We start from the raw sequence: 109,267 nt of genomic DNA on the forward strand, positions 1-109,267 counted from the left end.
AAATGCAGAAAACCAGCTAATTCCAAACCGTTCACATACTTTCCCTTGCCACAGTATATCCAGGCATTATTTGAACATACACTAAAACAGAATGAAAGAAAATTGTGTGTGGTCTTGACTACTCAAGGTTTGCTATATGAAATCTGCAGTTGTAAAAGTATTATTCATTTGGGTATATCATTTTGGGCTATTGCTCAGAATCTGATGTTGAGGTTTTTTTTTCTCTGCGGCATCCATGCACAACTCACCACATGCCCCACCGACAGCGAGAACCACGTTATAGCGACCACAAGGAGGTTAGCCCAATGTGACTCTACCCAGCCTAGCAACTGGGCCAATTGGTTGCTTAGGAAGCCTGACTGGAGTCATTCAGCACGCCCTGGATTCAAACTTGTGACTCCAGATGTGGTAGTCAGCGTCTTTACTTGCCGAGCTACCCAGGCCCCCTGATGTTAAGGTTTTGAACTATTTGATTGTTTGTTTAAAACTAGATTTACAGTGTGCTATATTTCATTCTTACCTAGAGGGTCATCTGGACAGGCGAGGTGAAAATGGACAGAAGCAATCACGAAAGGAGAGGACACAGAGTGGTGCCTTGATCTGCTGACCTTGCTGAGCTCAAGGCTGTGGCGAGGACCGTGATGGCTTGGCAGAGCATGCCATGTATCTTTGAGTAGCCCTCCAGGCCTTGTACACTGAGCTGCAGAGATTTATTACTTACATGGGACAGTGAGAGGCTTTGGATCAACTGTCTCTCCTTATTCTTTTATTACTTTATTCATTCACTTAAAAAAACACCTGTGGTTTAACTTGCCATCAAACAAGTGATTAAATATTTGTTTTGGTGGTATTATGTAATAAGCCCAGTGCATAATAGGAATGATAATGATGTTCCCAGACTCATTATCTATCTCTAATGAGGATAAGCTCAGGAGTGTTTTTATGAAGCATCAAAAACAGAGGCCGCAATATTAATTTGATTCCCATAGCTTGTTAAAATTTATATTTGTCCAGAGAGCTGTAAGAAGAATAACATCCTGTGTTTAAAAAAATCAAAGTATTCCTGCAGCTTTTAAAGAGCTTGCTTATGAGACTCCTAACTAAGAATCTGAATGTTGTTTTGTTTAGTCTCTAGCTGTGTTCTTTCCTCTTTTTGAGAATATTTTTTTAAGAGCATATGAAAACATGGGGATCCTAAGGCTAGTTATCAAACAGACACGTTGTCATAAGGGCTATATCTCAGTAATTATAAGGTTTCGAGTTAATAGTTCAATTGCATAGTTGCTTGTTTTGACTAGCAGTGGTTATCTATGTTGGTTTCAAACACCTAGTTCAAAAAAAAAAAAAAAAAAAAAAAAAATTATATTAGGATATTGTAACCAATATAATCATTCCTCTTAAATTTTTGCTGTTACATAAAGTGTTACACTGTTTAAATATTGCTAATAAGGTATTACATAGTCTATCATGTATTTTAAATACAGATATGTTGTGGAAGATGTCTGTTTAACTTTAGATTTCATATTTCAAAAGAAGATTTTTTTTTTCTTTCAAATCAGTGTCACAGTGTCAAAAAAACAAACAAACAAACAAAAAAAAAAAAAACAGCAGGTTTACATTCCCCATATACTGTGACAACATATCCCCACTGTATGGCATGTTACATGAACGACACCTTTTTTTCTAGGTACTAATGATAGAAATGTTCAATAGCTATTTTGGAGCCAAGACTTTACTGTACGACATTAACATATAAACCTACCCTGAGAAATACTGTATACACTGGAGTACAAACAGCCTGTGACAACTAGGTTCAGTTTCCCCAACTTTGCTTCTGCCTAACTTTTTACACTGCCAAAATCTAAATTTTAAAATTATAAGCTTGCTCAATCAGAGCAAATTCTAAGAACTATTCCTAGGATAAAGAAAGCACAAAAGAAATGGGTAAAGAATGGTGTAAATGGAAAAAGTGATCAGAAAAAAGAACACTAAGTCTGATCGAAACAATGTTTTATTAGAAAAGAAAAGCATTAGAAACACTTTGCACCCGTCCAGTGCCAGCATGTTGGAATATCTCATATTTAAGATGCTGCTGGTCCAGAGACTGCATACATCACATGAGTTTAATCCACAACACAATTATTCAGATACACCATGAAATGCACAAGACACAAATCTGCAGATGACATAATCAACACCAGATTGTACACTGTTATGTAATTCATATCTACAATACCTACTTCATAAAAAACAATAACATGTCATCATTATTCATGGGAGTGTCTGAAATTATCCCAAATGGTACACACACTCCACATTTCAAGTGGCTCAGAGAACATTCATTCAACTTATTACCGAACAACAGATTATAAAGAATATATTTTTTTGTTGAATATTCATACTCTTCAATTATAAAACACAATCTCATATGATATGAAGGGGGCTGGCTGAGAGCTCCAAACATTACGCACTGAAAACCAAACCATCTATCGAGTCTCTCATAAAGCTAATGAGCTCTGGCGCACCTAGGCTCGTGATAACCTTCCTGCACACATGAACAGGGCTACAACATGGCCAGATGTGCAGGGTGTGCTGGAAAATGGGATGAAAAATGTATTGAGAGAGTACATGGTGTTTATGCTACTAAAGGGCATTGGTAACATTTTACAATAAGGTAGAGGTTAACATGAGTTAACACAAAAGTTAATTTGAACAAACAATAAACAATGCCTTTACAACATTTATTTATCTTGGTTAATGTTAATTTCAACATTTACTAATACATTTTTAACATTAAAAGTTAATTGCATAAATATTAAAAATAGTAGGCTATATTTACAAATCAATATTAACCAATATTAATACAAGTAAAAATTATTGTTCATTGTTAGCTCATGATGCCTAATGCAATAATGTTAACATATAGAACCGTATTGTAAAGAACCAGACCATTTTGATAGGAAACTTGGGTTGAACTCATAGACCAGTCGTTAACTGTGCCCTTGCTAGAAATTAATTTGTTACATAACTGCCCAGAGAACCATTCAAACTCATTAACGTGTGTAGTGAATGCTCACAAACCACTAAAATTTGTTAATGAGTGTAGCGAATGCTTACAAACCACAAAACATTGTTAATGAGTGTACGAACCACTAAATCTCATAAAAGGAGTGTAGTGAGCGCTTACGAACCATTAAAACTCTAGCGAACACTCACGGACCATTAAAACTCATTAACGGGTATAGTGAATGTTCAGGAATCGCTATAATTTGTTAAAAATTGTAGTAAGCAGCTCACGAACCATTAAAATTTGCTAACCAGTGTAGCGAACTGTCACAAACCATTGAAACTCTTTAACGAGTGTAGTGAACCCTCAAACCATTAAAACTCCTTAACGAGTATAGTGAACGCTCATGAACCACTCATTTAAAACTCGTTAAAGGGTATAGTGAACGCTCAGGAACCACTAAAATTTGTTAACAAGTGTTGTAAACAGCTCACGAACCATTCAAGCTCTTTAACGAGTCTAGTGAATGCTCACAAACCACTAAAACTCCTTAACAAGTGTAGTGAATGCTGGCAAACCATTAAAAGTCGTTAAAAGTCTAGCAAATGTTCAGGAATCACTAAACTTTTTAACGAGTATAGTCAAGGCTCAGGAACAACTAAAATGTGTTAAAAAGTGTAGTAAACAGCTCACAAACCATTAAAACTCGCTAAACAGTGTAGCAAATGTTCACTCAAACTCTTTAACGAATGTAAGCTCATGAACCACAAAAAATTGTTAACGATTGTTGTGAGCATTCACAAACCATTAAAACATGTTAATGAGTATAGTGAACTCTCATGAATCACTTAAATCTGTTAAGGAGTCTAGCAAACACTCACAAACCACTAAAACTCACGAATAAGTGTAGGGATCCCTCAAACCATTAAAACACCTTAACGAGTATAGTGAACGCTCATGAACCACTTGTTTAAAACTCACTAATGAGTATAGTGAACCCTCAGGAACCACTAAAATTTAACAAGTGTAGTAAACAGCTCACAAACCATTAAAACTTGCTAACTAGTGTAGCGAATGGTAACAAACCATTCAAACTCTTCAACGAATGTAATGAATGCTAACCAACCACTAAAATTTGTTAACGAGTGTAGTGAATGCTCACAAACCATTAAAACTTGTTAATAAGTGTAGTTTCGCCAAAAATGTATTTGGTACATCACTGCCCAGAGAACCATTCAAAATCATCAACAAGTGTAGAATGATCACAAACCACAAAAATTTGTTAAGGAGTCAAGCGAACACTCACGGACCACTAAAACTCGTTAACGAGTGTAGTGAATGCTCACAAACCATTAAAACTTGTTAACAAGTATAGTGAACGCTCACAAACTATAAAAATGTGTTAAGTTTAGTGAACGCTCACAACACATTAAAACTCACTAATGAGTTTAGAAAACCATTAATCCAAGTGTAGTGAACATTAAAAAACCATTATAACTCATTAATGAGCATTGAACAATCATGAATGGTTTTAATATTGTAATGTCTAATAAAGGCTACTAAAAGTGTGACTAAAATACCTTGTATTTTTGAATAAATAAATAATTTATCTAAAAAAACTACAGCCCTGCTCCTTCTATAAATGTGAAGGAAACCCTCACAAAAATTCTAATGGTTCTAATGGCTATTATGGGAATTGTATTGGTTTTAATGGAAACTATAATGTCCCTATGGGTCTCAGCTGGTAATGTGTTGGCATCTATTGGTGGCATGTTATGTCTAGTGGATACCATTAGGGACCAATACATATCTGTAATGGAAACCAATACAAAACATTAAATTCTAATGGAATATGGCCCAAAACACACTACACTCTTAATGGTATTTGTAGTGTAAACCATTAGAATTTCTATTGTTTTCTTCGGTGGGGATGTACGCCAGAAAATGTTGACACTCTTAAATGCTGATTTCAACATACTGTATTAAGGTTCCGTTCAAAGATCCATTTAGTTCTTAATTTAGAACCCTGTAGATCAGGGGATAAAGCTGGTTTAGAATCAACATTTCCCAGCAAATATTTTTACTGATGAAAACTGGTTAGGGATTTGGGCTGGAGTTAGTTCTTGCATTAATGTTTTATTACTGCCATGTCAATTTACATCAAGTACAAGCAAACTGTCCTTCAGTGAGATATCTTATTTGTTCAGGGCCAATTTAAAAGGCAGACTCTTGCCAAAGCTTTGTGTACAGAAGACACCAAATGGGATTCTTCCATAATTGTGAGAAATGAATTGCCCCACAAAAAAAATGTTTGCGAAACAAACAGCCATTTCTGTTTGGAACAAGTACAAAATAAATAGCATAAATAAATTATATAATAAATAGGAAAAAAGATTAACATTTATATTATAAATAATTAAAGGAGTTACAGTACATATACTGCTACATCGACAAAGGGCTTTAAAACGTTAACTTGGTGAACCCAGTTAAAAAGCAAATAAAAAAACAAACACTCATTCCATGACTCTCCTTCTTACAGAAAGGCTATAAAATTCAAAATGAGTGATAAAGTTATAATGAATGAATGATATATGAACTAAACTGTCTAACTAGCCTCCATTTTCTGCCTACTGTTCATATTGGAGGTCCCGAGGTAACACGCTTACACTCTCACCACCAAATGTTCATGCTAGTGTGATTCTGCCATCTGTAGTATATGGATTCTCTTTTTTTCTCTCTCTCTGACTCTGACATTTCAAGCTCTCTGACACCTACCGCGAGTCACAGATGGCCCCATAATGACTGAAATTGCTCTAGGGTCAGTCCAATTCATTTGTAGCCTATTTTCTGACTGGGGTGTAGCCCTTTCGGGAGAAAGGTGGATAGCTGTACACTCATTTGAACTCACGGATACTTAATCCAAGTATGCACCACACAGCAACCTTGCAGTCAAAAAGACTATTCAAAATGTTTCTTTACAACCATATTACACTTTTGAGTATGTCCGCTATATACAGTAAAATCACTCTGTAACCTTCTTGTACCCTTCAAATGAGGGTATAAAGGGGCATAAAATGACTAGTATTGACCTTGATAGTGCATGCATGTTGCGAATACATCTGTTTGATGTGTGCATGCTCATCTGGATTGCTAAAATGTTCCCTTTGGGATGTTGGAACGACATTCAGCAGATGTTTTTGCAACATTTTTGATTAAGAATTGATGTGAATCTGCTCATTTGAAAGGAACAGTTCTACCAAAAAAAGATTTTTCTATTATCAATTATTTACCCTCATGTTATTCCAAACCCTTATGACTTTCTCTCTTCCTTGGAACACAAAAAGATAATTTTTGAGGAATATCCTGCCTGTTCTTTTCCATTTAATTAGTGAGTGATGCTGTCAAGCTCAAAAATGACTCAAAAGTATCATAAAAGATTTGTGTGTTATATTCCAAGTCTTCTGAAGCCATAAGATAGCTTTGCGTGAGGAACAGACCAAACTGATGTTTATCAGATGTTTGTACACAAATATGATGTTTGAAATTAGAATATCTGGGATGCTGCTCATAGGAATGTAATGCCTTCTAGAAGATACGTTCTTCCACAAACGTCTTGGGAACATACCGGACTGGTCGAGTTATATAGTGGGGATCAGACTCCAATTTGTCAATTAAGTTAAATGTTGCCCGAACAACACTAAAGGATTAGCCAATTAGCATCATGGGTGTGTATAAAACAAGACAAGAAATTATGCTAAAAAAAAAATCCATAATTTAACTAGTTTGAAGTTCAGCTTCTTCATGAACGCCTGAAGTCATCAACATCAAAGACCCCCTCAGTCTAAGCAGCTTGCTGCAGTAGCTAAAGAGTGTATGGCTTATTAGCTGAGCACATTATAACATTCATAAACATAGACATAAAAAAATGCTAGTTGCTCAAAACCTTTAAAAGCTACTAATGGAAGTAGAGGAATGCATAGAGTTTACACTTGCATGCTGCCATAAAATGTAACACTTCATTCTATTATCTTTGTATGGACATCAAATACCATTAGGCCCCATAAGGCAAAAGGGACCTTCAAAATAATGCCTACTCATGACCCACCACACCAATGGCCTGAAATTAAATGGATACCCATGGAAAAGTAAGGGTGTTTTTATATTAGAACTTCAAGTGAGGAACCAAATACGTTTGACGTTAGAGTATGAAAGCTGTTTTTCGAATTTTTTCAAGATAATGCTCTTGAAAATAGTGGTCTCGGATATGGTTCATTGACTCCAGAATTGGTATGAAAGCAATCTGGCCTATTTTGCAGAAGTGAACTACTATTATTGACTTATAATCTTTTATAGTATAAAGCTCACATTTCATGTATCTTTTGCAACCCAGAATGCAAATGCCATTTTTTGCGTGTTAAGTTTTGGTTTTAAAACCAAATGGACAAAGCATGAGTTACATCAACAACAATTTCCATTTTTGATGCCTTCTCCTTGAGTCATTTCCTACGGTTTACCACCAAATAATACAATGTGAAAAGCTACCTGTGGGCTCAGGGGAAGGGAGCTGAAATCAAACTCGAATCTAACAGGTTCTGACCAAGAAATTGCACAAATCCAATTGTGAAAACAGTCAAACTGTTATGAACACAATGAGTAACAAAGGATACATATTTGAACATATTGTAATATCTCCCTGTAATGCCATGTTACTACTAATAATTCAGATGCACCTTGCGCAGCTGTGTGGCTATACTGAGGTCAGTTTTTTTATTATTATATGACTGGAAGTCACTATTTCCGTGTTCAGGGACTGTGTGCAATTGTGTGTTACAATATGGGTCTATGTTTTTGATGGGGGGACAAAGAAAGGCATATAATGCAAGAGACACGAGGTAAGCCAAAAGCAAATTGCAATAAATTTATCACATATACGTATGTTAGCAAAATGTACATTCTTTCCAAAACATTGAGTGACAACCTCCAAACACATCTGGTTAGGGGAATAATTAATATATTCATAAAGGCTAAAACCTGAGTTTTTCAAAATAGTTCATTAGAAAGACCACGACAATAAACATTGAAAAAGTAAATTGTGTACCATTGACATTATTATTTGCATGACTATAGCTACACTATATCCTCATGAGATGTATATCCTGTATGTATACTGATATATTATTTCATACATGACCATTTCTGTGTTTTCTGATAAGTTTAGTAAAAGACGACCTGATATTGCACGCATGACTCTTTCGTAAACATGACGGTCTTTGCTAGATCGACAGCTAGTGATCACTGTGAGCGATATGTTACTTAAAAAATGACAAAAGTGGACAACAACAACACACAACAATATTCTCCAACAAGAAACAACTTCACTCTTTTATAGAAGAGAAACATCAACATATCCTCTTTTTTTGTCTTCACTTTTGTTTTGGTCCATTTGCCATCTGTTGTATTCGTTTGTTTTCGTCTCTTGTGTGTTACCGTTTGAAAGTGGTCTAACTCCTGCACAGAGAGTTGATAAACAATAGTTGGGACACAGCAATGGCAGCGAAATGGCTGTTTGTCTCCTCTCGTTGTCCTCCCCCTGTTCCTATCCACCGAAATGAAAGCGGTTTGATGGAGTTTTACAGTGGGAAGTCCTGCCCGCAATGCTACACTCTGATCTGCACTGGGTCACACCAGATCTTCATAGTCGAGGAGTTTCGAGTGCTGCCGAGTTTTCCAAAGTCGGAACAGACGAAAGTCAAAGTACATTTCAATCATCTCTTTGCCTAAAAGAGAAAGAAAGAAAGAGAGAGAGAGAAATATGATTCTGGACCACACCAGGTGATATAAATGTAAGCACCTCCCTCTATGCCCATGTCTGTCAAACTCACACTTCTGTATAGATTTCCTGAAGCTGTATTTAAAAAAACAGCATGCAGAGAAAGACAATACAGAAAGAGAGAGATGAGAAAGAAATGATAGAGAGTGAAGAGAAAAAAGAGTGAAGGAAAGAGAGAGAAATAGGGTGAGAGTGGTGGGGTGGATTATAGGCTCAGGACAGGTAAAAAAACAACAACACTTTATCAACAGAAAATATTTAAAAGTAGAACTGAAGACAAGCAAAAAAAAAAAATAATAATAATAATAATAATAATAAAAAATCATAACCATTAATAGGCGAATCTCACGAAAATCACATTTATATTTTGCATAAAGTAATCTATTTAAAAGAGTTCAAGAAATACATTTTAGGATCATAAAAATTTTAGCATTATTACATTGTCATGACTACTGACTACAGTCCCCCCAAATTTTCATTACCATAATGCATCCAGATGTTTTACTTTTTGGGATTTTTGTAATAATGATCATTATCATTAGATTCTCATTACTGTAAAAGAGTCAATTTTACTTATTTAATTAATAAAATAAAATTATACAATGATTTTGTATTTTAAATCAGCACAAATTAAATGTGGTACGACAAAGACTACAATTACATACAGAAACTATTTAAATTATTTCTCATATTTTTTTACATTACAGTAAGGAGAATGAGATTTATGTATGTATACTAGGGATGTCCTGATACCATTTTTTTGAGTCCGAGTATGAGTACCCTTCCTTTTTTTTGGTACTTGCCTCTTTTTTGAGGCATGCTTTTTTGAGAGTGCTTTTATTCAGAAACTCACTGCACAATCTAAAATACATTGGAGTTATTTTTGTCAAATAAAGTCCTGCATAACAGAGCATCACAGATGTATTATTTTGCTTAAATATAATACAATTACTTTTGATTTGTTATTATTAATATTATTGATAGTAATAGTAGTAGTAGTATAACAGTGAATATTACATTTCTGTCATAAATATTTAATTTAAATTGAGCTTTTATTTTTAAGTGTTTCTGTGTTGTTACAACCAAGGAGCTCTGACTCAAAGTGATTATTAAACCACAAAAGGCTGCTATTTAAATAAATAAATATGTACTTTGTATGTGCCCTGCACTATGTATGTCAGATGGTATCAGTTTTTGGTACTGAAGCATTTTTACGAGTACGTGTATGAGTAAATGAGACTGTATTGATATCAGGACATCCTTAATATATATATATATATATATACACACACACTCTTTACTGTAATAGAGCAATTTTGGGTGGTGGAGGACGAATCTCAGTTGCCTCCGTGTCTGAGACAGTCAATCCGCGCATCTTATCACGTGGCTCGTACCATATTATACGAACCATATTATAGCGACCACAAGGAGGTTACCCCATGTGACTCTGTCTCCCTAGCAACCGGGCCAATATGGTTGCTTAGAAGACCTGGCTGGAGTCACTCAGCAGCCCTCGATTCGAACTCACAACTCCAGGGGTGGTAGTCAGTATCTTTACTCGCTGAGCTACCCAGGCCCCCAGCAACTCTGTTTTTTTGTTTTTTTTAATTGGCACAAATTAAACGCTGTACAACTAACAATACAATTATGAACAGAAACAATAAATGTGAAATATTTTAGTAATGAAAAAGAGATTTTTTGCATTACAATAATGTGAATTGGGGGAAAATGTAAATATTTTTCATTATAATAATGTAACAATGCATACAAGCTTAAAGGGGCAGTCACACTAAACTTTGAGTACACACTTTGTTTTTCGGAAAATAATAAATCCCAAATAACAAATACAATTATATTAAAAATGTTCAAATATACTGTCTACTCACTTTCCTGGAACAATAAATATTACATTTTTAAAACTGGTATCTTTTGAATTAAGCCAAGAGGTCAGCGTGTGATGTTTTGATCTCCTATTGGTCATGTGTCCACTTGTTGTACGAATTCACGGTTCAGAGTTCGCCAAGCTGGAAATTTGGTACGCAGCGTAGTACGAAATTTCTTCGCATGAGCTTGCGTGTCTGGTCTGTGCATTCGGATGCGTATGAATGGGAGTGAATGGAGAGCGAAGTTTAGTGTGACCACCCCTTAATGGTCCTAAAATAGGCTAATTTTCTTTGAGCAAAATATAAATTCTTATTTTTCTATTTTGATTCTGGAGTAAAATATGATGACGTTATTGACAGGTGTCATGAGATTCACCTTCAAGACATGCAGTGTGTGTGTCAATATACCTGTATATTTCCTCCACTGACAACCATTCCTCTATTTAACACCAAGCAAGAGTGTGTATGTTTACATATTTGTGTGGAGGCATGTGAGCATAAGCACATTTCCGCAGTTTACTGCAGGCTGTCTCACCCTGAGCGGAGAGTTCCAGCGGTGACTCAAATGTGACAGAATAAGGCCTCATCAGGTTCTTCAGTTTCTGGAACAGCTGTTGGCACATGATAAGCTGAGACATTAATAATCCCCATCACCCCACTCTCTCTCTATCTATCTATCTATCTTTGACTTGAGGAGATTAGTTAGGGATATCTGCAGTCTTTGTGGCTCTTAACAAATTTCACACCGTTTTCATCTCAGGCCCTGTTTCCACCTGGTATTAAGATAAATTTCTGCTGATCCGATAACATGTGGTCAGCTGAAACACATTGCTGTTTACACCTGGTATTACTATATATCTCAAATGCATCTCCTGTGACCACATGTGATTGAATTTCAAAGGGAAGGTCTCTAATTTCATGACGACCTGCATCAATCACTATGTCAGTGTGTTACTGCATGATAATAAGCAGCAAAAACACGGCGCATTGTTTTTCCTAGAAGCAGTTGAAATATGATCTAAGCACAACCGCAACATTTCGAGCAGAATTCAACAGTATTTTAGTGGAGTTCCTGTATTAACTGAGCTTCAGATGTGCGTGCCTCTCATCTGTGTCATTGCATGTTGATATCAGCGACACTAAATAAGTTTGTGAAGTTCTTGAGCTTGCATATTTATTTATTTATTTTTTTTTCCAAATGTTTTGATCGGACGGTTATCTCCTTTTAAAGCCTTACAGAACCGAAAAAGTTTAAACTCTTGTTGATTAGCGTTTCACACCTCAAATGTGATGTGGTCACATGCGTTTTTGACTACCTCCCCATATGTGGTTTTAGTGATCCAATCACAAAACCTTTTAGAACCTGTTTACACCTGGATTCAACACAGACCACTTGTGATCGGATCACCAAAAATGCATCTTAATACAAGGTGGAAACCGGGTCTAAGATGGATGACTGGGAGAGCAAACAAAACAGAACCCGGTTAAGATCCCGACCATACTCTGCTTTGAATAGCTTTAGAACCCAGAGAGAGAGAGAGAGAGAGAGAGAGAGAGAGAGAGAGAGAGAGAGAGAGAGATTAAAGAGTGATTTAGAAGCAGTGCACACCACACATTTTCTTTTCCAGTTCAATCTGGAAAGGAAGACAACTGCTTTCCCACGTGAATAATGATAAGAACGTGTGAGAACGTGACCACAACTACCTTCCCATGTGAATAATGGTAAGTACCTCTGTAAACGTGACCACAACCCTGAGGACTGCAGGGCAAAGTCTGGACTGGAGGAGCTCCGTATTATACAAATGCTGCATTATTCATAGACCTCAGCTTTGAGCTTAAAATGATAGATCACCCAAAGTTTAAATTCTGTTTTCATTTACTCACCCTGATGGCATTTCAAACTCGTATGACTTTATATCTTCCATGGAACACAAAAGTACTTCCCATTAAGCTATAAATGTTATCAATATGTACATTCACTAGAAACTGAATCCATGACCTTGGCATTACTATCCACTTGAAAACGCTTCAGTTAAGCATTCTTTTAATTTAATAAAGTTTTTTTTTTTTTAGAAATCATATTATCATCATTACATTTTGAGTGAGAATTTGAATTGAGAAATTTCAGAATTTCTTAGTATTTTAAATGCCCCCAGTTTGCTTTAATGACATCATACACTCGAGCTGGCATAAGTGCAAAACCTGATGATCCATGTTATCCAGCAAAATTTGAGAATGTTCTAAAAAACGGCTTGTGTGTTTCAATGGAAGCAATGAAATCTGACCTTTTGTACAAAGGAGTCAACATGGTCACAAAATTAGCTTTTTTATTTGTGACCTAGAAATAAATATTTAATATAACATTTTACATCACAATGTTTCTTTGTTTGAATTTTGTCAGAATCCAAAAGCTTTCTGTGGACCCACTTTATATTAGGTGTCTTTAAATACTATGTACTTAAGCATTTAATACAATGTACTTATTATGTAAATACATGTTCTTACATTGTACTTACATTTAAAGTACATTCCTTTAATTAGGGCCCGAGCACCGATGGGGTGAGTACCCTATTGTTGTTCTAGGCATTTATTATTTTTTATTTATTTTTGTTTTCCAAAATGAATCGCATTTTTGAGGGCCTAAACATACTCAAAAACTAATGAAACCTTGCACACGCATCAGAAGTGGCGAAAATGTACATCTGATATGGGTTTCAGAATTAGGTGTGGCAAAATGGCTCAACAGCGCCACCTACAAACTATCTCGACGACTGGCTAATCCTAGCTCACTCTCGAGATGTGTTGTGCGCACACAGGGACCTGGTGCTCTCACACCTCAGCCAACTAGGGCTTCGGGTCAACTGGGAAAAGAACAAGCTCCTCCCGGTTCAGAGCATCTCTTTTCTCGTTTTGGAGTTGGACTCAGTCTCCTTGACGGCGCGCCTTACGAACGAGCGTGCCCAGTCGGTGCTGGCCTGTTTGAAGGCTTCGAACAGGGAACAGCGGTTCCACTGAAACTTTTTCAGAGGCTCCTGGGGCATATTGCGTCCTCAGTGGTGGCCACCCCGCTCGGGTTGATGCATATGAGGCCGCTTCAGCACTGGCTCCAGACTCGAGTCCCGAGATGGGCATGGCGCCACGGGACACACCGCGTGGCCATCACGTCGGTCTATCACCGGCTTTTCAGCCCTTGGACCGACCTCTCGTTTCTACGAGCAGGTGTTCCTCTAGAACTGGTCTCCAGGCGTGTAGTGGTCACGACAGACGCCTACAAAACGGGCTGGGGCGCTGTTTGCAACGGGCACGCAGCCACCGGCCTCTGGACGGGCCCGCAACTGCATTGGCACATCAACTGCCTCGAGTTGTTGGCAATTCTGCTCGCCCTGCGGAGGTTCCGGCCATTGATCCAGGGCAAGCACGTGTTGGTTCGGACAGACAGCACGGCAGCGGTAGCATATGTCAACCGCCAAGGCAGTCTGCGCTCTTGTTATATGTCAAAACTCGCCTGCCGTCTCCTCCTCCAGAGTCAGCAGCACTTCAAGTCGCTGCAAGCCACTCACATCCCAGGCAACCTCAACACTACAGCGGATGCGCTGTCATGGCAGGTTTCCCTCAGGGGAGAGTAGAGACTCCACCCTCAGGTGGTCCAGCTGATTTGGAGTCGATTCGGATGGGTACAGGTGGACCTGTTCGCCTCCCAAGAATCCTTCCACTGCCCGCTCTGGTATGCCCTCACTGAGGCTCCCCTCGGCACAGACGCACTGGCACACAGCTGGCCCCCTGGCCTACACAAATATGCGTTTCCCCCAGTGAGCCTGCTTGCACAGACCCTGTGCAAGGTCAGGGAGAACAAGGAGCATGTCGTCCTGGTAGCACCCTACTGGCCCACCCAGACGTGGTTCTCGGACCTCACGCTCCTCGCGACAGCTCCCCCCTGGCGAATTCCCCTGAGGAAGGACCTTCTTTCTCAGGGACGGGGCACCCTCTGGCACCCACGCCCAGACCTCTGGAATCTCCATGTCTGGCCCCTGGACTGGACGCGGAAGACCTAAGCAGTCTACCACCCGCGGTGGTTGTCACGATCACTCAGGCTAGGGCCACCTCTATGAGGCGCCTGTATGCCTTTAAGTGGCGTCTATTCAATAAGTGGTGTTCTTCCCGACGCGAAGACCCCCAGAGATGTGCAGTCGGATCTGTGCTTTCCTTCCTGCAGGAGAGGCTGGAAGGGAGGCTGTCCCCTTCCACCTTGAAGGTTTACATTGCCGCCATAGCAGCACACCACGACACAGTCGAGGGTAAGTCCTTAGGGAAGCACGACCTGATCATCAGGTTCCTAAGAGGCACCAGGAGGCTGAATCCCTCCAGACCGCACCTTGTTCCCTCATGGGATCTCTCTGTAGTACTTCAGGGTCTACAGAGAGCCCCTTTTGAGCCTTTGCAGTCAGCCGAGCTTAAGGCACTCTCCTTGAAGACTGCCCTACTGACTGCGCTCACTTCCATCAAGAGGGTAGGTGACCTGCAAGCGTTTTCTGTCAGCAAAACGTACCTGGAGTTCGGTCCGAGTTACTTTCACGTGATCCTGAGACCCCGACCGGGCTATGTGCCCAAGGTTCCCACCACCCCTTTTAGGAACCAGGTGGTGAACCTGCAAGCGCTGCCCCAGGAGGAGGCAGACCCAGCCCTGTCGATGCTGTGTCCGGTGCGCACTTTACCCATCTATTTGGATCGCACGCAGAGCTTTAGAATCTCTGAGCAGCTCTTCGTCTGCTTTGGTGCACAGCAGAAAGGAAGCGCTGTCTCCAAGCAGAGGATCGCCCACTGGCTCATTGACACCATAACTATGGCATATCTCGCCCAGAACATGCCGCCCCCGGTAGGGCTACGAGCCCATTCTACCAGAGGTGTAGTGGCTTCCTGAGCCTGGCCAGAGGTACCTCTCTAACAGACATTTGCAGAGCAGCGGGCTGGGCAACACCCAACACCTTTGCAAGGTTCTACAACCTCCGGGTGGAACCGGTTTCGTCCCAGGTAGTGACACGCAACACAAGCGCATAAGCCCGGGATAGCCGGCCGGGTGTATCGCTTGCACATAGCGCCTTCCACCTCCCTTGGAGCTGAAGACGTGCGCTATTAATTCCTAGTAGTGTTCACAAACTTTGTTCCCTGGTTGACTTCCTCCGAGCCCTGTGGCAGTCGAGTTTTCGGAGAGACTCGCTGCCGGCCCAGTATACGCGCTAACTAAGAGCCCTGTTCTGGGGTAGGTGCTCCACATGTGGTGGTTCCCTGTAAGGCTAACCCCATGCGATATATATCTTCCACTAGTTCGTTTCCCTGCTGGCAAACTGCGTCTTCCTTGGGCAGAACCCCTCTGCCCCAGTCTCCATGTTTGTAGTAACTCCTCCCCCATTGGGCAGGATCTACCTTGAAGGATCTCCACATGGTTGGAAAGACCATGTGACATATTCTTCCACTTAAATATCCCCCCCTCTCTTTGGGTAAGGTGTGGTCTCTGCAGTGTCTTCCCCTTGGGAGGGACACCCCCCGACTAGACCTGGCGGCCAAGTCAGATAATCCCCCTTCTTTTTTAGGGAGTGGAAAAAGAGAAGGTGAAAAGAGGCCACGACTGGGTTAAGCCTGTCTCTATCTTTGGGTAGTCGACTTGTCCCCAAAAAGGGCCGTTCGACACTCATAACTATGTTGGGGGAGGTTACGTGTCGACCTGGTGTGCTGGCTATGAGGCACACAGCAGTCTGCCCACCACACACCGCCAGTTCACGTAACACAGTTCAGCCAGTTGTGGCGTTTCGTATAGGGACCTCTAGTGTCACTACATTGACACAACGTCGAGTGAGTGACAGATAGGGAACGTCATGGTTACTTGTGTAACCTCCGTTCCCTGATGGAGGGAACGAGACGTTGTGTCCCTCCTGCCACAATGTTGAACTACCCGCTGAAATGGCCGGACCTTATATCGGCTCCTCAGCATAAAACCTGAATGAGTGGTTGCATAACAGCTCCTTTTATACACGTATGTCCGTGGGAGTGGCATGCAAATACCACTCGCCAATTTTCATTGGCCTTTTATCAAAGACCAGAGGTGTCTCGTGCTCCCAAGAGTGACCCCTAGTGTCACTACATCGACACAACGTCTATACAGTGAAGGCTAACAGTGCTTAAAATTGCCAAAAAAAAAATAAAAATGAAGATTTCATACAAATGTGTACACCACAGTCTTCAAAGACAAATGACAACTGGCTCTAACAAGGACAGAAAGAGATGTGGAAGGCCCAGATGTACAACTAAACAAGAGAATAAGTACATCAGAGTCTCTAGTTTGAGAAATAGACACCTCACATGTCCTCAGCTGACAGCTTCATTGAATTCTACCCGCTCAACACCAGTTTCATGTACAACAGTAAAGAGAAGACTCAGGGCTGCAGGCCTTATGGGAAGAATTGCAAAGAAAAAGACACTTTTGAAACAGAAAACAAAAAGAAAATGTTAAAGTGGGCAAAGAAACACAGACATTGGACAACAGATAATTGGAAAAGAGTGTTATGGATCTTAACCCCATTGAGCTTTTGTGGGATGAGCTAGACTGTAAGGTGTGTAAGAAGTGCCTGACAAGACAGCCACATCTATGGCAAGTGTTACAGGAAGTGTGGGGTGAAATGTCACCTGAGTATCTGGACAAACTGACAGCTGAATGTCAAGGATCTGCAAAGCTGTCATTGTTGCACGTGGAGGATTTTTTGATGAGAACTCTTTGAAGTAGTTTAAGAAGTTCTGAATTTTTTTTTTTTACAAATTGTAATAGTAATTTTTCACGTTATTAATGTCCTGACTATACATTGTGATCAGATGAATGCAACTTTGGTGAAAAAAAGTACCAATTTCTTTCCATAAGAGCAAAATCTGTACATTATTCCAAACTTCTGGCCACCAGTGTATATATATATATATATATATATGCAATAGATACTGTAGCCTATAATTTATAAACATAAACTTCAGCCCCCAAGCAATGTCGCTTGGTCCAATCTAGCCCGTGACCCAAAATGAGTTTGACACCACTGCCCTAAACCTACAAGTACCTCAACCTTGGTAGCAGCAAATGTGAATCTTGTGAGAATTTTGCAGAACAACATGTAGTTACACAATAAGTATATTGTATTGTATGTATTTTAATGTTAGTACAAAATAGTTAAAGACACCTAATATAAAGTGGGACCCTTTCTGTTTATTTGCAGGTTTAAATAAGATTTTAAATCCCAGATTTTCAATGTGGACTCACACAAGTCCGTTATTCTCCATGTGTCAATCACACAAACGCACTTCTCGGGAACGGTGGCACCTCTTGGGTTATGACGCACAGTGAATGCGATTTACGCCAAACCCGTCACCATAGAAACAGATTTGAAGACTCCAAGGGCACTATTAATGTGTTCTCAGGGCGAAATCTTGGGACTCAGTGGCTGCAGGGCTCTGTCATATAACACTTGTCATAACAAGAGAGCTACAAAACAGATGTGATGAGCCAAAAGTCAAGGCTAACCAAAGAGGATGATCTCTGATCTGCCTTTTAAAAGTATCAAGTCTAACAATTACACAGTATAATAAATTACAAAGATCAGAGGTTGATGATTTGTGTTCCTATAGCTCACCTGATCATGCATGGAGCTAGCAGTGTGAAGGTCATGGGATCAATTCCCAGGGAATGCATGGACTCACAAAATGTACAGCATGAGTATGAGTATTGCATCATGCTTTCCAAATTACTTTATAGCTTTATACTCACTATATATCAACATTTGTCTTATTTCTATCTACTTTTATTTATCCTAAGTCATTTGTGGAGAAACATCAGAAACAAAGTTGATATTGCAAACACAGCTGAGAATGCTATTAAATAAAATAACTATAAAAAAGCAACATCTGAGCAATAGCATTTTCCTCAGGCTATAACACTCCAAAGTAAGGAGAACAGTAAAGGAAAAAGTTATTCTAAATTACATAACCGGAAGCAAAGCCTGTCAGGTATGATGGTGATAGACAGAGAGGTGTGATATAGAAAAATTGAGAAATGGAGTTGGTGCATGTCTGTGTCTATAGAGATGAGAACCAAACATGGCCACTGCAAGCCCCAGAGGACCTTTTTCTAAATATAACACTGAAACTCAAGGTTGAAGCATTAAGTAAATACAGACTATCCAAGGCCTGGCTGCTTCGGTATTTGACGTACCTTTTCTCCATTCGGATTGCCCAGGACATAGCAGCCCATGATGTGAATCAAGTTTGGCTCTGGGTTCACTTTGCTCATAAACCGGCTTAGTCTTTTCCAAAACCTACAAGTCCACCACACACAGAATATATATTAACAAAAAAAGAAGCAAAAACACAAGCACACACACTGAAGCTACTCAGAAAACAGATCCATCTGGCAAATGTGCTTTTCATATCATGAGCAATCAAATCTTACGTGACCTTTTAAGATACAAGTGCTTGATGTATTATGAAAACATACAGTAACTTTCAGAACTCAAAACTTCCAAAAGTCCAAAAAGAACATTTATTAATTTACACTCACTGAGCACTTTATTAAGAACACCTGTACACCTACATATTCATGCGATTATCTAATCAGCCAGTCGTGTGGCAGCAGTGCAATGCATAAAGTCATGCAGACACCGGTCAGGAGCTTCAGTTAATGTTCACATCAACCATCAGAATGGGGGAAAAATGTGATCTCAGTGATTTCAACTGTGGCATGATTGTTGGTGTCAGAAGGGCTGGTTTGAGTATTTCTGTAACTGCTGATCTCCTGGGATTTTCATGCACAACAGTCTCTAGAGTTTACTCAGAATGGTGCCAAAAAAACAAACAAACAAAAAAAACATCCAGTGAGCTGCAGTTCTGCTGACGGAAATGCATTGTTGATGAGAGAGGTCAACAGAGAACGACCAGACTGGTTCGAGCTGATGGGAAGTCTACGATAACTCAGATAACCACTCTGTACAATTGTAGTGAGCAGAATAGCATCTCAGAATGCACAACATGTTGAACCTTGAGGCGGATAGGCTACAACAGCAGAAGAACATGTCGGGTATTTTATTAGGACTATACTGCTCCTAATAAAGTGCTAAGTGCATGTATTCTTTATTTATATAAACTGAGCTGCAAATATAGGAGACAGCAGGATAGATGCTATTGCTCCTAAACAACTAACGATAAGAGTAAAATGAGGGGATGCAAAATGATATTAAGTGGCTCCGAGGTGAAATATCTGCTGTGTAGTGCAAGTTATCTGCAAGTAATATTTTCTCACAAACAGATGATGTTGTTAAGTTAATGAGTTTGAAATCAACAAAACAGATCTTCCTATCCTAAACTTTAAACCTAAACATAACCGATAGTGTCATAAATAACGCAATTGCTGAAGTAAACACGTAATTTTGTGGTGCTCCCATGATACTTTCGGCTCATGTTTTGACTCGCATGCTCTTTAGGACTCTTACCCCAGTCCTTTGCGTCGCAAGTGCAACACTCTATCAGTTGAGCTACCATGCAGTTTGATCGTGCTTGACAACTTTAAAATTAAAATATATCTCCTTACAAGTCATGCACTACAGTAAAAGTGTTTAGATGTCACACGATAGCATTGTATGAGGAACAAGGTATTAAACACTAATATTCTTCCCTTTCACTCGTGATTTGTGTGAAAGGGAATAAAACTCGTTGTAGTAGAAGCTCTAGTGTTCATTTCACCAGGAAAATGCGGTGATAGGTACAACAAGCAACATAAAAATCATTTTGCAAAAATGTGGGTATAGTAATGTGATTCTATGAGATCATGTTGTTAAGATGTTAAGAATTGGCTGAAGTTTATTTTTAACAATGTCTCTGATCAGTGATGTTGCTCATTTCACAAGTTTCTTAAAAGTGGATCAGCAAAAAAACCCAGACTTGTTTCATTCTAAGTGTCAGAGAGAAGGTGGAAAATATTGCACAAAACACTTTATTAACAAAAAATTATGATATGACCCATTTAAAAGAAAAAAAAATAATTGAAAGAAATGAAGCAGAGAACTGTTCATCACACTCACAGGCTCATGTCTTCCTCTTTCTCGACCTTGGCAAAAGTGGCTACTTTGTTTTTCAGCAGGTACAAGTGCCCTGGGCCACCCTGAGAGAAAAAAAATCATGTCCACAAACACAGACACACACAGACAATTTAACCATTATGTAACATCAAACCCAACTCATCACACTCAAGAGCCAAGAGTGCAGTATTAGTGCCCTCTGAACTGAGACAGAGAGATCTGTGAAGTCTTGTTCACATACACACACATATGCACACATTTACTCACACAGCCATTATACAACATCAAAGCCAAACCTTCCAAACCCAAGCTCTAGTGGTCCAGTATTATTGTCAGACACTGCTAATTCACAATAATGCTCTCACAGTCTCACTGCTTGTCCTTGTGTGTGTGTGTGTGTTTACTCGTTTGTTCTGTCATTGTCTTTCTCCATGCTGTAACTCTCACCTGACAGAAGATCAGCATGTGCCAGATCTTGGAGCCTCTTCTATAGGCCGTCAATCTCTTCTCAATCTCCTCTGCACACATAACACACATACTGTCAAGGCAACCAGCACTGCAAGTAATATCAAATGCTTAAAAAATTGTGCAGGGGGCCTGGGTAGCTCAGCGAGTAAAGACGCTGACTACCACCCCTGGAGTCACGAGTTCGAATCCAGGGCGTGCTGAGTGACTCCAGCCAGGTCTCCTAAGCAACCAAATAGGCCCAGTTGCTAGGGAGGGTAGAGTCACATAGGGTAACCTCCTCGTGGTCGCTTTAATGTGGTTCGCTCATGGTGGGGCCTGTGGTGAGTTGTGCGTGGATGCCGCGGAGAATAGCGTGAAGCCTCCTCACGTGCTATGTCTCCGCGGTAACGCACTCATCAAGCCACGTGATAAGATGCGCGGTTTGACGGTCTCGGACGCAGAGGCAACTGAGATTCATCCTCCGCCACCAAGTCACTACGCCACCATGAGGACTTAGAGCGCACTGGGAATTGGGCATTCCAAATTGGGGAGAAAAAGGAAAAAAAAAAAAAAAGTTGTGTAAGGTCAGGTCAATGCCTTGAACTGTGTTCTTTTGTCAAGGTAAGGTCATAAACTGTCTAAACACCCCATTACCCTGATTTCGCTTTGCATGTAAACACCTCTACCAGCGTTCTTTTTCAGCTTGTGTGCAAGTGTTGTGCGCAGGCCTGTTTACATTTTAACATCAAAAGCAGAGAATGATCCAATGATTTCAAGTCTCATGTAGTGTAAACACAGATTTTTTTAATAAGCTGATTTTTGGTAGTTATCAGATAAACATGCCCATTATCATTATCGCCATAATCACTTCTTGATGTTAAAAAGAAGGAAGAAAAGCTAACTAAAACTCATTTATGCAAGTGGTTTCATTTATGACACCAAAACACAGTGGGGCAAAATACTTTTTTAACTTAATCATCATGGCATCCACAGATAATCTTATTTAAAAGCTACTGTTAACTGCTTTAGAAAATATAGGAGATGCTCTGATCCAGTGTCATATATATCAGGAATCCAATTGGTTTTTGTGTTCCTCATGCTGGCTGGTGCAAAAATCAATACAAAGCCCACCATCATTCCACACTGAAATAATCAGGCAAGGGGCAAGGTGCTCAAAAACACAAGGCAATTGACAACAGACAACACACACAAAGATACATACCCAAAATATCGTCAAACGTAGCATGCTCATGATCCTGGAGATAACAAATGATAAAAGCAATCAATAGAAACACACAGATAGGACTGAATAAAATTGCAAGGCTAATTCTGAAGAAAAATTGTTCTTTGTATCATGCTTAAAGTCTCTAATCTTTGGCAGATTCTCGTCCAGTCCAGATAACATTACTGTCTTTGTGTTACCAAGGATGTGTTGTCATTTGCTGTTGTGCTTGCTATCAATTTGGTCATCACTTTTCTACCTAAACCTCTGGACGTTATTTTAAGAAATGCCTGGCTGTATTTGATCCCACACAGCGGCCTTGGCTTGACTGTGCAGGACAAAGCTAACTCTTCAAATTGTACTTTGACATTGTATCTTGTTAAGTACTGTATCTTGTAATAGGCAAGCTACCCTTTTGAAAAAGTAGTTAGCTACATTTTACTAAAAAAAGTTGCTAAAAAGTTAATATTGACAAATTTATTTATATCATGGCCAGATATTTTGTTTATTTTTACTCTGTCAATAAAAATAGTTAAAAAGAAGGTAATGCAGGATCAGACGTTGTTGTATGTTAATAAGAAATGTCAACATTTCTAGAACGTCACTTGTCCAATTAAATTAAAGGAACGGAATTAAATGTCGTATTTACAAACTTTCAGATTGTAAAATTCTACTGAAAAGTCAGAGGAGTAGCCTATTTAATTGGCACAAAAACAATGCATATCTCTATTAATGTGACAGAATTAAACTTGAACACATACTGTAGAATTACACTGAACACACTCCAGTGAACTTTGTTTTTATTGAAATAAACCAAAATAAACTAACCGTTTCGCAAAATGTATCTTGAGAGAGAAATTCATTTAGCTTCATTTAACTACTTGAAATACATTCTTGGACAGTGTCTCATTATTCACTCTTCTTGTTCAGTTATAAAGCTGTATGTGCAATTCAATGTGACGTAAAGAACAGCAATGTACTGTTTTGCTACACTGCTACTTGTTAGAAAAAATAGCTCATTGTATAATAGCTCAAAATGTTAAATGTAGTACTGAAAAAGTGTTACTTTATGTCTTCACTTGTTTTTCACCAACACTAGTTCCTGTGTTGTTTAACCTATGAAAGGGATGTCCAGTGATTTAGATAACAAGCTTAGCATGGAGTAGATAATGTGTACGGGGCAAGCAACAGTTAGGATTTTTTGTGCTGGCCCAGTTGAGCTGGTAGTTCCCAAGTTTTTACTTTAAACATTTTCACTGGCACCAACACAAAATTATAAATTTTACCTTTAGCAATGTATTTTTGTATGTATTTGTGCCACAAGTACTACTATATTTTCATAAAATATTATGTTTTCTTTAAAAAAAAATTATAATAAACTTGCTTTGCTGAAAAACTATGCCAGACAATGCAAAACATTATTGGTTTGTATTTTTCAATCCATTTCAACTGATGCTTCCAAGGCTCGCAATTTTGACAAAACCTCATCAGTGTTTAGGGCTGAGTAAATATATAGATTTTCAGATTAATCACCATCTTCATTTGAACGATTATCAATTCTTAAAATCGGAATATCTATCTTTTACTTTTATTTTAAAGTTTACCTTAGTTTTGGTTGCATTGATTATTAAGTATATCTGTTAAATAAATAGCAATTGAACTACATAGTTTGGGCCCTGTTGTTAATTTTTACATTTTATATTTTCATTTTGTAACTTATGTTCCCTATCTGTCACTCACTCGAAGTTGTGTCGATGTAGTGACACTAGAGTCACTCTTGGGAGCCCCAAACACCTCTGCTTTTTTTTTAAAAAGGCCAGTGGGAATTGCCGAGTGGAATTTGCATGCCACTCCCCCGGACATTCGGGTATAAAAGGAGCTGGCATGCAACCACTCATTCAGATTTTCTCTTCGGAGCCGAGCAATTGCATTCAGTGCACTGAATTTAATTCACCTCAAACTGCTGGATTTTACGGCGCATTTCAGCGGCTTCTCCCCCACTGCAGCCGTAGAGTGCAGAGAACGCCCCTGGGCACTTCGGCAGAGCAAACAAAAGAGTATATTCTAAAAAGAGTATACTTTCTATCCTAAAAGAGCGGCACACATGGAACGTGTTTTTAAAGATGTCTTTCCATTTGTGTGTTATTCCTGGTTGCGGTCGTTATCTCTCCGCTTCTGACGGCCACGATTGCTGCCTTTCGTGTCTGGGCACTGCCCACGCGGAGACATCGTTCGTGAATGGGTCTTGTCCTCATTGCGGGAACATGACCATGGCAACATTGTGGTCGCGGCTTGCCTTCATAAGAAAGCAAGCCACCCCAGCGGCTCCCTGCCTCGGTCCTTCTACTACGGGTATGAGGCCGTGTCGGCTAGCACTGGGGTCGATTTGGGGACTTCAATGGGAGCACCTCTGCTGGGTAACCCCCCATGGACCTCCCATTCCTCAGCATGCTCGCTTGCCCCAGTCGGGCTCTCGGATGAGACCGCCGGCTCATCTCAGGTCGAGTTCGACCTCTTATTTGGGCCCGGGAAGACAATGAGTTATCGAGCGCAGCATCGGAGAGCGGGCTCGTCCATTCTGACGCGGAGGCTTTGGCTGGGCTTCCTCCTTTGGGTATGGTCGCCCAGTCTCAGGCCAACACGGAGATGACGGACATGCTTTACCGGGAAGTCGCGAGCGTCGGGCTAGAGTGGAACCCTCCACGCGGCTCGATGATTGGTTCCTGGGCCCAGAACGCCGCTCACGGCCGCACCCTGCTCCGGTCCCTTTCTTCCCGGAAGTGCACGAGGAGCTGACAAGATCGTGGGGGGCACCTTTTACTACCAGATCCCGATCTTTCAGCTCCCCCGCTCTCACTACCCTCGACAGAAGTTCCTCTGCCCCCGGTCACCATGTTTGCAGAACTCCTCCCCGTTGGGTAGGACCTACCATGGGACTTCTCCTCATGACATACTTCTGACAAGACTCGGTAAGACCATGTGACGTACTTCCACTCTTAATGCCCCCCCCCCCCCCCCGGGCTGGGTGTGGTCTCCGCGGTGTCTTCCCCTTGGGAGTGACACCCCCTCGACGTAGACACTTATGGCACCCAGCCGGTAAACAAGATTCCACTCTTTTTGGGGAGAAAAAAAGAGGAAAAGAGGCCAAGGCTGGGTTAGCCTGTCCCTATTTGTTGGGCAGTCAACTTGTTCCCAAAGGACCGTTCGACGCTCATAAGAGCATTGGGGGAGGTTACATGACGGCCTGGTGTGCTGGCTATGAGGCACACAGCGGTCTGCCTGTCTCGCACTGCCAGTCCACGTAACACAGTTCAGCTATTTGTGGCGTTTTGTATAGGGACCCCTAGTGTCACTACATCGACACAACGTCGAGTGAGTGACAGATAGGGAACGTACTGGTTACTTTCGTAACCTCTGTTCCCTGATAGAGGACATTGTGTCCCTCTTGCCACAACACTGAACTACCCGCTGAAATGGCCGGGACCTTGTCTCGGCTCCTCAGCACAAAACCTGAATGAGTGGTTGCATGCCAGCTCCTTTTATACCCCTATGTCCGGGGGAGTGGCATGCAAATTCCATTCGCCAATTCCCATTGGCCTTTTTTCAAAAAGCAGAGGTGTCTCGGGCTCCCAAGAGTGACCCCTAGTGTCACTACATTGACACAACGTCTCGTTCCCTCCATCAGGGAACGGAGGTTACGAAAGTATCCAGGATGTTTTGTAATGGGCATTTAAACTGAAATATACCCAAATTAATCAGAATTGAATAACATAATATTAAAATCGGAGATCTGGAACTGAATCGAATCAAGAGCTTGTGAATCAGAATCAAATCAAATCGGGAAATCTGATACCCAGCCCTAACAGTGTTAGTCAGTTAGATCAGGGGTGTCAAACTCAGTTCCTGGAGGGCCGCAGTCCTGCAGAGTTTAGTTCCAGCCCTGCTCCAAAATGCCTCCTTGTAATCTTCAAGCACTCCTGAAGACCTTGATTAGCTGCTTCAAGTGTGTTTAATTAGGGTTGCTGGACTCTGCTGGACTTTGGCCTTCCAGGAACCGAGTTTGACACCCCTGAGTTTGATAATGTTACGTTGATGATGAAATCGGCAAAATTTACAACAGTGTTCAAAATGTACAATGTTCAATAGATCATAGAAATCTTAAAATGTAATTTTATTAGGAGTACAAACACATTTACAAGATCAGCGAATATACGATTTAATGACAAGTCAGCAGTGGCCCAATAGGACAAGTGGTAGTTCTGTCAACTAGCCCAAAACTGGACCAGTGGGCCATTCTTACTGTTGAGCCCTGATGTATTAGTAATTGTCTATTAGAGCAGAGAATCCATATGTGATGTTCTAAGAAAATGTTTGAAAGCAATTCAACAGTGAGCCCTACATGTACTACCTGTACTATGAGTGCTTGATACAGAAACTACAGGAACCTATAGTATAGGATATCTAGATGATGTCATACTAAATGATGAAGTGTAAAGAGAGGGCTGACTTACGTAGAGTATAGGTATAATAGAAGGATCGTTCCTTCGAATGATGTTGGGGACGTACTCTGCTTTGGGGACTTTAGATGATATCAGCTAAAAGATGCAACAAACACAGAGAAAGAAATTATTAATAATTTAACATTTGAAACTGAACTGAAATGAACTGAATTAAATTTAATAGAATCGAATACTGTGAAACTAACATGATCACATGGGAAGCCTGCATGTTGTTTCTGAGAGTTCCGTTACTCTAAGATCGACCACATTATGCCGACTCGCCAACAAGTGCCATTTCCTATCTGATACTTTTACATCGACACTAGTGTGTCTACCTTCCCCTGTGGCGCAACGGGAAGCATGTTGCATCAGCAGCGTGGGAGACCCAGGTTTGGCTCCCGAGTTGAAACCAGGAAGTAATCACGTTCCCATAATCAGTGACGAGCATGATTTGGAGGTTGCATTATTCCCTCTAACATTACATATTTACTCCACTAATGGTTAGGTTTAGCTTTGGGGGTTGGGTTGGGGGGGTACAGTTTATAAAACATGCATTCCTCTTCACTGTATCACATCCTGTAAAGCTGAAAACAACTCGCTTTAGGTGCCCCTCCGTGGACATTTCACCCAGAAAATTGAGCTTACATGTGCCCATATGCCCAACAACACTCATTGCTTTGTCCACTGGGGGCAGTGTTTCAAATTTCAGTTGGCACAGACAGATTTTAGCTAAAAAAATAAAGTCAACCTATACTGTTTCCGATATCACTGTGAGATTAGTGTGGTGAAACTGACCATAATTTTAGGGGGTATAAAGTCATCCCCATCACACGCCAGTCTCTCCATTTCTCTCTCCTCCTCCCAGTCCAGGTCTTCACATCCACCCTCGTCTGGAGTGCAACAGGTTGTCTGCAGATCTCCACCTGCAGCAACACACAACACAACAGAGATAGACAGTTCAGCAGTGGACAAAGAGAAAACAAGAGAAAGAAGAAAGTATATATATATATATATATACTGGCGGCCAAAGGTTTGGAATAATGTACAGATTTAGCTGTTACGGAAGGAAATTGGTACTTTAATTCACCAAAGTAGCATTCAAATGATCACAAAGTACAGTCAGGACATTACTGATGTAAAAAACAGCACCATCACTATTTGAAAAAAGTAATTTTTGATCAAATCTAGACAGGCCCCATTTCCAGCAGCCATCACTCCAACACCTTATCCTTGAGTAATCATACAAAATTGCTAATTTGGTACTAGAAAATCACTTGCCATTATATCAAACACAGCTGAAAGCTTAAATTAAGCTTAACATTGTCTTTGTGTTTGTTTTTGAGTTGCCACAGTATGCAATAGACTGGCATGTCTTTATTAGGTCAAAAATGGCAAAAAAGAAACAGCTTTCTCTAGAAACTCACCAGTCAATCATTGTTTTGAGGAATGAAGGCTATACAATGCTTGAAATTGCTTTCAATTTCATACAAAGGTATACACTACAGTCTTCAAAGACAAAGGACAACTGACTCTAACAAGGACAGAAAGAGATGTGGAAGGCCAGATGTACAACTAAATAAGAGGATAAGTACATCAGAGTCTCTAGTTTGAGAAATAGACACCTCTCATGTCTTCAGCTGACAGCTTCATTGAATTCTACCCGCTCGACACCAGTTTCATGTACAACAGTAAAGAGAAGACTCTGGGGTGCAGGCCTTATGGGAAGAATTGCGAAGAAAAAGCCACTTTTGAAACAGGAAAACAAAAAGAAAAGGTTAGAGTGGGAAAAGAAACACAGACATTGGACAACAGATTATTGGAAAAGAGTGTTATGGATCTTAACCACATTGAGCATCTGTGAGATCAGCTAGACTATAAGGTGCGTGTGAAGTGCCCGACAAGACAGCCACATCTATGGCAAGTGCTACAGGAAGCGTGGGGTGAAATGTCACCTGAGTATCTGGACAAACTGACAGCTAGAATGCCAAGGATCTGCAAAGCTGTCATTGCTGCACATGGAGGATTTTTTGATGAGAACTCTTTAAAGTAGTTTAAGAAGTTCCGAAAAAATTTTCATATTGTAATAATAATTTTCACATTATTAATGTCCTGACTATACATTGTGATCAGTTGAATGCCACTTTGGTGAATAAAAGTACCAATTTCTTTCCATAAGAGCAAAATCTGTACATTATTCCAAACCTTTGGCCACAAGTGTATATATACAGTTTATGTACACTGCCATCTTTTCAGAATACTGCAGTTACAACTAGCTAATGTTATAAATGTACTGTAGTGTGAGAGAGTAACCAGACAGTATCAATCTTTACATAATTTTGCCACAAAATATCAGGCAGCCATAAAGAGAGCATAAAAAGACAGAGAAAAGCCAACGTACAAATAAAATAACTCTTAATTACATATTCACAATCATTAAACAGGCTCCCCAAAGACACATATTCATTAAACAGGTGGCAAGGACAGACATGGTGACAAAAATAAATTAAACAAAGACACACAACACAAAACGAGGAAACATGCTGACACAGAAATCTAAAGTGTGCACACAATAAACACACTCACACACACAACGTCTTCAGAGTCCACACGCTTCAGGCAGGACAGATACTCACAGAGAGAGAAAAAGATGAGCACATATTCGTGACAGAACCACGCTCAGGGAGACAGACAAAAAGCATCAGCATCAAGAGCAGAGAAGGAAAGTCACTGCGAGACTATGTTTGTGTGTGTATAAGAGTGTGTGAAGAGAAGTTTTCTGATTTGTTTAGGTAATAATATGTAATAACACTAGTATAGTCATACAAGTATTTACTGTTTATTTTAACAATGTATTATTGTTTTGAATTTATAATGCATGTACATTACATAATAAATAATTTTTGGATGAATTCCACATTTGTATTTGGATATATGCAAATGTTTATGTTCCAAGTTTATGTGTGTCAAAGTGGCCAGAAGGAAGTGTTTGCATTTATTAGTGTGTGAGTGTACAGGTGGACTCACTGTCTTTTGAGTCGTGAATAGAGTCTTGTTTGACAGGGGTTGGATCGCTCCAGGATCGGTTGAAACTCTTCGCCCTGCGCTCTGCAAATGCTATTGAAGTGGAGAAATGATCACACACACGCTCACACACTTGCAACCTTCCACGATTCCCAGACTGTGGGCTGCTTCACAGCTGTCAAATACTGCTCACAAACACACACTTAAACACTCTCTACCTCCTGAAAACTTGTAATGTACTGCAACTGTCACACAGACAACCACAACACAAGCCACACACACATTTCTGATGTCCTCCAATGTCCATTTTCTCAGTTGTACATTGCTGCACAGCCACACAAAAACCACACACATACAACAGGAAGACCAACGCTCACACTGAATCACTGTTTATTGACACAAACCTGTCCAGTATCCTTTAAACACGCACAAGCACACACACACACACACACACACACAAACACACACACACACACACCTAACCATGCATGCAAACATTCTCAGAATACACATGCACATGCTGACATATAAGCACGATGTTATGCATCACAGGCGCAAACAAAATGCACAAAATACTGATAAAACACAAACACAAATGGAGCTGTGCAGTGACACACACATACACACTTATGAACTCACTTTGTGCTTTCATTCTTCTGCTGCCCACCATTCTTAAGTGCTTTCGGAAATTTCTAGAAATATGGGGGAATGTGGCAGAGAAGAAAGTGAAAGAGAGAGAGAGACAGAGAGAAAGAGAGAGAGAGAGAGAGAGAGAGAGACTTAATCAGGTTATTAAGTCACTTCTAAAGTTTTCTGGAGAAAACAACAAGAAAACAGTTACAGTGAGGTTCAAAAGTCTGAGTCCACAATGAAAATCAGGGATTCAAAATCTTATTTAAACCTGGAAATAAGATATTTTTAAGATTTTTAAACATTTAAAATACAGAAACGTTATGACATAAAAAATAAATAATACATATTTAATAATCTGCACTATTTCAATAGTCAATAAGTCAATAATCAAAAACGTAAATGTGTGACTATGTTAACTCATTTGTACAAAAATTCAGATTTCCTTGTTTCCATTAAAGCACACAAGATGCTCTTTGGAACATTCTTCAATTATCAGGTTTTGCAAAAACATGTTAGAAATTCATGTTTTTGTTTTATTAAAATAAAATTAATAATTAAATGAAATAATTAAAATAAAAATGTAAATAGTAATATAAATATAAATAATAAAATACAAATAAAAATGTAAATTTTTTTGTTTTAATTTTTGATTTTATTTAATTTTATAATTTGCAATTAAACATACATACACACACCGATCAGCCACAACGTTAAAACCACCTGCCTAATATTGTGAATGTCTCCCTCGTGCTGCCAAAGTGGCGCCAACCCCCATTTCAGAATAGCATTCTGAGATGATATTCTTCTCACCACAACTGTACAGAGTGGTTATCTGAGTTACTGTAGACTTTTTCAGTTTGAATCAGTCTGAACATTCTCTGTTGACCTCTCTTATCAACAAGGCATTTTCGTTCACAGAACTGCCGCTCACTGGATGTCTTTGGCACCATTCTAGGCAAACTCTAGAGCAGGTGTGTCAAACTCGGTTCCTGGAGGGCCACAGTCCAGCAAAATTTAGCTCCAACCCTAATTAAACACACCTGAAGCAGCTAATCAAGGTCTTCAGGAGTGCTTGAAGATTACAAGGAGCCATTTTGGAGCAGGGCTGGAACTAAACTATGCAGGGCTGTGGCCCTCCAGGAACTGAGTTTGACACCCCTGCTCTAGAGACTGTTGTGTGTGAAAATCCCAGGAGATCAGCAGTTACAGAAATACTCAAACCAGCCCATCTGGCACCAACAATCATCCATGCGATTATCTAATCAGCCGATCATGTGGCAGTTGTGCAGTGCATAAAATCATGCAGATACAGGTCAGGAGCTTCAGTTAATGTTCACATCAACCATCAGAATGGAGAAAAAATGTGATCGCAGTGATTTAGACTGTGGCATGATTGTTGGTGCCGGACGGGCTGGTTTGAGTATTTCTTTAACTGCTGATCTCCTGGGATTTTCACACACAACAGTCTCTAGAATTTACTCAGAATGGTGCCAAAAACAAAACAAAAAAAAAAACATCCAGTGAGGGGCAGTTCTGTGAATGAAAAAGCCTTGTTGATGAGACAGGTCAACAGAGAATGTTCAGACTGGTTCGAACTGACAAAGTCTATGATAACTCAGATAACCGCTCTGTACAATTGTGGTGAGAAGAATAGCATCTCAAAGTGCTATTCTGAGATGCAGGTTTGGCGCTGTTTTGGCGGCACGAGGGAGACCTAAACAATATTAGGCAGGTGGTTTTAATGTTGTGGCTGATCGGTGTAAATATACAATATATTTATATATAATTAATTAGAAATCAAAATAAATCCAAAATAAAAGCATTTTCACTAGTGGTCTTAAACTTTTAGACTCTTGGACATTGTGTGTGTGAAGTTACAGAAATCAAACCCTTTGGCTCTGCTTTTTAATGCAAATGCATGTAAGCAATACTGTCAATACTGTTCAAATCAAGTGCTTGATGACAAAAATAGATTTCCCTTGGATATACAAAGGTGTTTCTAGAAGTAAACTACTCAATATTTGCACCACGTAGACCGACACCAGAAGATGTCCTTGCTTGTGTACACACATGTGCAGTATTGAACCAGAGTGTGTGTGAGTTCTTGGAGCCATTTGGCATCTTTCCAGCTGCAAGTAAATAGACAGAGAAAAATGCCACTGCAGTACAGTCTGTCCCACACCTCCAAACATTTCTCTTACTCAACGCACATATCCATTACAACCACACAATTAATGATAACATCTGAATAATAGCAAAAATAGCAACAAAATGAGTAATGAGAGAGGCACCATCCCCCACCATAAATTTTTTGCAACAATTCAAATGTGTTCATCTTTCCCTCTAGCGCTACTGATATGCCCTACCTTTCAGACATGTTTACATAAACAATAGTGAGCATGACTTGAAGGTTGAATTTTCGATCAAATATTACATTTTTACTCAACTGACGGTTAGGTTTAGGGTTGGGGTTTGGATTAGAGGGTAGAGTTAATAAAATATGCATTCCTGTTGACTGTATTACACCATTTACAATGAAAAAAACAACTTGCTTTGTGGACATTTCTCCTGGAAACTGGAACTCACATGTGTCCATAATTTCAAGAACACTTCCAGCTTCAGCCACTGGGGCAGTAATTCAAATTTCGGCAAGAACAGACCGATTTCAGCAGCAAAACTTTTGACTGTTGCCAAATTCACATTGTCAGTCTCACCAGATTATTATTCAGCCAGCTAGCTATTATCATGTCCACAGTTTAGATAACTTTAACTAACATGCTCAGCAAGATTCTTTTTAAACTACACAGTTAAACTGAAAAAAAGAAAAAAACTGACTGTAGAAAAATACATTTTATGCTATGTCCGCTACACTGTAAATAATGTTCATAATTTTAACAGTAAAAGACTATAAAAATGCTACAGTAAAAAGTGAATTAACGGTTAGTTACCTTAAAATATAAGGTAAAAAATTATAACATATTTAAAAAGACAATATATGTAGTTTTATGGTAAAATTTTGTAAAAATATATATTTTTTTAAATGTAAAAAGCATGATTTTCTGTATAATTAACAGTAATAATTAATATTATGTTTAACAAGAGAGTACATGAAACAGTTACAGTAAATTATTGTTAAACTTATGGTAAAAAAAAAAATAATCGGGCATTCCCAGAATTCCCTGCATGACCCAGTTCATTTCATTATATTTTATGAGAATAATTATGTTTCTTCTTTTTAATATCAGTTATGTACATTGGGGTGTTCTGCGTTATATTTGATGTAGTTTAGTTAATGTTTACTGCATTATTTTAATTTCACATGTGTTACCCTGATGGTGTTTAGTGTTTGTGTGTGTGACAGTGAGCACTGTCTCTACATGTTTATTGGTCATTGCTCCAGGAAGGGCCACTATTGATGAACTTCATGTCATCATGTGCCCTTTTGTAATTACTACAGTGATTAACAATACATTATAAAGTGAAAAGCAGATTTTTACATTTTCAGAAGGTTAATATATCAAGTTTATTATTTAATAATATAAACGACGGTAATGCACCGTAAAATATGCGGGCATCAAAATTACATCCCGTAAAGCCTGAAACGTGGTTACCGTATTTTATACGGTGAATTTCTGGCAACCACAGCTGCCAATTTTTTAACGTAAATTTAACAGGATTTTTTTTTACAGTGTGTAGCTCCCCTTGTGTCAATTCGGAAAATGTAAAGCCTACTTACGCTGAAACTTGTGTGCATAAAGACGTGATATTAAGCTAAAGTGTTTGTGTTCTTGTACTCTGTAGAGTAGCCTGTTACTTGCAGAAAGTAATCTGTCTGAAACACTGAAACATATTTGATGTTTAATATAAAGTTATGTGGAGGGGGATTTTAGACCAAATATTAGCTAGTAGTGGGTGGATCTACCCAGCCTGATGCAACAGAAATAGAAACAAAGCAACTGAATTCTTGCCCTGTTGCTCACTGCACGTCGCTCTTTTGGCTGCTTCAGACAAAAACGGCTGGTAAGTACACTTTGTTATTGTCCTTGTTTCTCACAAAAACAAGTCTCAGCAGAATGTGACGTTACACATTGTTAACACACTGGGGATGCTTATGAAAATTTAATTAACACTCTACTGTGTTTTTGAAGTGCGAGTGTAACTAATTAGAAGGGCATTAATGTGGAGACATGAAGAGAGAGGCAGAAAAAGGGAGGTAGAGCGACAAGGGCTCTGTTTACACATGTGACTGCTGTGCCCACCTGTGAGAGGAGGGAGAAAAAAATCTCCTTTATCTGTCCATCTTAATGCTTACTTATGCCCACTTGCAAGAGAGAGAGAGACAGAGAGAGAGAGAGAGAGAGAGAGAGAGAGAGAGAGAGAAACCTCCCTCGCCCCCACAGCCAGCTGAGGATGAGTCAGAGGCTTTCTCTTTCTTGTTCTCTGTCTCTCTCTCTTTTTCCCATGTCTGCAATCTTTGCTCCTCGAATGGCCTCTATAATTTCATCACCTTCTCTCACACTTTCTGCTTAATGATTCTGCTTGCTTAATCTTTTCCCTTTTCTTTTTTCATTAAAGGAATAGTTCACCAAAAATGAAAATTCTATCATCATTTACTCACCCTCATGTCATTCCAAACCTAATTTTCTTTCTTCTGTGGAACACAAAAAGAAATGTCTTAAATGAATATCCAGACTGCTTTTCCCCCTGCCTGGTCTCATAGAATCACGTTACTATACCTACATTTTTTATAAATTATTTTTACATGGCTCATTGTACTTATCGTGGCAGTTCCTTGGTGAAATGAACACTAGAGGCGCTATGACAACAATTACTTTTATTTCCTTTCACACAAATCACAAGTAAAAAGGCAAATTCACACAATGCTATCTTATGACATCAAAACACTTTCACTATAGCGCATGAGTTGTTAGGCAATATATTTGAACATATATAACCAAATACATGAATAAGCCTGTTCCAACACAATCAAAAAGTTTGTGTGCAGTTGCGGTGGCTCAACTGGTAACTCAATGCTTGTGATGCAAAGGACCAGGGTACAAGCATTAACCTTAAAAACCTCATCTGTCTGAGAAAAAAAATTAACTCGCTTTTTGCGGCACTTAGTGGACATTTCACTTCAAAATTGCCCCAATACGTGTAATATCATTTTGTTTATAAATCTATTCTTACATAAATTGTCCCACTGTCTTGAATGGAACAATTTAAATAAGATTGGTTTTATGAGCAATTTATACAGATATTTGTTCTACTCGTGTTTTTTAAATACTGCAAGACCACAAAAGTGAGCGGGGATAGGGCTGTCAAGCTCCAAAAATGACCAAAATAAGCACCATAAAATGTGGTAATTAAAGCTATGGCTTTAGAAGACTTGGAATAGATCTTTTGAGCAGTAGATTTCAATGGTGGATATGAGCAGCGCTGCAGTTTAAAACATGATATAATGTAGGCTAATTATGTTTGTTAATATTAATAAAAGTTATTATAAAATGTATATCTATGGTTTACAGTGAAGAAACTCACATGGACTAATTATATAGACCTTTTATGGGGGTTTTTATTTTATTTTTGAAGACTAAAAGCCCCAATCCCCATTCACTTTCATTGTATGGAAAAGACATTCTACAAAATACCTTTGATGAAAGAAAGAAAGTCATGCAGGTTTGGAACAACATTAGGATTAGTAAATAATGACAAAACTATCTTTTTTTAATATTTTTATGAAATACACTTTTAAGTGCATACTCTATCAGATTCACCCCAACTTTCAGCCATTAATCAGGTGTTTTTCCAAACCATACTGTCTTTCCCTACAGCAGCTGTGCATTGTTAGAGACATCTGGCTGTACTGTTCCAGACTTCTGCTGCTGCTGTCCAATATGACCTCTGCTGTTCCCATCCATCCACAAACACAGGAACAACTCCGATTACGTAATCGTCTGTTTGTCTTCTCTTTCTCGCTCATTCAGATTCTCTCTCTCTCTCTGCCTTTCATTATTTCTCTCCGTCCTTCCCTCCTCCCCCTGATAGTGTAATTGCAGTGTATCACTTGTTCTCAGAGGGTTGACTTTCCAGAGACACACCATCTCTGTCCAACAGTACACTCCAAATTAAGAATTCAAAAATATTATTGTGGCAGATGTGTAAAGGTAGAATAGACATTACATTAAAAAGTGGGGACCCACTTTACATTAGGTGTCTTTAACTACTATGTACTTAAGCATTTGATACAGCGTACTTATGTACATATGTGTTGTTGCATTGTACTTACATTTAAAGTACCTGCATTTAATTACTTCTGTAGTTACACTGTAAACCTCATCCCTAATCCTAATCCTAAACCTAACCCTACTCAAATCTTTACCCTAAAACTCTAATCTAAGCCCTAACCCTACTCCTAAACCACACATACCTCAACCTCAGTAGCAGCAAATGTGAATCTTGTGAGAATTTTGCAGAACAATATGTAGTTACACAATAAGTATTTGCCCGTTGCCTTGCAGCAGTAGCTGTTTTTGTGAATGCTGGAACATGTCCTGTGTAAACAGCTCTACATGTGACCGGTTGACAACTGATATGCCACTTATTCCCCTACAGTTTTCAATAAATTACCTAGTGCATTCTGAGAATGCAAACAAAAAAAGGCCAGACAAAATTTGATTGGATTTTCTCTCTCATCTTGCAGAGTACAGTCATGCCGAAGTTATACAACACTAGAAAGTTGACTTGTGGCGGTAAAAAAAAAAAAAAAACTATTTCAGTGTGCTGTAACCGTGGAGGTGAGACATCAAATCTGACTGCCATTTCAGCCAAACCAGACAGCCAATTGGAGGCTAAGTTGCAGTGCTTAGGTTGTTCACATCCTAGAACAATGAAGGTTTCTATTATTGATTTAGTCCTTAGACAACAACCACATTTTCAGATACATTCAAGGATGGATGGATGGATGCATGATTATATTCAGCAGGGATTACCCAACTAGTTAAAATTTGCAAAAACTCTGAAAAAAAAAAGTTCTCTGACTGTGCACTACTGCCAAAGCAAAGGCCTTTCCTCTCTTTGTTTCCAACAGGGATAAAAGACAGTCCAACAAAGTACCTCTGGATGATGGCAGCTGAGTCCACCTCCCTTTTTCTCTTCGTTCTCTCTGCTAGACTCCAGAAAGCCCTGCCAGGAGGCGACACAACTTTAATGCCAGTGAGGGCGAAAGCCCACTGAAGTGTGGTTAGCTTCAGAGGTAAGAGGAATGCTCATGATGGGGCAACGTTATCCTGAGGTTAGGCAGGAGGATCTCATGCTGGGTAAGTACAAGGTTTAACCACTAGCAAAGTTTTAAAATGGATTAAACAGTATAGTAGATTACTTCTGAAATGTAATCTGGTACTGATTACAAAATACACAATTTATATAGTAATCTGTTACACAATATTTTAGATTACACTTTTTAAGTAATCTAATCTGACCACTTTTGGATGACCCATTGCATACTTTGATGAAAATCTAATAATACATTTTAAATGTATTAAGTTCCAGTTCACACTCCATTCATTAAACATTAATAAACATAAAATCAAATGGAATATAGCTATTTGTCAGTTGCTGAGTAAAAAAAGTGCTTAAAAAGTCATAAAAATGAATATTACTCAAGATAGAAGATAACAAGAATATGCTTGTATTTTTTATTTTAAAAGTATTTTATTTATTTATTTATTTTTAGAAAATTAGGAATCCGATTAGATTTTTTAATATCCAGCTTTGAAATCAATAATAAGAGAATGTCTTTAGATATGATGCACAAGGTTTTTTTTTTTTTTCTTTTTTCAAAAGTGTGTCTAGAATTATGGACAGATGGACAAGACCTTGTTTGAAATACATTAGTTTCGATGCAGGGTGCAAATACAAACAGTTTGGCATTTATTATTTAGAAACTAAATTTAAAACAATAACCAAATGCCCTGTGTGATACTGATGATGAATCGATATGAATCAACCTGGTCTCATAGAATCATATTGCTATTGTAAGATTGTCACAAAAATAATCTGCATCACTTCCGGGAAAGTCAAAGAACTCTGCGAGAACCAACGTCATAAAACTCTCACAAAGAGGAGCATCTCCACCTGAGAAAACACACCCCACTGATTGGGGACCATAAAACGCAAATCACACTCACATCTGCTCTCTCTCTCTCATCTTAGGTCACTTTTTGCTATACATTACTATACCTTACTATTCATTTTTGTTAAATATTTTTTCTGTGGCTCATTGTACGTATCATGACACTTTCCTGGTAAAATGAACACTAGAGGTATTACAACATCAATGACTTTTGGTCCCTTTCATACAAATCATGAGTAAAACGGCAGATTATCAGTTACTTTTAACTCTGTTCCTCATACAATGTTATGACATCTACACACTTTTACTATAGTGCATGACTTGTAAGGTGATACATCTTAATGTTTGCATTACATAACCAACTAAATTTTAAGCTTGTTCAAGTGCAATTAAATTGCACGGTAGCTCATCAGTTAAAGCAATACACTTGAGAAGAGCAAGTGATTCGACACGTGAGGCGAAAGTGTCATATAGAAGCAACACAAAATATGCTTTATATGACATTATCTGTGAGGTTTAGGTTGAAGGTTTAGGATAGGGAGGTAGGTTTGTTGATTTCATTGCACTCAACTTTAATTGTATTTTGTTCGAACTCAGTAGAGCATTAACCTTAAAAACCTCATCTGTCTGGGAGAAAATGTCCCTCACTTTTAGTACCACTCAGTGTATATTTAACCTCGGAACTGCCTTGAAGTAGTAACGTAAGATCTGGCTGATATGAATATAAATTTCAATATAATGTATGTCATAATTCAATACAGTTAAATTGCCATGGCATCCTTATTAGACTGCGATTGAAGCATCTTGCAATTTTTGCTTCTTCATAAATGGAACTGTATGAAATTATATGAAAGCACACATCAATAAATAAATACATAAATAAGTATGGATGCAATATTTTGGGGGGAAAAAAATCGCAATATGTCGATATCTGATTGTATTGGAACTGCTCTAGTTGACTAAAGGTTTTTGACCTAACAACATGACCTATGATTTATGATTTATTTATGCTAATTCCTCATCCCACCAATCAGAGTTTCCATTTATTCTTAAGTTCAATTAACCTTTTTTTTCTTTTTTTTTTTCTTTTTTTTTTTTGGAGATTTTCTCCCCTTTTCTCCCCAATTTGGCATGCCCAATTCTCAATGCGCTCTAAGTCCTCGTGATGGCGTAGTAACTCGCCTCAATCAGGGTGACGGAGGACGAATCTCAGTTGCCTCCGCGTCTGAGACAGTCAATCGCCGCATCTTATCACGAGGCTTGTTGAGCGTGTTACCGTGGAGACCTAGCGCGTGTGGAGGCTCACGCTATTCTCCGCGGCATCCACGCACAACTCACCCCGCACCCCACCGAGAGCGAGAACCACATTATAGTGATCCATTATGGAGGTAAACCCAACATGACTCTACCCACCCTAGCAGCTGGGCCAATTGGTTGCTTAGGAAGCCTGACTGGAGTGACTCAGCACGCCCTGAAGTTCAATTAATCTTAAATAAACATAAGTTTTCTGCCATTGGATACACTTCATAAATTCAACATGGAGATCCTGTTTTTAACAACAGGATGGCACACGGATGGCAGCCTCGGTGTGGAGCTCTCCGATTCTTTTGCAGTTTTTGTTTTTTGTCCTGTGTTTAGTCATTTTTTTCCAATCAGTTTTACCAGAGATGAACTGCTGAATATTCGGCAGCACATACCAGATAATCTTTTCCCGGTTTTTGACTATTTGGAAATTTTGCCTGACATTTTAGGTGCAGCTGTGTTGTTCAAGCGCGTTATGAGACGCAAGTGAGGGAAGCGAGCTGGCTTGACCAGAGCGGCTTTTGAACTGCGCTGCCGAGTATTCATCTAGCGAATCTCTGCTCTCTTCCTAACAAAACGGATGAACAACATCTCCTCACCCATACAAACAAGAACTTTTCAAACTCTGCTGCCTTGTGCTTCACAGAAACCTGGTTGAGCAAAACCATTCCAGACAGCGCGTTACATCTGACGGGCTTTCAGCTGTTCAGAGCGTACCGCATTGCAGAGTTAATGGGGAAAACGAGAGGGGGTGGAACATGCTTTTACATCAATGAAAGTTGGTGTATAGAAGTAACAACGTTAAAGAAGATTTGGAAGCGCTCTTTATCAACTGTAAGCCTTTCAACTCACCATGGGAGTTTTCCTCGTTTATTCTGGTGAGTGTTTATATTCCTCCACAAGCGTGTATGAGCGCAGCGCTGCAACAGCTGGCTGATCAGATCACAGACACGGAAAACAATACACGGACTCACTTTTTATTATTCTCAGTGATTTTAGCGAAGTCAACCTCACCCGTGAACTGCCAAAATACACACAGCACATTACATGCCCCACCAGAGAAATATACTGGATCACTGCTACACAACATTAAAGGATGTATATCGCTCTGTCCCTAGAGCAGCTTTGGGACTTTCTGATCACTGTCTGGTTCATCTTCTTCCAACCTACAGGCAGAAACTAAAATCAGCTAAACCTATAGTAAGGACTGTAAGAGATGGACCAATGAAGCAGAGATGGAACTACAAGCCTGCTTTAACTGCAATGGTCCACCAATCTGGACGAGCTCACAGATACTGAAACATCATATATCAGTTTCTGTGAGGATATGTGCATTCCTACTAGGACTTATTTAAAGTTCAACAATGACAAACCATGGTTTACAGCAAAACTCAGGCAGCTTCGTCAGGCCAAAGAGTATGCATACAGAAGTGGGGATAAAATCTTGTACAGTCAGGCCAGAAACACACAGACAAAAATGATTAGATTGGCTAAGAGAAGCTACTCTGAGAAGCTGAAAAACAAGTTTTCATGTTTTTACATCAGTGGTCATGAAGTCATTTGAGAGACTGGTTTTGGCCCACCTGAAGGACATCACTGAACCCTTTTAGGATCCCCTTCAATTTGCTCCACAGGTCTGTGGATAATGCAGTCAACATGGGATTCCATCATACCCTGCAACATCTGGACAGACCATGGACATATGCAAGGATCCTTTCTGTGGACTTCTGTTCGGCTTTCAACATTATCATCCCAGCTATTCTCCGGACTAAATTAAACCAAGTCTCTGTTCCCACCTCTATCTGTCAGTGGATCACCAGCTTTCTGATGGACAGGCAGCAGCTAGTGAGACTGGGGAAATTCACTTCCAGCACCTGTGCAATCAGCACTGGTGCCCCCCAGGGATGTGTGCTCTCCCCACTACTCTTCTCCCTGTACACCAACAACTGCACCACCAAGGATCCCTCTGTCAAGCTCCTGAAGTCTGCGGATGACACTACAGTCATCGGCCTCATCCAGGATGATGATGAATCTGCATACGGAAAGGAGGTTGAACAGCTGGCTGTCTAATGCAGTCAAAACAACCTAGAGCTGAAAACGTTCAAAACAGTGGAGATGATAGTGGACTTTAAGAGTAACACCTCAACATTGACCCCGCTCACCATTCTGAACAGCACTGTGACAGCAGTGGAGTCATTCAGGATCCTGGGCTCTACCATCTCACAGGACCTGAAGTGGGAGACCCACATTGACTCCACTGAGAAAAAGGCCCAGCAGAGGTTGTATTTCCTTCGCCAGTTGAGGAAGTTCAACCTGCCACAGGCGCAGCTGATACAGTTTTACTCAGCAGTCATTGAGTCTGTCCTCTGCAATTCAATAACTGTCTGGTTTGGTCCAGCTACGAAATCAGACATCAGAAGACTACAAAGGACAGTTCGGACTGCTGAGCGGATTATTGGTTGCCCCCTGCCCTCTGTTCAAGAACTGTACACTTCCAGAGTGAGGAAAAGGGCTGGAAAAATCGCTCTGGACCCCACTCACCCAGCCCACTACCTCTTTGAACTGTTGTCTTCTGGCCGGCGCTACAGAGCACTGAGCACCAGAATCGTCAGGCACAAGAACAGTTTTTCCCTCAGGCTATCCATCTCATGAACAGTTAAAACTGCCCCATTGAGCAATGATTATGTGCAATACACAGCTTAGTCTATTTATATTTATCCAACATATCTTACCTCTTCCGCCATTACATTCCCTTGCACTATCTGTATATAACAGATTTGTATTTGTTCATATATATTGTCTTATTGTGTATATTTCTATATATACTTATATTTTCTATTTGCTTTTTATTTTTATTCTTTTTTTTTTATTTTTTATTATCACTGTATTGTTGTATTGTTTGTGCACTGGAAGCTTCTGTCACCAAGACAAATTCCTTATATGTGTAAGCATACTTGGCAATAAAGCTCATTCTTATTCTGATTCTAAGTCTGACAAATTATACCGCAAGATACTTAATGTTTCAAGATAATCAACTAAAATTCAAAAAAATGCAAGACATCAGCATCTGCCAGCATTTCTAAACCATCTGCGTCTCTGGCTAAGGTAATCATAACTATCCAGAGGAGACAGGCCTATCAAATGTGCCTCATAGCCATTTCCTGAATCAAAAAAGATCACTGCATTATCCACAGTTAGCGCAACAGCATCAATATTTTTGGATAGACAGATATATAGATATATACACTACTGGTCAAAAGTTTTGAAACACTTATTCTTTAATATAATTTGTTTCTTCACATTTTAGAATAATAGTAAAGTCATCAAAACTATGGAATAACATAAGTGGAACTATTGGAATTATGTTGTGACTAAACAAAATCCAAAATAAATCAAAACTGTGTTATATTTTAGCATCTTCAAAGTAGTCACCCTTTGCCTAGAATTTGCAGAAATGTACTCTTGACATTTTCTCAACCAAATTCTTGAGGTATCACCCTGGGATGCTTTTTAAACAGTATTGAAGGAGTACCCATCTCAGTTGGGCACTTATTGGCTGCTTTTCTTTATTATTTGGTCCAAGTCATCAATTTCAAAAACTTTTTTATTTAATAAAATTTTAGTTTTATAATGAAATAAATTACTATGGCGGCACAATTATATTTTTGCCTACAAAACTAATTTCAAACATTTAAGCATACACCTTCAGATCAAAAGATTTTTAAGATCATGAGAAACATTTCAGTCAAGTGTTTCAAAAGTTTTGACCGGTAGTGTAGGTAGACATGTAAGTAGGTAGGTAGAAAGATAGGCAGGTAGACAGATAGAGAGGTAGACAGATAGATAGACAGATAGAGAGGTAGACAGACAGACAGACAGATAGAGAGGTAGACAGACAGACAGACAGATAGAGAGGTAGACAGACAGACAGATAGACAGATAGACTGATAGATTCAAACACACGTTACTAAAGGGATGCTAGAATTTGACATCGCACACTGTCATTTGGTGACATTTAAAGGGTACTAAAATGATACTCACGAAATCCTGGAGAGTTCAGAGGCGAGGCAGTCAAAAAAAGAGAGAGAAAAAAAAGCTTAGATAACAACCATGTTTGGGAGAAGTCACTGTGTACTTGTCAGCTCTCTGAGTCAGTTTGACAGTAAATCTCACAAAAATGAACGTGTGTCACTGGCAAGACACCTGCTGTGCCATCTGTACTTGAGGTCACTATAGGCTTCAAACTTCAGTGTGTGTGCGTGTATGCTATTAAGTGGGTACTCACGCCTGCATGGTTGTGGTAGCAGTCTGAAAGCTGAACATGTTCTCTTTAGGGAACCAATTGTTGTCATCTGGCAAGAAATAGGCATAAGGGACCACATTAGTACAGTTGTAATGATACAAATCTGTGCATTCGAATATATATTGTGTCAAACGTTTAAACATATACTGTACAGTAGCCCCCAAAAATATTTGGACATGTAGACCACACTTAAACTTTGAATTTCATTGCATTAGTTAACAAAATATCAAACCGTGGCATATCAGCAAAATATCAAAGTTGCATCTGCAAACAAATGATGCTAGATCTATTCTCAGAGCTCACCATTTGATGCAGCGATTTCTAAGATTACGTTTAACCAAATGGTTCCAAGGTGATTTACAGACATTTGAAATTTGCATTATTTGTATTAAGTCAGTCTGAGGTCAGGCTGTGACATTTAGATTGGTCAAACGTCTTTTCACTATATGAATACATAGGTCAGGGTTCACCAAACTTTGATACAAAGCAAAAGACAAAACTTGTACACATCAACTTGCTTCCGTGCACCCGTGTTTGTATGCATATAAATGGTAATGAATGAAGCATAAAGTCTAGTGTAAAAAATGACTTTAGTGTGAGTTACAGAAAGTGCCCAAATATGTTTTGTCTATTTGTCTAGAATATTTATTGACCTAACCAACTTCTTTATTTTAAAAGTTTTGCTTAAAAAAAGTTTGCTGGTTCTCAGTGGCATCTCAGGCTCATTATTTCTGGTGGTTCACCCAAAAATAAAAATTTTCATAATTTACTCACCCTCATGCCATCCAAGATGTATATGACTTACTTTCTTCTGCAGAACAGAAACAAAGATTTTTAGAGGAATATTTCAGCTCTGTAGATCCTTTCAATGCAAGTGAATGGTGACCAGACCTTTCAAGCTCCAAAAAGCACATAAAGGCATCATAAAAGTAATCCGTATGACTCCAGTGGTTAAATACATTTCTTCAGAAGCTATATGATATGTGAGGGTAAGAGACAGATTAATATTAAGTGATTTTTCACTATAAATCTCCACTTTCACTTTCAGAATGTGAAAGTGGAGATTTATAGTAAAAAATGATTTAAATCTCAATCAGTTTTTCACCCAAAGTGACTGCATCGCTTCAGAAGACATATATTAAACCACTGGAGTCGTATGGATTACTTTTATGCTGCCTTTATGTGAGTTTCGGAGCTTGAAAGGTCTGATCACCATTCACTTGCATTGAAAGGATCTACAGAGCTGAACTATTCTTCTAAAAATCTTTGTTTGTGTTAGCAGAAGAAAGAAAGTCATACACATCTGGGTTGGGATGAGAGTAAGTAAATGATGAGAGAATTTCAATTTTTGGGTGAACTATCCCTTTAACCCAATTCAGGAATTGCGTTAACCAAAAATTGTCCATAATATACAGCGGGCTAGTCCCACGCACAGCAAATGAGAACGATTAAATGGCTTTAATGCAATGGACCTTAAAAATGATCGAATTTCTAAAATAATTTATACTGTTGTATAATGATATAAAACGAGTTTAAGATATGGAAAATATATTATTTCTTAAAATAAATGTATGATTATGCATGCCGTGCATTTTGCACAACAGCGCCACATCTGGTGGCCTGCCCCTAATGTGGGGACTCCACTGCTGGTTCTATCTTTTTTGAAAATAAATGCCACTTGGTTTGATATTTTCTTATTTAGGGTACGTTTGCATGACAACGATGTACTAAAAACGGAAACTTTTTTCCTTTGCATTTTGGAAAAGTTTCGCGTACAGACGACAAAGTTGTCAAAATGATCCCCGTTCACACGGATTCGAGAAACTCACTAAAAACACTGTATTATGCATGCCAGGCCAGTAGTTGCCGATGTCACTTTGTAAAGACACTATACGCACCTGCGCACATAAGCATTCTTCCACAGAGTGGTGAATACAAAAAATGAAGATGGCGATCGCTGGTTGTATTAGTGATGCAGTAAATCTACACTTTGCTGGAGAAGCGTCAATAAACTAAAAATCTTGAGCAGCACAAACACAGTCCTGTAGTCCGCCACTGTGGTTTTGAATGTCTCGCGTGTTGTTTTGAAGTACTTGCGCACATGCCTATAGACTGAACACGTAATACGTGTGCACATGACGTCATCGTTTTCACAAATTTGCGTTTTTGTATGTTTACACGGAAATGATAACGGCATCGTTTTCAAAAACTTGCACTTTGAAACCTGTTTTCAAAAGTTTGTATTTTCAGGCCCCAAAACAGCGTTGTCGTGTAAACGAACAGCCAAAACGCATAAAAAGTTACCTGTTTTTAGTAGAAAACGTTGTCGTGTAAACGGCCCCTTAATGTAATGCCAGTCATGCACTTTTAAGTGTGGCTTAAGTATCCAAATACTTTTGGGGACCACAAAATGCCAGTGTTGGGTAAGTTACTCAAAGAAAGTAATCCGCTGCAAATTAAAATTACTACTCCAAGATTGTGATAATATTACTTCACTGATTACGTCATTAAAAAATTAATCACATTATTAATTACTTTACTTTCAAGTTACTTTCTAAAACACTTCTCACAGAATAGTTTTTGTTTTATGGCTCAACCAATTCAAAATAGTCTCTCTATTTCCTCATGTAAGTCACACACACAATGACTAATTAGGGGGCACACACACCATTCAGCTGTCGCAGAAATGCAAATAGTCATACAGATTAATTTAAGGTTTTAAAAGTGTTTTACATATATAATATATTTTTTAAATATGTGTAACCCAAATAATGTACTTAAAATAAACTTAATTGAAAGTCAGTAACTGTAATCAAATTACAAGAATTTAAAATTACACTACTCACTGCTTTTTGACTTTAAAAAGTCATAAAATTTCTGTAACTAATTACTTTGTATTGCTTTTTGATTGCACCCAACACTGCTGAACACAGATCCACTTCATAGAGACTACACACATACAAGTTCACTCAACAGAGGAAGAGAGCACAAAACAGACACACAGGAGAGAGGAGAGAGAGACAGGAAAAATACAGACCACGTCACATCGAACACATCGAAGCCCCCTGCTTTAGGTTGAACCCCACCCCTTCCCTTTGGCCAAGAGCCTCTCTCTCCCCCCCCCCCCCGCTCTCCCCCTCTCACCTCGCTCCAGCCCAGTCACCCGGTCAACACTGCACATCCGCTCTAGTGGTGGCCGGTGCTGCTTGCCTGCCTCTCGGGTACTGCTCTCCAGGTCCAGGGACCCCTGGCTGCGTGACGGCGTCCCGGGACAGGTTTCGCACGCCAGACCACAATCCTTGCCTTCGCCCCAGCCACGAATGTTGTGCGCGCTGACAGAGCTCTGTAGTGGCTGGGAAAGGTGATGGTGGTGATGAGCTTCTCCATGGTGATGATGCGACGTTCCTGGTCCGCTTCCCCCACTGGTGATGTGCTGGTGGTGGTTGATTCCGCCACTTCCACCTGCGCCACTGCTGCTGGTGTTGCTTTGATGGTGGTTGCCATGATGATGGTTGCCGTGGTGATGGTTACCACTTCCACTTCCATGGTGGCGGTGGTGCTGGGTTGGAGACGACGAGTTAGAGGAGGTGGAGGGTTGGGCGAGAGCTTGGGCATGACACACCTCCCGTGCCCCTTTCAAGACCTCAAGTTCGAGGTTCTCCTTGCTTCCCCGGCTGGTTCCCAGCATGCCGCTCTCTCCAGTGATGGTGTAGACCCGAGCAGGTTGCAAAGCACACTCTACACACTTCTGCTCGTCCTCTTCGGTCGAGAAGCTGCGTTCCAAGGACAGGCGGCTCTTGGAGGATGTTGTAGGAGGAGGGGTTTCCAGAAGGCCCAGGGCGGGGTTGATCAGGCTGGGGTTGGTATTGATAGTGGAGTCCTGGAGGGTGTAGCTGTGGAGGTTGTTCTTCTGAGCACAGAGGCTGTCTGGGGAGTCAGAGTCGTGGCCAACGAGGTTGTCAGTGAGTAAGTGATCTTTAATCAAACATTGGGACAAAGAGAGAGAGAGAGAGAGAGAGAGAGAGAGAGAATGAGATAGAAAATGAGTGAGAAACTGGAAGAGAGAGGGTGGAATTCACCAAGGGTTCTGGAAGTAAAAATCCCATTAAATTTTCCAAAGGGGAATTGATTTTTAATGATAACTAATAAACCTTGAAAGACAGACCTACTATGAGCACCAATGTTGTTATTTGATGGTTTGTGCTTCTGTTGAAACCATAAGTCGGTGAGTTATTTAATCTTCATTAAACGAAAGAAATGAAACAATCCACCAATTGGAGAATTGCGGCAAACAAAGTGCCAAGTTACAGTGATCACCCACTCCAATGGCGCACACTGAATGACGCTATAGTCTCCCTACACTCTCAAACTACTTGTATATTTGCAAATATCTGAATATTTTGCAATAAAATTGAAATGTATTTCTCTTAAAGTTTCTCTACTTTAGGAAACCATCATTCCATCATTCGCAATGATTTATGGTATTGTAGTTCATGACGTCATGAAAGGTGGTAAGTACTCAGTCTTTCTCTGCGTCTGAAATCGCGTGCTGTCAGAGTATGTACTGTATTTGATGAAGGATGCACTTCTCGGCCGGTAAAACAGTACGTTCTTTAGGTATGCATGCGAGTAGCAGAGGTGGGACCAAGTCATTGTTTTACAAGTCACAAGTAAGTCTCAAGTCTTTGCATTCAAGTCTCAAGTCAAGTCCCAAGTCAAGAGAGGCAAGTCTAAGTCAAGTCACAAGTCCTCAACTTTATGCTTCAAGTCTTAAACAAGTTATTAGTGCTCTTTGCCCAAATTAATGTCTGAGTATTAATTACTATATTAAATATACACCAATCAGCTACAACATTAAAACCACCTGCCTAATATTGTGTAGGTCACCTCGTGCTGCCAAAACAGTGCCAACCTGCATCTCAGAATAGCATTCTGAGATGTTATTCTTCTCACCACAATTGTACAGAGCAGTTATCTGAGTTACCAAAGACATGTCAGTTCAAACCAGTCTGGCCATTCTCTGCTGACCTCTCTCATCATCAAGGCATTTCCATCCGCAGAACTGCCGCTCACTGGTTTCGTTTGTTTTTCGCACCATTTGGAGTAAATACTAGAGACTGTTGTGCATAAAAATCCCAGGAGCAGTTACAGAAATATTTAAACCAGCTCATTTGACACCAAAAATCATGCCGCGGTCCAAATCACTGAGATCACGTTTTTTCCCCATTATGAAGGTTGATGTGAACATTAACTGAAGGTCATGACCCATATCTGCATGATTTCATGCACTGCACAGCTGCCACACGATTGGCTGATTAGATAATCGCATGGATGATTGTTGGTGCCAAATGGGCTGGTTTGAGTATTTCTGTAACTGCTGATCTCCTGGGATTTCCACACACAACTGTCTCTAGAATTTACTCAGAATGGTGCCAAAAACAATAAAACATCCAGTGAGCGGCAGTTCTGCAGATGGAAATGCCTTGTTGATGAGAGAGGTCAACAGAGAATGGCCAGACTGGTTCGAATGGATAAAGTCTACAGTAACTCTGATAACTGCTTTGTACAATTGTGGTGAGAAGAATAACATCTCAGAATGCTGATCTGAGATGCAGGTTGGCACTGTTTTGGCAGCACGAAGGAGACCTACACAATAGGTAGGTGGTTTTAATGTTGTGGCTGATTGGTGTATATTAATTTATATCAGGAAGGCTTTTAAAGTATGTTCATCACTTCCCAGTTCAATTTCATGTGAGATATACTGAATATTTTCACTAAGGGCACCAATCTATCTCAGCTCAATTTGTCTGCCGAGGGATGTGCTTGAAAGTTACAAGTGTGTCTTAAAGGATTGTTCCGGGTTCAATATAAGTTAAGCTCAATTGACAGCATTTGTGGCATAATGTTGATTACTACAAACATTTATTTTGACTCCCTCCATTTCTTAAAAAAAAAAAATAAATAAATAAAATAAAAGCAAAAATTGAGGTTACAGTGAGGCACTTACAATAGAAGTGAATGAGGCCAACTTTTAAAGGGTTTAAAAGGCAGAAATTTTAACCTTATAACTTTATAAAAGCACACATTAATTCTTCTGTTAAAACGCGTGTACAATTTGAGCTGTAAAGTTGTTTAAATTGTAATTTTTACAGTCATTTTAGGGTTTTAGGATTTGTTGACATTACACTGTCATAAACGAAGTTGTAAAATTGGCTACAACTTTACACAGAAAAGGTTAGTAAGCGATTTTATCACACTAAAATCGTTTACATGCATATTGCTAAAGTTAGTATTGCAACGTTCAAAAATTGGCCCCCATTCACTTCCATTGTAAGTGCCTCACTGTAACACAGATGTTTGCTTTTTTTAAAGAAAAGGATGGACTTTGCTGGTAATCAATATAATGCCAGAAAATGCTGTCTATTGAGCTCAACTTGTTTTGGACCTGGAATATTCCTTTAACAAGCGCAAAAATGACACTGTCACTTTAACAAGCAACAGGCATCTCACAGACTCACGCAGGTGCCCCGGTTTATTAATGAGAGGGAAGTCTCTCTTTTTTTTTAGCACATCCATGCAATTTGTGATTAAAATTAATCTGACTGTAAAGAACAGGAAGGATTTTAAAAGACACATTATTCAATGAAAGTGGAGTGCGGGATCTCATCTTTGATGGACATACTACACGGAAGAAATGTTCTGTTTTAATCTCAAGCACTTTTCACCAAAAAAGGCAATTTTTCAGGTATTCAAGTACTTACATTTCTAAAAGCTAACTTTAAGCACTTTAAGGACCTTGTGTGAACCCTGTAAACAGTGCAGAAAAAAGCGCAGTAGCGGTCAAATCAAGCAATACAAAGATTATGATGTTTGATGTTTGTTGCAAATTTCGATATATATAAAAATTCGATATATTGTTGCATCCCTAGTAGCTAGCTAGCTAACCCAGCTAACATGGTAAGTTAAATGCTACTGAACCGCAGCTGACATGTTAAAATTAACAATCCCAACATACCTCCGTCTGTGGGTTTTCAGATGCCTCACAAAATTGGACGTTGTTGATAAAGTGTCTGTAATTTTTGAACCACAGGTTCAACATGTTGCAATCCTTTTGTTGCCTTCGATATTGTATTCTTTATATCCAAATGGTATTGGTATAATTTTGGCTGTGTCATCCTTGAATGTGCAATCTTCAAACTTGGTCTTACTCTTGTGGAAGTTGATTGGTTGAATGTGGAGCATGGAAATGCAGATTTGAAAATCAAATGAATTGTTTATTGGGTCAAATGAATTGTTGATTTGCTTCGCATTTTTAAAATGTACAACTCTGATGTTTAGTAATAGCACTGTTTATTTGCATGCACTGTATGCATTGTTTTCATGCCCAGTTTACTAATGGAATTAGGCAAATCAAGGAACAGCTTAAACACTCCCAAAAAATCAGTACTGAAACAATTCCCCAGCTTGCAGACCAATTATGAGTGCTAGGCTTTTGAGGATGCAGCAAACTACCATGATCTGGCATACTTTACTGGAACTGTTAAGCAACGTTCCAACAATGTGATCTAGGCACCTGAACTGGCTCTTTAAAATTACGAAATTGGAAATGTTCCTTCTTATCTTGACTCTTTCACATCAGTTAATGAAATACTACTGCTATGATCACTAGAAAATGTCTTTTTTTAGAACATTCCGTTTTCCTGCCTGCTTTCCACGGGCAGTGATAATGCAACGTCAGTTGCTACAGACAAATAGCAGAAAGGTTTTTTTTTTATAAGGCAAAATCTAAAGAACCTAATTTAAATAGAAAGAAGGCGTGTTTGTGCTGAAAAGAATGACAATCACAATGTAAATATGGCGCAGCACTATTTCAGTGCATTTAGTGTCTGTTTAAACTAGATTGTGGGTGGTTAGTGAATAAGATGCAGGTTTTTGCGCAGCAATATAATGCAAAAAATTGTTTAGTGAATTCGCCCAACAGAAAAAAAGACAGATGAGGTAACACATGCTACATTAAGAAGTTGCACAGTTCTTCATGAAACATGAACATGCCTGGATTCTTATTAACTCATACTTAGTGGCTCTAAGGAAATAGACCAGAAAGAAAAGGAGCAAAGAAAAACAGCAGAAGGAAAAGACGAATGGGGTAAAGGGATGTCTGACCTGATCCGTTGTGGTTCTCAGGATGAGTGTGAAAGTACTCTCCAAATGCACGAGCTGCTCTGCAAAGACACATTGGTCAACACACATTGGTAATTGGGCTACAGAACCACAGAATTTATCTCAATGCTTGTAATTCTATTTAATGTACTAGGGGCCGATCACACCAAACACATCTGTGTGTTTAAAAAAAACAAGACACAGCGCCACAAATAGAACAGAACGCAGGTGTCTCGAGACAGTTGGAGTTCTTTTCAACTTGACCTGTCAAAAAACATGGCGGTTCTGCACGAGATTCTGAAAAAACAGTGAGATGCGGCGCAACAGTCAAAGATGTCAATGTAGTGCATGTCAATGTAGTGCAAAGGAAATCAATTAAAAAACAGCATGGACGGATGCAAAAACATGTTTGGTGTGAATGGCCCCTTAGGCACAACAAGATGTCTGTTTTACAAGACTTAAAGAAGAGCTTGAATGCAACAATAAAAGTCATAAAAACACGTTAAGGACAACATGAAACAGCTTCAGCAACTGTATATGATAGTGAAATGGGATATTCAACGAGACAAACATTTTGGGTGGGACTTGATTTTATTAATCAGCAATTGGTTTAATCTTGAAAAGTAGGCATTTCATATCTGAATGGAGCCAGTCATAAATGCAAGTTTAATTCCATCTGAATGCAAGTTTACTTCACTTTTGAGGAGGTTTTAAGACTGCAACGTGAACAATGAAGGTTGTATCCTAATAGTAACACTTCTTTTACAAATCTATTGTTATTTGCTATTGTTGCTGCAACCTTTATTGCATTAACATTAACCTGCATTAAATTACTTTGCTATTGCCAAGTTTTTAAAGGCTGTATTAAATTAAACAGTACTCTCAAACAATGCCTAAATAGCTATTTGGATATTGATAAATGTAAACCAAATGCCCACATAACCAAGGTGACGTCAGCCAAAAAGGAAAGTTGTTTTAGAGGTGGAGCATGTCATTACATTTTGAAGAAAGTTTAAGAAGACCAGGAACTTGTATTAATAATAAACAAGAGTAGCTACTATAGCACGGGCACAGGAGTTTAGGGAGAAAAGAATGGTGGCCGACAAGCTGTGTAGAAAAAGAAAAGAGAGTCAGAGACAATGGATTATAGAGTTGGAGGAACAAAATTACACACAATAAATTTGGAAGCTTTATGCAAGAATACAAGATGGTTTTCAGGTTTTAAATGGTTTTCAGTCACAAACTGTCTTCTGTAGGGATAAGAAAGGAAGATATCTGGTACTGTACCATTTACTAGACTGATGGGCTGGATATTTCAGTGAACTACTGAATCCCTCTGCAGAGATCATGACACCTGAATTTTCGATGAGGAAGTGCAAGGACAACCATAGCAGCACCTAAACACGGATCCAACACCAGTACCAATGCCATCTATAGAGGAAGTAAGCCATAAAGTGTCTGAAGTATAATAAGACCCCAGAAAGTGACATTATTTCAGCTGAAATGGTCAAATATGGTGGTGTACAGTAAGCATTTTGTATATACCAACTGATAGTGGGTGTGTGGGAAAAAGAACAGATGCCAGAGAAGTGGAGTTTTGCGATTATTAGCTCAATTCACAAGAAGGAGGATAAGGCCAGCGGTGAAAATTATCAAGGTAAACCTTTATAAGGTTTTAGCCAAAATTCAGGTTATGAGGCTCACCCCACTAGTTGAGCAGATTCTTGGAGACTATCAGTGTGGCTTCTGACAGGAGACTTATGTCTCTGCTGAACAAAAATTGACTTTTCCCAATTAGTGAGTATTTTCAAACCAGGATGGGCATATTTCAACCGCTTTACACGATTTGCCTCCTAAATTGAGATTCCCTACTTTCATTGGATAGTTTAGAAACGCCCATCCTAGTTTGGAAACGCCCACTGATTACTACATTGAGATTCCCTACTTTTATTGAATAGTTTAGAACTGCCAAGCCAGGTTTGAAAACGCCCACAGATTAGGAAATACCCATTACTGTTCTGCAGTCCCTATACTTCGCTGACAGGGCAGGTCAACGACAGATTACATCTTCACAGTAAGACAAATAATGGAGAAATGCTACGAATATGATGTGGACGTACATCAGCTGTTTGTGGATTTTTAGCAGGCTTACAAAATGCAGCAGGCAACAGAAGCTACCTAGCCCTGTTGAAGGTGCTCAAATCACACAGCCTCAGTAGGTATTTGAAGCTAACGGTTTACTGAACAACAGTAAGACCAGTGGTCACCTATGGTTCAGAAACATGGACAAAGATCTCAGCAAGAAGAACTTCTTAAAAGGTGGTAGAGAAAGATATTGAGAAAGATTTTTGGTGCGGTGAAAAGGGGGACAGTGGAGAATACAGCAACCTGGAGGAACACTATGATCATCCTAATATTGTTGCCAAAATAAAAAGCAACAGATTGAGATGGTTAGGTCATGTGGAGAGAATGCCAGAAAATAGGTCCGCCAGGAAGGTCTACAGAGGAAACCCTGATGGTAAAAGAATGAAGGGAAGACCACGTAAAAAATGGTTGGATGATGTGGAAGCTGATTTAAGAAAGATGGAGAAATCATGCCGAATACTGGGCTAGAATTGTCAGAGAGGCCAAGGCTCTGCATGGGCTGTAGTGCTAAGGACAAAGGAGAAGGTAACTAGTAAAAAGGTAACTTGACTTCATGTTGACTTTAAAATCATCACCTAAATACACATTTTCACACATATACTGTATACACACACACACACACACACACACACACACACACAAGAAAGCTCTTCACACTGAGTCTAGCTTGACGGTGGTTCCTTATACAGTATGTCCCTTAAAACCGAAGTATTTAACTTTTTCAGTGTTAAAATACTTTCTTCAATCCCAGCTTAATGTGCAGGGACATCTATTGGTAAGCCATTCATAGATTAATTATCTCGAAAACTGTAAACATTGTGTCTCTGTGGCAGTATAAAAATTCCTGTGTTTGTTTTGAGCGACCCGCTTAGACCCCACCCAACAACGTTACTCAACCAGTGGCATGAGTTGGGGGCTGCACTATCTGACTGTTTGAATAACAGCAGACAATGGGGCGTATTCAGGGAGCTCTTTTGAAAACATTGTTTATTTTTGCATTTCCATTCATTGTCACAGAAATTACTTTAGCTTTAAGTCTTCTTCTGGATCTCAGTGTCAGTTTCATTCACATCTTTTTACAAATATGTATTTAAATGACAGGCCCAGTGCAGTCTACTCTTAGCCTCTTAATGTCAGCAGCTAAGCTGACACCAGCCTGGGCTATAAAGGGCTTTCACAGGGATATGAGTAATACTCTGCATGCAGCAGCAGTCTGCATTGGGAGCTTTGAAAGCTGGACTCCTCAAACTGGAGAATGTGGCTCAGCATCTGCAGTGTGAATGCTGAAATGAAGGGCAGGCATGTGGAATAGCATGTGACTGTGAAAAAGAGGGCATATGGCAGAAAGAAAGGCGGGAAAATGAGAGAGGGGAAGGAGGATGAGAGACACACTCCGTGTAAATGTAATTGGTTGCTTTGTATTTCCGTGCCACCCACAGATTCAGATGTAGCATTTTTATCTTTGCAGTCCAAGAGGGAGAATGTGGGAGAGTGGTGGATTTAGAAGGTGCAAAGGGGAGGGACAAACAGGAACACAGAGACAAACAGAGATACGGAAGAAAGAAAGATGAGAGAGCAAAGCAGGAAAGCAGGAGGTAGAAAAGGTGAGACATAACCACATATGTCCATGAACTTAAACATCAAAATGTATATATACAAATGTACAGTATGTATAAGAAAAAGTGTATATTATGACTAGTCACCAGTTTTTATCACCTTAAACCATTTCTTTACGGTTCACTTAATAGACCATGTTGTCTCTCAATTCAAGCTGAAGTGTGTAATTTCTGCACCACTAGCTTTACCAAACGGAATTGCCAAAATATTTATGCATTTGGCAGACGATTTATTCCAAAGTGACTTACAGTGCATTTAAGCTATACATTATCAATATGAAGGTTCGCTAGGAATTGAACCCATGACCTTTGCATTGCTAACGCTATGCTGAACCAGTTAAACTACAGGAACAAGAATAAATGAACGTCTGTTTTTTAACAGGTTTCATATCAGCTACACCCATACATAAAATGTCTGTATGTGTAAGAGTTATAGAGAGATTATACTAAATGTAATGGAAATATCTCCATTACTTGATGCAGAGAGTTTTAATCACCTCAAATTAAAGGCTCATGAATAAGTGATGCAAATCATCAGCTTGATAACCTCAAGAGACCCTCAAAACATCAAAATAACCACTAATTTGATACTTAATTCACCAGTAGCTGTAAAGAGAAAGCGTCATAGATAGAGTGAGAAGAAAAAAACATCTCGGTTACGTACGTAATCTCGGTTCCCTGGGACGAGGGGACGAGATATTGCGTCATTAAGCTGACGCATATGGGGAGTGTCCCTCTATACGACCTAGCTGAAACTTCTCTACAAAAACTCCAATTCTAATATTGGCTATGGTGTTTGAGCCCCACACTTTTAGGCACGAAGCTGTCCGCTATAAACGAACATAACAAATGCAAGGACTGTTCCTCATCCAAATTAAATGGAGGAGGGAAAAAGTCTTGAAGATGAACCACCTGCGCTCTGAAGGGTGTGGTTATAACCTTAGGCACATAGCCTTTTCTGGGTTTGACAGTAGTTTTGAAAGACCCGGACCAAACTCCAGACATGTCAACTGACAGTGGTTGCAAATCACCAACCTGTATTACTGAGGCCAAAGCCAGCAGTGATGCAGTCTTAAGAGAAAGCACACGCAATTCAACATAGTCCAGAGGCACTATACTAATATATATATATATATATATATATATATATATATATATATATATACACACACACACACAAATACACTGGTGGCCAAAAGTTTGGAATAATGTACAGATTTTGCTCTTATGGAAAGAAATTGGTACTTTTATTCACCAAAGTGGCATTCAACTGATCACAATGTATAGTCAGGACATTAATAATGTGAAAAATTACTATTACAATTTGAAAAAAACATTTCAGAACTTCTTAAACTACTTCAAAGAGTTCTCATCAAAAAAGTCCTCCACGCGCAGCAATGGCAGCTTTGCAGAGCCTTGGCATTTCAGCTGTCAGTTTGTCCAGATACTCAGGTGACATTTCACCCCCACGCTTCCTGTAGTACTTGCCATAGATGTGGCTGTCTTGTCGGGCACTTCCCACGCACCTTACAGTCTAGCTGATCCCACAAATGTTAAATGGGGTTAAGATCATAACACTCTTTTCCAATTATCTGTTGTCCAATGTCTGTGTTTCCTTGACCATTCTAACCTTTTCTTTTTGTTTTTCTGTTTCAAAAGTGGCTTTTTCTTCGCAATTCTTCCCATAAGGCCTGCACCCCTGAGTCTTCTCTTTACTGTTTTTTTCTCCCCTTTTCTCCCCAATTTGGCATGCCCAATTACCAATGCGCTCTAGCTCCTCGTGGTGACGTAGTGACTCGCCTCAATCCGGGTGGCGGAGGACGAATCTCAGTTGCCTCCGCATCTGAGGCAGTCAATTCGTGCATCTTATCACGTGGCTTGTTGAGCACGTTACCGCAGAGACCTACCACGTGTGGAGGCTCACGCTATTCTCCGCGGCATCCACACACAACTCACCACGTGCCCCACCGAGAGCGAGAACCACATTATAGCAACCACGAGGAGGTTAACCCAACGTTGCTCTATCCACCCTAGCAACCGGCCAATTGGTTGCTTAGGAAGCCTATCTGGAGTACTCAGCAAGCCTTGGATTCGAACTTGCAACTCCAGGTGTGGTAGTCAGCGTCTTTACTTGCTGAGCTACCCAGGCGTTACTACAAAGTATCACATTATATAAACTGATGGATTCTTTTGCTCTTCATGAGTGTATATATATTGGCGCCTCGATAATAAACGAACAACAGTTTATTCTGTTATGCATATGGTGGCTTTGGCACAAGGAACTGTGTAAATCTCCGGGTGAGTCATTGCTTTTCAGGAAGCCAATTCAATCTTGTAGGAGACATGACAGATGAGGCCTTAATGTGCTTCGGCTAAACCTGTTTTCGCCACACAAACAAATATTTGCACTCACCAACACATAGCACTCATACCTTGAATGAAATTAACAAACCTGTTTCTACACAATACATTACTGCATGAATCCCACACGGACCACACATTAAAAAAACCACTCCAATCTCAATATTGCAACCTCCTCCACAAAAGCTGTCACTTGCCTTGGGATTGTTCCACAGGAATCTCTGGTGGCTTGCAGTAGCAGCACATTAAATTATTCAGTTTCGCCATACACACAGGTCGTGTCAAAGCAGGTCATTTTGCTCGTATCATAAAAAGAATCCTCCAACGGAAGAGTGCCAGTTAAGTCTGAGCCACACAATCCAGCTGAAGACACTTGTGGTGAGTGGGGGGTTGCAGAAACGGGCAAGGGCAAATGATACTTTACCTTTCAGCATATAAATAGCTAATGACAGTGCTTCTGTCATAACCATCGCCTCTGCTTTAATTTGCTTTATGTGTTGCATGTCATTAGAGATAACTTTGGTTCCAAAACCTAGTGACATGACTTCTAAGCAGGGACTTATGAACAATCTATAAACAGCAGGGGAAGCACATTATCAGCCTGGCTTATGAATAGTAATTAGGTAACATAATGTTCACCTTGTAATTGAAATTTACTAATAGTAGTTAGATAGTCTTAAGCAACTGATTTGCTGAAAAGCAGTTAAGTGGGCATAACTATCCATTTTAGGATTACTGCTTAATGATTGCATGTTTGTTCGTTAAACTGGCTGTCGATGCAACAGGTTGGCTGTGGTTTCTACTTGGTCTGAAAGGAATGTTCCGGTTTCAGTACCAGTTAAGATCAATTGACAGCATTTGTAGCATAATGACTAAATCTAAAAATAGACTCATACCTGGTTTATTTAAAAAAAAAAAGAAGAAAAATCGGTTACAGTAAGGCTCTTGGCAGAAATGGAATTGAATGGGGCTAGTCCAAAAACATTCAAACACACGCTGTTTTAAAAGAATAGCCATAAAACATTATACATGTTAATGTGATTTTAGTGTGATAAAATCTCTTATTAACCTTATCTGTGTAAAATATATCCAATATTACAACTTCATTCCCATGACAATGTAACGCATCGTAAAGGTAAAAACCTTTCAATCAATCACACTAAAATCAAGTTAACAGATAATGTTTGTCTTGTTGCTATACTTCTAAAACAGTGTGTATTTGAATGTTTATGGACTCACCCCATTCACTTCCATTGTAAGTGCTTTATACTGTAACCGCGATTTTTGCTTTTTTTATTATTATTATAAATGACGAGTCAGATTTTTTAAATGGTAATCAGCATTATGCTACAAATGCTGTCGACTAAGCTTAAAGCTGCATTACGTAACTTTGTGCTCTCTAGCGACATTGTGGTTGAAACTTAAAATTGCAAGCAATTTGCAGAATACATTACGTTAGTCGTGTTCTGGCACTGCTCCTCGGGTGGACGAATCTCCCAATTTGAACCACCTGGACATTGCCTATGTGCGATCATGACTGAAGCCAGAGTCATACGTGCTGTTTTCATGTTGATATGTTTTACGATTAAACATTTGAAACAGAAATATTACTTGCTTTGATAAAGATAAACAACACTCTTATTTACATATTTGAATGAATTGTACACATAAATCGCTTTTCTGACACTACACTCAAAGCACTTTTTAATAGAGAACAGGGGACTCTCCACAGCCACCACCAGTATATCTTAATATGATTATTCAAGTGTTTTATCTACTAAATGATTGAATTGTACTACAATTTTCAATTAAAGAGATTAAACTCTAGATATGGCTGATACAAGTTCAATAGAAGACTTTATTATTTTTACACTATATACTGTCCAGCCTCAGTTACTACAATAGAATGTCTATGCAATGCACACAATAAAACCGAAAATCTTAAACATAAAGAGGATTCAGTAATGATGGGGATAAAATATACTTTATTAAACGTACAAATAATATGCTTAAATATGCAATATAACAGTTACAAAAGTCAATTTCAGAAGTCATCCATATTAAACATATCACAATAACTTCACTGCAATTGCGATCGCAAAAAAAGCATGACAAGCAATACAAGCTTCAACAAGCCTACCAGACAACATATACAAGCATTATAGCAGGTAAACAACTTTGCCAAACGGCTAACAGATAAACATCCATTTAGACTGCAACGATGCTGTCCTGAACTGTGTGAGTGTTACTGAACTGAGCCGAACAGCGTAGTTCTCCTGCCGGAACATGAGACAGGTATGGATGCACCGATCCGATACCTGGATTGGTATCGGCTCCGATACTGACGTTTTTAAACGGATCGGGTATTGGTCCAACGAGCCTGATCCAAATCCGATACTGTGTGTTAGTTATGTTCATTACTGTCAAGCTCAAATGACATAAAATACCATTAAAACACAATTAATGTAGTTCATATGACTCGTACATTTTATTCAAAGCCACTTGAAGACGTGCGATAGCTCTGTGAATCACAAAAGGCTGTGTTTAATAAGTAAATATAGAAAATGCACGTACAGCTCCAGCGCGTTAGTGAATGATGCTGCTCTGTTGACACAAGTGCGTCTATTTTTAGCCTTCACGCAGTGCGCAATATTTGAGCGCTACTCACAAACAACATCTCAGATGTAGATGCTCAATAGTTCAGTTCACTTATATGCATTTAGAATGGCACTGGAGGTGCTTTTGTTTTTTTGTTTTTACCAGTATTTGAATAAGAAGTGAATTAAACTATTGTGAACTTTCCTACAAACAGACACATACTGGACTTCCTGGAGAGTTCAGAATGTCAAAATAAAAGCGTGAGGGTTTTAAAGTTAAAGGTGACTCACAGAGGCAGAGATATGAACTCAGTAGCAGGGTTTATTGAACAGATGATTGAAACAGTGATATAAACATTGTGAGTAAATCCAGTTAAGCAGAGTGGCAATCAGCAGGTGAGTAATATCCAGACAGGGTATAGACACAATGAACAGATAACTCACAACAGTCTTATGATACTTGCAGGCAATAATGAAGACACAGGTATGTATGACATAGTAGAAAGATCTGGAATCTTAGAGATACTATCGATGAGAACAGACAAAGAGTGTGTGAGAAAGCGGGGTATATATGCAGTCCTTGATTAGCCACTGATATGCATATGCGTGTAATCAGAACTCAGGGGAGAGTGAGCGCTGACGGCATTGAGGAAGAAAGAGAGAGAGAGAGAGAGAGAGAGAGAGAGAGAGAGACAGACCAGTGGATCCGTGACAAAAGGTGCACGATTGAGATATATTACTATATATAACTATTATAATATATTATTATTATCATTTGTTTATAAATTATAATAATATTTAAGTTGAATGGGTTCCAAAAAATAACTGTGTGAATGAAAAGTGAGCTGATATCTTATAACTTGAACAAAAAAGAGATTTGAATCCTTTAAAGTCCAGATCTACTGATGACTTATACTGGAATTACTGTTAATTTTGCTTCTACATTATCCAGTATACTAGTTAACAATAAAGTTTTTCTTAATAAGCTATACATTTATATTGAAATAATGTGTAGTTAGAGGTTTGTGTTTCTTTACATATTAAAGAGCATACCCAATTACTTCCACACAATAATGTAAAGATATTCTAAACTGATTATACAAAAAAACAACACTGGTATCGGATCGGTATCGGCAGATACTGAGATTTCCGATATCGGAATCGGATCGGAAGAGAAAAAGTGGTATCGGTGCATTCCTAGAGACAGGCGGCACTTCTTTCCTGTGTGCACAGATATGACGTAATGACGCTAGGATAAACGATTTCACATCAAATCGAACCCGACAGCTCAAAATACAAATCATTTTTATAGGCTTACCGTAGTGAATCGGGGTAAGTTACATTGTTTTGAACACTGATTGTTTATGTACTCAATCAATAATGGCATCAATACTCAAACCAGCCTGTCTGGCACCAACAATCATCCATGTGATTATCTAATCGTGTGGCAGCAGTGCAATGTATAAAATCATGCAGATATGGGTCAGGAGCTTCAGTTAATGTTCACATCAACCATCTCGGTGATTTGGACCCTGGCATGACTGTTGGTGCCAGATGGGCTGGTTTGAATATTTCTGTAACTGCTGATCTCCTGGAATTTTCACACACATCAGTCTCTAGAATTTACTCAGAATGGTGCCAAAAACAAAAAACATCCAGTGAGCGGCAGTTCTGTGGAGAGCAATGCCTTGTTGATGAGAGAGTTCAACAGAGAATGGCCAGACTGGTTTGAACTGACAAAGTCTATGGTAACTCAGAATGCTATTCTGAGATGGGGGTTGGTGCTGTTTTGGCAGCATGAGGGGGACCTACACAATATTAGGCAAGTGGTTTTTATGTTGTGGCTGATCAGTGTATAATGGTTGCCATGACCCTGCTTCTAAGGCAGCTATAGCCATCATGGAACCTCATAAGTGTCCAATTGGAAAGCTCTCGGCAGCAACACTCCATGCCAAACAAATAGCACTTTGCATGGGAAACTTAATAGTTTGGTGGTAAATTTTAACCGGATCAAACCTTTCTCTCAACTGGGAGTCTGGCAGCTTCCCGAAATTTGCAGGAGAGCGCAGAGTTGGATCACTTGCGCATCTCAATCATTTTTGACCCTGGAAAAACCCTGAAAGAACATCTCCACAGATGAGAAGAGAAGTTTGTTATTAAAACAGGTGCAAGGGGGGCCTGGGTAGCTCAGCAAGTAAAGACGCTGACTTCCACACCTGGAGTCGCAAGTTCGAATCCAGGGCGTACTGAGTGATTCCAGTCAGGCTTCCTAAGCAACCAATTGGCCTGGTTGCTAGGGTGGGTAGAGTCACGTTGGGTTAACCTCCTCGTGGTCGCTATAATGTGGTTCTCGCTCTCGGTGGGGCACGTGGTGAGTTGTGCGTGGATGCCGCGGAGAACAGCGTGAAGCCTCCACATGCGCTAGGTCTCCGCGGTAATGCGTTCAACAAGCCACATGATAAGATGCACGGATTGACTATCTCAGATGCGGAGTCAACTAAGATTCGTCCTCCGCCACCCAGATTGATGCAAGTCACTACACCACCATGAGGACTTAGAGCACATTTGGTATTTGGCATGCCAAATTGGGGAGAAAAAAACAAAACAGGTGCGATATCTGTGGTGTGGGTTCACAAAAACCAACACAGAACAATACAATCCGCAAACTGTGTCGCACTACAATAATCACTCGTAATGCAAGCAATTTGTTTTACCTCCTCAAATGAAGCACGCAAATGAATAATATGAAAGCCAAAAGATGTGTACCGCATTAATTCGGTCATATTTGTTTTTGCAAAAAGTGTTTAGAAATGTATTTAATAATTATTTTCTGCAAGAAGTGTTTCCATAATTTTAAATATTTTCTGCAAGAAGTGTTTATTTTCATTGGATTTTTGTTTTAACTTATGCATTATTTGCTTTGTTGCATTGCTTTGGGAAGATCTTGAGTTTCTTGAGGAAAGTTTATATTAATAATAATAATAATATTGGTCAACAACATATCAGACCTTCATGTCTTTAGTGTGCCAATAATGCCTCAGAGCCAAGTCACAAAGTTCTGAAACAGAGCATACAGTAATTCTGTCTCTCTTTCGCTCGCTCCTTACGGCTGGTGGGACTGTAAGTAACAAGTTATTATCTATCCAATCAGATGCACTAAAATGTAACACTGTTTTCTTTTTCTGTTAGTTCTACTGAGCTTTGACTAACATCAGCTAGAGGGGGAATTATTATTTAAATAAAATATCAGAGATAGAGAGAGGGGAAGAAGCAGCAAAGGAAGAAAGAAACAATTTGAGAAAAAAATTGAGACGGGAGGGGGGATAAAGAGAGAGAGATGTTCACAGTAAAGATGAAGGACTAAAGCGAAGACAGCATGCTCTCAGACATGTGACTGATAAAGATGTGGAAGAGAGGTGAGAGGAACATGAAATATGAAAGCATGTCAAATATGGTCAGAGAAGATACAGGAACACTTCTGATTTTTATCCAGTTGGGTAAACACCATTTAAAACAAATTACCATTATAAACTAACCTAATAAAAAAGGACAAGGATGAATTTACCAAAAACTTGTCCTGGTCACATACCACACATATCACATACCTGCAAAGAAAAAAAAAAAAAAAAAAAAAAATGTGGGGGTTAAATATGACCCAGACATGTTCTTGACAGGTTTTGAGAAATTCGCCCACAGAGATCTTAATGCAACCTAGTCAAGTCAAGTTATTTTTATTTGTATAGTGCTTTTCACAACACACATCATTTCAAAGCAGCTTTACAGGAAATCATGCATTAACAGAAAATGTAACACAGTGATCATTGTGTAGTTTGATTAAATATGATTGTAAATTGTGTATAAAAATAAATATTTAAATAATAATTGTATTTAGAACCCCAGTGAGCAAGCCAAAGACGACTGTGGCAAGGAACTCAAAATTCCATCAAATGTTTGTTAATAAAGAAAAATAATCTTGGGAGAAACCAGACTCACTGTGGGGGCCAGTTCCCCTCTGGCTAAACAACATGAATATAATGCCAATATTAGTTATTTGTGTGCAGTGCAAGTCATAGTTTAAAATGATTAAACTAAGTAAGTGTTAAGGGCCAGTGTTGAAACAAAGATTTTGTATGAGCTCTAAAATGAATTACTAATGTTTTTGAAGTCCATCCTGGATTAACTGCAAAAGTTCACATAGATGCATTGTCCTTTGTTAGTTGGCTGATGAAGGCTTTTGTTGGTAACCAGTCTAGCAGCCAGTCATTTCTTTATAAGACTAAGTTCAGGTGTAATTCTTACAGTAATAAATGATGAAAATGCATCACATTGACAGGTACTTCCGTCCTAAGATAATTACTTTAAAATGACTTATAAAAATTTTTATATTGTTGAAGCTTATTTGATCATAATGCAAATTTATTACATCTAGTCCACTATATCACTCTTTTTATAATTTCCTGTTAATTTTGAATGACCATTTTATGCAAATATGTCAGTTTATGCAAAGGGTTTAGGCCTCTTTCTCTCTCTTTCTGCTCAACAGAAGCAGCTGATAAAAGCTTGGGCAAAGTAGGAGGGTGCAGAATCCATGACACTATACTCAAACACTCTCACACACTAACACACACAGTAGGCATTCATACATAAAGCACACTTTCAGAAATTCACACATTTAAAACCACTCTCAAAGTTTACATACAAAATGTGGTTTGCTTGGTTTAGCTCCCTTTCACAAACATTATCAGAAGGGCAGTTTCAGAAAATGGGATAAAAGGATTGTAAATAAAAAACAAAATATCTTATAATTAGGGCTGGAAAATGTAACATGTTAATTGGCGTTTAGCCTGTGGCTAAAATTGGCATATATAAATATCCAGGAGGTACACACTTGACTCAACTACACATCCTAGCACAGAAACTGATTTTGTGGAGCAGTGCACCCATTTTTATTACGTGCAATGCATGTCCCGATAATAATTAACATAATGAACATGGGAGCGGATTTACAGTATGGAGAATGGAGACCTCACCTGCAAGTGGTGAGCCAGGTGTGGGAAAGATTGAGGCAAGCTGCGTTGTCTCTTCACATTGCCTGAAAACGCTCACTCACTGTCATCTGAACCAGTGTCAAAAGCGAAACTGCGTGCGAGAGACCCAGCTTGTGCGTGATGGAGACTTAGCAGCAAGAGAATATAATAGTTTTTAAACTTCAGCTAACTTCAGAATTCAGTTAGGTTTATATCTGTATGTATAGTGTCTTAATGCACTGGCAATGTACACTTAAGTTTATCTTCCCAATAAAGATCGATATGAACTTAATCTGACCATTTGATCCTTATTATTAAAGTCCACTGGAAAACCCAGTGTCCAACTTTTAACTACAGCATGTCCACTGATTTTATGGCACGTCAGTATATACTTGCATCAAAGATTTATGCCATTCAAAATGTGTCTAATTAAGTCTATCTGCAAAAAACTGAACATTTTAACATATTTAAATAATTAAAATAAATTATGACTAACCAACAAAGTATAAAGTAAATATATTTATGATTATATTTTATTGTTTTCATGTAACACTCTTCTTCTTTCGGCTGCTCCCATTATGAGTCGCCACAGCAGACCATCCGTGATCTGCATATTTGACTTAGCACGTTTTACAGCAGAGACTCTCACTCACAACTACGGGGCAATTTAGAGTCTCCAGTTCAATGTTTTTGGACTTGTGGGGGAAACCAGAGCTCCTGGAGGAAACCCATGCAACCACAGGGAGAACATGCAAACTCCACACAGAAAGGCCCAGTTGAGCCAGGACTCAAACCCAGGACCTTCTTGCTGTGAGATGACAATGCTAACCACTGAGCCACTGACAATGCTAACCAATGAGCCACCGTGCCGCCCGTTTTAATGTAACATTAACCATGATTAATTACTGCGATTAATTAGTTACACTTTTTTAATTAATTAACATCCCTACTAATAATCAAAGTTGAAATGTCTAATTTCTGTGCCACTAGCGTCACCAAATGGACTGCAAAATTATCACTGTTTTAAAAGATTCCAGAACCCCAACTTAGATTCCAGAACCCCTACTAGAATGTCATGTTCTAGTAGGGCATATTTGCAAAGCATATGGGTCTGCACAGACCACAGATTAAAATGTCACCCTCCTCCCTCAAAATCTTCAGAGCTTAGCTGAATGATGTTTGAAACCCTCGCTCTACCCATCTTCTCTCTCTTGCGCGCGCGCGCATAACAGCAGAGACAACAATGTCAAAAGCGTAATAGCAGAGTGTCGGAGTCATCCTGAGATCTGCATTATCTCACACGGTCAGACTAATTACAGGACATGCCCTTATCTCTGCCACCAGATAATAAATAGAGCAGGAAGTGAAGGGGGAGATGTACTGTACCACGCACTGACTGCTTCAAGTGTATAATAAGTGGAGTCTCCTCAAATTGGTTTACAATTACAGTAATACTGTTAGAACTCTAAGAATAAAAATTAAACCATTTCTCAAACTGGGGGGTGTTATATAGGATAAGGATTTGCTCTTCTTGCTTAGATGCACAACTCTTTGGGCACCGCTTGTGCTTTCTCATACTTCAAATTGTGTGGATTTGTTGAGAGGAGATGTGCTGTTACTTTTCTAAGCAATCAGACTTATGATTTTCAATAAAACTGGTAAATAAATCCCATAGACTTACATTGAAGTCGGGACCCCGAGCCATTTTTAGGGTCCAGAATATCACAGCGATTTAGAAGTGCGCTCTTTTTATTTTGGGCCATTTAAGGAATATTCTGGGTTCAATACAATTTAAGCTCAATAGACGGCATTTGTGGCATAATACTGATAACCACAAAAAATAATTTTGACTTGCCTATCCTTTTCTTTAAAAAAAGCAAACATCTGGGTTACAGTGAGAAACTTACAATAGAAGTGAATGGGGCCAATCCGTAAACGTTAAAATACTCACTATTTCAAAAGTGTAGCCACAAGACATAAACAGTATGTGTTAACATGATTTTAGTTTAGTAAAATCGCTTACTAACCTTTTCAACAAACGCTAAAACCCAAAAATGACTTTACAAAAGGTGATTTAAACAACTTTACAGCTCAAATAATACATGAGTTTTAACAGAAGAATTAATGTAAGAGCTTTTATAAAATTATAAGCTTCACATTTCTGCCTTTAAACCCTCCAAACATTGGCCCCATTCACTTCCATTGTAAGTGCCTCACTGAACCTCGCTTTTTGCTATTTTAAAGAAAATGAGGCATGAGTTAAAAAATTTTTTTGTAGTAATCAACTTTATGCCACAAATGCTGTCAATTCACCTTAACTTGTATTGAACCCGGAATATTCCTTTAAGCAACCACCTAGCAAAACCCCCCAAAACACAGCCACCAACAACACTCTGGCAATATTGTACAGGAAAGCACCATTTACACTGAAAAGTAGTATTTGGTAAAATGTAATAAATCCTAATCTACTTGCTGAAAATAAAAATCTTAGAGCATATTAGATCAGCTTAATTTTCAAGAAGGTTTTAACTACTTTTGAATGGGCAATGCTGGTCTTTTACTGGCACAATCTGATTAAGCTGGGTAATGTGTCAAGAAGACCAAATTAACCAGTGTAGCCATGTTGAGTGACCTGCAAAAACCAGTATGAACATGCCAAAACATACATTATAACCGTAACCTGCAAAATAGTCTAGTAATAGCTGACCTAGGCTGGTTTAAGGAAAAAGAAATAATTTATAAATAAACAAGCTATATGTAAAAATCTTCATAGGCTTTCTTTTTTGGTATTTTATATGATTGTACAAGCTATTTCTAGAATGGACGCAAAGTAGGGCTCTAGACTCTTGCAACGAAACTCTTTGAGAACTTGTGAAATGGCAGTATTCGGCAGACTTATCCATGTTCAAAGATCAATGAGTCACATCTCATCAGCCTACAGAGTGTTGAACAAAAACACACTCAAAAGAGCCTCCCACTTAATATCTCGGCTTACACAAAAGAAGTCTCTTCAGATACGGCAGGCATGAGAGAATGTCCGCGACAAATCTTTAAAAGGTCCTGCATAACAGGTCAATGAGTTTCTCTGTCTGTTTTAAGTGTCAAGTTAAGAGATTACGCTGCACTGATCTTAGACAGCTAAAACTGACAGCAGTCATCTCAAGGCTGTCACAGAGGTTAAACTAACCCATTTCTCTATTTTGAAAATAGAATATATTTTATTCACTCTAAGAAGTCCCAGCTCTTTATGGCAGCCAGAAAACAAAAACTCAAAGTCTGCCTGTTAATGACTTTACAGAGGTTGACATAAGTTTTCACATCACACTGGAACATGATCGCACAGGAAATAGGGCAGGGGTTTTGGTTAATCAAACATGCATTCCTGTTGACTGTATTACATAATTTACAATTAAAAATAAAACTTGTATTGGCACCACTCTGTGGACATTTCACCCAGAGACTAGAGATCACATTTGCGAATACATTCAACAGCACTTCCAGTTTCGACCACTTGGGGCACAACCTCATAATAACATAACATCTCACTGATTGAATGCTCAGCCATTGCTAAGTGTTCCCATTGGCAGTTACTTTAATGCGATCTTCTATCTGTGTTAAATACCATGCAAAAATAAATCATATGCATTGTGTAAAAGTGATGTAGGTGAATTAACATGCATATCCATCCACTGTTACAAAAAGGAAAAAAGAGCTTTTGCCGTCTCTCATTGTTTATTACAGTATGTTCTGGTTTGGCTATTTTGTAAACAGTTTCAGACTTGAATGCATGATAAATCGGAATAACGCATGCCTAACTCGGAAATAGAAGCTTCCCAGGTGCATCTGAAGTCAGCACGAGATACATCTGACTTATTTTCCCCAAATAGCATCTCCCTCTAATCCTGCTGCACCTATTTTTCATCTTGATGTTAGAACCTGCAGGCTGCCCGAACAAACTTGAGTATAACAAATGAATGACAAATGGATTTCTGCATGATGTTTTTCCAAGCAAATGTGAAAATGTAATAATTAAAATAGCTGCATCATTTACATTTATGCATTTGGCAGACACTTTAAACCAACATGAAGTACAGTTGTGCTCAAAAGTTTGCATACCCTGGCAGAAATTGTGAAATTTTGGCATTGATTTTGAAAATATTACTATTTAGGATATTTATTTAAGGATAGTGATCATATGAAGGCATTTATTATAACATAGTTGTTTGGCTCCTTTTTAAATCATAATGATAATTGATAACAGAAATCTCCCAAATTTCCCTGATCAAAAGTTTACATACCCTTGAATGTTTGGCCTTGTTACAGACACACAAGGTGACACACACAGGTTTAAATGGCAATTAAAGGTTAATTTCCCACACCTGTGGCTTTTTAAATTGCAATTAGTGTTTGTGTATAAACAGTCAATGAGGTTGTTAGCTCTCACATGGATGCACTGAGCAGGTTAGATACTGAGCCATGGGAAGCAGAAAAGAACTGTCAAAAGACCTGCGTAACAAGGTAATGGAACTTTATAAAGATGGAAAAGGATATAAAAAGATATCCAAAGCCTTGAAAATGCCAGTCAGTACTGTTCAATCACTTATTAAGAAGTGGAAAATTCGGGGATCTCTTGATACCAAGCCAAGGTCAGGTAGACCAAGAAATATTTCAGCCACAACTGCCAGAAGAATTATTCAGGAAACAAAGAAAACCTCACAGGTAACCTCATGAGAAATACAGGCTGCTCTGGAAAAAGATGGTGTGGTTGTTTCAAGGTGCACAATACGACGATACTTGAACAAAAATGAGCTGCATGGTCAAGTTGCCAGAAAGAAGCCTTTAAAAGCCCGGTTACAGTATGCCCGACAACACCTTGACACACCTCACAGCTTCTGGCACACTGTAATTTGGAGTGACGAGACCAAAATAGAGCTTTATGGTCACAACCATAAGTGCTATGTTTGGAGAGGCATCAACAAGGCCTATAGTGAAAAGAATACCATCCCCACTGTGAAGCATGGTGGTGGCTCACTGATGTTTTGGGGGTGTGTGAGCTCTCAAGGCACGGGGAATCTTGTGAAAATTGATGGCAAGATGAATGCAGTATGTCATCTGAAAATACTGGCAGACAATTTGCATTCTTCTGCACGAAAGCTGCGCATGGGACGCTCTTGGACTTTCCAGCATGACAATGACCCTAAGCACAAGGCCAAGTTGACACTCCAGTGGATACAGCAGAAGAAGTTGAAGGTTCTGGAGTGGCCATTACAGTCTGCTGACCTTAATATCATTGAGCCACTCTGGGGAGATCTCAAACGTGCGGTTCATGCAAGACGACCAAAGACTTTGCATGACCTGGAGGCATTCTGCCAAGACGAATGGGCAGCTATACCACCTGCAAGAATTTGGGGCCTCATAGACAACTATTACAAAAGACTGCACGCTGTCATTGATGCTAAAGGGGGCAATACACAATATTAAGAACTTAGGGTATGCAGACTTTTGAACAGGGGTCATTTCATTTTTTTCTTTGTTGCCATGTTTTGTTAATGATTGTGCCATTCTGTTATAACCTACAGTTGAATATGAATCCCACAAGAAATAAATGTGTTTTGCCTGCTCACTCAAATTTTCTTTAAAAATGGTACATATATTACCAATTCTCCAGGGGTATGCAAACTTTTGAGCACAATTGTATATTCAAGGTATACTACTTATTAGTTGCCCGTGTGTTCACTGGGAATCAAACCTGTGAAACTGACATTGCTATACTGCAAATAACAATCTGTATTTTTGTCTTACTTTCCTGTAAAATTATCTATACATCCATAAAACAAGATAAATTAGAAAACAATGTAAGATATTAAGACTTGAATTCAGAGAATATATCTAGATTAAGTTTTTTTTTTTTTCACACCACTGGCAAAATGTTTTTTCTTGTTGTTATTGTATTAATAGACCTCAATAAATTGTTAGATTTATGCTTGAAAAAGAAAAAAATTTTAGTCACTGTTGCAAGGAAAATAAACTTGGCTAATTCAACATACTGTTTATTTATTTATTTTTTATTATATAAATATCCAGTGCACTTTTACTTTTCAAGTAAATGTATCTTGTTTTAAATATCTTTAGATATTTTTACTGGATAACAAGATAAAAATACTTACACAAGTTTATGCAATGTGGTGCCACTCTCTACCAGCTGAACTACAGGAATTAACAAAGCCAATCAAAGTTAAACCTTAACCAAAATACTAAAGGTTTGAGTGATGAACCTGTGTGATAGAAGCATAGCTGGTGACTCAGCCTCTCAGCTCATAAATCTGAGTGGATAAGCATCAAGTGGAACTCTGCAGATCCTTCATGATTAGCATACAAATGCTTTTCAGACCAGGCCCTCCATGCTGACCCACTGCCCCCGAGAGCCTCAAATCCAAAAAATGACTCAGACAAAATAAAACAACAGGCCATGAGAAACAACTCATTGTATAACCCATGTGAAGCAATTCTAAGAAGAACAGAATCTTTACCTGTTAGCACACAACTGAGACCAATAGAAATTGATATCCATGACTTTCACACAACTTTGCCACATTAAGGGAATAGTTCACTCAAAAAATGCAAAGTCATTACTTACTCATATTGTTCCACACCTGCATGCTGTTATATTTTCTGTGGAACACAAAAGTTGCAATGTGATCACACAGGAAATCGACATGTTGCTTCACGATACGTGTTCTGGCCCCATGAGAACCAAGAAGTAATCACGTTCACATTAACAAAGGTCAGCGCAATTTGCAAGTTGCATTTTCCCTCAAAAATTACATTTTTACTCCACTGACGTTAAGGGTTGGGGTTTGGTTTGGGGGTAGAGTTAATAAAATATGCATTCCTGTTGAATATATAACATAATTTTCAACTACAAATATTACTCGCTTTTTGCGCTACTCTGTGGACGTTTCACCCGGATGCTGGTTCTCACACATGCCCATACTTAACGTTCAATAACACTTCTAGCTTGAATTTCAGATGGAATGTGAACTTTTTGGTGCTTTTATGGTGTTTTTCGTCCTTTTTGGAGCTTGATCAGGTGGTCATATAGGCATTCAATAGCAGCATAAGGGGCTGGAACAACATGAGAGTAGGTAAATAATGATTTTTTTTTTTTTTTTTGGATGAACTAATCCTGTAATGGACAGTCCCTTGGAGTGCCTTACTAAAAGGTGGTGCAAGTTCAAATAGTCACCTTTGAGGGTTTCTATCCTGCTTTCAGTTACCAGCACCAATATTTAAACAACAAAGCTACAAAGCTCCCACAGAACTATGCTTTCTTCCTCTCTTTGAAGGGTTAACAAGAACAAACACTACACATGTATAAATATGTACAATATGGGAAGGATTGTGGAGTAGCTGAGAACAATTCAAGAATCTAAGAGATGAGAAGTATTGTAGGTAGAGTGCATGACTACTTCCCGGAAGCAACTTTGTTTATTTTGATACAGTGACAGACTCCTACAGTGCTTCTTATTAATTAATTAGTCATTCCCATTAATCAGTCAGAATTCCCACATTTGCTGCTACTGAGGTTGAGGTACGGGTAGGGTTAGGGTTAGGATTAGGGGTTAGAGTTAAGTTTTGGGGTAAGGGTTGGGTTAGGGGTAAAGTTAAGAGTGTAACTACAAATGTAATTAAATGCAAGTACTTTAAATGTAATTACAATGCAACAACATGTATGTACATAATAAGAACATTGTATCAAATGGTTAATTACATAGTAGTTAAGGCATCCTAATATAAAGTGGGTCCTAACTGTCTGTCATAATTTATACACCCTCATTTTGTTCCAAACCCATTTCACTTTCTTCCATGGAACACAAAAGGAGATATTAGGCAGAATGTTAGCCTCAGTCCCCATTGACTTTTATTGCATCTTTTATCCATACAATGAAAGTGAATGGTGACTGAGGCTAACATCCTGCCTAACATCTCTTTTTGTGTTTCATGGAGGAAAGAAAATCATACAAATTTGGAACAACATGACACATTTAAGTTTTTCAGTGAACTATCCCTTTAAAAATTTACAAAAACCCCATAATGATCAACCACTTATCTTAATATTGGGGGTTGCAGCCCTGAAATCAATACTGAATTTTTGAGAGTGTGTCTATGGCATGAATGTGCTGTGCCTACTTTGGATTTTGTTTGTCATTCCCTGTTAGATCGGTAATTTCTACTTTGCATGCAGAGCTGCGTAGCCTGTTATACCTGACCTGCATACTTAACAGCTTCTCTAATTCACTCTTATGGCACACACATGCAAACATACAGAAATAAACGAATGCCATTGCATTTTCATTAATGAAAACGTCACCTCAATCTGCACCTGAATCATTCAACTCTACAGCGACATTGAGTTGACAAGGTCATTTTGATGACTTCTATCTACTAGAATGACAGTGCCAAAGTTTATCTGCTCAAATGCACCTATTCATTCTTCAAAACCTATATCTGAATCCCAAAGGCAACAGAAGCTAGACGATAAGATGAGCCACTTGCTATCTTATAAATTATGACAGATGTGGCACACATGGAAGCTACTGTAGACGGGCAGTAGTTATGTAAGCACCAATCAATTGTGAAAACAGAGACCAGGACATTTTCTACCCAAACAGCAAGCTGTTTTAGAATAACACGTTGGTTTAAAAGTTTAATCGCACAGTCAAGACGAGATATATATGTTCTATGGTGTCTAAATCATTGTCATGGTCATAAGTAATCATGACACAGGATCACCAAGGGCAGCACACGTCAGTCAGGGCTGATTGACAGATTGAGTCGCATACATGCTCGCCTTTTGAGAATACACAAGCGGTGAAGGACGACTGTCAATGCCTTGATCAAGTCCATCATCTCCAGCCTACACAAGCTCATAACGGGCTTGTTAAACTGTTCAGGTCTATCCATATTTTTCAGTCCGTTTACGAAATAAACACATATGAAACCTAGATGCTAGAAAAGTTATGAAATGAATAAACATGTTTAATATTTAAATGTTCATTCACCTGGACAAAATCCCTTATGAGGACTTTCAAAGCACAATCCTTGCGAGTCTGGTGTATGCTGCTGAGTTTTCTGCTATTTCCAAATGATAACTTTGTTTTCTATTATATTGAGCATAACAGCACATTTTAAAAAACAGTCTGGGGCAACAGTCCTGTTTCGAACAGACTCTGTGCATGCTGTGAGACTCCAAACAGAACAACAGGTACAGGTTTTTTTTACACTCAAGGAGATATAGTAATAATTCATTAATAAACAATGAATGTCTTGTTGTTATAATTATTATTACTATTATTATCCTCATGATTAATGTTATTAATATAATAAAAACAACAACAAATAATATATTTTTATAATAATAAATGAACAAAAACAATTTTTTTTTTAAATTAGGCTAATTTAATATTTACATTATTTTTTATAATAATATTAGGCCTGTCATTATTAATAATAAAATAATAATAGTAATAATTAATAATATTTAAAACATGTCTAAATATATTAACAATCATTAAATAAACAATAAATAATAATGTAGGTAGATTGTAAATGTTTTTTTTTTTTTTTTATCTACGCATGTATTATATACCTTATTTTTTGTGGAGCATCTGAGACGGGACGCAGACGTGGTTCTCCTTACTTATTGTCAATATCAAGGTGCTAAATATTGATGTGCTATTGATGAAAGTGGTAACGTTAAAAAGCACTTGTTATCGTAATGTTTGTCTTCAAAATGACCGGTCTGCTCAACCAAAATCACGGTTGACCTTTCCATATAGCCAGGAACGCATTAAATATCGTCCTCGAGCGCGTTTTGTAACTTCAGGGCGCGCAGAGCTTGTGAATCCACACGTACGAATGCAGAGCTGAGCTAACGGGCTGCATGCGGAGTTCAGGGTAAAAAGCGGCCACTCACCTAACTTTGGCTGCCACCGAAGAAATCGCATCATTTCTCAGATTCTTCCTTTTGGACACTGCAGTTCCCATGCTGGCATGGAAACAGCGCTTGCAAGAAAACAGCACATTCCAAATGTCAAAGCATTGGAGAAGAAAAAATGATGGGAACAGGCTGTTTTTGCATGAAAGTATTTATATCTTAACGCACAATCTGGAGGTGATGCAGGACAGAGGACGCCGCTGTCTCTCCTCTTGCCAGTGACAGCTAGTTTCAGAAAAAACACAAGCGCTTACAAATCCCTCCCCTCCTCTTTCTCTCTCTCTTCATTAATATGAGGAAGAAAGGTTGTCTTGCCTTTAGGAGAGTGTTTATGGTAGTGGGAGGGTGTGGGGGGGGGTACCAGACAGGAAGCCCGTGTGTCCATATATGGAGCGACCACTCCTCTAATTCCACCCACTCGTGAAGCAGGTCCAGCGCAAATGTCAGGTAGGGAATAAGCGGAAGTGACCGGAACACAAGCAGATGTGCAGAAATACCATGCATTTCACGGGGAAGACTGGAAGTGTAATGTTAGACAAAGTCATTAAGCATAATCATAATGTTTGAAGAAGATCATCAATATATAATGCTACGCTTCATTATTTACTGTGCACAGCCTACTGTATCTGTACAGAGCAATATTATCAAACATATTGCTAATTATTAATAATTCCAAATGTCAAAGCATTGGAGAAAATATGTGAAAAATGATGGGAACAAGCATTTATTTGCATGAAAATGTTTTATGCTGTATATATATATATATATATATATATATATATCATAACGCACAATCTGGAGGTGATGCAGGATCCAACCATACTGTGATTATAGTATCTATACTTACCATCCTGCAACAAAATCCATCTATCCATCAAAAACATCCATCTGTCAATCCATCCATACATACTGTGACAAAATCCATCCATCCATCCATCTATCTATCCATAAATACTGTAACAAAATCCATCCATCCATCTATCCATGCATCCATCCATCTATACTGTAACAACATCCATCCATACTGTAACAAATCCCATCCATCCATCCATCAATCCATCTGTAACTAAATCCATCCATCCATCTAAGCATCCATCCATGCATCCATCCATCCATCCATCCATCCTGTAACATCCATCTATTATCCATCCATCTATAAATCCATATATACATATGGTAATAAACTCCATCCATCCTTCTATCCATGCATCCATCCATCATGTAACAAAATTCATCCATCCATCTATACTGTAACAATATCCATCCATCCATCCATACTGTAACAAAACCCATCCATCCATCCATTTATACTGTAACACAATCCATACATCCATCCAACCATCCATCCATGCTGTAACAACATCCATTCATCCATCTATCCATCATGTAGCTAAATGTATCCATCCATTTTTACTGTAACAAAATGCATCAATCCATCATGTAACAAAATCCATCCATGCATCCATTCATCCACCCATACTGTAACAGTAACAATCCATCTATACATTCATACTATAACAACATCCATCCATCCATCCATACATACATACATCCTGTAACAAAATCCATCCATCAACCATCCATCTATATTGTAACAACATCCATCCATCCATCACGTAACAAAATCCATCCATTAATCCATCTGTTCATCCACCCATACTGTAACAAAATCCATCCATCTTATACATCCACACTGTTACAACATCCATCCAATCCAATCATACTGTAACAAAATTCATCCATCTATACATCCATACTGTAATAACATCCATCCATCCATCCATCCTGTAATAAAATCCATCCATCCTTCATTTAACAAAATCCACACACCAATCCATATGTTCATCCACCCATACTGTAACAAAATCAGTCCATCTATACATCCATACTGTAACAACATCCATCCATCCATACTGTAATAAAATCCATCCATCAACCATCCATCTATACTACAACAACACCAGTCTATCCATCCATCCATCCATCAACCATCCATCTATATTGTAACAACATCCATCCATCCATCACGTAACAAAATCCACCCATTAATCCATCTGTTCATCCACCCATACTGTAACAAAATCCATCCATCAACCATCCAAATATACTGTAACAACCTCCATCTATCTATCCATCCATCATGTAAAAAAATCCATCCATCAAGCCATCCTTTCATCCATTCATCCACCCATACTGTAACAAAATCCACCTATCTATCCATCATGTAACAAAATCCGTCCTTCTATCCATACTGTAAAATAAACCATCCATCTATACATCCATACTGTAACAACATCCATCCATCCATACTGTAATGAAATCCATCCATCCATCATTTAACAAAATCCATCCATCAATCCATCCGTTCATCCACCCATACTGTAACAAAATCATTCCATCTATACATCCATACTGTAACATCCATCCATCCATACTGTAACAAAATCCATCCATCAACCATCCATCTATACTATAACAACATCAATCTATCCATTAACAAAATGTAACAAAATGTAACAAAATCCATCCATCAATCCATCCATTCATCCACCCATACTGTAACAAAATCCATCCATCCATCATGTAACAAAATCCATCCATCCATCATGTAACAAAATCCATCCTTTCATCCATACAGTAACAAAATCCATCGATCCGTCCATCTAATCATCTACCCATGCTGTAACAAAATCCATCCATCTATACATCCATCCATCTATCAATCCATACTGTAACAAAATCCATACATGCATCCATCAACCATCCATCTATATTGTAACAACATCCGTCCATCCATCACGTAACAAAATCCATCCATTAATCCATCTGTTCATCCACCCATACTGTAACAAAATCCATCCATCTATACATCCATACTGTAACAATCCATCCATCTATACATCCATACTGTAACAACATCCTTCCAATCCATCCATACTGTAACAAAATCCATCCATCTATACATCCATACTGTAATAACATCCATCCATCCAGCCATCCATCCATACTGTAATAAAATCCATCCATCCACCATTTAACAAAATCCATCCATCAATCCATCTGTTCATCCACCCACACTGTAACAGAATCCATCCATCTATACATCCATACTATAACAACATCCAACCATCCATCCATACTGTAACTAAATCTATCCATCTGTCAACCATCCATCTATATTGTAACAACATCCATCTATCCATCCATCCATCGTGTAACAAAATCCATCCACCCATACTGTAACAACATCATCCATCTATCTACCATCCATCTATACTGTAACAACATCCATCTATCCATCCATCCATCCATCATATAACAAAATTCATCCTTCCATCCATACTGTAACAAAATCCATACATCCATACTGTAACAACATCCATCGATCCATCACGTAACAAAATCCATCCATTAATCCATCTGTTCATCCACCCATACAGTAACAAAATCCATCCATCTATACATCCATACTGTAACAACATCCAATCCAATCCATCCATACTGTAACAAAATCCATCCATCTATACATCCATACCGTAATAACATCCATCCATCCAGCCATCCATCCATACTGTAATAAAATCCATCCATCAACCCATCTGTTCATCCACCCATACTGTAACAAAATCCATCCATCTATACATCCATACTGTAACAACATCCATCCATCCATACTGTAACAAAATCCATCCATCTGTCAACCATCCATCTATACTATAACAACATCAATCTATCCATCCTTCAACCATCCATCTATATTGTAACAACATCCATCCATCCATCCATCACGTAACAATTAATCCATCCATCCATTAATGCATCTGTTCATCCAACCATACTGTAACAAAATCCATCCATCTATACATCCATACTGTAACAACATCCATCCAATCCATCCGTCCATACTGTAATAAAATCCATCCATCCATAATTTAACAAAATCCATCCATCAATCCATCTGTTCATCCACCCATACTGTTACAGAATCCATCCATCTATACATCCATACTATAACAACATCCATCCACCCATACTGTAACAACATCCATCCATCTATCTACCATCCATCTATACTGTAACAACATCCATCTATCCATCCATCCAATCCATCCTTTCATCCACCCATCTATCCATCCATCATATAACAAAATTCATCCTTCCATCCATACTGTAACAAAATCCATTCAACCATACATCCATACTGTAACAACATCCATCCATCATGTAATACATTTCATTCATCCATCATGTAATAAAATCCATCCGTTCATCCACTCATACAGTAACAAAATCAATCCATCCATGCTGTAACTAAATCCATCCATCTATCAACATCCATCTATACTGTAACAACATCAATCTATCCATCATGTAACAAAATCCATCTATCAGTCCATCCATTCATCCATCCATACTGTGACAAAATCCATCTATCTACTCATGCTGTAACAAAATCCATCCATCTATACATCCATCCATCCATACTGTAACAAAATCCATCCACCTTTTCTTCCAGTAACAATATCCATTCATCCATCCATAAAAATCCTTGCATCACGTGACGTACACACATTTGCATATGCATTCATACCTTTTCAGTGTTTCAGACACAATGAATGTGGCTGTACTGGTACTCATTTGGAATGCATTCACACATGCGCACTAATATACGTCAGCAGTACAGCAGTGTGGTCGCTCTCCATAACAGCCTGTTAATGGTCTGCAATTTCATCACTAAAGCAGACAGACAAGCCATCCTTCTGCTGTAAGATGGCTAGACAAACTAGCACAGACAGTCAGGGCTTTAGTGCATCAGCAGGAAAAGACCCAAACAAAAATACATCAGTGATACTATGTGCTCATGTTTGTGACCCCTTCAAAAAACATGAATGTTTTTTACATTTATTCTGCATTTTGTGGTTCTTTCCAGGCAAACACATATGCTAAACACTTCTATCTTTGTCATACAGGAAGGTAGATGGAAAGGATTGAAGAACAATATATATTACAGGGCTTCTGGGTTTGTCTGTGGGGGGGTGCCTTTTTAAAAAAAATAATACGAGGTAGCCCTGGGCTACGAGTGTGCATGCTGGAACTGCTGAACTGCCAGGAATGAAACAATTACAAAATGCCCTCTCTCTAACACAGCACTAAGAAGGGCAGCACTATGTACAGCATGTACTGGCAATAGTCAATACAAATTGTTAATTATCCCCACAGATTGATGTGGATGTTCATATCATGAGCAGTTGACCATAACAGATTAATTATTTGAAAACTGTATTAAAAACAATTCCCCACTTTTTCCCCCACCTCTGCATAATTGGATATCTTTCTGCTATTTTCCCAACCGAATAAAATATATTGTTCAATACTGGCAACACCATGACAATTTACAATGTCTGCAATGAATAACAATTTTAAGTTAAAGAAATTACTCACCCAAAAACGATAGTTCTGTCATCATTTACTCACCATCATGTCGTTCCAAACCCAATCTGGTCTTATAGAAACACATTACTATACCTACATTTTTGCACAATTATTTTTAAGTGTCTTGTTGTACGTATCGCTGCACTTTTCTGGAGAAACAAACACTAGCGGTACACAAGTAAAAGAGCAGATTATAAATTTATAAACACGTTTCGCTCTGTTCCTCACACAATGCTATCTTATGACATGTAAATACTTTTACTATAGTGCCTGACTTGTAAGGCAATCCATTTTAACTTTTGCATTACATAACAAACAACATTTACAAGCTTGTTCAAGAGCGATCAAGTTGCAAAGTGAAAGACCAGTCACATGGGCCAAAAGTCTCAAAGAAGTACCATAAAATGATGTGGTTGCTTTAGCAATTGCCTTTTTCATCTTATATTAGCTTTTATGATACTATCAGCTAGGTTTAGATTCAAGGTTAAGGCTAGGAATTAGCTTTTGTTGATTTAAAATTTGATAGAGCATTAACCTGAAAAAAAAAGAAAACTAATCTGTTTGGGAGAACATTTAACTTGCTTTTACACAGTGTACATTTCAACTAAGAACTGCTGCAATACGTGTTATGAACCACGTAATGTAATTTAGCAAAAAAATTGATACGTCACATAATTTTCATCTGATTAAGCTGTCCAAACCTATTACTGTCTTTCATCTGTGGAACACAAAGATGAAATGTTGCATCTTTTCCAACAAAAGCATACATTGCCCAGGAGCTGAAGATTGGTGAAGCAATATGTTCTTGCCACAAAGGATGCCCTCTTCCTTTTTTGTGTTTTAGATAAAATCCTCTCTCTCTCATACACACATCTGGCTAATTTTTTGAGGGAGGAGCTTCTGATCCCATCTCTCAGTTTTCATTGTTCTGCCAACTGACTAGCCGTCCAACACAATCAACCCAACAAGGTCAGCCAAAAAACTGGCACTCCCATTACTCCACTGGTTGATAGTCTGCCAGAACCACTATCAGCCTACAGTACATTGTGTTTGTGGGTTAAAAACAGCTAATAATGACATCATACTAATTAAATCTCATAAATTCCCATGGCAAGAAGAGCAATCCTCCAAACCTGTTGAGATAATTGAATTAGAGCCCGTCATCTTTGCTACTTAGCCTAATTTGAAACTTAATTTGAATAATGCAATAATTGATAATTTCGTTGCTAAAACAGGCAAGTGATCTTATTCATTTTGTCACGGCTTCTGTTTCAGCCAATTTCTTGAAAAAATAATGGTTCCCATGGAATTGCAATGTGGTTGCTAAAGCCGGCGGCACACTAGCAGACTTAAAACAACTCTATTTTGACCGAAGGTTTTCTGAGTGTTTTTTTGGGTGGTTACTTACCGGCCCAAGTCAAAAGAGCCATCCCCAGGTCTTTATGATGTTTAGGTCCGTAAATGTAAGTGGGTGATTTTCACAAAACCTGTAAAGAAAATGTCCTGGTCATATTAACCCCAAATCAATACAAATATATACACTGATGAGCCAAAACATTGGCTATGCCTAATAGGCTGTTGGTCCTCCACGTGCTGTGGATTGAACTTGTTGGTCCAGCACATCCAACAAATGCTCAATCGGATTGCGATCTGGGGAATTTGGAGGCCAGGGCAACACCCTTAACTCTTCAACATGTTCCTCAAACCATTCCCGAACAATGTGTGCAGTGTGGCAGAGCGCATTATCCTGCTGAAAGAGGCCACAGCCATCAGGGAATACCATTGCAATGAAGGAGTGTACCTTGTCTGCAACGATGTTCAGGTAGGTGGCATGTGTCAAACTGACGTCCGCATAAATGGCCGGACCCAGGGTTTCCCAGCAGAACATTGATCAGTGCATCACATTCCCTTCACCGGCTTGTAGTCTTCCCAAAGTGCATCCCGGGCCATCACTTCCCCAGGTAAACGGCACACACATACACAGCCGTCCACGTGATATAAAAGAAAAAGAGACTCATCGGACCAGGCGACCTTCTTCCACTAATCCAAGGTCCAGTTCCGACACTTGCATGCACTTTGTAGGTGCTTTCGCAGGTGGACAGGGGTCATCGTGGGCACTCTGCCCGGTCTGCAGCTACGCAGCCCCATATGCAGCAGGGTGCGATGCACTGTGTGTTGTGACACATTCCTCCCATAACCATCATTACAATTTGTACACCTTCTGTCTGTTCAGACCAGACGGAATAGCCTTTATTGCCCTCACGCATCTATGAGCCTTTGGCACCCAATATCCTCTCGCCAGTTTGTGGTTTGTCCCTCCTCGGACCACTGTCAGTAGGTACTCACCACTGCTTACTGGGAGCACCCCACAAGCCTTACTGTTTCAGAGATGCTCTGACCCAGTTGTCTGGCCATAACAATTTGACCCTTGTCAAAGTCGCTCAGGTCTTTACTCCTGCCCATTTCTCTTGTATTTAACACATTGAATACAAGAACTGATTGTTCGCTTACCATTTAATCTACTCAGACCTTGACATGTGGCCTTGTTAGGAGATGATCAACATTATTTGCTTCACCTGTGGGTGGTCATAATGTTTTGGATCATCAGTTTATATATGAAATTATATTGTGCATCAAGAAAATAAAGCCTACATAAATGACGATTACAATTTTTTGCATTGTGACAGGATACTTAACCATGTTTTACCCTCAAATTGTCATTACTGTAACACATCTGGATGTTTTACTTTTCCTGTTCTTATTGTTTTCAATGATGACTCTCATTACCGTAACAGTCATTTTAGTTTTTTTTAAATCAAAATCAGCTAAAATGAAAAGCAGTAAGGCTGTGCTACTAAATAAATTCTTCACAATTTGAATAATACAGCATTCATCTTTTGCATTACGGTAATTCGAATTTGGGGGTAAAATGTGGTAAAACAGTCATAAAAATAATGTCAATGTAAGACATCTAAATGGCTCATAAAATTGGCTTCCTTTTCTATATGCAAAATATAATTTTGTAAATATTTCTTGGGTTTGGAGTAAAATAGGTACAAGACATTTCCTTGACAGGTTTTGTGAGAATCACCCATTTCAGTGGGATTTATTTATTTTACCATCCACTAGGCAAAAAGTCTGCTTTGAGAAAGTAAGAGCAGGGTTGGGAGGGTTACTTTTGAAATGTATTCCACTACAGAATACATGCTGTAAAATGTCATTTGTAACGTATTCCATTAGATTACTCAAGGTCAGTAATGTATTCTAAATACTTTGGATTACTTCTTCAGCACTGGTAGATTCTTTCACTTGTTTTGACTATAAAAACTCTGCCAGTACAGTAAGACAAAATACATGTTAAAAATACATTCTCTGAAAAACCTAAATATCTTATGCAGTGTTGTTTCTAAAACAAGATAAATCAAATTTATCTTGTTTTAAAGATTTTTAGATATTTTTACAGGAAAACAATACAAAAATGATTATCAAGAATATGACTTTTGCCCTAATATCAAAGGTCTTACTAGAGAAAAAGAAATGATGATCCAACATGAAAATATGATCATGCCTGGTAACATATGCATGTAAAATGGCTAGAAATAGCATTTTAGCTTAGTGTAAAGCTGACAGTTTACACAAGGTTAATTTCTATTTCTTCTGCTCCAAACTTACTTCAAACGTACTTCTCTGTCTGCTCGTATGAATGTAACACATCATAAGAAAGTGTTTCACCGCTCTTCAAATGCACTTTAGATCACATCATTTATATGCATAAATGTTTTCCATTTGAAAGGACTAAATGAAACAATAATGACAATAAAATGCAAAGTAATCTCTTCAGTAATCAAAATACTTTTTGAATGTAACTGTATTCTGATTACCAGTGATTTAAATTGTAACTGTAGTGGAATACAGTTACTTATATTTTGTATTTTAAATACGTAATCCCGTTACATGTATTCCGTTACTCCCCAACCCTGAGTAAGAGCACACCTAACCTTAAGCATGACAAATAATAATCATGCTCAGAAGCTAGAGTACAAACTAACTAACTATAAACTATAAAAAGCTTTACAAGCTATACAGTGGAGACACTGCTGGCCAGCTGTAGTTTGGAACGATTATGAACCACTGGCAGTTCTGGGCAATGATGGAGGTCTGTTTACATCACTATAGACACAACATTACCTCCCAACCCTCCCACTAATGAAAAGGTAATGATGTAGAAGAAATTATACCAAATATAAAGCTAGCAAAGTTATTCAGGCATGTAAAACCTCTTACAAAATGTTACAACATAGTTATAAACAATTCACTTACAGTAAAGTAGGTGACTCTTTTTTGATAGGAAAAGCCACACACATCATCCTCCTCCAGATGACACCACTGTGTGGAGGCAGCGATGTTGATTTATTTAGAAACACAGGATGTCCACATCATTAAACAGGTATTTAAAGAGCATCTCCAGTTACCTTTTGAGTCATATGCACACCCCCAGACTCCCCACCTCTCCTCTGAAATCTGTCAGTGCAGACACTCTTTAGTCACAGATGTATGACGGTGACAATAACAGCACTGTTGTTATTAATGGGACAGGTATTTTCCACCTTATTATGAGACCACTTAGATTTTTTTGTTTTTCTAATTGAATACAAAAATTTGTATTACAATGATCAGCATAACAACTTAAAGTTGCACTCAGTAATTTTTTGAAGTATGTAAAAGTATGGCTTACACTGACACCTAGTGGCCCGGATGCTGCATCATTCAAACAAAGTAGTTTTAAGTTATAAATGCCATTGTAGAAATTCACTATGCACAGTTGGCCAGGGTTAATTTAATCCATGAATGAAAGTGTCTAATAACAGGGCAGTTACTGTGATTAATGGAGTAGTATTCAGATGGTCATGTGATGCTAACATGGCTCCCCCCATGAGGCGGCCCTGTAGAACAGGACATGTAGAGTAAAAAGCTTTTATAAGGTTAACGAAATTGCACATGTTGTCAGCCACTGACTGTGAGACACAAAGTTTCATTCCTTCAGGAGGCACTTGACGCTCTAAAAACCGAATCCTCCATTCATTCGCATTGAAATCTCAGAATGTTTTATATCCCTTTGGAGACATTTTACACTGGATCGTTTTTTTTTTTTTTTTTTTTTTTAATAAAAACTGATAATTGCAAGGATTCATACCTGTGAATGGAAATCCGCCTCAGCATTATCTATAAAAGCATTTTTAAAACTCCTCATCCAGTAATAATAAACGACTGTGATTGGCCTATCCTGGCCAGAGCTGAGATATAACAGGTACCACGTGACACTGCCATGTACCCCCCGTGTTCACCAATTCTACGCCATTGGTTGCATTACAGCAAAAACACACACTTAGTTTAAAAAAAAAATTTTTTTCAAGCATAGTAAACAGGTCACAGTTCTGCTTGCTTTACCTAACAGCTTATAACATCTCTATGCCCTTTTGCTAAGAGCCAGACAGAGAACAAATACCGAAGAACCCTTCAGACAAAAGTACAATGACTGCTGGAGAGAAGGTCAAAGTCTCACATTCAATGAACTTCATCAGGATTACTCAGACTGACAAATGCACAACAAACAAACACACACACACAGGCACACTCCCCAGCTACAAAAACCCCATTTGTCAAAACCATTCTCAGAATTATTACAAAAGTTATGGGACTTTAACTTCAGGTTAGCACAGCTAAATGAGAATCCACTCAACCAAATAGTCGTTCTCATTCTCCAAGGCCACAGGGTGCATCTGCTGAGCTTGATTTGACTGTTGTTGTGGCTTTGTTTTGCTTTGTGGCTTTCATTGCATTAATTTTAGAGCCCTGCATAGACATTAAATTAAAGCCCAAACCCAGCCTATTACTGAAACTTTTAGCCTCAGTCACCATCCAACTTCATTGTATGGAAAGATAATGCAATGAAAGTGAATGGTGATGAGGCTAACATTCTGCCTAACACCTCCTTTTGTGTTACACGGAAGAAAGTCATATGGGTTTTGGAACAATATGAGGGTGAATAAATGTTGACAGGATTGTCATTTAAAAAAAAAAAATAATTGAATCCCATTTTCTCCCAATTTGGAATGCCCAGTCCCCACTACTTACTAGGTCCTTGTGGTGGCGCGGTTACTCACCTCAATCTGGGTGGCAGAGGACAAGTCTCAGCTGCCTCCGCTTCTGAGACCGTCAATCTGCGCATCCTATCACGTGGCTCGTTGTGCATGATACAGTGGAGACACCGCATGTGGAGGCTCATGCTACTCTCTGCGATCCACGCACAACTTACCGTGCGCCCCATTGAGAGTAAGAACCACTAATCGCGAACACAAGGAGGTTAACCCATATGACTCTACCCTCCCTAGCAACTGGGCCAATTTGGTTGCTTAGGAGACCTGGCTGGTGTCACAAGGATTGTCAATTTTGGGTGAACTAACCCTTTAATCAGAGGTGAGTGCCCTGATACTTTTGGCCAAGTAGTGTATGAACCATCCTCGAACACGTTAACATCCACATATGCATTCACATAATGCACACACAAGCACAAGAGTCAATCATGCCACAGACCTAAAGGTCAAACATTCATTTTCTGAACATGCCAAGTATTTTGTTACTCATGGCCTCTTCTGAACAACTCCAATGACTTCTCTTCTGCAGTGGCAGGATGGGCATCGTTAGTGCCTGCCGGATTATCCTACCAGTGTGAGGGAGCCCTCGCACAGTACGTGAGTCTCATGGCTATCAGCTCCTTGTTTCACCTTAGTGTATACCGCAGTAGCTGAGCACTGTAGAAGGGTGACAGGCAATGATGCGTGTGTGAGTGTGATTCACGTGCGATTACTAGCGCTGGCCTTTGCCTGTATCTCACCCTGACGTGAGGTTGTAGAAGAATGATGCATGATGTGAGGAGATTATTGCTTTACACTCTCTCACCCCTGCCTGCTGTTGGCTGAGTCCACGTGAGCTGATTCCTAATGGGGAGGGAGGGAGAGAGATTGAACAATAGAAAGGTGGTAAGAAGAGGTGGATGTGGGAAAGTATGTAAGATACAGACAGAGAGAGGCAAGGCGATCGCTACTAATGTACTTGTTTTGTAATTTGTTGCATTAAGATTTTATGAATTATGTTATTCTCTGCTTTGCTAATTGTATCAGATGAAAAAAACTACCCACCTTCAGTCCCCAAGTCAACATCAAATCAAATTAAAGGAATAGTTCACACAAATATGAACATTTTTTGAGAAGTCTTCACAGGTTAATTGTCATATAATGCAAGTTAACAGTGACTCAAATAAACACGGTTAAGTCTTCTTAAAGGGAAAGTGCACCCAAAAATGAATGATTTACTCACCCTCATGCTATTCCAGATGTGTTTAAGTTACTTTCTTCTGCTGAACACAAGGGAAGATTTTTAGAAAAATATCTCAGGTCTGTAGGTCCATACAATGCAAGTAAATGGTGGCTAGAACTTTGACGTTTCAAAAAGCATATAAAAGCAGCATAAAAGTAATCCATATGACTCCAGTGGTTAAATCAATATCTTCAGAAGCAATATGATAGGTGTATGTTAGAAACAGATCAATATTTAAGTCCTTTTTTACTATTCATTTTTTTCTCTTTATCGGATTTGTCCCGGAAATACACATTATGGAAGTAAAATGGCTTCGAATATGTTTCGTGTTTCCTTTAAAATTCTCAGTGTAACCGTGATAAGACCACTAAATGCCTCAGATTGCATGTCTACAAAGCGTTCATGGACTGTCTGATGACAATGACAACAGTTGGACAGTTCCAATCTAACTGGCTGGCTTTCAAAGATTTTTTGTTTAATTTTTATTAAAGTTTCTAAATGTGTTTAGGATATTCATTTTTCATAAGAAATACTAATATATATATATATATATATATATATATATATATATATATATATATATATATATATATATATATATATAGAAAGACTAGCTACATTGACCGAACTACAATAATGAGCAGCCATCCATATTCTTACTTGTGCTTATTTGGCATTGCATGTTTTACATAAGGGCAAGTACATAAAGTGCTTTAAAGTCTGGACCTCCAAGACAAATTATGGACAAAGTTTTCCTTCTGTGTAATAATTGTTCTGTTTGAATGATGTTTGATGTTAGGAAATAAAGTGGATACAAAAATACAATAGGTTCATATAAAAAAGGGGGGTGAGAAAACTTCCTGTATCTTTTGTTGACATCAACAACAAAAATAAATGTCACTTGATACATGCCCTTACACTTGAAATCCATGGACAAAAAGCAAATATGACCCAGGCTGCATGCTATATAGGTTAAATTTTTTACTGTGTTGGGTCACCACTTGATGTCCAAAGAAAAATCTGGGTCCTGAAGTAAAACCAGTTTAAAACCACTGCTTTATATACAGCCACATACGCAGCAGGGAGTGAAGCACTGTGTGTTGTGACACATTCCTCCCATAACCATCATTACAATTTTCGGTGATTTGTAGACCTTCTGTCTGTTCAGACCAGACAGGATAGCCTTTGTTGCCCTCGCGCATCTATGAGCCTTTGGCACCCAACATCCTCTCGCCAGTTTGTGGTTTGTCCCTCCTCGGACCACTGTCAGTAGGTACTCACCACAGCTGACCGGGAGCACCCTACAAGCCTTGCCGTTTCAGAGATGCTCTGACCCAGTTGTCTGGCCATAACAATTTGACCCTTGTCAAAGTCGCTCAGGTCTTTACTCCTGCCCATTTCTCCTGTATTTAACACATTGACTACAAGAACTGATTGTTCGCTTACCATTTAATCTACTCAGACCTTGACATGTGGCCTTGCTAGGAGATGATCAACTTTATTTGCTTCACCTGTGGGTGGTCATAATGTTTTTAAAAGGGGGGTGAGAAAACTTCCTGTATCTTTTGTTGACATCAACAACAAAAATAAATGTCACTTGATACATGCCCTTACACTTGAAAATCACGGACAAAAAGCAAATATGACCCAGGCTGCATGCTATATAGGTTACATTTTTTATTGTGTCGGGTCACCACTTGATGTCCAAAGTAAAATCTGGGTCCTGAAGCAAAACCAGTTTAACTGCTTTATTGTTTACTTCCTCAATTTAACTCATCTGCAGTCACTCTCTCCCTCATCTTTGCTGGTTTTACAGTTCCCTATCAGAGTGCTGGAACAGGCCAGTGCCTGTTTGTCTAAATGTGACTTTGTGAGGCGAGGCGAGGCGAGGCAGGGCAGGGAGATGGATGCGCTACCTCGCTAGAGCGCTGGGAGTGAATGAAAGCCTGGCAGCTCTCCCGTATGCTGACGGATGAATTATTGAGCTCTGTTTACGCAAACAAGAAACCTTGGTGTGCTCATTCAAGCTGAAGAGAAACACTGTGACTTTGTTAAGGCAAAAACATACAGCTGGATTCACTCTGATACCTGCACTAACAATGTCATCAAGGCTTTTTCATGCTTGCCATGCTATTTAACACGTGTTAAACACTTACAAACACACCATACATTTTCATAACTCCAAAGCTAGCTAAAATTCAATAAAAGACCATGAATTATTTTCAGATAGTTAAAATGGTTTTTGATACACTCATTAGCCTACATTAAAAATGTTAAAACCTTTACAGCTTGTACATTGTCATGTACTAAACATGACAATTACACAAGATAGTGATAACACTAGATGGCCCTGAAGAATTTGGCAGCCCTAAATACTTAAACTGAAATATAAACAAATAATAATAAATTAAAAAAAAAAACTAAAGCTAAAATGATACGAAGACATAATCACACAGGGAATCGTCATGTTGCTACCGATTGTTCTGGTACCCTGAAATCGACCCCATTCTGCTGAGTTCCTGACAAGTGCCACCTTCCAACAGAGATTTTTGCATAAATTCCAATGTGTTTACCTTTTCCTATGGTGCTAATATTAGCGTGTTGCACAAGCAACCTCCCAAAACACGGGCTCTGGTCCCAAGGAAACTAAAAAGTAATTGTGTTCACATAAACATGGAGTGGGCTAAAGCACATAACTGGTAATCAGAAGGTTGCTGGTTCAATCCCCACAGCCACCACCATTGTGTCCTTGAGCAAGGCACTTAACTCCAGGTTGCTCCAGGGGGATTGTCCCTGTAATAAGTGCACTGTAAGTTGCTTTGGATAAAAGCGTCTGCCAAATGCATAAATGTAAATGTAAATAAACAACGGTGAGTGTGATTCTTAGATTTTTTCCCTCTAAAATGACATTTTTAATCCACTGACAGTTAGGTTTAGGGTTGGGGTTACGGCATATGGTTAACAAAATAAGTATTCCTGCTGACTGTATTCCATCATTTACAACTAAAAATACAAAATCACTTTTGGGGCCACTTTGTGGACATTTCACCCAGAAATTTGAGCTCATGCATGCCTATTCGTTCAACTACACTTCTGGCTTTAGCCACTGGCGTGGCGAATTTTTGTAAGCAAAATTCGAATTGGTTCTAATTTCTGTAAGCACAGACCAGCTTAAGAACTTTAGACCTAATGTTGCTGAATTCAGTATGAGATCAGAATGCATAGAATGAAAATGAAAATAAATTCTAAACTATAATAACGCTGCCCTCATACAGCTACATAAATGAACATTTCTCTTCCACATCCTCGTAAAACACACACAAGCTTTGATGCACACATGGGCGCTCACAGACAGTTTGGATCATAGTGTTCTTTCCATGTGTAGTTGTGTGGGTGTGTTTATGAGCGGACTGTACTGCTATGTTACTAAGAACAGCAGGATGTGTCTCCTGTCCCCTGCAGCCAATCAGGAACAGCAAATGCTGTGTTTGTCTGTGGTGACCTAGAACAAGTGTGGGGACAAGATACTGACAAAGGCCACTATAATCAGATAACACCTGGACTCACAACTCATCTCTCAGCCAAAAGGGCCGAACTTAGTGGACTTCTTCCATCCTCTCTCTTTGTTCTTTAAGACAAATATTAGGTCAGAGGAGACAGCCACTTAGCAGTTTGCTACATAGCAATACTATGTAAACTTATATAGCAGGAGAATAAACAATTTACATCTACAGTGACACCAAAAAGTATTTGGGCACTTAGGTGATGCCTAAAAATTTTGGATGTTATAGAGTGCAACAGTCTGGTTCCTGAAGTAAAAATCCCATTAATTTCCTCCATAGACAAATTTATTTTCAATGCAAACTTATAGACCTTTAAAGACAGACCTACCATGATCTCCGAGGTTTTTCGTCAATGGTATATTCTTCCATTGAAGCCATCCGTCTGTGTTATTTTAACATAATAAAATTTGTACAAAAAATCATATATAATAGTGGAATTCCTGTTGAACAACTACATTACCCATGGTTCAGCAGAGAAAGATCCACCAATCAGAGAACCAAGGCCAACCAAGCCCGTGAAATAAGACCGGAAGCGACAGCCCACTCCCATGACACACTCTGAATGAGAGAAACGAGCCAGTCTCCCTGCACTCTCAAACTACTTATATATTTGTGTATATCAGAACATTTAGCAATAACTGTAAACTATATTGTTTCCTTACTTAAAATTAACAAACTAAAATCAATAGTTTTATATATTTCCATAGTTTTATATTCAATTACGTCATTCGCAATGCTTCATGGGATTGTAATCCGTGCCCTAATTAAAGACAGTAAGTACACAGACATGTACCAGTCTTTTTGTCGAATTTTAAAAATAATATTTTTCCTTAAAACAAAGTCTGTAATGTTGCAATTCCCCTTAGAGTTGGTTGGTTGGTTTGGCTCATGCATTAAAACTCTTTAAATGGAGGATTTTTTAAAAAGTCTATGGAAGAAATGATTGGGAAAAATACTTCCAGAACCCAGACAGCTGAAAAAGTGGGCGCGCACTGTTGTGCTCTATAGCATTTGATATAAAATATTCTTAGAACTCACGTCACTGTTCTGAGCCAATTTTGCATTTACTTTTAATGAACTAATCGCACGCTTTTGGGGGGGTCTGGGTAGCTCAGTGAGCATTGATGCTGACTACCACCTCTGGAGTCATGAGTTCGAATCCAGGGCGTGCTGAGTGACTCCAGCCAGGTCTCCTAAGCAACCAAATTGGCCCGGTTGCTAGGAAGGGTAGAGTCGAATGGGGTAACCTCCTCGTGGTCACTATAATGTGTGGTTCTCGCTCTCGGTGGGGCGCGTGGTGAATTGTGCATGGATGCCACGGAGAATGGCATGAAGCCTCCACACACGCTACATCTCCGTGGTAACGCGCTCAACAAGCCACGCGATAAGATGCGCAGATTGATGGTCTCAGACGCGGAGGCAACTGAGATTCGTCCTCCACCACCCGGATTGAGGCGAGTCACTACACCACCACAAGGACTTAGAGCACACCGGGAATTGGGCATTCCAAATTGGGGAGAAAAATCACAAAAAATAAAAAATGAACTAAACCCAAGGTCATTTTAAGTGGATGTATGAAGTCAAATCCCCTCAAGTTCACATAGATGTCCAAACAGATTGACCACAGATGCAGTTCACCACATTTGTTTGACAACCAGAAAGCGTCCAAAAACATTTTTCTCTTTATTACAAAACCAATTTGCATTTGCACTGGTGTGCTTTGGTTAAAAATGTGAGCTGCTAACTGCAAGTTTGTAGGTTCTAACCCCAGAAGGGGTTTTATATATATTAGCTATCATCAGTATGATCACACTGGAAATCGACATGCTGTTTCTGAATGTTCGTGCACCTTGAAATGATCCCATTCTGTCTAATTACTGAAAGCGCAAATTGCCTGTCACACATTTTTTACATTGTTTCCATGTGTTTTCCTTCCATGTTGTTACAGTGACACGGGTTGTGGTCTCACGGAAACAAAGATGTAATCATGTTCACATAAAGAATGGTGGACGCAAATCGGAGGTTGCATTTTTGCTCCAAAATTACATTTTCACTCCACTGAGTTATGTTTAGGGTTGGGGTTTGGGTCAGGGGGTAGAGTTAATAAAATATACATTCCTGTTGACTGTATTATATCATTTACAACTAAAAGTAAAACTTGCCTTTGGCACCATCCTGTGGACATTTTACCCGAAAACTGGTCAACAACACTTCCAGCTTCAGCCACTGGGGGCACAGACCGATTTCAGCAGCAGAACTTTCGACCTACTGTTGCCGAATTCACAGTGTGAACAGTCTGTTGCTATCACTGTTATGACCTTGAGCAAAACACTTGTCCTCAGGTTACTCTAGAGGAATTGTCCCTGTAATAAATTTGCCAGATCAAATTTTGAATTATGCTTTGTTCTTAATGCCACAAAAAATAAGCAACATGTGATGACATTATCAGTTCTGCACTGTGATGTTTGCATACGCAACAAATATAATTAACACGCAATGAAATCCGATGACACCATTTGTGCTGATTAGTACTTAATTAACAGATAGGAGGCAGCAGCGCAAAGGTTTCCATAGAAACCATCTAATGATGCTGAACGAAATAAGAGAAAAAGAACAGCCCATTTAAAATGTTCAAGAACAACATGTCTAGCCTGTGACAGAACAAACCTCACACATTGATTTGATCTATCTGCCCTGAAGTCCCCAGGCTCTTTCGTTACCCCTTTTCAATAAAGTGGACTTAGAGATGCAACCTCAGAGCTCCAGACCAGCAAATGAAGGTTATTTAGTGCAGAGTCTGTGTGCAGGAGAGGAGCGGAGGATTGGCAGTAATAAATTGCTGCCTCTCTCTGAACAAGTTCAGGCATGGCACATCCACTTCAATCCGCCACAGGGAGATTGAGAGAGAAAGATCCGGCCACAGCAGTGTAAGGAGGACAAAATGTGACTGGGAAATAACCACAAGAAACAGAGGTTTAGAGAGAGAGAGACAAGCAAAGAAAGGAAAGAATCAAGCAGAAAATCATTACCATGAGAGGTTACTAAAAGAAGTCCCGTCCCCCCCCGCAAACCCCCCCCCCCCCCATTACATTTTTTCCCTGTGTTCCACTTATAGGGTCTGATCCTAAACCTAGTGAGCTGCCTCTGAAGGCAGCACTTTAACACATCATAGGCACACTCCTGATGCAAGGCTGTACTGAAAGGTTGGTATCTCAATTATGCTGACTCCTAAGATATCTAGTTTTTTCCAAATTCTAAGGTAACATCCTATCCTTCCCCAGGTAAGCAATACCAGAATGCACTGTGATGAGCTCAGAAGATGGCAGACAAATTGAAAGAAAATATACTTAAAATCCATTAGATACCGCAACTCTTCATCTACACCTTGAACTCTTCATCATGTTCCTCAAACCATTTCAGAACAATGTGTGCAGTGTGGCAGGGCACATTATCCTGCTGAAAGAGGTCACTGCCATCAGGGAATACTATTGCCATGAAGGGGTGTACCTGGTCTGTGTGTCAAATTGACATCCATGTGAATGGATGGACCCAGGGTTTCCCAGCAGAAAATTTCCCAGAGCATCACACTCCCTCAACCGGCTTGTCGCCTTCCCACAGTGCATCCTGGTGCCATCACTTCCCCAGGTAAACGGCACAAAGGTACACGGCTGTCCACGTGATGTAAAAGAAAACGGGACTCATCGGACCAGACGACCTTCTTCCACTGCTCCAATGTCCAGTTCCAACGCTCGTGTGACCATTGTAGGTGGACAGGGGTCATCATGGGCACTCTGACCAGTCTGCGGTTATGCAGCCCCATAGGCAGCATCGTGCGATGCACTGTGTGTTGTGACACATTCCTCCCATAACCATCATTACAATTTTCTGTGACTTATGCCACAGTAGACCTTCTGTCAGCTCGGACCAGACAGGATAGCCTTTATTGCCCTTGCGCATCGATGAGCCTTGGGCGCCCAACACCCTGTCCCCGGATTGTGGTTTGTCCCTCCTCTGACCACTGTCGGTAGGTACTGGCCACTGCTGATTGGGAGCACCCCACAAGCTTTGCCATTTCAGAGAAGCTCTGATACAGTCGTTTGGCCATAACAATTTGGCCCTTGTCACAGTCGCTCAGGTCTTTACTCCTGCCCATTTCTCCTGCATTCAACACGTTGACTACGAGAACTGATTGCTTGCTTTCCATCTAATCTACCCAGACCTTGACATGTGGTCATAATGTTTTGGCTCATCAGTGTATAATAATGCTCACTAGAGTATCCCATCTTTTCTCTCGTGTGACCTGTATTGAAATCAGTTGCGAGTCGAGTCTCCCTTGGGATACGCATTATGAGGGCTATTTGAATTACTCGCAGAGTTGTTGCCTATATGAAGAGCATTCCAAACTGGTCTGGCTATGAAGCTCCTTTTTCGGTTTACATGAATATCCCTGTCCGTTGCTTCAGTTCAATGGCAGTGGATAGTGACTAACTTTAAGGTTTAAAAAAGAGCCACAATTATCATAATAGTAGTCCAGGCGACTCATGTGTAATATTCCAAGTCTTCTCTCATATGATAGGATTTGGTGAGAAAAAACATGAAATTTAAGTAATTTTTAAGTGAAAAACTTGTAAAATCGTGAAAGTATTCTTGTGAACATGCAAAACACTGAGGGCAAGCTTCCTCATCCCATTCATGAATGTGCGACGGACGGATTTTCACTGAAAAATGACTTAAATTCCAGGTTGTTTCTCACCAAAGCCTATCAAATGCCTTTAGATGTATTAATTGTGTAAAGCGCTATATAAATTAAATTGACTTGACTATGTAAATACCACATTGGAATGTGGAACAAGTAACAATGCTTACCTGTGGGTTGCAGGTTTGCTTTCGAGTCCAATATAGTTGGTGCTGGATTTCTAAAGTCAGAAATCCAACAAATGCATTTAAATGAATTTGAAACAAGCCGTTTTTGCAGCTTAGTTTCAGTAGATGGACTTTTTGGACTGGAGAGGAAGTTGTCAGTACATGTTGGTACATTCAAATTTATTTAAAAAAAAAAAAAAGGAAAATTAGATTTTTCTGATACAACTAATTTCATACCATTTAATACCATTAATATTATGATGTTATTGATCTAATATTAGAATGGAGGTAGACAACAAGAGAGAAGCAAAAAATAATGTGAAAAACTATAAGATGAATGGAACTTATACAAGAAAATATTATAAATTGTACCTTGATGGTGGAATGACTTTCCAAACAACTTTTAACCACTATATTGTGGCACTTTCTTTTGTTCTTGCCTCAGGATAATTTGCTTATGTTGTTGAATTTCTCCTGTTGCTTAAGCATCTGCAAAATGAATAAATGAAAATGTCTTGGGAATGACAGTATGAAAGAGCGTAAGGGCTATAAAGATGTTGGCTAGTATTCTAAAATTGTTACAGATTGTTACTTTTTTCTTGCAATTTGACTACATTTGCAGCCAAACTGTGTTTACTCAATATAATAAATCACTTGTAATCACATTTGTTAAGTACTCTCATTAAATCTCTTCCCTCATTCTTCACATTGAAATCAAGGCAAGGAGATGAGTAAAGACGACAGAGCAGCTATACAGATGAATAATGATGATTATGTCGTTACAATGATTATGTTATTGTAAATGATCAGCAAATAAGAGAACAGTCACACATACCAGTTTCCTGTGAAACAAAATCTGCACTAATAACTAATGCATTATATGTGCATAAAAGAATCAGGTTAAAATTTGTTATAACACAATGCGTGTTAATGATGTCTGCTCCATTTGTATTTAAGAATAGATATGGTTTGGTATTTTTATAGTTTAAAAAAAGCTGTTTCCCTTCTAAAGGAGCTCACACTGTGTGTGGTGTGCATTGAGTGTGTGTGTGTCTGCGTGTGGCGCTACGTGTAGTGGATCCGTTTATAGATTCTTGATGCGCAGGGTGACGCACTTTCACAAGGGGTGAGTTCCCACCTTTCACAGAGCACAAAAATATTCTTAGACCTGCAAAAATAGAGCGACAGCCTGATTTAGGCTGCACATCTACCTGCTGCTATTCTAACCTATAAAGTGAGATCAATCAATTTTACCACTCCCATCATCCCCCTAGATACACAAACACAGACATGTGCACACACATACAGTCTTGACTAAACACACAGCTGAGAGTAACAGAGACAGAAAGAGGCAGAAAGTGAGAGAGAAAGCATAAATCAAAATGCCTGCTTCAAACAAAATACACAGATCAGTGTTAACCCAAGGGTCTAAAAAGATTTTGAAAATCCCATTTTTAACTTGACTAAATATTTAAGAATCCTTATTTATAGATGCACTTTTATTATTTAAAGGTGCAATATGTAACATTTTACATGTAATATTCACCGTTTTTTTTGCCAATGTGTGAACGGCTTGTAATGCAACTTAAAAAATGATCCCTTCCCGGACTTCCTAGGTTGCCTATTAAAGCCTGCAGACTGATTTTCATGCACAGGGAACGGGTTGCTTTTGCCGGGAAAATACAAAGGATGTGACGTTTATGCGCGCTCCCGAGAGCCTTGCCTCAGTGCTTCTCTTCCACTATTCAACAGCAACAACAAACTGCAACACTAGGTAACGTTATCTTAGAGATGGAATCCAGCAAACATCCGGCTCCCAGCACAACATTGACTCCTACACAAACTCCGAGTAAGCCTAAAAAATAAATAAAATAAAAAACATTTTTTTTACTGAATCCCGTCTGGCTAAGCGGGAACGTGATCGTGGTCGAGCGAAAACTAGAGTGAACATCGGCAGGGCATTTGATTCCTGGAGGGACTTTCGTTTGGTTTTGGGGATCAAAACTGACCCTGAATTGGCGTTCTTCTTATAGGACAGGTAAGCATACATAACTGCAAAGCATGTGAAATATAGTGCCATAAGGATTGATCTGTGTAATTATAGCTAACTTGATCTTGCCTGCTAACGCTGACAAATTGCAAGCTACCTTGCTTCGTAACTTTCAAATAATTTCAACGATCTTCTCTTTATACTAAAAGTCAGGTATGCTGATTCACAGTAACTGATATAATGTTCATCTGTAATTATTCAGCAAGGTAAACTACAATAACACATGAAATGAATGCTAGACATTGTTCAAGATAATGCAAAAAGACCCATTCATTAGTGTAACGTAACTTGGTTATACAGTAAATATATACAATCTATTATTATAAAACAATAGGACATCGATATATCAAAATGACAGTTGTGATGGAGTCACATCAATACTGAATTGTGTCAACATATTTATAATGTACACTCTATTTTATAAACAGCTACTGTCATAATCCACCAAATTTAGCTAACAGCTATTGATAAAGCTGGCTAGCTAGCAAACGCCAACATAGGCTATCATATAAATGCAGTCTAGTGTATCATGCAAAGAAAAGTGATTACTTCGAACTACAGTCTCGCATAGTCAGACCTATATCCACACTTTGTTTTAGCCCTGTTCCAGCACTGGAGAGTCAAATATAATATACAGTCTCACAGTTTGTAGTAAAACAATCATAACTGTATAATTTTAATTATGTTACCCCATCTACAGCATGATGCCGGTGAATCACGTTCAGTCTCTTTGTATGTTACATCATTGTTTGGGTAGATGCTCGCTCACTCGCGTCCCTATGAAGTGTGTGCACGAGCGCGAGCACGAGCAACAAGTAGCTGGCTGCAGTTCACTTAATGGCCACAGGTGTCATTAATAACAAGGGTTTCTAAATCTTACATACTGCACCTTTAAGAGATATGTAAGATCCCTTAACCCTACCCATACCACTAAACACAACCACTTTTTAACAATACAACAACAAAAAAAACATAACAGGCAGATACTTTCAATGACAATAATTTATTGCAAAAAATGACAAAAAGCAGGACAAAAGTATAGTCCAAACGACGATGTGCTGCATTCAAAATGCTCTCTTATGGCATACAATAACTTTTTGTGAGGAAGAGAGGGGAATTTAAGTTGTTAGTCACTGAAAATCTCCTGATCCAATCTGTGAAAGCAGTCATATTTCATTCATAAGATAATTTATCCCTTAAATGCATACCTGGGTCTTTAGAGACCCGGGACCTCATTACACCCTGTACCTCATCCATTTTTTGGAGTTGTGCCCATACCTCTTTAGTGTTCCTCAATCTATCTCTTATAAATAGTGTAACACACAAAACATGCCAAAGCTGCACTTTACGTAAGAATACCTATGAATACTCAATAGATCACAAAAACCATAGCGTTACCATTGTACATGGAAAAAAAAAAACTTGGTTATACTTTAATGGGGTATAATGGGATGTTAAAGAAATTAGAGATCATATGCAAAATGGCAAGTCTGGATAAAGCAAAAGAAAATCTTAACGTCTGTGGTGCATTGGTAATAAAAGAAGGACACCAGTCAATATGAACCTTTATGTATCTGTCAGCTGCTCTCACTTTCAAAAACATTATGTACTGTAGTTTACCTACGTGGAGATGAGCAAGTGATTAATAGAGTAGAAATATAATAGAGTAGACAGTGGAAATGAGCCTGTGTGTGTTTGAGTACGAGAGAGAGAGAGAGAGAGAGAGAGAGAGAGAACTAATAATGATTCAGTGATTGGCCCCAAAAGGCCCATTTTAGGACCAAACAATTTTGCATACAAAGTGTCCAATCTAGCAGTAAATCCCTTCATGGGTGAGAATGTCCCTATAGTGAAGCTTTTTCTAAGTGAGGAAGACAAGCCATGATATCAGCAAGAGGCAGAAGGCTAATCTGGAACATTTTGATTAACTGGATTTACAGTGGAACCAATGAGGCAAAAACCGGGTCAGAGGGACCACGGTTGCCTTCAAATTCCAATTTTCTAAAGAGTCAATTTGTCAGCAGTTCACTTCCTTTGAAGGTCGATGAGGAATCTCATTGACAGCATTTTTGATGCTTTAAGGAAAACCATTTTCAGAAAAATCTGAAAGTGTGAACTAGAATTTAAATGTCAGACCTTTCACACAAACAGAGACATTTTTGAATGCACCACTGAACAGCATTGTTTAAACTGTTCAGGGAAATCAACCTACAAATGTTTGGAATGTTAGCAGTTAGTGTCTGGCTTGACAGACAATCTTCCAGTGGTGACCGCAATCATTGATCCGGCAAATGTTAACAGATATCAGAGCAATAGTCTGTCGCTTTGCTGTTGCTGAAATAATAATCTTCTTCATTTGAAAAAGCAAAGGGAAACGTTTTCGCATTTTCGTCTGTTCCTTTTCAATAGAGGTTACTGAGTCAAGGTTGCAAAAAAAAAATAGTACACCCAATCTATATACAGAAAGTGCATACAGACACCCATGAAAACATAGGTACTGCCGGTCTAAAAAGGGTCAAGCAACTACTGAACAAATGCCTGTGTACACACACACAGGCTCACAACCCCATTAGAAAATAGCTCACCCATCAGTCACACCTCTTATTAGGCACACCAAAAAAAAAAAAAAAAAAAGACAGCGAATTGCTTTCAGTTAGACCAAAAAAATGAATGAAAGAGGAAATTACTTAGTAAATTGCAAGAGAGAGACAACAAGAAAATTCAGTCTAAAGAAATTGATTTTAACATTTCCGCTCATGTCAAAGTTTTAAATGAAACCATCAAATGATGCATTGGCTCCAAAATTAAATGTCTTTTTCTGATAATCCTGAAGCTGGGGAAAAAGAAAACGTGCAGCACATTTCCACATAAATTGCTCTTTTGGCCGGCAGCAATTATCTTAACATTTTTCTTATTCCATTTTTATCTCAATGCCTTTAGTAGTTGAGGATTAGTAGTTAAAACCGTTTTCTCTCCTATAGACATAAATTACATATAGACACCATTAACATCCCTCTCTGTGTTCCTAAACTTATCCCAATGCTCTGGTTCAAAACAAATTCAGCTCTATGGACATAATGTGTGACATTTTATCAATTACCACAGAGAACAATTTTGACTTCTCCGTCAGTTTGGAAAATAAAACAAAAAGCTCACGTTTATCGTAATATACTTACAACGTAAGTCTATGGGGCAAGACACTCCGGTGGGTTTAAAAGATATGTGGAGCACATATTTTAGCTAAAGCACTACAGTGTTAATTCTTTGATACAAAAATGTGTGTTATTTAAACTGTAAAGTTGTCTAAATCATAGGGATGTCATTAAATATCGATATATCGATTACTGATCGGCACGATATTTTATCGATACATTTTTGAGGCATCAATATATTAACATCAGCCGACATTTAAATTAGAAGCCTAATTTGTGTGCTACCAATTAACTGCCAATTGCATTTCATTCAATCTAGTCTGCCTTAATAGCTTAGGGAGACCACAAGGGGGCAATATAACATTTACTGAAGAAATACTGAGGCATGGACAAGACACAGATATCACACACACATTATGAGCTCAAAGTTACGAAGGTTTTTGTACTTCAAAAATTAACAAAGTGAAGTTGAGTTTGCAGGTTAGTGTATGAAACTGGCATAACTGTGCAAACTAAACTATTAGAAATGGCAACGTTTATTATGCAATTTCCCTGTATGTAGCACTGAATAGGTCTTTCATTCAAGCTGTCAAACCACGAAAAGAAACACTTGTAAAATGAAAATACATTGTGTAGGCTATCTGAAAGATACATACAGTATACACAATATATCATCCTGTGATGGCTAGAGTAAATAATCTACTGTATGTCGTTTGACAATGATTTGGGTCGAATTTAATGGAAGACTATGCGAGCTGAGCTCCGTGGCGCTGCAGAATTTTTGACAGCCTCCGGAGATGGCGAGCCCGTGGTGTATGCAGAACCTTTATAGAAAATAATTGTTTTCGATTTTTAGAACACGCCATATCGTGCAGCAGACGTTTCCGGTGCGTGACCCACTTTGAATAACCCAGCTGCACACACTTAACCAAAGTTGTATTGAGCAACATGTTTGAAAAGACAGACTATTGTTCAGCGAGCCCAATTTACTGTATATCTGAAAAAATCCTGTTATATATCGATAATCATCTGTAAAATCTTACGATTATCGATGCATGAAAACAGCATCGATCCCAAGCCTACTAAATCTTTTCAGCTTTAGGACTACTTTTTTAAGTGGATGAACTTCTGGGTATGTTACCAATGCAATTCCTGGATTGTTCTCCAGTCGCTTTCTGGTATCCTTGTGCATAATGTGCATACCAGAATGGGGTTGATTTAAGGGTAGCATGTCAATTTTAATCACACTAGTCCCATGTTAAAGGAATATTCCAGGTTCAATACAAGTTAAGCTCAATCGACAGCATTTGTGGCATAATATTGATTACCAAAAAATAATTTCGACTCATCCCTCCTTTATATAAAAAAATTAATTGAATATTACAGTGAGGCACTTACAATGGCAGTAAATGGGGCCAATTTCTGGAGGGTTTAAAGGCAGAAATATGAAGCTTATAATTTTATAAAATCACTTACATTAATGCTTCTCTTAAAACTCATGTATTATTTGAACTCTGTATTCATTTATTATATAAAAAAAAAAAACTATTATTTGAGCTCTAAAGTTACTACAATCATTGTTTAGGGTTTAAAGTGTTACACCATCATGGCAGTGAAGTTGTGAAATCTGAAATCATTTTAAACAGAAAAGGTTAGTCACAAAGTAATCACCCTAAATCATGTTAACACACATATTGTTTATGTCTTGCGGTTTACTTTTGAAAGAGTGAGTACAGTACTTTAATGCTTACAGATTGGCTCCATTCACTTCCATTGTAAGTGCCTCACTGTGACCCAGATTTTTGCTTTTTTTTAAAGGAGCGACAAGTTGAAATACATTTTTGTGGTAATAAACATTATATCACAAATTCTGTGGATTGAGCATAACTTCTATTGAACCTGGAATATTACTTTAACACATATAATACACACACACACAAACTGAAATTGGTTCAAAATGATATTCTATGGTAACTGACAGAATGATACAGATGTTGTTGACAGAGCTTTAAACAGAAAAGCAAAGTCGGACAACCCTATGTATTTTGTAGATTACTTCCGATTAGAAAATTGCGAATGAGAAACTGGGGCAGATTACAAATTTGAAAAACATCCTTGGAAGTCAAATGAAGTACAATTACTTGTTTGTACTAAATAAAGAATAAAAAAAAAAACGAAATGGGTTTGCATAAATGGGCTGTGTGTTGAGCTCAACACTCACGGAAGAGACATGTTTTTGAGGAAATAAGAGGTCATTAGTTAACACTGAAAATCTGTTCACCTCTCATGAATTCTGTTCTTATTGTGGTCGGCAATCACGAGTGCTCTTTTCACACTGCCTACTCAAAGTCATCAGACGCCAGAGGGTTTTGTTATTTCTAAGAGTTCGTGCACCCATGAGGCCAGTTGATCAAGGGGTAGGAGTGTGTCAGTGTGTGTACATGTGCGTCAGAGCTGGAGGGAGATCCGACTTCTATAGCACAGTGATCCATTTACCTGTTGTAACCCAAATTGCTTTTTAAAGACAGGGAAATGAATGAACGAGAGGGGGAGTGAGAGAACGAGAGAGAATTTCAGACAGAAACGCCAAGTCAGAGTAGCAGTATGGCAAAATTGAATATTTGTTTGTATCATCAGGTCTGTGTGATCTCTCTGTCTCTGTCCGAGCCAAAAATTGCACCATTGTCCCCTTTGTATAATTTCTCCTGTGCTTGTATCTAGGACAAAAACTCATCAACCCAAACCTGTTTGTACTCACTGTTCTCTTTCCCACGCATGTACTGAAAACTCAATTTTGCCTTTTAGAGTGGTTTAAAGAAGTTCACACACACACACACACACACACACACACACACACACACACACACACACAAAAAATTCTGTCATCATTTACTCATGTGTCATTCCAACCTGTATGACTTACTTTCTAATGTGGAACACAGAAGGAGAAGTTTTAAAGAATGTTATTGTAATTGCTCTTTTCCATGCAATTACAATAATTGGAGACTATAGATTTCAGCCTCCAAAAAGGATGAAAAAGCACTATGAAAGTATCGTAAATGTGGTATATATGACTTGTGCGCTATTTTTTAAATCTTCCGAAGTCATGCGACCTCTGCGGCAGGATCATTTTGTCAGCAAGTTTAACTCAAAAACTGGATTAGTCATTCAGACCTGCTTTGTGAACCAGATCAACCAAATCATTAAAGATCTCAAAAAAACTCAAAAGAATGATTTATTCATGAATCGTACCTCATTACTTTTCTCATAAACTCACAGAGGAGAGCAAGGGCAGATATTAAGATTTTCAGTGAATAACAACTAAAATTTCTGTTTCTCACACAAAGCTATCTTATAACTTAAAAAGACTTTAAATATAATGTCATATGTACCATTTTTATAATACTTTTTTGGGGGTTTTTTTGCATCCCTTTTAAGTTTGAAAGCTCCAGACCCCATATAATTGCATGGAAAAGAGTGACCAGTACATACATCAAACTATCTCAATTTGTGTTCCACAGAAGTAGTTTTGGGTGAACTTTTTATTTAATTCAGAAAGATTATCTAAAATCACAGACACTTTTTAAATACTCCGACACTCAGAACCTGTGACCCATATTTTTCCTCACAGACTCATTTATTAGTGGTGACGTTGGTGCCTATTCTAGGTGAAAAACAAGACAATGAATTAACAGGCTGGCGAAATATAAGCCCGCTCCAGTGGTGCAAAAAGGTCACGCATGCCACTTCGTCTGTCATTCTGACAAGAGCGAAAAAACAGAGTAAATAAATGTCCTTTACCTGCTCCTAAACACCACAGCTTACAGCAGGCTGCTACAAGACGTCACCTAGTGGAAGACACAGGAGGTGTGCAAGATTACAGTTCTGCAGAGTCATTTTTGCAGTGTCATGTTTGTCAAGAATGTTCAACAGACAGGACAAAACAGACAGAACACCTAAAGCTGAAATTAATGACAAAATAAAGTTTTAATATGAGTCCATTTTGTAGAATATTATGGAGAAAAAAAAAAAAACTAAAGGAATTTCAATACAGTGCTCGATTTGCAAGCACTGTAAAAAATAAAAAAATAAAAAAATAAAAAAGTAAATACAAAAAGGTGAACACAAATAGCCTTTCATTATCTTTTACTGCTTGATACACATAAACACTTTTTTCTTTTCCTAAAAGGGTATAATTACCACACTGTCACTGGCGGTGCCACAGCACTGAACCATCCCAGAGTTTTGACAGCTTATATAAAGATCAGTTTTAATAGTTTTTCTCTCCAACATCCAGACACATTCCTCACCTTTCGCCCAAACTGTGACATCTCTTATTATCTTATTAGCGCTTCTGCAAACGTATAATCAACAAGCCTCCTGGATGCACAATGTATTAATCAGTGGGGCTCTGTAGTCAGAAGGAAATGGCAGGATCAGTTTGCCAAACATACAGTAACTAATGAGTATTTCAGGAAAATGTATTTAAGACTCATCTGACTAATTAAGAGAGTTTATCATATATTAAGCAGGACATTAAAATGATCAAATATGAGCAGTAACAAGGTTTAAGATATGAACACTTCAGCAAGCATTAAAAAGTAAATCAAACTAAGCTTATTGACTGCGAAATCTGGTATAGCTACTTGACTCACACATATTCATCAAGTCATTATTTTCATGCTGTTCTGGAAGACATAGGGCATCCATTATAATACCCCATTTGTCCACAGGAGACAAAGATACATGGTACCTGAAAAGGCTGAATGAATCACACCATCTACAAAACAGCCTTGTGAGTCACAATCTGCTACTGCAGTGCTGCCATTCCAGAAGTCATTTCTCCATGACATCTCTGAGGTGCAGATGCAGGGCAGGCAATTTTTGAGAATTTGCCTGAAGTGGAAATGGGGAAAGAGGGATATACAATGTGATGAAAACATGGCTTTGAGCTCTAGTCTTACAGTGTCAGTTAAGAGGCCATCACACAGTACAAGGAGTCAGTAAACTCCTAAATGAAATTTTTACATTTTCTCAAGAAAATGTGAGTTGTGCTTACCTCTGCAAAACTCAGTTCCACAATGCTAGGGTGTTGCAGGTGGTTGGCAGAGCATTGCTACCGTATGTGGTTACTAATGTGTTCCTGGTGGTCTAAGTCAAAAGATCCCACCACCACACCAAAATGTCCCTATGACATTCTGGTCTCTAGATTTGGCTCGGGTTCCTCCTTCCATGCAAGTGTACAGAAATTGTAGCCATTTTATCAAAGCAAATGTGTTGTCAGATCTCTTAAAAAAGTAATAACACACCTTTCCTCAACAAGTTGCATGATTTGAAGTAACATTCATCATGTCTGTAGCACAAACAATATGGACTTAATTTAATTTAACACCCTATCTACACCAGACGCAAGTAGCACATCGCATCATAATTAAATTACTCCATCAATGTGCAGTCTACACGGTTCATTTTATTATGCAGTTCATCTGAAATAAAAGTATTCTGCTTCACAAATATAATACGTGTGAATCTGTTTGCCATGAATTTTATTAGTTACATATTTAAATAACTTCTTATGCTTAGATTAAAGACAGATTGTGATGTTTCTTTTTTCTGGTCTACAAGTTTAAATGATCTTTTGTTTCACATGTGTATGCAGTATGCATCAGTTACATTACAGTGATAATAATATAAGTAAATGTTTAACCCTACTAGGTTCAATAAAGGTAAACACCTTGGCTGTTAGCGGTCATTTTTGACCGGAAACAGAACAGGTGTAACTTTTTTTTTTTTTTTTAAGAAATTATAAAATTTCTTCTTCCTTGAAGTAATAGCAATAAAGTTAAGCACTTCTTCTGTAATTTATGCTATTTAGATCTTATTTACCCGAAAACTTTTTAAATTACACCATTAATTTGCATATGCAAATAAGCAAATTTATGTTAACCTCACTTCAGTAAAAACTGACACTTAAGTTGAAACATGAAGAAGATATAAGAATGTGTCATGCATTGGGGGCAGATTGCTTACATTTGTTGGAAAAAAGAACAATTACATGACTTGAAGATTAAGTCATAACAATACTAGTAGATGGCTGCAGAGACTGTGTGGCCTGATTGCCCGTTGTAACTTAATTTTGTTTGTGTGTGTGCGGTTGTTTGTGCATGTTCTGCACTGTGGGTGTATTATGGTTTCACCCCCTCATTTCTGTGTGTGTGTTATTCATTGTGGCTGATTTATTGCTTTTATTTGACAATTTAAATGTAAAATAAAAGCTCTGTGTTATAGTCTCACCAATTCATTTGTTTGTGTTTGTAAGTACGTGTGTGTATGTTTTGCACTCTGGATGTTTTATAGTCCCACCTCTTCATTTCTTGTTTATGTTTGGCATTGTGGCTGATTTATTGATTTTATTCAGTAAATGAAAAAATAATTGCTATTTTTTTAGGGTCTCTCTCATTAATTTCCAATGGTGAGTCAATTTTCACTGCGAACAGCAAAGGTGTAGCTTTTTTTTTTACAACCACTTAGACTCATCGAATCAA

At 38.8% G+C, this 109,267-nt stretch overlaps 1 protein-coding gene across 1 annotated transcript; it reads right to left on the minus strand.

Annotated features, from left to right (window-relative positions):
• Nucleotides 1–1,993: 1,993 nt before the first annotated feature.
• On the minus strand, nt 1,994–76,497 carry nsmfa (NMDA receptor synaptonuclear signaling and neuronal migration factor a). Its single transcript, XM_051677370.1, has 15 exons — nt 76,264–76,497; nt 52,545–52,603; nt 47,526–48,356; nt 44,364–44,430; nt 44,120–44,125; nt 30,649–30,701; nt 30,013–30,102; nt 27,784–27,911; nt 27,001–27,084; nt 22,490–22,523; nt 21,268–21,338; nt 20,824–20,903; nt 18,963–19,065; nt 11,256–11,331; nt 1,994–8,784 (listed from the first exon to the last, which is right to left on the minus strand). Exons 1-15 carry the CDS (start codon nt 76,332–76,334, stop codon nt 8,687–8,689), a joined length of 1,851 nt encoding a protein of 616 aa, XP_051533330.1. The 5' UTR covers nt 76,335–76,497; the 3' UTR covers nt 1,994–8,686.
• Nucleotides 76,498–109,267: the final 32,770 nt, after the last annotated feature.

This window comes from Myxocyprinus asiaticus, chromosome 38, assembly GCF_019703515.2.
Source record: "Myxocyprinus asiaticus isolate MX2 ecotype Aquarium Trade chromosome 38, UBuf_Myxa_2, whole genome shotgun sequence".
NCBI lineage: Eukaryota > Metazoa > Chordata > Actinopteri > Cypriniformes > Catostomidae > Myxocyprinus > Myxocyprinus asiaticus.

What these genes read in the sequence shown, in the direction of transcription:
- nsmfa (XM_051677370.1), bottom strand. Translation starts at nt 76,334, where the DNA reads ATGGGAACTGCAGTGTCCAAAAGGAAGAATCTGAGAAATGATGCGATT. An exon ending in CTATTATACCTATACTCTAC is followed by an intron (nt 22,524 to 27,000) that starts GTAAGTCAGCCC and finishes TGTTATCTCCAG; the next exon opens with GATCATGAGCATGCTACGTT. An exon ending in TACGTTTGACGATATTTTGG is followed by an intron (nt 21,339 to 22,489) that starts GTATGTATCTTT and finishes TTATGTGTGCAG; the next exon opens with AGGAGATTGAGAAGAGATTG.